Source organism: Vipera ursinii (assembly GCF_947247035.1).
Source record: "Vipera ursinii genome assembly, chromosome: 1".
Taxonomy (NCBI): domain Eukaryota; kingdom Metazoa; phylum Chordata; class Lepidosauria; order Squamata; family Viperidae; genus Vipera; species Vipera ursinii.
Window position 1 is genome coordinate 252,153,887 of NC_139512.1, and position 144,179 is coordinate 252,298,065.

At 40.1% G+C, this 144,179-nt stretch overlaps 2 protein-coding genes across 3 annotated transcripts in view; one reads left to right on the forward strand and one right to left on the reverse strand.

The window, feature by feature from the left end:
• Positions 1 to 1,332: 1,332 nt before the first annotated feature.
• Positions 1,333 to 109,038, reverse strand: PDSS2 (decaprenyl diphosphate synthase subunit 2). Of its 2 annotated transcripts, XR_014491688.1 has the most exons (9): positions 108,423 to 109,038; positions 92,888 to 93,022; positions 72,208 to 72,406; positions 39,300 to 39,374; positions 29,823 to 29,996; positions 26,524 to 26,655; positions 24,944 to 24,979; positions 2,834 to 3,051; positions 1,333 to 2,003 (listed from the first exon to the last, which is right to left on the reverse strand). XR_014491688.1 is itself a non-coding variant. In XM_083356082.1 (8 exons), the coding sequence occupies exons 1-8, from the start codon at positions 108,713 to 108,715 to the stop codon at positions 2,893 to 2,895; spliced, it is 1,203 nt and encodes a 400-aa protein (XP_083212208.1). In that variant the 5' UTR covers positions 108,716 to 109,038; the 3' UTR covers positions 1,333 to 2,892. The 2 variants fall into 2 exon arrangements, 1 of the variants encoding a protein (XP_083212208.1); XM_083356082.1 differs by having other exon boundaries at positions 1,333 to 3,051.
• A 23,541-nt stretch (positions 109,039 to 132,579) lies between these two features.
• The window catches only part of SOBP (sine oculis binding protein homolog), a gene marked incomplete at its 3' end in the record, with an annotated part of 160,460 nt that continues 148,860 nt past the window's right edge, over positions 132,580 to 144,179 (forward strand). Inside the window, exon 1 of the mRNA XM_083356034.1 lies at positions 132,580 to 132,712. Within this exon, the coding sequence (XP_083212160.1) occupies positions 132,617 to 132,712 (96 nt within the window). The 5' untranslated portion in view covers positions 132,580 to 132,616. The remainder of the gene's footprint in view (positions 132,713 to 144,179) is intronic.

Genomic DNA, 144,179 nt, shown 5'->3' on the forward strand with positions numbered 1-144,179 from the left:
TCTCCACACAGTGTTGTGTGTTTTTCCCAAACTCAATTTTGGTTTCATCTGTCCACAGTATATTTTGCCAATAGTGCTGTGGAACATCCAGGTGCTCTTTTGCAAACTTCAAACATGCTGCAATATTTTTTTTGGACAGCAATGGCTTCCTCCGTGGTGTCCTCCCATGTACTCCATTCTTGTTTAATGTTTTCCTTATTGTAGATGTGTCAACAAAAATGTTAGCATGTGCCAGAGATTTCTGTAGGTCTTTAGCTGACACTCTAGGATTCTTCTTTACCTCTTTAAGCATTATGCGGTGCTCTTGCAGTCATTTTTACAGGACGACCACGCCTAGGGAGAGTAGCAACAGTGCTAAACTTTCTCCATTTGTAGACAGTCTGTCTTACCGTGGACACATGAGCATCAAGGCTTTTGGAGATACTTTTGTAACCCTTTCCAGCTTCATGCAAGTCAACAATTCTTGATCGTAGGTCTTCTGAGAGCTCTTTTCTGCGAGGCATGGTTCACATCAGACAGTGCTTCTTGAGACCAGTAAACCCAAAACAGGTGTGTGTCTTTAAAGGGCAGGACAGCTGTCAGCAACACATCCAATATCATCACACTGATTGGAGTCAAGGTTGGCTCACTCCTGGCTCCAATTAGCTCTTGGAGAAGTCGTTAGGCTAGGGCAGGGGTCGGCAACCTCGGCTCTTTTATGACTCGTGGACTTCAACTCCCAGAATTCCTGAGCCAGCTATGCTGGCTCAGGAATTCTGGGAGTTGAAGTCCACGAGTCATAAAAGAGCCGAGGTTGCCGACCCCTGGGCTAGGGGTTCACATACTTTTTCCACCCTGCACTGTGAATGTTTCCATCTTATGTTCAATTAAAACATGACAACAGCTAATGTTTGTGTAGTATTATTTTAAGCAGACTGTGTTTTACTATTGTTGTGACTTACATGACGTTTAGAGCGCATTTTATGGCCAATTCATGCAAAACTCCACATAATCCCAAAGGGTTCACATACTTTTTCTTGCAACTGTATCTGTAGCCACAAAGTCCTCCATAGATCAAGCAATTGTTAGGCTAAGAAGATAATATTGTTAAATAAAAACTGGAGTACTTAAAAATTCAGACAATTTTGTGGCTATTGCAGTTTCCCATCTACTTTTATCAGAATCTGAATATCTTAATAATTTAGCTGTAATGTTTCTGTGTCCTTTTTGTGGGTACTATTTACATATTTATTACAAGGACTGCTGTAAGATTAGATTGGTGGCACATGTAGTCTAATGTTGATAATAATTAATTTCAAATTATTATGTTACATGTGCTAATTTTTTAAAAGTAACCCTTAATGATAAAATATATTGGAAACAAAAAAATTGCTATCCATCTGTCTATCCATCCATCCTTCAAAACTGAATGTTCCTTAGGACAGAAGTAGTTTGATTTATTCATGTAATTACTAAATACTAACAGTGTGATAATATTTTTGTAAACAAGAAAAGTACTAGAAGTCCAGTCTAGCTAGTCAAGGTTTGAAAATGCATTAATTCCTCACGTGCATCTCCTAAGTGAAACTAAATCTTCAACTTTAAAAAATAATGTTTCTGTTGGTGAAATATTTGCCATTATGCAGAAGGTGTATGACACATCACTAGAGAGACACAGAGAAAAAAAATTAACTAAAATAACTCCACTTAGTGTTTGAAAGAGCAATGTAACGAAATCTGTTTGCTGTGCTAGCTGTCTCCAGATTGGGCTGTAATTACACCACACAAGGAAGAAAGGTAGCTGAGTCTCAATCTGGATCATTTATGTAAACTCAGCCTTCTTGTCAACGATGTTCTCAGATTGCAAGCATGCAAACCACAAAATTCATCTCCTATGAACAAAATAGAGACAGTGTCTGATTGCAGGCTTCTGATATACCATGTATTCTCTCTGTAATTGGACTTTAACATTTGACACAGTAAGGTTAAAACACTTCTTATACATCCATTCAGGGAATGAAATCCTGTACAGAGGGAAGAGAGAAAGAACTATCACTTAATCCTTTATGATAGAGAACTGAAGCAAAAATTGATTTAACATTTGGCAAAAATGAAAACTCAGTAAATTTCTTGATAAGTGTAAGAAAATACAGTATTTGTTTTTGTACAATATAGAAAAAGCGATCACTGTTTAAAGCTCCATTTTTAATCAGAATTGCACAAACACAAAAAGAACAGAACAGAATTTCAAAAACAGTTCAACATCACAATAAGGGCGTTCCATACTTACAATGCTCTTTCAGCAACCTGTTTAAACATAATAGTTACAAGGTTATTTTATATTTCAGTGCACAGAGAAACCCCTACAGAAACCTTTCGTGTAGTCGGATAAAAATCCGCTCCTCTCTGCCAATTCAGCAAGCCCCTTTTTGTGTTGATAAATTGCTACATAAATTCTACTTTTAAGTACCCAGCTTTCTAATAAATGTGGAAACCACTGCTCCCAACACCTGCAGCTTCATGGCCCCCTCTGTCTTCTCTTCTGTAGGAAAACCACAGGCCACCATGCTGGCGCCATCCCTGACTATGTCCAATCAATAAGGACTTATTTCCTGTCCATTTGCTGAGGTCACAGAAGCTAGTGTCATTAATTATTTCTACCAGTGCAGCCTCAAGTGTGCTTCTGGCATGACAACTGAAAACTGTTTGACCTTTTTTCCCTAATTTTGTTTGTAGCAGTTCTGAAGGAGATGTGTTCATTTGGGAATGTAGTGAATGGAACAGAAACACTTTTTTTTAAAGCCACAAATGCATTTGGATCCCTAGCAATGGCAGATCTGACTTTTGCAATCACCTGTTCTGTTTGGCTCGTTTCCACAAATGAACAGCAGTCTTTTTTTTCCCAATTCTGCATTATGAAAATCTTGTCACAGCGTAAACAATGTTTTCTAAGGCAGATCTGGCCTCAGAGGGAGGGAAACATTCTAGAGCTTCCAGTGCGCTGTTTCCATGGCAACGACATAGGTCAATAGCTGAAGTCACACCTTTGCTAGCCTTGATTGCATCTTGCAACTGTGAGAAAACACATGCAGAGTATTATCAGCTTGGACAAAAATAACTCTATGCAGAATGTTTAAGAAAACATTGTGGATTCTGTAGTTTCATGAACTGGATTTCAAAGGCGTATTTAACTATGTTACTTAAATTATATTGGTATCCTCTAATCAATGAAACAGTTTAATTGATTTAAATCAGCCCATCATTTACAGAAAACCAAAGATATTAAGCCATTTTATTACAGTTACAACATAACTACCCTAAAAGGTTTCAAATATTCATCTGTGTGATGTGTAATTAACTAAAAAGGATAAAACAAAGTACTCTGTATTTAATGAATACATGAATATACATTTTGAATTAAATTTCACTACCAGCAAGTACATTACTATAGTATAATTTTTATGTTGCATGTTCCAAAACAATACGTATTGCACTATTTACATATTTTTTTTTAATTTAAAGTGGATACAGATTTCAGAATAAATTTTCGAAGATGGTAATAATATTCAAAGCTCTTTCCTCTGGAGTACGTTTTTTTTCTGAACCAAAAACTCAATAAGATTAAGCAAGAACCAAAAATAATGTACATACATTTCAGTTCTTGGGAATGTTCCACCAAATACAATTGTTTTATTTTAAGGGCAATCATTCAGGTCTTTAGGCTCATCTTGCACTGTACAGAATTTTTTGAAACTTTGATTGGTAAAAATATTTCATTATGAACAATTAAACAATCCTGCAGCATAGAACAACCTTGTGGCACCTTAGAGGTTAAATATACATAATGGCACAAGGTTTCTGAATCCTAAGTTGTACTCAGTGCAAACTTTTGCTATAAATAAGTAACTTAGTATTTACAATGCCGAAACACTGGTATTTTCACAGCAAAAGTTTAATACACCTATTTGTCTGGAAAAAAATCTAAAAATTAAAGAAATGATATTAAAAAGTTATAAGAATAAATGAGCAACAGTTTCTTCTTGGATTTAAGGATACGTCCAGATGTTTCAGACTATAACTGTCATTTTAGTCAAGACTCAAAATATTTGAGAGCTGTAGTTTGAAACATAAGATGGGTACCAGCTTGCCTACCTTAAGTTAATATTCTTGGATCATAAATTCAACTAGAAAATATGAAGCATATGTTTAATAATGTAGCTGGATTAAATAGTATTTGAAGTGTTGGAATTTGCAACACACTTATATGAGCTTCTGTTTCCGCAAAAGAGAAGAGGGAACCTTCATCTTGAATGGAAACAACATTGCTTTCCTGCTAACTTACATTTCAACATCAGGAGAAACACAGACAACAAGCCTTTTCTATCATGGTCATCTGATTATTATTTTTTTAAAAATATAATTTGATTAAAGAAATGTTAAAGAATAAAAATATGAATTTCAAAAGGGAAAAGGAAAGTTAAAGAAAAGTAATGAGTAAAAAAAGTGAAAAGAAATACAGCAGAGAAGAAAGGGAAGGGGAAATGGGAAAGGTTTCGGCCATCTTAGTAGCAATTGTAAGTACATTTATGTTTTACCCTGTCTCCATAAACTTACAAAATAGCCTCCTTCTTTCAGTGGTTTACCCTTTCTAATTATTAAACCCATAAATCAAAAGTTCATTTTTTCTTCCTTCAGCAAAATGTCCAATCACTAATAAATGTAATTACTGTTCTTCCTCTAGTCAAGTCAATTTTGCCATCTTGGCTAATTCTGTCATCTTTACCAGCCATTGTGGGTATTTCAGAGCATTTCCATTTTTATGCATATAATAATCTCACAGCAGTTATCATATACAAGAACCATCTACCACAACTCTTTTCTTATTGACTATCCATTAGAACAAATAAGAACAGTTCTGGTTTCAATTGAATATTAATCTTCAAAATTATTTATATCATTCTATGTATCTGAACCCCAAATTTTATGACTTTTTTGCAAATCCTCCAAGCACGATAAAATGACCCTTCACATTCTCTACATTTCCAACATAAATTTGAAGTACCTTTACACATTCTAGGTATTTGTTCAAATACAGAGGCCCCCAACATTTTAGGCACAGGGACCGGTTCTGTCTCTTTATCTCTTTCTCATTAGGAAACCACACATCTCCCTCACAAAGCAACTCTATTTTATATCCTCCCAACAATCCTGTGATGATGTTTACAGATGAGATGCTGTGACTTTCCAGTACCTCTGCTAACCAGTGACTTTGTTTCCTATTTGTTGAAGCTTTTGCATGGGTATTCCTTCTAAGTTTATTTATACATAGTTATCACGCAGGGACAATTGGTATATGCTACAAGGAAAAGATGACTTATACTAAATCATCTTCCTTTCCCTTTTTCTTAACTGTATCCAACTGACATCCATTTCAAAACTTAGAATACAAAAAAATGATTTATCATCCTGCCACATGGGCATTTAATTATTGGACATACATATAGCCTTATTTCTTCTAAAGTGAACAAAGCAAGTCATATTCTTATATAATAAACATATTCAAGTAAGAAATGGATAGTTAATACCACAAATGTGTTTTCTACTTTCAGCTATTAACAGGCACTTGTACTTTAAAAGAAGCAGCTGATCTTTTGTTGAAATAAGAGGGCATTTATCTCAAATGGAGTTAACAACAAGATTGAGATATCACTTTTAGGGAGGTAGTCATGTTCAGATAGAAAGGTTACGGCCAGCCACAGATCCTGTAATTTAATGTATCTTAGAAACCTGAGATGTTCCATAATTGCTTTCTCCAAGTGTCCTTGAACTGAGATACAATGTACTTTTATCTATTTATTTATATCATGTCTAATTTTTAAATAAACCAAAATTGCTGACCTAAGTCAATAGAGTACAATAAAAATTATCTCTACAATCAACTAAAAACAGCAGTACACATAAGTAAAACAATTACTCTATTGCTTTCTAACAGCAAATGTCTAAAGTCACATTCATCAGAATTTTTACTTACACAGGAATTACTTTCTAAGCCTTAGCAGAAGTAAAGTTTTTGCAAAAAATTGAATGGAATCTAGCACACACTGATTTGAACATGAGATTTGGCTACTTTACCATAACATAACTCTATTTTCTTTAAGGCAGGCATGTCAAACTCGCAATGTCCTGTGACGTCGCGCGACGTATCGGAACTTTTTCCCATTGCCGAAAATGGGATGGACGCGGTTTCTCCATGACGCTCCGGCCCACGGGCCGGCAGTTTGACACCCCTGCTTTAAGGCCTCGATTCTCCAGTTTAAGGAGCCTTTCTTCTAGACTGTATGGCCAAAAAGGATTAGGTTCTAACTTTTAAAAAAAGCAGTAGTGTTTCATATACTGCTTTTCATAATCAACAAAACTAATTATTGTTCTAAATTACCTAAAGCATAGCACATGCTTTAGGTAATTTAGAACAATAATTAGTTTTTCCCTAATACCATTTTTAGTGCTTGATATTTAGCCTATCCAAAAATGACATTTTTCACTCTTGCAATGTATATTTCTAGACGTAAATATATGCATTTAAGCTTCACTAGAAAGGATTGTCAGTGGCACTGACTGCCTTAAAATTGTGTGTTTTTTATTATTATTATTTAAGGTGAGAATATTGAAATGAAAATTCCACTTCCAGTTCCAGCTAGATTGAACAAAAATATTCAGAAAATTCACGCCCAATATTGAGAAAAATCTGTTGATTCTTATTAGTTTCCTATATAGAAGAGACATTGACAGGGCGCTACGAAAGTCTGTCCAAACTGAAAAAGTAGAAAAAGGAATAGTTCAAACCCAGCTACCCTTGTTTTTTTTTTTGCAAGCTCATACTGCAAAAGTGCATTCTTTATTTGGAACTCCAACCTTCTTGCTGCCCCCACATCTGAATAAACTCTGCATCTACCATATTCATGAAAGCAAATGTGTACAGCTACAAGAGTCTCTCAAATATAAATAGAATCCAAGCCTATCCATCTTTAGAACAGAACAAACTCACAAAATAGCTCTCCAGAAGTAAGGGTTTCCTGCTCTAATTGGTGATCTGACTTTCACTCAAACCAATCATTTTCCCTGCTGTCTCGCACTCTCATTTAAGCTCTCAACCTTCTTTATTGGGCACTTACATGGCACCCTATATCAAACCTCGTAACTTGCTAAAGAGAAGAGAGAAAGAGAGAGAGAGAGAAAAAAGCAAACCTAAAATTGATTTGTGGTCAAGCAACTAACTAATCTATTAAGAGTTTGCCATGCTTTTCTAATTTTGTTTTTCTCTTGTGGAGAACCTTCTGCCTCGCTAAGTGCTGATATTTCGTCTACCAAGCTGTTAGCCTGAAACAAGGCCAATACAATTTGTAGCTAATAGATTTACTTTTCCTTGTTACAGTTGGAAGGTTTCCGTATTTCTTACTACAGATCTGATTGGTGTTTGTGGCTTCTCTCCTTAACCTCTTCCTCCTTTTTTAAATGGCAGCTGGACAAACATTTATTTAAAGTGCTTCATTTTATACAACTTTTTGGCTCGGCTATAATACAGCTCTTCCTGTTAAAACACAAAATTGGAAAGATACTGCCAAATATTTAACAGTTTAGCTCTTTTATTATATACAGGGAGTATAACTTTACTACAAAACTATGCTTACTGGGCTGGATCCAGATTTTACCATTAAAAATAGACATTCTTCTTTGAGCTATAGAAAACTTTTGAGTCAATGAAGAGATTCTCTCACTAAGAATAGGATATGGGATTTTGCTAATTTCCTTTTTCTAGTGTGGTCTGCAGCAACACATCCTCAAGTTTCAAAGGAATTTCCGCTTCTAATGAGAATGTATCAAGGGCTCCAGGGAAATTAGGAAACAATCTACAGGTGATTTGTGCTGCCAAATCTGGATTCTTAATCTTTATTTGGATCACAAAGTGTGCATCTATGAAGTCTAAATGGCAAAGAAGGAAGGTTCAATAAGACTGATTTTTTAAAAACAAACTAGCCAACTGAAACAGTTGCATAAATTGCTTATGGATATACATTATCAAAGAAATGCATTAATATGGGAAAAGCACTGCTCCAAATCTGCTTATAGAATCATACTGCAAAGTTAAAAAATTATTCCCAAACTATTCAAATGTACTTATTTGTGAAACTGAGTACAGTCAAGTTCTTAACATTACTTTTAATTACGGCCTGACAGTGTAATTGTGTAAATGCAATAAAATAAAATAAAATACATGCCATTTTATCCAAGGGCCTTTCCAGTGGTGGGATTCAGCCAGTTTGCACCACTTTGGCAGAACCGGTAGCTAATTTTTTGTTGCCCAAGCCCAGAATGGACTTCCGGAAGCGGCATCTACACAGATAACCGGTTGAATCCCACCACTGGGCCTTTCCCCATGTGTACCCAGACATGGCACAAACAGTCCTCAACAACCTCTTTATTTCTTTTTTTTTAAAAAATAAACATTTACATTTCGTGTTAAAAACACACCATACACCAACAAAGACAAAAAAAAACATTTACAATATACAGAAAACGAAGAAATCACAAAATTGAAAACCATTTCAAAAATTTCAAATTATATCTACTTCTAAACTGACAATTATATTCCACTCATTAAGTCTCTTATAACTATGCAACTCCAAAGCTTATTCATTAACAGAAGCTATATCACTTCATTTCTGACCAACCTCCAAGCCACCCTCATTTCTTTAATCTTTTATCCATCCAAATATACCATTTATTCCATGATAGAAATGCTGGTGTCTCTTCTTTACCCTTCAACTTCTTGGTCAATGTATCTGCTTCTGCACAATCAAGTATTCTCCTAATTATAGCTTCATCCGGTGGGGTATGATTTGCCTTCCAAAATTGAGCATACCCAATCCTCGCCGCCATTAAGATATGTAAAACTAAATACCATATTCCCCTCTTAATATTTCCAGGTCTGAAGCCAAGCAGATATGTCTCTGGTTTAAGATCAACTAAACACCCTGTAATTTCCTCTATCCATTTTTGAATCCTCAAAAATAACGAAAAATCTTTCAAATAGAAGTAAACAGATGTTAGAGGACATTACAGGGTTTAAAATCGTGAAGAAGGTGAAATATTTAGGAATTTGGTTGACGGGAAGATATTCAAGTATTAGGGAGGATAATTATTCTAAATTACTGATACAAACAAAAATGGACTTGGGAAAATGGGGTAGGATACAGTTGTCATTATTAGGAAGGGTAGCCACGGTGAAATCTTATATTTTGCCGAAATGGATTTTTCTTTTCCAGACAGCACCGGTTAAACTTTCGATGAAATTTTTAAAAGAGTCAGAGGGGGTAGTTTCTAGATTCATATGGCAGGGGAAACGGCCCAGGATTGGGAAAAAAATGATGCAAGAAATTAAGGAAAGAGGGGGCCTTGGCCTGCCGAATTGGGAACTTTACTATCAGGCTGCCCTTTTAGTTTGGGGCAAGGAATGGATAAGTTTAAGGAATAATTTATTGTTGAGTTTGGAAGGATTCGATTTGTTGCAGGGATGGCATGCTGTTCTTTGGAGGGAAGGTACTCCTCCAAGCAAACAGTTTATTCGTCATTACATAAGGGATATACTGATTCGGAATTGGGATAAGGGCCAAGTACTATGTGCAAATTCCGTGTTGGTTATCGACCTTGGAAGCCTTGACCCATCCGACCCTACTCAAGAAGGGAAGAAGACCAACTTACAAAGAACTTTTAGATAGCGGGGGAGAACTCAAAACGCAACAAGATTTGGCTCAGCAAGGGTTTCAACTGGAGTGGTGGGCCTACCTGCAGATTCAGTCAAGGTATAAGAAGGATAAGGAAGGAAGGGGTATTTATCTGAATCTGCAGGAATTAGATAAGATTCTGCTGGGTCCGGAGAAAGAGATGATATCTAAGTGCTATAAATTATTGCTAACCAGGGTAGTAGGGGAGGAGGTGGTAAAAGACGCGATGATTGCCTGGGGGAAGAATTTTGGTTATGCACTTCCACTTGAGAAATGGGAAGAGATTTGGTGGATTAATATGAGGCTGGTGGTTTCCACGTCATATAAGGAGAACATACACAAAATGCTTTATAGATGGCATCTCCCTCTGGCTAGACTTTTCAAAATGTTCCCCGGATTGTCGGCCGATTGTTGGAAGTGTGGTAAAGGGATTGGCACGTATTATCACTTATGGTGGACATGTCCGGAAGTGGTTAGATATTGGACGAGGATTCAAAAATGGACCTTTTTATTTCTAAGTCCCCATGGTGCTGCCTTCAGTTCATCCCCAATCGTACCTAAGGCAGCCTTAGTGTACTTAAAGTAGTGCTTAAGCAGGCACGACGTTTTACATAGCCGTGGACACAATCTGATATGCTTTTTGTGTTTATCAGTGATGCTGTTAAGGTGACTGTAGGGCAATCAGATCAGCCTGGCATCAATTAGCCATTTTGGGCTGTTGCTGAGGAAACTAAACTCTCCCTCTTTATCTGTTTGGTTCTTAAGTCAATCTCAGCTCGAAGATTTGGACCCAAATAGTACTTATCTGGTAGCTGTGATGGTGGTGGCTGTGTCATGGAACAGGAAAGACTTGGCTTTCTCCCTAATGCTTCAAAACTGCGACCCAATTCCCTCCCCCCCCCCTTTTGTTCATTGTAGTTTAGGCTGCTTGGAAGGTGGGTTTAGTGCTTTTCTGGAAGAATACTAAACATGTATTTAAAAATTAATGCAAACAAAGCACCTTTTGAATCACTATATTTTTCAAAACAGAAGCCATAATTTTTGCATTGCCAACCTAGCTGCTTTGAAAAAAATGTCCCTGGTTAATCTCTCTGTGTGTATGAATTACACTTGCACTGGGCTTTCTAAAAAAAAAGTGACTGCTTTGCACACAGGAACTAACTAACGTGGAAATGGAGGTACTAACAGATCACTATTTTGAGCAATAATCCGTAATCTGATTATTGCTACAGATTAAGAGACTAGCAGTGCTGTAAATTTCTATTTAATCATGCAACTAAAATTTCTCCCATGAATTAAAATGCTTGCAATTCAAGATACCATGTACGTCCAACCAATACTTGTTATATTTATTTACATTTATTTATATCAGGTTATTTTCAGGAACACTTTGTCATTTCCTTATATATAGCTATTACCAGTATTGTTCTTTTTCTTAATTTCTGATCAAAAGAAGAGACTACATCTGCTAAGACTACATCTACACAGGTAGTATACAAGTTTTGAGGACCTACATTTCAGTAGAGCAATTTCAAACACTGCTTCTAATGTTTTTACATTTAACCTATATCTTTATTCCTTTTTGTTCATGGAAGTCCAAAGAATTCCCCACCCCACCCTGGAATAGAATATCAAACATGTCATCAAGGATAATTGATTTTCACAATTCTCTAGAATATTTGACTAGTTTTAACAGATTGATTAAGAATCAATAAATGGCTTTCCCATAGTAGTAACTCAAAGACGCCTAGAGAGCTGTTGGAGGTCCAGCGGATCCGAATCTGATCGAACACAGCTAAGAACTTATCTTAAGGTTTAGGTTTAGGTTTTATTTAATTTATATACCGCCCTTCTCCCTGGGGACTCAGGGCGGTTCACAGGGCATATATAATTACGATACAAAAGTTAAAATAAGATTAAACCAATGCCCAAATAAAAACGATAATACAATAATAAAAACAACTATTTTAAAAACCCAAATATTCCCCCATCAGGCCAGACCAGCTAATTCGAATAAATGGGTCTTCAGACCGCGACGGAAGGTTCGGAGGTCAGTTGTCATCCGGAGCTCCACCGGCAGTTGATTCCAAAGTGCCGGAGCGCCCACAGAGAAGGCCCTCCCCCTGGGGGCCACCAGTCGGCATTCTCTGACCGGAGGCACCCTGAGGAGGCCCTCTCTGTGGGAACGCACAGGGCGGAGGGGAGTTGACGCCGGCAGCAGGTGGTCCCTGAGGTAACCCGGACCCATGCCATGTAAGGACTTGAAGATCATAACCAAGACCTTGAACCTCACCCGGAAGACAACTGGTAGCCAATGCAGCTCGCGGAGCAAAGGTGTAACATGGGAGTACCGGGAAACTCCCAAGACAACTCTCGCGGCCGCATTCTGTACCAGCTGGAGCCTCCGAGTGGTCTTCAAGGGAAGCCCCATGTAGAGAGCATTACAGTAGTCAAGGCGAGAGGTCACGAGCGCATGAGTGACCGTGCACAGGGCATCCCGGTCCAGATAGGGCCGCAACTGGTGCACCAGGCGAACCTGGGCGAAAGCCCCCCTAGTCACGGCCACTATATGGTCTTCCAGGGTTAGCCGTGAATCTAGGAGGACTCCCAAGTTGCGAGCCCTATCCACGGGGGGTAAGAGCTCACCCCCCATAGAAAGAGATGAAACATTTTGAATGTCCCGGGATGCCGGAATGCACAGCCACTCAGTCTTGTCAGGGTTGAGTTGAAGTCTGTTCCTCCCCATCCAGACCCGAACCGCCTCCAGGCAACGGGACATCACAGCGAGGGCATCACTGGGGTGGTTTGGGGTCGAAAAGAAAAGTTGGGTATCATCGGCATATTGATGATACCCAACTCCAAAACCACAAATGATCTCACCCAGCGGTTTCATGTAGATGTTGAACAGGAGAGGTGAGAGAACCGACCCCTGAGGAACTCCACAAACGAGAGACCTAGGGGCCGATCTCTGCCCCCCTGCCAACACCGACTGCGAGCGTCCCAGGAGATAGGAGGAGAACCACTGAAGAACTGTGCCTCCCACTTAAGTCTTACCTAGTGGCGATGGAAGCGGCAAAGCGTGTCTACTTTTCCGCTCTCATTGCATCCACAGATAACCACCCAGCCACCCTGTTTAGAGTGACCTGCTCCCTGTTTAATCAGGGACCGAGGGATGACCCCTTGCAGGGTAGGGCTGAGGAATTTGTACAGTATCTGCAGGACAAAATCGCTCAGATCCGGACTGGCTTGGACTCCGAGTGGGCGGAATCCGGCGGAGTGGAGAGGGCAGGTCTTGATTATACCATTTGGGGTGAATTTGACCCTGTGACTCTGGATGATGTGGACAGGATCATGCGTAGACTGAGCACTACAACTTGTTTACTGGACCCAAGTCCCTCCTGGCTGGTTTCGGCCACCTGGGAGGTGACAGGGGGCTGGATCCAGGCAGTTGTCAATGCTTCTTTGATGGAGGGTGTCTTCCCTTGCCTTAAAAGAGGCGGTGGTGAGGCCCCTCCTCAAGAAGCCTACCCTGGACCTGGCCTCATTGAATAACTACCATCCTGTCTCCATCCTTCGCTTTGTAGCAAAGGTTGTTGAGAGTGTTGTGGTGCGTCAGCTCCTGCAATTCCTGGATGAAGCGGACTATCTGGACCCATACCAGTCCAGTCCAGCTACAGCACGGAAACAGCATTGGTCGCACTGGTGGATGATCTATGGCGGGCCCAGGACAGGGGCTGTTCCTCTGTCCTGGTCCTACTTGACCTCTCAGCAGCTTTTGATACCATCGACCATGGTATCCTGCTGCAACGGCTCGAGGGGTTGGGAGTGGGAGGCACTGTTTTACGGTGGTTCTCCTCCTACCTCTCGGGCCGCTTGCAGTTTGTATTGGCAGGGGGACAGAGATCTACCCCGAGGCCCCTCACTTGTGGGGTGCCTCAGGGGTCGGTTCTCTCCCCCCTCCTGTTTAACATCTCTATGAAGCCACTGGGTGAGATCATCCATGGTTTTGGGGTGAGGTATCACCAATATGCAGATGATACCCAGTTGTTCATCTCCACCCCGAGCCAACCCAGTGATGCCCTTGACGTGATGTCCCAGTGCCTGGAGGTGGTGCGGGCCTGGATGGGAAGGAACAGGCTCAGGCTTAACCCCTCCAAGACCGAGTGGCTGTGGATACCGGCATCTCGTATTGTCCAACAAGTTCCATCTCTTTTGATGAGGGGGAGGTATTGCCCCCCCTCAGAAAGGGCTCACAACTTGGGTGTCCTCCTGGATTCACGGCTTAATTTGGAAGATCATCTAACGGCCGTGACCAGGGGGGCCTTCGCACAGGTTCGCCTAGTGCGCCAGTTGCGCCCCTTTTTGGACCAAGATGCCCTATGCACGGTTACCCATGCCCTCGTCACTTCTCGCCTGGATTACTGCAATGCTCTTTACATGGGGCTGCCCTTGAAGAGCACCTGGAGGCTTCAACTAGTGCAAAATGCGGCCGTGCGGGTGCTTATGGGAGTATCTCGGTACTCCCATGATCCGCCCCGAGGCCTCTCATTTGTGGAGTTCCTCAGGGGTCGGTTCTCTCGCCCCTCCTGTTCAACATCTATATGAAGCCGCTGGGTGAGATCATTCGTGGTTTCGGGGTGGGGTATCATCAGTACGCTGATGATACCCAACTTTTTCTTTCCACCCTGAACCAACCCAGCGATGCCCTCGCCGTGATGTCCCGGTGCCTGGAGGCGGTCCAGGTCTGGATGGGGAGAAACAGGCTTCGTCTCAATCCCGCCAAGACTGAGTGGCTGTGCATCTTGGCATCTCGGGTTAACCAGACTATTCCATCTCTAACGATGGGGGGTGAGGTGTTACCTCCCGTTGATAGGGCTCGCAACTTGGGCGTCCTCCTGGATTCACGACTCAATTTTGAAGACCATATAGGAGCCGTGACCAGAGGGGCTTTTGCCCAGGTTCGCCTGGTGCGCCAGTTGCGGCCCTACCTGGACCAAGATGCCCTACGCACAGTCACTCATGCGCTCGTGACCTCCCGTTTAGACTACTGCAACGCTCTCTACATGGGGCTGCCCTTGAGGACCACTCGGAGGCTTCAGCTGGTGCAAAATGCGGCCGCGCGAGTTGTGATGGGGGTCTCCCGATACTCCCATGTAACACCTCTACTCCACGAGCTGCATTGGCTTCCGGTTGCCCTCCGGGTGAGATTCAAGGTGCTGGTGATGACCTATAAAGCCCTACATGGCTTGGGTCCGGGATATCTGAGGGAACACCTGCTGCCGGCATCAAGTTCCCTTCGTTCAGTGCGCTCCCACAGGGAGGGTCTTCTCAGGGTGCCACCGGTAAGAGATTGCCAGCGGACGACACCCAGGGATAGGGCCTTCTCAGTGGGGGCGCCTGCCCTTTGGAACCAGCTGCCAGTGGAGCTGAGGACTGCCCTTGACCTCCGTTCATTCCGCCGGGACCTGAAGACCTGGCTCTTCGAGCTCTCTGGCCCAGGCTGAGGATTAATCTTATTTTAACTGGGGTTTTATTTATACAGGGACAAATGTAATTTTTTTAAACTTGTTTTTAACTTTTGTATTTTGGTTTTTAATTACCCTGTAAACCGCCCTGAGTCCTTCGGGAAAGGGTGGTATATAAATGTAATAAAATAAATAAATAAATAAATAAATAAATAAATAAATAAATAAATAAATAAATAAATAAATACTCCACTCCTGTGCGAGCTGCATTCCGGAGGCTTCCGGTTACCCTCCGAGTGCGATTTAAGGTGCTGGTAATAACCTTTAAAGCCCTACATGGCTTAGGCCCAGGGTACTTGCGAGACCACCTGCTGCCATTGTCAACCTCCCATCGCCCGGTTCGCTCCCACAGTCAGCCTCCTCAGGGTGCCGTCGGCCAGGCAATGCTGGCTGGCGACCCCCAGGGGGAGAGCCTTCTCTGTGGGCGCACCGACCCTCTGGAATGAACTGCCCCTGGAGCTGCAGACGGCCCCTGACCTTCGGTCCTTCCGCCTTGACCTGAAGACCTGGTTGTTCCAACAAGCGGGCCTGGACTGACTACGTTTTTTAATTAGGCTTTTTAGTGGGTTAAATTGTCTCATAATTTTGCATTTATTGTTTAATTCTCTTTTAAATTTTTTACTCTATGTTTTTTAATTTTTATTGTTGTGAGCCGCCCTGAGTCCTCAGGGATAAGGGCGGCATATAAATTTAATCAAATCAAATCAAATCAAGTGGGCTTTTGAAATGAGCCAAAATCAACTACAGAAAAAGGATCCTGCAGAATACAAAGGACATGTTAACATGAAAGATCAATGGGACTTTGCATTTTTGGAGTGAGAAAACCAAGTTAAAACATGTTAATTTAAACAATTCTATATTATGGAATAGGAACTTCAGCATGGGGCAAACTAGCTGTTGGGTCCCTCCTTGAACTAGCTCTGATTCAGCAGAAACTACCTGGACATTTGATATGGCAGCGCTAATTAAGAATCTTTATTGCAGGCTTCCGGTGGCGTCGCGGCGCCGAAGACAGCCTTCCCGGGCTGCCCGCGGCTCAGCTGTTTGTTTTTTCGCCCGTAACAGCGCCGAACAGCTGTTCGGGCGAAATTGAAGCCCCCTCCTCGGGAGAAGAGGAGGGGGTGAGGCCCCAGGTAGGGGTTGAGTTCTCCGAGGCCGCCTGAGCTCGGAGCTTGGGCGGCTGAAGGATTGAACTCCCCCGAAGCCTGGGTTGCTCCCAGCTGGCCGGCGTGTCTGCTCTGAACTTCTTGGAGCAGAGCCAGGCGTCTGTGAACCATCCCTGCCTGAAGAAAGGACTATGATTTAAAGGAGCAGGCAGAGCGATACAAGAGATAAAGGTGAAGAGGCTTATTTTATTATACTCTCTAACTACTTGAACTTTTTAAACTCTAAGTGAAAGTGCGTCATATTTGAGGATTAAAAGATGGCGGCGAAACCTCCCCCTAAAACTCTTCGGAGTGGTGGATCCTCGCCAGTGCAACAATCATCTTTACAGGCGTTGCACCCTTCTGAAGCGCTGACAGCGAAGGAGTTTCGAGATGCTGTGGATAAACTTTTGGACTCAATTAATCAATCAATGGCTGACAAATTTGCGCAGATGGAGGAGAAATTGGAGAAACTGGAGGAGAGAATGGAAGAGAGGATGGAACAGAAGCTCAGCGTGATGAAGGTAGACATTTTGTCTTCAGTGCATAAAGTGGCGGAATGTGTGGAAGAATTAGATGAAAAGATGGATGATTTGGCTCAAAGGAATGCTATATTAGAAGTTAAAGTAAGAGAGAATGAAAATGTAAGAGACAAACTGGAGAAGGACTTAAGTTTAGCCCAATTTTACCAGATGCAGTTTGCTGTCAGAATCAGAGGCTTAAAAGAGGATACTAAAGAAGATTTGAAGCAGCTGATCTCTGAGGCTTTTGAAGAAGTATTAAACCTGCCAGCATCTGAAATAAGAGCAGCTATGGATAAAGTGTTTCGGGTGAATTCATGGATTGCCAGACAGAGGAAGTTGCCTAGAGATGTGGTGGTTTATTTTGCAAAAAGAGAGATCAGAGATCAAATTATACAAGCTGCCTATGATGTTAAAGTGGTGATTGCTGAACAAGAAGTTTTGGTTTTAAAAGAAATTCCTCCAAGGATTTTAAGGGGAAGGAAGGATTATACATTCCTCGTGCATGAGCTCAAGCAAAGAGATATAAGGTTCAGATGGGAGATTCCTCAGGGGCTGATGGTGATGCATGAAGGTAAAAGGTACCGGTTGATTACTGTGAAGCAAGCGCGTGATTTCTACAATAATGTCCTAAAAGCAACCCCATTAACGCTCCTGGAAGCTGGAAAAGGATCTGGAGAAGAAGAACAACAAGAGGAGGAAACAGAGGAAAGTGGCGTGGGAGGAGATCAAGTTACAACTTCTTTGGATGATCCTAGAGAGCAAAGAGTGACGCGTGCTGCTTTAAAACGAGCAAAGAAAATAATAGAACAAGATCAGCAAAAGACTTCAGTTTCTTCGCAACGTACATACAGTCAAGCTGTGGGAGGGGCACGGCCTAAAGAAGTTAGTCCTATCAAGGCTGTGGTCCAAGGGCTTCTGGATGATATGCATGGCAACTAAATTTTTAACTTGGAATGTTAATGGACTAAATTCACCGCAGAAGAGGAAGAAAGTTTTTCAATATTTAAAGCAATTTAAGATAGATGTTATATGCTTGCAAGAAACGCATATTAGAGTTTTGGATCAAAAGTATTTACTGAACTCGAGACTGGGTACGCATTTTGTTGCCTCTGCAGAGAATAAGAAAAATGGAGTAGTTGTTTATGTTAAAAGTGCCTTAACAGCAGACTTAATTGAAGCAGATAAGCATGGAAGATATGTTATGATTGAGCTGCTGTTAGAAGGTAAAAAGATGCTTCTAGTTGGACTATATGCACCTAACCAACAACAAGTTGATTTTTTTAGCTTACTTCATACAAAGCTTACCCAGTTGGATTATAAATCTTTTATTATTATGGGAGATTGGAATGGTGTTCTGGATGTACACTTGGATAAAGCTGGAGCTTTTAAGCGTATTCCAAGCCACGCCAGACTGCCTAAAACTTTTTTTGAATTGAAGGATGATCTCGAATTGCGAGATATATGGCGGGAGAGGCACCTGCAGGAGAAGGATTATACTTTTTACTCTGACAGACACCAATCTTTCTCAAGGATTGATTTTATTTTGTTGACTAATGATTTCTTTTTGAGAACTAAAAAAGTGAAGATATGTGCAAGAACTATTTCAGACCACAGTCCAGTTTGGTTGGAGATTGATAAGGAGAAAAGCGACAGGCGCTCGTGGCGCGTAAATGAGAACTTGTTTAGAGATCAGAGAAATGTGGAAGAATGTAAACAGCGGATGAAGGATTTTTTTGAGATTAATATGAATAAGGGTACCTCTATGGATATGGTTTGGGATGCTAGTAAGGCCTATATGAGAGGTGTGTTGATATATATGAATAATAGACGTAGACGTGTAGTGGAAACTAGAAGGAAAGAACTGGAGAATGAAATAAAGGAAAAAGAAAGGGCTTTGATTTTGAATCCAGGGGACGTGAAGATTAAAGAGGCTATTAGGTTGTTAAGAGGACAATTTGATAAATTAATGGCAGACCAAGTGGCAACCAATCTGCGGTTTGCTAGGCATAATACTTTTTGCAACGCTAATAAACCAGGCAGATGGTTAGCCTATAGACTGAGGAAGAAACAAAGGGCCTCTAATATAGACAAGATTGAATATAAAGGAAGGGTCGTGTTTCAACAGAATCTTATTAAGGATGCTTTTGTGGATTTTTACTCGAAATTATATACCAAAGAGGAAATTGAGGTAAAAGACATTGATAAATATTTGGAGAATGCTAATATTCCGGTCCTTACGCAAGCACAAAGAGAGGGGATTAATCAACTGATCACAGAAGAAGAAATCCTTACAGCAATTAAGGATTTGAAGGTTGATAAGGCGCCCGGTACAGATGGCTTGTCTGCGGCTTTTTATAAAAATTTACAATTTGAGATGATAAAACCGTTAAAGGAACTGTTCCAGACAATCCAGAGGGGGGGAAAGGTGCCACCGTCTTGGAGAACAGCTTTTATCTCATTGATTCCGAAGGAAGATCAGGATGCTACTCAAGTTAAAAATTATAGACCGATTTCGCTTTTAAATACAGATTATAAGATATTTGCTAAGGTTTTGGCTAATAGACTGATGAGGGTTCTGCAACAGGTGATTCATGGGGATCAAACGGGGTTTATTAGTGGTAGGCAAATGAAAAATAATGTTAGACATATAGTTGATGTGTTAGAGTATTTGGAAAGGCACAACCAGATCTCTGCAGCGCTAATCTTTTTAGATGCTGAAAAGGCTTTTGATCAATTGAATTGGCAATTTCTGTTGAGAATGTTAGATAAAATGGATTTTGGGGAAAATTTCTTACAGCCGATTAGGGCATTATATCAAAAGCAAACTGCCCGAATCATAGTTAACAATAGTCTGACGGCAGTATGTAATATTGAGAAGGGCACAAGGCAAGGATGTCCGTTATCGCCCTTGTTATTTGTATTAACTTTAGAGATATTATTGAACAAGATTCGGAATTCGGAAAAAATTAAGGGGATACAAGTTGGAGACCAGGACTATAGATTGAGAGCATTTGCAGATGATCTGGTTGTTACAGTGACCCAGCCAGAGAACTCTGTTGTGGACCTGATAGAGATAATAACACAATATGGGAAGGTTTCTGGATTTAAAGTAAACATACAGAAAACTAAAATTTTGGCTAGAAACATGACAGTTTCACAGAAGGCCTTCTTGGAAGGATTAACTGGATTTGAGATTGTTAAAAGGGTTAAATATTTGGGGGTAATTTTGTCGCCCTCGAATACAAAGCTATACAAAAATAATTATGAAAAATTGTGGGGGAAAATTCAAAAAGAATTGGAGAGTTGGCAAAAATTGCAATTGACTTTGTTGGGACGGATTGCAGCAGTGAAAATGAATGTCCTGCCCAAATTTTTATTTTTATTCCAAATGATACCGATTCTTAAGAAAGACTCTAATTTGGAGGAATGGCAGCGTGGTATCAATAAATTTGTGTGGGCAGGGAAAAAGCCACGAGTTAAATTTAAGATTATGCAGGATATTCGTGAGAGAGGTGGCCTTAAACTGCCTAATTTTAAATTATATTATGAAGCTGCTGCATTAGTAGGAATAAGTGATTGGATCAATTTGACGCAATCGAGGTTATTAAATCTTGAGGGCCATGATTTGTTGTTTGGCTGGCATGCATATTTGTTGTATGATAAGAAGGTAGGTACTGTGTTTAGGACGCATATTTTAAGACAGGCATTGCTGAGAGTTTGGAAGAAGTATAGACATAAGCTAAGTTGTAAGATACCATTGTGGGCAATTCCAAAACACGCAATAGAAAATATACATGCTGGTTTCAAACACGATGAGACTACCTATAAGGAAATTTTAAGTTTGGAAAGGAATGTTTGGTGCTTGAAATCATATAGCTTCTTGCGAGAAGAGAAGGTTGTTCAAACATGGTTTCAATATACTCAGTTACGGGCCAGGTGGAAAGAAGACCAGAAAATTGGATTTGCAACGATTGATGAAAATCTGATAAAGCAAATTAGAAATCAGGGACCTGCACACATTAAACGGATATATCTTGCATTGATAGAGATTGATTCAGAAACAGAGCTTGTTAAGGACTGTATGATAAAATGGGCCCAAAATATCCAGGAAGTTATTACAATGGACATGTGGGAGAAGATTTGGGTGAGGAATGTGAAATTTACTCAAGCTCAAAATTTAAGAGAGAATTTTTATAAGATGTTTTATAGATGGCATCTAGATCCTAAAAAGCTTGCAAGTATGTACCCGAATTATCAGCCTAAGTGTTGGAGGTGCGGGGCTGAAGATGCAACATATTTTCACATATGGTGGACATGTAAAAAGGTTAAGGCCTTTTGGATTAAAATTTGGTGGAATATACAGAAGATCTTTAAAAGGAGGATAAAGTTTTGTCCGCAATTTTTTTTGTTGGGAATAATTGTTGATGCTACAGTGGTGGACTCCAAGTTGATGCTGAATTTAGTCACGGCAGCAAGACTTTTGATAGGACAATATTGGAAGAAAGAGGAGCTGCCGACTATAGAAGAATGGACTTTAAAGGTTTCCGACCTGGCAGAGATGGCGAAGATATCGGCTTATTTGAAAGATTACTCGCAAGAACGTTATATTTTGGAATGGAGAAAGTGGATTGAGTTTATCCAGAATAAGTATAGGGTTAAGAAGTTTTATTTAGCATTCGAATAAGTCTTCTTTCGAGTTTTTTCTTTTCTTTTCCTATTTTTTTTTATATATATTTAATAATGTTAAGTTTTGTTTGTTCTTATATAAGTTAGAGAGTGATGGATTTTAGAATTTATGGTTGTTAGTATATGGTTGCTTATGATTGCTTTTATATATATATACCTTGTATTTAGCTCTGGGAAGTCCGGGGGGGGGGGGAGGGGGGTGGGGGGGAGGGAGGGGAGGGAAGAGGGAGGGGGGAAGGGGGGAGGGAAGGGGGGAGGGAAGAGGTAGGGGGGAGGTAGGGAGGGGAGGGTGGAGGGGGATGGGGGTTTTTAATGGAAAATTGTATTGTAAAACTTTTCAATAAAAAAAAAAAAAAAAAAAAAAAAAGAATCTTTATTGCACATTAGACTGAAGCCACTTAAATTAATTGACTGCCTTCTGTAAAATGTAGATGCAACACTTATTGCACCCTCCCAATTTAAGCCAGTACCTCTTTCTCCTGACTTTCCCACGGTTTAATGGACACCTTGCTCTGAGTTCCTCATGTTTATTGTGAGGTAGCAGTTGGTTATTGACATTTTTGGCATTCCTGCCAAAAGAAACTTTAGCTCCCAATGTATTTCCCACAATAGCATCATGTGTATCAAACTGAAAATAGACGGTAGGATTGATTACAGTCTCAGGTAATCTTTACTGTGATTAACTGTGCAGAGTTAACACTTTCCCTTTTCTTTGTCTTTGTTATGAGTAAAATAGCAGGGTATTTTATGGAACAATATAGCATTATAATTATTAACCATAACACAGAATTTCCATCACAGTTTCAACATGGTTTTTTATCCATATGGATTATGAATCTTATGGATTCCCTATGTGTATTAAATGGTAGGCATGCTTTCTTCCTGTCCCACAATAAGAATTGAAAAATTGCTTCAACTTCTATCAACAAGATTCAGACAATTAAACATTAGTAAGTTTGGTTCTTCAGTCAATCTCAGCTCGACTCAGTTCTTAAGACGAATCTACAGTATTAGACAGGGTTTGAAACTTAAGATACATAAAACTCAAGCAAAGTGATAAAGACAATAGTTTTAACTAAATGTCCTCGTTAAAGGTATTATATTTCATACATTCCTATAAATGTATGAAAAAGAGGCTTCACTTTCTTAGGGTCTTGCGGAAGAACAGGGTAGAACAGCAGCTAATGACCCTCTTTTACAGGTCTACTATAGAGAGCGTCCTCTCGTACGGTATTGTGGTTTGGTATGCTGGTCTGACAGCCGCGGACAGGAAAGTATTACAGAGGGTAGTGAGCACAGCACAAGACATTGTGGGCTGTTCCCTGACACCACTGGATGACATCGCCAGGGCTCGTTGCCTTGGAAGAGTGAGGAAGATTCTCAGGGATGACTCACACCCTGGACGGTATCTCTTTACTCTCCTACCATCCGGTAGGAGATATAGGAATGTAGCCAGCCATACCAACAGGCTGAAAAATAGCTTTTATCCGTGGGCTGTTAGGCTTTTAAATGGGACATAATCTTATGCAGAATTGACTTGGGAGGCCGGTGTGTGGTGTAGCTGGTTCACATGGTGTGGTGGGATGGAGGGTTTGTTGTCACTGTGTGTTGGGGGGAGAGAGCACGGGGGGGGAGGCTCAGCTAATCTCAATGTACACATGTTGTACTTTGACAATAAAGGTTTATTATTATTTATTATTAAATGCTATGCTTGGAATGGTATATCTAACTACTATATGAAGCATGTTTTGGATGTAGGTCAGAAAATATTCACTCTAGGCATTCTTATTACAGTTCACTACGGTGACCTTCTCAAAGAGTCATTTGTAGTTTTCACTGTGGAATTACAGGACGATATAGCTTGGATGCTGATAGGCACAGGATCAAAATGTACACAGGTAGTCTTCACTAATGACCACAACTGAGCCCAAATCTTCTGTCACTAAATGAGACCATTTTAAAGTGAGTTTTGCCCCATTTTATAACCATTCTTTTCAGTTGTTTAGTTAGTAACAAGGTTGTTAAATGAATCTGGCTTCCCCATTGACTTTGCTTGCCAGAAGATTGCAAAAAGTGATGACATGACTTAGGGACACTGCAACCATTATAATATGAGTTGCATAATATGAGCATCTGAATTTTGATTACCTGACCGTGGGGATGCTGCAATGGTGGTGAAGTGTGAGAAATGGTCATAAGTCACTTTTTTAAGTGCCATTGTAACCTTGAACAGTCACTAAACGAACTGTTGTAAGTCGAGGACTATCTTTGTATCACTTGGCTATACTAGCAAATTCACCATGCCTTAAGGCAGTTATGGAATCCACAGTTCTATTGATCTTTAAGCCTTGCTCATTACGGCTGAAACACTTGCCTCCTGTCTGTGCTCTTTAGCACTCAAAAGCAAAAGTAACAATGAGAAAGGGTAAAAAAAAAACAGCAGGAGGTTGAGCTATAACAGGGGTCTGCAACCTTGTCAACTATAAGACTTGTGGACTTCAGCTCCCAGAATTCCTCAGCCAAATGAGACTCAGCAAAATGGTTCCTTTACCAAATGTTGTGAAGCAGCAGTTATTTTAATGCATATGTCCATCCATGTAAGTCCAACCTAGTGGAAGCTCTTCCTATAACCCTAACTCTTTTGTTACGGTTAAATTCTGGGATAGGGGACTGGCAAATAAGATTGGAAGACGATGCATATGAGCTGAAGTTGCAAGAGATCCCCAAAAGTAAGATATATAATTGGCCTAAAGGCTCCCGAATCTGATCCTAATATGCCTTTTAAAAGCAGGAACAACAATAATTGCATCTCAGTAATACACAGGAGCAATTAAGAAACAAACTTGGATATAGGAATATTTGTTGGCTGTACACGGCGGTGGGATTCAAATATGTGAACAACCAGTTCTCTGTGTGGATGCCGCTTCCGAAAGTCCATTCTGGGCCTGGGCAACAAAAAATCAGCTACTGGTTCTGCCGAGCTGGTGTGAACTGGCTGAATCCCACCACTGGCTGTACACCTGATTGTTGTGCTACTTCGTAAGTGCATCCAGTTCTTGAGTCTATCATGCCTGAAATCAGACTCAGCTGAAAATCCGATCCTGTCCCATGATTGCATTTTATATACTTGTATCACACACATTGTACTGTAATTGTTATAAGCTGCTTTACGAGGAAATTTGTGATTGAAATCTGAGATGAAATAAAATACTATAATGGTTAATAGCAAGGCTCATTTCTATATTCCTTCAAACATAAAAGTTAACAAGTCTTTAGAACGAAGACATATTTTAGCTACTCACCTTGCTATAGTCTATTAAGTCTCCTTTGCCTTGAGTCTTAAACCATGTAAGAAAAACAAATAAAAATTACATTATTACAACCCTGTAAATTATAAGCTGCACAAAACTCTAAGAAAGATCTAACATGTTGTGCTAAATAGGTGAAGGTTTTCCTGTCAGTCATATCCAACTCTAGGGCATGGTACTCCTCTCTGTTTCTTGGCCGAGGGAGCAGCATTGTCTGAAGATAATTTCCATGGTCATGTGTCCAGCCCGGCTTTATGCCAAAGGCAGCACGGAATGCTGTTACCTTCCCACCAAAGTGGTACCTATTAATCTACTTGCATTTGCATGCTTCAGAACTGCTAGGTGGGCAGGACTAGGGGCAAGTAACAGGAGCTCACCCCGTCGCATGGAGCTCGGGTCTCGAACCCAGGCTATGAGTTCTCCAGCTGACAAGTTCAGCTTCTTTTTACTACTGAGCCATCGTGCTCCTGTGCTAAATAGAAAATATATATTTCATCAGGTTTAAGGACTCACATTTGGCTTGTCAGGTGTCTACTAATTCCTGTTCTACTGACATCTTTCAGAGAATGGACATGATACACGCTACAAAAGAAACTACCGTAGTTCGTTCAACCACTTCTCAAGTGGAACTCTTTCTTTCGTTTCCGAGAAAGACTGTGATGAGTTTATGGATCAATGAAGCATGGCCCTTAGCCATATTCCGCATTACTTTCCTCTATGCAATTACAGTCTCATGAGAAAGAATGGGAACAAGCAAATTACATCCACCTCTGCATGCAACCTATAGTAGCAAATGCAGCTCAGAAGGATCAACCTTCTATAAAGACAGGACTTGCAACATAGAAAATACACACTGTCAAACTTTTTGAAGGGTCCCCCAGAAAGAGAAGAAGGAAGGGAGCAAGGTGGGGAGTTTCACTCTATTTCTCATTTAAACTACCCATTGAAGAAAGAGTCATATATTAAAAGACTAATATCAAGGCTTACATTAAAATGCTCCTATTGAGATAGCTTTTGGGAAGGAAGCACAATCATAAGCAAGCAATAATATCAAAGCTAGTAGGCTAACACGTGCCCAACCAGCTGTGTTTTGAATTATAATCATATATGCATGAGCAGCTCATTCCCTCTGCTTTATGCTAGAAATATTCAATTATTGTAAAACTAAAACTGTAGGGAAGGCAAGCATATTTTAAATTACATTTATTTTTGTATTTTAATAAAATTGAGTGTAACCGGATGAATTTTAAAAAGAAATTACCATAAGAATCATAGACTTTATGCACATAAACACACTCAACAGTAGCACATTTAATTTCTAGGTCTACTAAATAATAAACATGCAGAAATAAGAAAACTGTTTCTTTTTATAAATGCTTAATGTTCTTCAAATGGAAGAAAAAAAGAGAATTATAACAATAATACCTTTTGTGGAACTGTATAGTTGGATTCAGACTCTATAGCTGTGATTAATGTTAACTATGATTTTTTTAAAAACAAATTAATAGGAGGGGATGATTATGATATTGCAAGATGTACAAACATAGCCACTATAGACATAACTACTTATTTACCTCTTTAATTTGCTTAATCCAGACTTCTCTTCCAACAAACTCTTGATGGAATATTGCAGGAGCAGAATTTAAGTTAAATGGCACGGAACCATTTGAATTTCCATCAATAAATGGCTGAATATCAGCATTTAGCTGAAAGAAGGGGATTAAAGTTAAGAGTAACTATCCACAGGAAATGCATTTAACAACAACTAATATTATGTGAAGTTTTAAATGTGCAAATTGCAAAAGACAAGAAAAAATGCCTTGCACCAATGCACACTATTTAGGGGTTTTCAAGTTGTTCCAATGTCTATTTGACTAAAATATAACAAGATGCAAATTTTGAAGAAGTCTGTGAGAACCTGAGCATGCACAATACTAGATAAATAGAATAGGATCTCTGTAAATATCCGGAATGGAAGTCAGATTCTGTTCTTGCCAGGACACTGCCTCCATATACATAATTTTACTTCAAATCTTGGTGGTTTGGACTTGTAGGCCACAAAGTGAACTTTAAAAAGTAAACCAAATCTGGTGACATTTGAAATGACTTTTTTTTATGTGGATACCCTGAGCTGAAAAGAGGGTTAACTCCTATTTTATCCTTCAATAGGAGTGAATGATGGACATTAATCATTGACATTAATGATTGACTCCTTAATCAGAGAGAACGTAATATAGACTACTGGCAATATTAATCATATGAGATTTGAATCAGCTCTCAGATGTTGTTATCTATATATTTGTGGGCTATTCTCTTCAGGTTAAGCAATATAATACAAAGTGCAAAAAAACAACAACCCAAAAACAAAGGCAGAAGAGCAAAGAAGTGGAAATTTAACTGAACCAATCTTACCCCAACACCATTCCCTATAACAGGGGTCTTCAAACTTGACCCTTTTATGACTTGTGGACTTCAACTCCCAGAATTCCTCAGCTAGTCATAAAGGGCCAAGTCATAAAAAGGGCCAAGTTTGAAGACCCCTGCCCTATAACTTCCAACCTTGTTTCTGTTGTGTCTACAGTACACACTAATCTACAAACTCCTTTTTCTTCTTTAAACAATTTGTCTCTCATTTTGAAAGTCCCATTAATCCCATCCAAACATGATTGTGTCACTCTCCCACTTCCTCTCAACTTATTCACTTTGTACATTTGTTTGACCCTCATTCATTCTCCTTATGTGGCAAAGCTCAACATATTTCTCTTCTACTGGTTGCACAATTTTGTGTTCAATCAATAATAATAATAATAATAATAATAATAATAATAATGATGATGATGATGATGATGATGATGATGATGATGATGATGATGGAGGAGGAGGAGGAAGAGGAGGAAGAGGAGGAGGAAGAGAAGACGAAGAAGAAGAAGAAGAAGAAGAAGGAGAAGAAGGAGAAGAAGAAGAAGAAGAAGAAGAAGAAGAAGAAGAAGAAGAAGAAGAAGAAGAAGAAGAAGAAGAAGAAGAAGTAGCAGTAGCAGTAGTTGTTGGAAGGTACCTTGGAGGTCATCTAGTCCAACCCCCTACTCAGGCAGGTAACCCTATATACCATTTCAGACAAATGATTCTCCAGTCTCTTCTTAAAAACTTCCAGTGTTGGAGCATTCACAGCTTTTGGAGGTAAGTTGTTCCACTGATTAATTGTTCTAACTGTCAGGAAATTTCTCCTTAGTTCTAGGTTGCTTCTCTCTTTGGTTAGTTTCCATCCGTTGCTTTTTGTCCTGCCTTCAGGTGTATCATCCATTCATTCTTATTTGACCCTATCTTTACTTGTTTCACCATACATACTGTAGTTACTTCTAACCGTTCAGTCTTGTGCCGACTCTTGGCAACTTTATAGGCAAATGCTCTCCACACTACCCTGTCAAGCTCATTGCTGCCATCTAATGGGCATCCAGAATACAGCCCAGATACGGTAGCTCTAAACTCCAAGTTATGTCCTATATAAGATATCTGAAGAGGAGACTGTCTATGCCTTAAATGGGTAGTTCAACAAGGATACACAATCTCTCTTCTGTCAACCTCTGCAGCAATCAGTGTTGTCCCTCATCTGCCCTATCCGGCTTCTCTTCTCTTGTCTTCTCAGCCTTGAGCATTCAAAGGTGAAGGCAAGATCGCATACAGCTCCAAATTCAACAAGATTTAGCATAGAAGATTGGCAAGGGGATGGTAGCCAGGGGACTGTTGCGTGACAGCAGAAACCAACGCAGCTGCAAATGCTGCAACCCTGTTACGCTGGCTCCCAAGACTAAATTAAAATGTGATAATAGCCATCTTTCCCTTCTCAGTGTCTGCTTGGGAAAGGAAGAGAAAGGCCTCCGCCGCCAGAGCAACAGGAGGGCCAAACAGCAAGTGTGGAAGGAGAGAAATGGTTCCATTTACCCAGAATAGTCAGTCATTCCTTTCTCTCTCTCCCTGTTTTATAATTAAACCTTTCAACCTCAGGTTGCCTTGGCCTCTTACGGATCAAATTGGGAGGGGGTGGGTGAGTGTGTACTATATTGAAACAAGTGTCTGTTAAGAATCACCAAATAAGGGCAGAAATTATTTCATGAAGAACATCTTCAACACTCATTCAAATGTCAGTTAAAAAGTTTCTCGTTTCAGATGATCTTTACATAGCTATTGACAGGGCTTTTTTTCTCATAGAAAGCTCAGAACGGAGTTCCAGCACCTTTTTTGGATGGAACCTTGTAGGGTAGGCAAGGCGGGTTGTATGACATGTGTGAGTTCCGGCACCTTTTTCTTTTACAAAAAAAGCACTGGCTATTGAACTATGGTTATTCTAATATTTTAACTGAGTCTTTATGCTGGTGGTTTTAATTTGTTTGTGGTAATACATTACAGTTACTACCTGCCACACATACTATGAATAAAATGGGATGCAATTTTCTAGATAAATACATTTCCAGGGCGGCCAAGCACCCTCTTTCGTCCCCTTCCACAGATGCTCAGGCAGCTATCATAACTCCCCAATTCTCTTTAATTCCACACTGAGCTCCCTGTAAACCTTCTGCTCTCTCTTCCTATTCACTCACATTAGCTTCCTGGGATTAGTTGGCTACTTTGACAGCTGTCTCAGTTTTAAAGGCTGTAAGTATATTGACATAGTACAGTGAAATGAATGCTGTGATATGCTAAATACGTCATATAAGTATCTTTCCATGCAGTTTAGCCACAAATGAACTAAACGTGTAAGGGTTTTATTTTTATTTTTTTAAGAAACATATATTATCTACAGAAAGACATGCTTCTTGAAAAAGAATGCTGGCTGCTTGGCCATTTGGGAAGCTTTTAAAGAAGAGGGAAGTGATACCTTATGACACATAGACATGTGCTTGCCATAATTAAACGCCATCTTCTGAATTCCTGCAGCATGCTTTGCCAATTCCATTGCAGCCTTGCAGCTTTTTGCCAGCAAAACACAATGAGATTGGAAAATCTGCTCTTTCCAATCTGATATTCTGATGTCATCTGTAAGAATGTTTTCCTAGAAACACAAAGAAAGATGTTACACATTCTAAAAATAATCAACAATGGTAGAACAATGTACTTATTTAATACATGCCACTTGAAGCAATTCATTTGGCTGGCTTAAGGAACAGAAATTATAGAAACAAATGGTTTTCAAAAACGTTAGGCTTCTGAGGAATATTCTCAATATCTTTCTCCCTCTAGCATATGTCTCCCTTAACTTATAAACCAAGCTATAAATTCCTGTGATCTCTATACCAATCTCTATGCTGGGATTGTAAAGTGACTGAATTATAACTAACTACTAATTATCATACTACTAATGTAAGTATGATTACAAAGCAAAACAAAACAAAAATTTAAATATTAGCCTGGAAGAAAATATGAGTCTATAAAAAGTAGTGATTACATGAAAAGCTTTGTGATGGACAGAGGAAACTGAATACTTTCTTGCTTTCTTTCTAGAATCGTCCCCTTCTGCTGCTTCAAAGGAATAGTAACAAAAGGAGTTTCAGGACATAAGACATAAATATACAAATAAAGGCCAGTTTCGTTTAGTGGTTAAGGCACCAGGCTAGAAAGCAAGAAACCATAAATTGAAGTCCTGCCTTAGCTATGAATCTTGGCCCTGAGTTATTTGTGCAATTATAAAGGCATGATATGAACAAACAAACAAACATCAAGCTGCCTTCATACTAAGTCCTTTATAAACACATTTAAATTTGCCTGGATAGTCCAACAACTACTGCTACTCAAGATCTTAGGAAGAAGCTTTCAGAACCCTAGATGCTACTGATTTAACCTGAGATCCCCTGATAAAGAAAAATCCCATAAAGAACCTGCGCTCATGCCCATTTTTATAGGAAATGTAATATCCATACACTGTAGGTTGATATGATATACATTATTCAAAATGGTTCACTAATATTTTGATTATATCTAGAACTTTTTATTACTGCCATGACCTCTTTCTTGTCTATTATCCACCATGAAGAGATTTAATGGTCTCTATCAAGAGTAAATAACTGCAAAAAAGCACAGAATCTATGTGGTCACTGCCTTCAGGATGGACTGGAAGACAGCTAAAAATCCAGGCAAAAAGTGATTATGCCATCTACACAATTCTGGCTCTATGAGGTACTTCAATTAAGTTGCTCAAAAGAGAGAACTAAATTTGCATGACACTGTAATTTCTAGCAAGGTATTATCTGACATGAAATTGGTAAGAAATGATATAAAATCCCTGCATTCAGTTGTAATCCTCCTTTGTGGCCACTGCCAAAGAGTGCCGTGTTGCAAGGAGATAATATGAGACTGATGGGAAAAGTAGTACAATTCCTCAAAGCCAGCTTGCTGAACGTTATCATTTCATTTCATTGTTTTCAACTTCCATGAAGGAGGTGATAATGGAAAAAGAGAAGGCAATAAGGGAAACCATACATTTAGTCTTCTATGTGTGGTAGTTCAGTAAATGGCAATCACGTTTAAGTTTAGAACATTTCCTGGATTTCAAGCATAGATAAGAATGGACACCCAAATAAAATGTTAATTATCTGCTATTTTATGCAATGTTACAATGAGCCTTGAAGATGAAAAGTTTTGGAATTGGTGAATGAGGACAACACAGCAATAGGTATCAAGACACGTGCTTTAAAAACCCATTAGTCAACTGCATGTTCACCTGAAATCTGAATTACTATTTGCTTATTAATTTATATGCTGACCATCTCATTCTGAAAAGTGATTTTATTCATTTTTATTTAAATGACTATGATTTCATTTAAACACTGTTAAACCTTGATCTTTAGTTATGCAGAAGAATCATAGGACTGACAAAAGTAACAGATTTTGAAAGGAGTCGAGTTTGTTGTCAAGTAAGGCACATGTTCATTTTTCATTTTTTACATTTTACCTAAAATGAATAATCTCACTAGGCTCAGTATAAATGTCTTGCTGTTATGATTTGCAGAAATATAGCAACTGCATCAGGCAACTTCCTCCAGAACTGGAAAGTTTATGTGAATGGTAAGAAGAGAAGTGGAAGATGCAGAAGAACAGGCAGCCACAAGGAAATGTATTGTTTCCGACATTGTATAACATATATACGAATGATTAACCAGTCTGCAACAACACACATCTATTCATCTATGCCAGTGATGGCGAACCTTTTAGAGACCGAGTGCTCAAACTACAACCCAAAACCCACTTATGTATCGTCGGGTGCTGGGTGGGCGTGGCTGTGGTGGTAACTGCAGACTTGGTGGGACTAAAAAGTTCAATCAATCAATTCCAATTTTGCGAGATCTTTTTTTTCCCGTGAGAAGTTGAAATTGATTGATTGATTGATTGAACCTTTTTTTTGCATACAGCACTGGAATCCTAAAGAGGAAAGATTTTATAAAACCCAGCTGAAGGGCTAGGAATGGGGCGACGGAGCATGTGCCCACAGAGAGGGCTCCGCATGCCACCTGTGGCACGCGTGCCATAGGTTTGCCACTACAGATCTATGCAGACGATACAGCAGTGGCCACATAAGGATCAATTTTTGATGAGATAGCTGGGAAGTCTAGGCTATGGTAGCCCTTGTAGAATTAAGAATGTATTACCCCATGAAGGGAATTCAACCATCTATGTTGCGCACATCAGCTTTGGCCTTGAGTGTCTCTGCAGCAGAATATGCTGCTCCAGAGTGGTGCACATCTGCACATGTGAAACAAGTTGATATCACCATTAATGATGCAGTGACAGGATGTCTCAAACCTACAGCAATTGAGAAGATATATCCTCTGGCTGGCACTGCTCACGATCAAGAAAAAGGTAGCAGCAGATGCCGAGAAAACTAAGCAAGAGAATGATCCTTGACATCCTCTGAATGGCCCCAAGCCCGCCGACTCACATCTAGGAACAGCTTTATGGCACGAACAAACATTCTTGAGGGTACACAAAAACAAAATCAAGTTAAAAAGATGGAGGAAGAAGACCATCAAGTAATAACATTAAAGGAGGATCTGGCTGAAGAATCCAATCTCCCTTATAGTACTTGGAGGACCCTGAATAGGTTGAGATTTGGAGTGCCTAAGTGTCAATCAATATGCCAAGTGAAGGCTCTTAGCAGATAATAACACGCTGTGTGAATCTAGAGAGAAACATGGTAGCTGCTATGTTGGCTACTACCAGAAACATGTACCAAGAGTGGCTTATTTCTGGCTAATGACAAAGCCAAGAAGGTGGCTTCATTTTGGCAGTTTAAAGTTTGATCTAAACATGGGAAAAAAAGGAATTGCATCCAAAGAAGGCATTCAGTTTGAGTACCTATTAATAAAGAATGCAAATCAACTGCTTCATTTATTTTAGTTAACATTCTGCAAGGATTGTCTGCCCACATGTGAAATAAGTAGTTTCCCATAATGTCAAATTTATTTAAAAGTAACTAGTATAAATGCATAGCAATGGGTGGTCCCCATCCTGAAAATAATTGGCAGACCCAAACATTTCTCTAACAGTCCATACTAATTGCTGTTTTAAAAATATCTTTGTCTTGAGCCTTAAAGAATAATTACTGAATAAAATGCTATGAAAATGATCACTACGTACACTCCAATGTAGGAGGTCCTGAGAAGATTTTTTCATAAGGCTTATCTATCAATAAAGATGTGTGCATATATACACAAAACAGGGAAGCTGCTTTTTCTTAGGATATTTCTAAGGAATAGCAAGATGGCATCAGCATACACAATAATGCCTCTGACATTACAATGTTGGGGAAAAAATACGATGGGTGAAATTTCCTGAAGATAGCCAAATATTATGAGATTTCTATATTTTCATATACCCCATGAGATTTTAGCCATTTATATTTTAAACTTCACACTTTATAAGAACTAATTTTCTCTTGTAAGAATTGTTGTTAGCTGCAAAGTCGTGTCTGACCCATCGCGACCCCATGTACAACGTTCCTCCAGGCCTTCCTGTCCTCTACCATCTTCTGGAGTCCATTTAGGCTCACGCCTACTGCTTCAGTGACTCCATCCAGCCACCTCATTCTCTGTCGTCCCCTTCTTCTCTTGCCCTCAACCTTTCCCAGCATTAGGCTCTTCTCCAGTGAGTCCTTCCTTCTCATTAGGTGTAAGAATTACAGCAATGCAATCCCTCACTTTTGAATTCAAAAAGATATTTTGGAATGCCAGAAGCACGAACATAGAACTTGCCTTCATTCAATATTCTAACTGGAGAAGTCTGGGAGTTGAAATCCACACATATTAAATTTGCCAAGTTGGAAAAACACTTGACCTAAACCATGGAGGACAACCTTCTTCCAAGAATATCTGCCCAGTCAACCAGCTCCAATAGGGAGGATTTGCCCCATGTTCCTCTTTTAAACTTTGCCATCCCATGGGACCTGGGAAGTGTGCTTTGTTTCAGTAACTGTCCCTATGCTCTCAATACTCTCCCATCCAATACAGCAGGGGTCTCCAACCTTTTTGTTTTGGTGGCCCAGTGAGAGACGAAGGGGCAGGCACCTTATGCACGCATGTGCAAACGTGAATGTGGCCACACATGCACAGGCAGGTAAAAACAGGCTGCAAGCATGTGCACCACACAAATGGGGCTGCAAGCATGCGCATGAGACTCTCAGCGATGGCGGCGCCTGTATGAGGCTTATGGCGCTACCGCTCCCGGCTCCCGGCGATGCTACTACCAGTGCGAGGATCGTGCCGCGGTCTGCAACAATGGCGCCCCCATATGAGGCTCGTGCTGTGGCCCGCAGTGATGCCCTGGCACGAGGATCGCGCCATCACTGCGCAAGGATCACACTGTGGGCCACCTGCCACTTGAGGCGCTGCCACCATCTGTGCAATACTAGTGATGCTGCCACTGCCTGCACAACACTTACGGCAACGGTGGCACGAGGGGGGGTGAGCATGCACACACGGGTGTGCACTGCCCAGCTACTCATGCAGCTTGGTAGCCAAGAAGCTGTGGGCCGGTAGTGGGCCGCAGCCCATAGGTTGAGGACCTCTGCAATACAGGACAGGCCCCCCAACTCTGCTTTCCTTTGTACCTTCATATACGCCAAAGGATCTTTTATAAATGAAGCTGAAACTTTCACAGTACTAATAGAAACACCGTATAGTATGATAAGTTATGACACATACATAATTCAGGAGTAGTCTGTAAAGTCTCAGTATAATTTACAGTTCCAAAAATATATTTAGGATGCAAATAAAAAGATAACATTTCTGCCGACGTTTATATAAATGCGACCACATTTTAAAATTAAAGCAAAAATATGACAGTTCATGTAATGGGGGTGAAACTGTTTTGTTTGATATTATTAAATACAGAAAACATACAGGCTAAACTGGACTAAGTATTAGGAGAAAGATTTAGAATTTGGAAATAGGCTATTCTGATTCCATCTTTCATTTTTCTTGTAAATTCTATCTAGTCCTTTCTATGGCTAAGCATTGCCCCCATTCTCATCCAGATAGGTCTCACATATGCAGGCCAAGCAGGTCCACTTGTTCCTCAATTAGTAAGTTGTGGAGAATTACGGTTTTATTACAAACAAACTTGGTATTAGCTAACAGAAGCCTGAAGCAAAGATACCCAGCAGCACCACAGAGAATGTAGGAAGAAGCAATTAATTCTGAAGAGGACGGCATCTCCTTCTCCTAGAACTCCATCCAGGGTTTCCCATCTTATCTCCCTCTGCCGGTCACTGTGGTAATTTGTCTCCTGTCCCTGTAACTCATGCAAAATATTCTCAATCTAAGCTATATCCTCAAGCCCTGAAACATCCTTCCAATCCAACTTTCTCTTGACTATCAAACGCCACTCAAGTCTGACTATCAAATGGGCTTTTCTGCCAGCACTACTACAGTATAATGTAATAGATCCCAATTACTTCATATCACTTGCAAAAAAATATTTTTGGGCTGTGTGCCAAGAATATGCAATACGCGTGCCCTCTCCCCAGATATCTTTCCAGAAGTCAGTGGGATTTTCCAGGCAGACTCGGGACACTAGGAGGTAGAGGGGGGGGGAAGCACAAAGAGACCGTGGGTGAACTCCAGAGTACAGGTGGTCCTCCACTTATGACCCCAATTGAGCCCAACATTTATGTTGCGAAGTGGTACGGTAGTTGTGAGTTTTGCCCCATTTTACGACCTTTCTTGCCACAGCGGCTAAGTGAATCTCTGCAGTTGTTAAGCTAGTCATACATTTATCAAATGAATCTGGCTTCCCCACTGATTCTGCTTGTTAGAAGGTCACAAACAGGTGATTGCATGACTGCGGGACACTGCAGCTGTCATAAATATGAGTCGGTTGCCAAGTGTTTGAATTTTGATCACATGTCCATGGGGATGCTGCAATAATTGCAAGTAGGAAAAACAGTCGTAAGTCACTTTTTTTCAGTGCTGTTCTAACTCTGAATGGTCACTAAATGAACTGCTGTAAATTGAGGACTACCCATACTTAAATCAAGTTGAGCTTGAAATAATTTCAAATATAGAGGTACAGGTCATCCTCACTTACTAACAATAGGGACCAGCAATTCCCATTGCTAAGGGATACAGTCATTAAATGAAATGTCTTGTGACCAATGCTGACTTACAACATCAGTTCCAGTTGCAGCTGTTCAGCAAATTACTGTGGATCACTAAGTATGATGTCATGTGAACACAACAGGTAACTCTTACTGGGGTTCCACATGTACTTTGCTTGTTAAAAGCCATCTATGAGGGTCACAAATAGTGATCACATGACTATGGGATGCTGCAACCATCATAAATGTGCAGATTGCCAAGGGCCTGAATTGCAATCACATAACTTTAGATTTAGATTTAGATTTTATTAGATTTATATACCGCCCTTTCCTGAAGGACTCAGGGCGGTTTACAGGGCATTTTAAAATCATATCAATATAAAATACAAAGTTAAAAGAGAATTAAAAGATTAAATTATCCCTGAAAATAAAACCCCAGTTAAAATTCTCAGCCTGGGTCAGAGAGCTCAAAGAGCCAAGTCTTCAGGTCCCGGCGGAATGAGCGTAGGTCAGGGGCAGTCCTGAGCTCCACGAGCAGCTGGTTCCAGATGGTAGGCGCACCCACAGAAAAGGCCCTCTCCCTGGGTGTTATCCGCCGGCAATCTTTTACCGGCGGCACCCTGAGAAGACCCTCCCTCTGCGAGCGCACTGGACAAAGAGAACTTGATGCTGGCAGCAGGTGTTCCCTCAAATATCCCAACTTTGTGGCTGCAACTGCAAGAACCACTTGCAAATCTCCTTTTCAATACTGTCGTAACTTTGAACGGTTGCTAAACAAGTGGTCAGTAAGCAAGGACTACCCGTATCACAACATGTGCCTTCTTTACCCTATCTTAGTTCACTTCTTTTGTCCCAATGAAATGCAGCCAATGGAACTTGAGTGACTTCTCCAAGCCATCAGGCTATGGAGAAAAGAATAGAAAATAATTATAAAAATGTTTCAAAATGAAATGCACGAACTGCAATAAACTAAAGTTTCTAAAAAAACCCGATTCTACATGATTTGAAGTACATCCTAATTTGTGACACTGCTGTTCGTCACACTCTGTCACACAGACAATATGGCATTACAAACTTCAGTTAAATCTAAGTCAGAACAATGCACAGGCTGGGAAAAAAACACTGCAATTTGGATCATTCAGTGCTTCAGCTATAAGTGAGATGATTCAACAATCTTTATTTTCCCATCTGTGTAGGAAAAAAGCCAATAAAATTGTGAGTCTTCAGCAGCAACACAGTAACCCTGCAAACATCTTGCATGTGATTGATGTCTCACTTAGCAGATGTCTTACTGCTTGTTGGACATGACAGGACATATTTTATTGGTCTATTAATATATGCCTTTGATGTTTGTGATAAAAAGGGTTAGAATAAATGGACCCATAAAATGTATTGTATTTTATTCAAATTCCACAGAAAACCATATTTAAATGAGAAAAAGAGAGGGCTCCATCCTTATATCACGAAATATGCCTTAAAAGAGAAAATTAAATGTGAAAAGAGAAAGAAAAATGAAATGAAGATAGATAATAAGAGAGCACAACTTTCTTTGATTACTACTATTTAGAGGTAAACTTGAGCTTCAAGCTGACCTTCGTTCTATTCTGCCTTTTGCCATGCAATCTTTTCTCCATTTTTTTTAGACAATTACTATAACACATCAAGAAATCTAGCTTTGTCTGAAAGGGCTTTGGCAGGTACTACAAAGATAAAAGTATACTACTATACAGAACTTCCAAAGAGATGTACATAGGCAATCCTCCACCTACAGTTACAGTGAAGGCTGGAATTTTGGTTGTTAAGTTGTTGTGACTGTTAAGCAAGTCACTACACGATAGACTTGATGTCATGCTGACTTTTGTGATAGTTAACGAGATACCACAGTCCTTGAGCTAATCCAGCATTTTCAATGGATGGGGTTTTTTGCCATTTTCTGTGGGAAAATGTGAAAAAATATTGCAAATCCTAGTCACACAATCGCAAGATGCTGCAGTCTTTAAGGTGAGCCAAGCTGCCTGAAATGGCAATCACACGAGTGTGCCCAGATATGTGTCTGGAAGTTGTAACCTTGAAGATGGGTCGTAAGTAGCTTTTTTAAACTCCAACTCAACTTGAATGGTCATTGAGTAACATGAATGCCATTTGCAACCTTCTCAAGGGCCTTCTAACAAGACAGCCTTATGCAGGTAGTCCTCAACTTACAACCCATTTGTTTAGTGACCCTTCAAAGTTACAACAGCACTGAAAAAAGTGACTTATGACTAGTTTTCACACTGATGACCATTGCAGCATCCTCATGGCCATGTAATCAAATTCAGATGCTTGGCAACTGGCATGTACTTATGACAGTTGCACTCTCCCGGAGTGATTATGTGGTTACCATTTGTGAACATCTGACAAGCAAAGTTATTGGGGGAAGCCAGATTCACTTAAGAACTGTAGTGATTTGCTTAACAACCATGTCAAAAAGGTCGTAAAATGGGGTATGACTCATTTAACAGCTTCCTTAGTAACGGAAACATTGGGCTAAATTGTGGTCACAAGTGGAGGACTGCCTCTATTTAGAAACACAAAACATTTCAAGAAAAAGAAGAGATATTTTATACATTCAAGCATCTGATTGATGGAGCTATGCTCTGAAAAGTTGTGCACCCATAACAATAACAACGTGAAGGGAAGTCTTTACTCAGATTAACCCAAGCTTTATTTTTTAAAGTAAGAGGGAGAAAGTGATTTAAACTCAAGTACAGTTCTGAACTATCGATTTACCTTTCCTGAGCTTGAATTTTCATAATATATTCCTTGTATTAATTCGCCAATGGCACTTGACATAATCTCTACCACCTGAAAGAAAAAGAACAAGTTTCAAGCAAGATAATTACACAGTTACTAAAGGATGCTAAACTAAGAACACAGAGAGGCTTAAATAAAAAAGCATCTGTATCCTGAAGGCACCTTATTTTTTTAAACTACATTTCAAGTTAATTTTAAAAAAAGCAAAGTTATTAAAGTGAGGAGTTCTCAAATTATAGGTTGAGACTTCCCCCAGGGGATTATGAGCAATTAAAGATTAAAAAAACCTAAATCAGGCTTTGTGCAGGGAAATGGGAATACTGTCAAAATTCACCCTATGGTAGGTCCTTATTTTGCTTGAAAAAGCCCATGTGGGCAGCTGCTATATTACAAGGCTGTGTGATATATAGATTAAAATGTAATTATTAAAAACAGTATACTTATTTCTTGCCCAAACCTAACACCAATAAAGTATTAGTTTTATTCATGGGGGAGTTTTGCATAAATACATCTTTCACATTAGAAGGTTATGGTACTACAAAGTTGGAAAACCACTATATTAAAATATAAATTAAATAAGTTACCAGGCATACAGAGATCATAACAACCTTCTGGGAACTATTAAAAATTCAGCCTGTTATACCTAATGCATTTGTTTTTAAACCCCAAACAGTTAATCTTTATAACTCATTTCATATACTGGACACACTATACTTGCATTTAGCAGCCTATCCCAGAAAGAACAGTGACTTGTGCATAAAAAACTTTTGCCTATGTGTTATTTAGCAAACTATTATCTTTAAGGTTCTCAGATGTTCCCATTAAAAACTGAATAGAATCCAAAATAAAAAAACTAAACATAGTTTCAGCTAGATTATGGTCTCACTGGAATTAGTATAAGAAATCAGAGCTCTGATTTTGAACCCCCTTAGCTAGAACAGTATTGGAGGATTTAGAGCAATATATATAATATATATCTACCTTACGGCTATCCTGCCTGCTATAGGTTTATTCTTCCATGATTAATTTCCTAGGTATATGGGTCTGTATCAAGTTCTCCCTCCCTCTTCCCTAAAATGGTGTCCATTTATTATTGAATTAAGAGTATACAGTTTCAGGTTTTTATCATTCTTGTAATAGAAGCCAGTATGGAAAATAAAGGGCCAAAAGTAACTTCTGTAAACCTCTTAACATTCTTGATGACCATTATAGCTTGATATATAAGTCTGCCCCTCATTCTATTATGTTTAGATTAAAATCCTATATACTTTAGATATGAAAGAAAGCCACACTTAGTCTTATATGGTTTGCTTCTGAGTAAACATGCACAGCAGTATGCTTTTGATCTCTTAAACAAACATGCTTAGCAAGACACCTTTGCAAATGGAACCAATTAATCTTTTTTTTTTAAAAAATGATGCATGGGAATTAATTTCTAAGTCTATTTAAGAACAGCCTCCTTTTCAGAGAGAAATTTTGCCTTGCCCTTTCAGTAATCAGATACTTAAGGAAATATTGTAGCAATCTGAGCTGCAGGAGAACTGAAAGGACAATGATCCTACAGTGTTAACCCAGATGTGTTGAGTTATTTAAGTGGGGAACAGAGAAAATGAGGGACTTTTTGGGAAGGTATCAGATAAGCCTTAGGCCCAAATCCAGGAGGATTGTGTATCGCCAATGGGTCTATGAAAGCATGTAACCAAACACTCAGTGTCAGATTGTATTACATTTTATACAAGCAACATCTCAAGATTCCTCTGATGGCCGAGACACATAATACAGATCAATCACTCACTAGAAAATATTATGGTTTGTGAAACGGTTGGAGCCCAGAGACATGGCAGTAATATGAAGAAGAAGAATTTACAAAGACACTGAGTCCTACCTCTAAATGTCAAAGTGATAGTATGAGCTTTAACAATGCACCTAGCTGTGAATAGCCGGAGCCCCCCCTTCTCTGAAACTCTAGACAGAACTTGACCCAGAGAAGAATCCTTTACTTTAATCAACACACATGGAAGCAAATTCCATGCTATGGTGATTTGGAGAGAATAAATTTGTAGAAGAACCTAAGTAAATCTTTTTTTTTGGGGGGTACGATTTTAGTATGCCTTTCCTGCGAATGAGTAATAGAGGTCCTACAAATTGCCTACCGCTGTATTAACTTACTGGCAAGCTAAATTCTAAATAATACAACTATGTCTTCACCCCTAAGAGCCCTTATTCTGATTGGCAAGTGCTTTCAGCTTCACACATGTTATCTCTGTCCTCCCCAAATTCAACTCCCGACAAAGCCCCCTCTAAAGTAAAGTGTGTGTTGGAACAAGAAATTATATATTATTTAAAGGCCTGGTGTTTAAGATGTAACACAAGAGCCACCCAGACTTTGGTCCAATTTCTAGACCAGGGGTAGGCAACCTCGGCTCTTTTATGACTCATGGACTTCAACTCCCAGGAATTCTGGGAGTTGAGGTCCATGAGTCATAAAAGAGCCGAGGTTGCCTACCCCTGTTCTAGACAAATGATCTTTCAAAATGGATGATAACTCAGTGGTAGAACGTATCATTCACATGCAGAAGAGTACAAATTCAATCCCAGGCTTGTCCAATGCCTAACTAGACCTCCTCTGTGAAATATTACAGAGTTGCTGCTGGTCAACATGGAGAATGTTAAATTTTCATTGGTTTCTAGTTGGTTTTAGTATACAGTTGGTTTCCGTACACAGGATTATTTGAGGTGGTTTTTAGTTGGTTTCAGTATACAGGATTATCTGAGACTGCAACAACAATTTTCAAGTTTTTACTTTCAGGGGAAAAAATGCTGAAGATATGCACATCAGAAAAAAATCTTAGAAGCATTTTAGGGTTATATAAATTTGTCCTTGGCTCAAACTAAGTTAACCTACCTTAAGTTGAATCTCACTGTTGGATGATTCCATAATACCACTATTATGTGTGTAGGGGGGAAAGATAAATCTGCTTTTGAAGCTGCACATTTAGATGGTGATAGATAATTCTGAATAATCTGCTTTTACGGAATCATTACTTATCTTTTTACAGAGAAATCCTCAGTGAGTTTTTCAAATTCTTCTTCCTTGGTAACTTCCATTTGGACTTTAAACTGTGTCAGTGGATATGCTAATCCCTTTATCTGCCATGAATGGAGGAGGAGCATCTGCAATAAAGAGCCTCTATGGACTTCAGACTCTCCACAGATTGAGAACCTCAATATTTCTGCATCTCTATTCATGTGAAGAGCCTTCATGGATATGGAGAGTTCTCTATTGCAAATTCCCCCACTCTACATGCAGAAGTCAGGGCCTAGCATAATATCTCTCTCATTCCTTGAAGTGATACTGTGTTTCCCCCAAAATAGGACCGGGTCTTATTTATTTTTGGGGTTTTTTTGGACCAAAAGACCCATTAGGACTCCCACTGTCTGCTTGCCCGCAAGGGCTTATAGGGCTTCCCAGAGCAGATGCTCTGGAGGTGAGGGCAGTGCTGGCAGAATGCGCCTTCAGGCGAGGAGAGCGGTGCGGGCAGGCAGGAGAAACCAAAGGACGGGACGGTGCAAGCCTCCTCTGCCACCTCCCTCCGCCTGCCACATTCTTTCCTTTTGCAAGCAGATGAAGCTTCCAGTCTCCATCTGTTCTCCATCTGGGCAAAAAGTGTTTGGGTGCCTATGGGGCGCTTGGAAATGGAACAAATCGCTGTTTCCAAGATCCTCATAGGCGCCCATACATTTTCCGCCCTGATGGAGAAATGATGGACACTGGAAGCTTCATGTGCTTACAAATGGGGCACTTGGCAACGGAGAGAACACTCTGTTTCCAAGCACCCTATAGGCACCCAAATACGTTTTGCTCAGATGGAGAAGTGACGGAGACTGGAAGCTTTATTTGCTTGCAAATGGGTGCTTGGAAACGGAGCAAATTGCTCCGTTTACAAGCACCCCATTTGCAAGTAGACAAAGCTTCCACTCTCCCTCTGGGCAGAAAGTGTGCGGTGGAGCCAGGTAGAGGGAGAGGCATGGGGGGGAGGCAGGTGATCCCGATGCGCTGCCCACTCCGTCCCACCGTCTCTTAGCTTGCCTGGGACAGGCAGCCGCATGGCGCAATCGTCTGCCCCCCCTGTGCCTCTGCCTCCACATGCTGCCGGTGCTGCCCCACGAGCTTCCTGTGAGTCAGGCAGCCATGCAGCACATCTGAATTGCCTGCCTCCCTCCCATGACTCTGCCTTTGCCTGCTGCCGGAGCTGCCACGTGAGCCTCCCATGAGCCAGGTGTCCGCGTAGCATGTCCAGATTGCCTGCCTCCCCCCGCCTCTGCCTTTGCCCTTGGGCTTACTTGCGCTGCTCCAAGGAGCTGACAGGCTGCAGCTGCTGCCAGACATGGTCAACCTAATGCGCTTGCCGCCTTGTGTGCTGGCCATGCCCACCCCCTCCGGGCTTATTTTTGGGTAGGGCTTATATTAGGCCCACCCCAAAAAATCAGGCTAGGGCTTATTTTCTGGATGAGTCTTATTTTCAGGGAAACACAGTAGTAGCAGCTTCTACTCTGAACTTCCTCTGTTTCAGCCACTTGCTTTCATTATTTGTACCTCTTTATATATATAAACCTCAGAAAACAAATATATATCTATATCTATATCTATATCTATATCTATATCTATATCTATATCTATCTATCTATCTATCTATCTATCTATCTATCTATCTATCTATCTATCTATCTATCTATCTAGACACACACACACACATATACATATATATATAGTTGAACATGGACAATTATTTTACCAACTTTAGCAAAAGGCAAAAACTTTACCTTTTGTGTTACTCGTTGTGCTTGGAAAAACCAAACATCTGCTAAGGAAGTTTACAATTGTAAACTGGCCAGAGTCACTATGACAATCACTTAAATAGAAGAACCTAATGCTGGGAAAGAGAAGAAGGGGACGACAGAGAATGAGGTGGCTGGATGGAGTCACTGAAGCAGTAGGTGTGAGCTTAAATGGACTCCAGAAGATGGTAGAGGACAGGAAGGCCTGGAGGAACATTGTCCATGGGGTCATGATGTGTTGGATACGACTTCGCAGCTAACAACAAAAAGCAATGTGCTGTAGCCGCCAAAAAAGCTAACTCAGTCTTAGGCTACATTAACGGAAGAATAGAATCAAGATCACATGAAGTGTTAGTACCACTTTATAATGCCTTGGTAAGATCACACTTGGAATACTGCATCCTGTTTTGGCCACCACAATATTAAAAAGATATTGAGAGCCTAAAAATAGAGAGCAAAGAACAGCAACAAAGATGATTACGGGACTAGAGGCTAAAACACAGGAAGAATTGTCACAGGAATTGGGTATGTGTAGTTTAATGAAAAGGACTACAAGTGATGTTTCAATATCTAAGGGGCTGTCACAAAGAAGAGGGGGGTCAACTTATTCTCCAAAGTACATGAAGGAAGAACAAGAATCAATGGATGGAAACTAATCCAGGAGAACCAACCTATATAAGATATAAGAAGAAATCTCCTCACAATTAGAATAATTAAACTTTCAAATGGCTTACCTTCAGAAGTGTGGGGTACTTCATCACTGGAGGTTTTTAAGAAGAGATTGGACAATCATTGTCAGGATCTCCTGCTTGAGCAAGGAGTTATACTAGAAGGCCTCCAAGGTCCCTTCAAACCCTGTTACTCTGAGTCAGGTTGCTTATTTATTTAGTACCTTGGAGTCAGTGTTGACTCTTGGTAATTGTCTGAAAGAGGGGGACTGGGCCAACCAAGGTCACCCAGTTGTCTTTGTGCCTAAGGTGGGACTAGGACTCACAGTCTCCCAGTTTCAAGCCTGATTCTACCACACCAAACTGGCTGTATTATGATTATGGTTGGTTGCACAATTAGATGTTTAGACTGGATTTGGCATTTTATCCACCTATCAAGGACCTGGAATAGGCAGATGTTGTTTGATGGTATTAAAGGTATTGTCGCAAGATGTAAACTGCCTTTTGCAACTGATTTTGTCAATGCTGATAGTGTTCAAATGGTGCTCCACATGTTGTTGGGATTGCACCCAAGGCACCTATTACTATTCCTACTGTCTTTGTTTTATTTTGCCACAGTCGTTCTATTTGCAGGTGTTTACATTTTGTGATTTTCTCCAGTTCATTCTCTTTTGTTCTATTTTCTCCAGGTAGTACAACTTCCACTATTTTGCCTATTAATTATTTTAATACCCTATTATATTTTTAAAAAACTTTGACATACATTTCTATCATTCTAAAAGGGAATGATCTCTTTAAGTTTAGTTTACTAAAGCTCTTTCACAAAAGGTAAACATAAATCAGCTGGTGGATATTCAAAGCTGCAAACTGTTCCCTAATTCAGAGAGGGTTAATTTATGGATTGTGTACAAAATGACTTAAAGCCAGTAATCTATGGCTTAAAATTTCTGAAAATATTCCTAGAAAACAAAACTCTTCCTCATTTACTATTTGTTTTGCTACATATCCAAGTTCTCTGGTCATAAGTAAATGGAAGAAAAAGACCTTCACAATGACATCTATCTGGGACAATACTTTTCAGCCTTCTTGGAAATAGAGAATTTGATATGTGCCCATATCCATATTGGTAATGCAGCTCAAGGCAGTAACGTATCAGATATTCAGTAAGCATGTGAATTATAATATTAGTATTAAGCTGCTGAAATAAATACTGCCTCATGTCTAACGATTTTACAGGAAGTTTCATCCACCTAAAGATGTTTTTCCCCCTACCATTACTTCCTATCATGGCAATATAAGTTCTACTCTAGGGGCCAATGAAGTAAATCAAGACTAATGTTTTCCATTAGCAGGTAAAAAGTATGTTAAGTAAATAAACTCACTTGGTAAAACCAAAGCTGGTTTAATTCAGATCAGTTTCATGAAAACACACTTTTCTGTATTGAAGCAGCATTTAAGGAATCACAACAAGGAAATATCTCCCCATCAAATGCATGTTTTGCTTCATTAAAATCTGCATGGGATGTTGATCATGGCACAGAATTCAGCAGTTGTTGTTACTCAACACCTATTGTACAAAGCTCACTATAGTTATGGTTCTGATCTGCAAGACATACTAAACCTCGGTTTCATTTCTTTCTCTCCCATTTCTATTCACTGAAAATAGAAACAAGTAGACTCAAATTCTTGCCAGCACGACATAGAAAAAGAACTACGGTAGTTCTTTTCCTGTATGTAATTGCAGTTTTCCAAGTGTCATTTATAAACGTATACACTTAGATTATTTTTCTGCAGAAGACTTCTTTTTGAAATTTATTAGAGGTTGCAGAATATTTAACTGGAGCACCTTTCCTATGTGAACTGCATGAATTAGCATAGGTTCTGACCTCTTCAGTACTTAAGACACCACAATGGATTCAGAGGCAAGGTCAACTGAGACCAAGCAGAATAGGAAGATGGCTGTGTGGATTCACAGATGATCACTTAAAAGTGCTTCAGTATGGGTAAGTATCCAGTTTTTTCCTAAATGTGCTCTCTGGGATTCAGATACATGGGTACATAGAAATTTTCTGGCCTGGAATAGATCTGCTTCTCATAAGGTAATGAAAGAGAGCATAGTTCTTCAAAAGCAGGGGTGTCAAACTGCTGGCCCAAGGGCCGGATGCGTCATGCCGAAACTGCGCCCACCCCATTGCTGGCAATGGAGAAAAAGTCGTGATATGTCGTGACACGTCACGTGACGTTGTGAGTTTGACACCCCTGTTCTAAAGGCTGTATCAAATTGGGAGCAATTATACAAGCTACAGGATGCAGATTTACAGCCCCTGGAATTACCCAGCAGAACTCTATCAGACTATCAGCAGAGATAGGCTGCTGATGCTACTCTTGTTCATGTGCAGCCTGGTTATTTGGACCAGCTCATGAGATTGGGAATGGGGGGGGGAGAGAGAGAGAGAGAAAGAGACAGAGAAAGACCATAAATTTCAAATAGACTTTGGAAGGGCAGTAATAAATAAATAACAGTCCTAAGAAAAGAATGCTGTATGTCCTGATTAAAAAACAACAACACCTGAATGTAATAAGACATCTAAAGAATGGAGTAAGGCTTCTAATGATTGGAAAAAATAAATATAATGTCTTCATCTAAGAATTAGGCAGTGCATGAACAGCCAATAATGGCAACATTAAAGTCAAAGATGCCACCTGGAACCTGGCAACGATGGCTCTGGTATGCAGGATGTATTCATGGTGCCAGCAAGCAGCGAAAGGCCCTGGGTGTGGTATACTCTTTCTATATGAAAGACTGGTGATCCTCAGTCATGGTGTGAGAGTGTCATAACGACCAACAGCAGGAGAGGGAGAAGCAAAATTTCTGCAACTTCAAATTTGTATGTTGCTGTTCAAGGTTTTATACCCTGTGCAGTATATCCTCAGTCATATTGTTTAGTAATCTGTTCTCATCAAAGAGAAGGTACCTAATTCCAGCCCTGGCTTACAGTATCATTCCACGGAAACAGAGCCAGACATGGCTATGTAGAATACTGAAAGTTTCCATAATTTTGGCTACTGACTCAGTTGCATGATGAGCCACATCTGATTCCTACTTAGCAAAACATACTGGTTTTATTTGAAAAATAACATCTCATCCTACATGGTATAGCACTAAAAATGCTGAACGAGGACAGGTGTCACAGTTCCAGTAGATGGAACCAAATAAACCAGAAATCCAAGGCTAGAAGATGCCTCAAAGAAGATGTTTATTGGATACAAAATATTGGCATGTTCAAAAGTGAAACCAAGTCTGAAATTCCCTCCAAAGAGTTACAAAGTCTATTACAAACTCAAACTTCTCACCCCAGTGCTATGCAATCATCCACGTTCCCCAACAGAAAAGTTTGGCAGGCTTTCTAACATAACGCTCAATCCTCTAACATAACCAATAGAATGACCTTGGTTCCCATGGGACACAGAATTATTTAGACTAGCAAAGATACTCTGCACCCATTCATGTGGCAACCTAGAACAAGCAAGATGGATGCAGCCAGGTTCGTTGTAAAGTTGACAACAGGGAGATGCAGATACAAGACCACCACTAGCCACTGGTTGACCATGGGCCTGTTGCTGCTCTCTCTCAGCCAAATTTACCTCACAAGATTATTATAATGAAAACATTGAAAAACAGTATGTTAGCTCCAGGAAGAAAGGTGGGATATACTTCTATTAAAGAAAAACAAACAAAATAAATAATTTACCAAACATCATTTATCATTTAATTCAAATGAAACCCAATCTGACTGATTTGACTTTGAATTTGTTAAGAGTTATAATCCACTTGTCTTGCAGATCAGGTGGGCTATAGATATTTGCCCATCATTTAGATCTCTAATTGCAGTTTCCCCACCATTCTTGGGCATCTATCTAGAAATATTAGTATTCAATTAGCTGTGGCTGTTCACAGAATACGTATTAGTTAGGGATGCCCATTCCTTTGACTTTTTGTTTGTGTGATAGCTATTTTTGCTCTTCTGGAATATAAAATTAATTGTACTTCGTTTAGTGCAGGGGTCCCCAACCCCCGGTCTGTGGACTGGCACCGGTCCATGGCATGCCAGAAACCGGTCCACACAAACAAGCAAAGCCCCATCCGCAGGATGCAGGCAGTACATGAAACCACGCTCCCTCTGGTCTGCAGAAAAACCTCTCTCCACGAAACCAGTCCCTAGTACCCAAAAGGTTGGGGACCTCTGGTTTAATAGATGAGTTCAATTACTATTTCTTCATTATAGCTATGAAAAGAAAATAAGAGAATCATCAGCAAGATGCACAAGAACAGAATTCTTCAGTGGCATTTATTTGGAACAGAACAAACAAGTAGACACACTAGCTTAAAATCAAAGCCTGTCAGCACCGGATTGTCAGAAGTAATAACTTGAGGTAATTCTAATTATTTTGGATTCAAATCTGCAATGGATCAGCTGTTGTTATCTTAAAAGCAAAACATAGGATGCAAACCATATGGAAGTTACTGGAGATGAGCACCCATTAGGTTTTATGAACAGGCATTCATACAGAATGCTGTTTTTATCATAAAATATAAATATATAACCCATATCACTCATAGTGTCCAGATACACATATATATTAGTTATCATTGAACATATAGCAATCATGAACAATTAATTAAGGAAGTACCATTCATCAGTGATGGAACACAAGTTTTGCATTCAGATGATTCTAGAATAACTTCCTGATATCTCAAAGTACAGCTTACAAAGATCACTGACTGAAGTCTTAGAATTTCAATATATAGGTACTAAGAGAAGGCAGTCATCAGTTAATTTAAAAGAAGATATATTTAGTCGGCAACCTAACACTCTGAAGGTATGCTAATTTTCAGCTTGTTTGTATCCCCAAGTTTGCATAATACTGGTTGAAGATAAGAGTTTTGAGTTTTGTTTTCAACAGATTGGAGAAAGGTACCTTAAGTAATCATTAGTTAACACTGGCTGGATCTTGCCCGAAAAGGATCATAATATCTAGCATTCAATGATTAGAAGACTGGATTATTTTATTTTATGGAGTCCTTGGTTTATTATATTATTTAAATTTATATATAAGCCGAGTTTATTTAGTCAGATTTGGTTCACACTGAACAGTTACAGTCAAGGAGTCTGTTATATTTCTCTTTTCTCTTTTCTTAAAAGTTGACTACAAAAAGAAATGAAGACAAGTTATATCACAGAGCATGAACTATATTACTGATTTCTGTTATTTCAAATGGTGAGTGATCAAAGACATTTCAATCCTTTCTATTAGCTGCTTCTGAGAGAGACTGCTGACTGGCACTTAAGCATTTACTGCAGAAGTAGAAGCAATCAAGTTCAAATTTATTACTTTTCTCTTAATAAAAACAGCATTAAAAACCATCATGTAGAAAGTTGAATGCTCTCAAGGGGAGATTTAGCTTCTGTTTATAGGCTGAATGGGTGGGAAATATATTCAAGTAAGGAGTTTAGTATTCAGAGTGAGATCGGTTGAAGGAATACACATGCGTGCACACACACGCTTGTAATGACAATGCTAACCCAAGTCAACTCTTGTAGCTCTTTAGAAAAAGTTATGTGAATTATTGACAGATACATGTTAACTTTCCCTTGTAGCAGAAATGTATATACCGTATTTTCCGGCGTATAAGACGACTGGGCGTATAAGACGACCCCCCAACTTTTGAGATGATTTTCAAGATTTTTCATCTTATATGCCGGAAAACCAGTGAGCCCGGGAAGGCACACCCTCCCCTCTCACTGTGGAGGAAGCAGGGCAGGCTGGCGTCTGGCGGGAGCCGGCAGGGCAGTCCTGCGCACGCACGCGCTCCCCAGCTGTTAAGGAGCACTCCTTAGCAGCTGGGGAGTGCGCGCGTGTGCAGGACTGTCCTGCCGGCTCCCGCCCGACGCTCTTCCCTCTTGAGGCAGCATCCCCGAGGACTCCTTAGGAGCCGGGGAGCGATGCTGCCTCAAGAGGGAAGAGCGTCTGGCGGGAGCCAGCAGGGCAGTCCTGCGCACGCGCGCGCTCCCCAGCTGTTAACGAGCACTCCTTAGGACTAATTTATAATCTCTCATGTAAGAAAATGCTGGGGGGGGGGAGAAAGAGAATTCATAATATGGTTTGCCCTGAAAAGGGATTTTGATGGTTATCATGTGTGTTTGCAAAGGATTCACGGGTCGGGGAAAGGGAGGCATGTGGAGGAATGCTAATGACCAAACCCTCATATCAATGGTACAATGATTTTGCCGTATCAGTGGTAAAATCATTTTGACGTCATCTTGGCTTGTTAAAGTTACTGGTGCGTGCAGCATGTAGGTGTATTCAAACACAGCGCCAGAGAGGTAACAGCGTAGAAAGGCGAGGTGCCAATACATGGAGAAAAGAAAGGATGCGAACTATTAAAAATGCCTAGCACTTACTTAAGTAACAACAAAGATTCAGCAAATGGAGTAAGCCTGGTGGAAGAAGAACTGCCGGGGCTGCCTCTTCAGAGGGAAGGAAGAACGCGCGCCTCGCCTCCCCTATCCCAACGCCGTCTGCTGCCACGGTCTAGGGTTGGGTTACCTATAGCTCACACGTACGTCGGGCGCTTTCTCCCCTTCCAATTTTTTTTTCCACGACAAATGACACCCTCTTGCGGAGGGGGGGGGACGCACGTTGAGGGGCGGCGGCGGCGGCACCCGCAAGACAGCGCGAAAGAGATGAAGCCGTGCTATTTCCCTTTCGGTGGGCGGCAGCATCCAGAGCTTGCGCGAGGGGCATCTGGGAGGCCGGCGCGCGAGCACGGGAGAAATTCCGGCGCGGCGCGAAAGCAGGTGCTGCTCGCCCACCTGCCTGCCCGCTCGCTCGCTGGCTCTCCCGCTCGCAAGACAGCGCGAAAGAGACGAAGCCGCGCTATTTTGCGCTATTTCGCTTTCGGCGGGCGGCGCGCGACAGCATCCAGAGCTTGCGCGAGGGGCATCTGGGAGGCCGGCGCGCAAGCGCGGGAGAAATTCCGGCGCGGCGCGAAAGCAGGTGCTGCTCGCCTGCCTGCCTGCGCGCTCGCTGGCTGGCTCTCCCGCTCGCTCGCTCCCCGGCTCCTAAGGAGTCCTCGGGGATGCTGCCTGAAGAGGGAAGAGCGTCGAGCGGGAGCCGGCAGGACAGTCCTGCACACGCGCGCACTCCCCGGCTGCTAAGGAGTGCTCCTTAACAGCTGGGGAGTGCGCACGTGCGCAGGGCAGTCCTGCCGGCTCCCGCCCGATTTTTTTCCGGCGTATAAGACGACTGGGCGTATAAGACGACCCCCCCAACATTTGAGGTGATTTTCATGGGTTAAAAAGTCGTCTTATACGCCGGAAAATACGGTATTCATTTCTAATAATGCTTATATTATCATTTTATTTGAGCCTGAAATACAGGCTTTAAAATAATATATCAAAGGGTACCTTCTAGCTTACCTGAAGCAGTTCCTTTTAGCTCAGGTTCACCAGATGCAGCTATTTTCATTGTTGTGGTTTAGTTTGAATGAACATTGCAAACAACAGATCCAGGACCCTCTCTCCATTAAAAATACCCTTGCTGCTGGCAGGACAAGACCAGAGATTCATTTCCTTCTCTCTACTCTCCCACTTATGTTTCTTATTCATTATGAAGAAAATGTTCCCCCCCTCCCCCAAAAAACTTTACAATTCAATTTTACACGTTGAACCCATGAGTCAGAAATAGGTACTTCCCAAATTCAATCCAAAGGTTCATATTAGCTAAAAAGCAGTGAACAAGCAATTTCTGAAAGTGATTACAGAAGGAAGGATGCAAACCCTTTGTTCTTAAAGGCACTTTGTCTCCAAGTTTTCAACAGCAGCCTCTTTGTGAGGAGCAACTGTATGGAGCACTTGTGGATGATCTCAAGTCATCTCTTTGTCCAGAGAGAAATTATGAAACCAATTTACTCACTGGCTCTTCATTCTGCTATGATCGTTGGCTACACTTTTAATGCAGTTTAATTTAGTTTAGTTTCAGTTTTAGCTTTCAGTTCACCATTATTTCCCAGAAGTCCTTTTGTGTGTGTGTTCTCTGTGGATTAGTATATTACAGAAACAGAAGTAGGGTTGTTGTTGTTTTTTGCAATGCTGATAGCTTCCCAGGAGTTGTCACAAAATGGATCAAATGTTTTAGAACAGGAACCTATATCAAGTTAGCATACCTAATACTGAACCAGACTCTTGGGCCATTTAGCTCAATACTGTCTACATCTGTTGCCAGCAGCTATATAGATTTCAGACCTGAGTTTTTTTCTAGTCATCCCTAGAATGATCAGTGTGGAGGATAATATTGCTGAGTCTTGCCTTTCTCTTCATCGTGAAAATTTTGATCTGTATTTTGTGGAGTGTAGCAGCAGATCCAGTGTAGAATATTTTCCGCAATGAAGAGAAATGGCTAGACATATCTGCATTTTGGAACTTGCTGGACATTCATAATGCTCAACAGTGAGCTTTCCCTTCATACAGCATAATATATGTTTGCATTATTTACACATGTAACTGTATGTTTGCTTTAAGGGTGTAAGGCAGACATGTCAACCTCGCGACATCACGTGACGTCGCGCAACGTATCGGGACGGTTTTGCCATTGCCGGCAATGGTGTGGGTGTGGCTTCTGGATGATGCATCCGGCCCGTGGCCCGGCAGTTTTGTTTTTTTTTATTCCATTTATATCCCGCCCTTCTCCAAAGACTCAGGGCGGCTTACAAGCTTAGCAGTAGCCTTCATTCTATGTATATGCCTGCTTATTAGGGCTTTCACACACAACCCAGCGGCATTATTACAAAGTCAGCTTAATTGCCCCCAACAATCTGGGTCCTCATTTTACCTACCTTGGAAGGATGGAAGGCTGAGTCAACCTTGAGCCTGGTGGGATGCGAACCTGCACTAATTGCAGGCAGCTGGTGTTACTTAGGGAGGCATTAGCCCACTGCTCCACCAAGGCTCTTTTATCCATAATCATAATACATTTTTTTTCTTTTGTTAAAGCCAGGACTACCAGATCTGAGCTGCAAAATCTTGATAACAGCAAAAGGTTTCCTGTATCTCTTTGCTGACAGCTCATGGTAATCCAGATTTGTATAGTCTGGATCTCTAAAATAATCTCATATTCATATTGGCCAGGATTCTCATCACAAAGCAATCTGGGCCCTAGGACTGCCAAAATTAGTAATTTAGTATACCAGGTTTCTCCCTCCTTTTGTCGCCTCTTCTCTTCCAGCTGGCACTCTAGAGTAACCTAGGTTTAATAATACTGTATGTGAATGTACTCATTTACAAATTAGGGTGTCATTTTGTTATTGCACTACAAATGTACAGAAACCAATACTACAACTTTAAGCAGGTTTTGGTCTTTATGAGTTTAATGAGGAGAGGGGAAAAAAGAAAATGCATTAGAAATCCCTCTGAGCAATCAGAGATGTTGAAAAATACTAGTTTGGGTCCAACAAGGTCCCAGCAGTAGCAGAAGTCATCTGCTGATATAGCGGTAGTTCAATTCTCCCCCACTGATGATACATCTGTAGCTGATTCACACGGAATCTAACACTATTCCATATGGTACCAAGGTCTATCAGGAACATTTTTTCAAAGGATGCAGAGACAGTAACAAGAAGGTGTTGAAAAAGCTTTTTTTTTCCCCCCTTCAAACAAAATACCATTAAACTGGCAAATGAGTCTCGCTCTTATGATTTGAAGCTCAACGATACTACTTACTAATGAAAAAAAAAATACTTCTGGCATAAGCTTCAATTGCATCAACATACTTTTTTTTCAAGTGTTAATTCTATTTTCGGTGTACTTTCCCAGGTAGTTGCATTTGGCTTGTTGTTCACCTTAGTACAGGGGTGTCAAACTCAATTTCACTGAGGGCCGCATCGGCATTGCGGTTGCCCTCAAGGGGCCAGGTGGGTAATGGCCAGGGTGGGCGTGGCCTACTGGGTGGGCGTGGCCTACTGGGTGGGCGTGGCCAGCTCTACATCGTTCGCATCAAGGGTGCCTGTGGGGGCCTGGGCAGGAGTGGGAGAGATCTGAGGGTCTCTGGCAGAAGGAGGGTCTCTGGGCCAGGGCCAAGGCAGTGGGGGCCGTTCCCTCACTGTTTCCAGGATGGCTTCGCGAGCTGCATGAAACCACTTCGCGGGCCAGATCTGGCCCCCGGGCCTTGTGTTTGACATGTCTGCCTTAGTATCTTATAGGTGATTTTAGATCATGATTTCATTCTTCACAGTACGCCCCAAATACTTTTTTTCTGGGAGCAAGGGTTTGGGTTGTTGTTGTTAGCTGCGAAGTCGTGTCCGACCCATCGCGACCCTATGGACAACATTCCTCCAGGCCTTCCTGTCCTCTACCATCTTCTGGAGTCCATTTAAGCTCACGCCTACTGCTTCAGTGACTCCATCCAGCCACCTCATTCTCTGTCGTCCCCTTCTTCTATTGCCCTCGATCTTTCCCAGCATTAGGCTCTTCTCCAGTGAGTCCTTCCTTCTTGTTTGGGTACACTAACAATTAAAAATAGTAATGATTTACATTTCTAAATAATGGAATTTCAGGTAAAATTTATTATTGACCTGAGATGTGCCAGTATGCTATGGCAATTTTATATCTCTATATTGATTGTATTAAGTCTTCCGCATACTTTCATACCTAAGACATGTAACATGTAAGTCATCAGTGAATTTGTGAAACATAAGATTATTCATTTCAAAATAGAAGTAAACATCAAGTAAAATTTGGCCTGAATTTATTATGAAGTTTATAATATTGCAGTAGAAATTAAAATGTGTTTTCAACAAGATATACAACAAACAGAAATACATTGCTAACACTATGGTGAAAACTGCAATGCAATTTAGCTAAATGGAGTGCTTAAAATCTAATGCTTATTTGATGGGATTAATTTTGGAAGAAAGCACAATTCAATCTTAGAGATAATTATTAATCAAAATCAGACGCTTGAATTAAACTATAATAAACTGCTAATGTAGATGTAGTCATTCACTCAGTAAATCTAAGATCAGTATAGTTGCAAATATAAATTCTCCAGAAGTTGAGATCTATTCTTCTTTCCTGAGATCTTCAATAAAGCAAGAAACTTTTATTAAAAAAATATGACACAAGATGTTCTACTGAGCCTCCAGAGCTCACAGAATATTGTTTATCTCCATGCAGGCAGAAGAATATGAGAAGCAGTCAATATTGACGGGCTTCCTGAAATTTTACCCCAAATGTCCTGCAATAGCTATGCATATGCTTTGTCCATGGAAGAGGGTACTGAAATTCTGGTTTTTATTTGAAAAATCTATTTGCCTCTGCAAATTCAGCCTCTGTTTTAATTTTAAATCACAAATCTTATTTCTCTGTTGAGTCTATGCAGTAGTCCTGTTGCTTGCATCAGGAAACAGTGGTGCAGCAGCAGTTAAGGCAGCAGACTAGACTGGAAAGCTGTGAGTTCATATCCCACCCTTGGCACAAAGCCGGCTGGGTGAATCTTGGCCAGTCTTTCTCTCTCTCTCCACTCTAGAAAGAAGGCAAAAGCAAACTTCTCCTGAAAATCTTGCCAAGAAACTTGTATAAACCTCTCCAAGCAGGAGTCAAGACTAATTCAAAAGTGTCCCTCTCCAGATCATATGAAATTCCTAACAAAAATATAATTTTCACTTATGGTTTTGTTCCTTTTCTACAATAAGTGATAAAAAGAGACCCTACAGATTTAAATATCCCTCATCAAAAATATGCCCAACTAATTGGATTACATTATACATTTGTATATGAATGAGAATAATTGGTTTAATTAAAGCTAATATTCGTTTCTTTTCTTTTGCTTCCACTCACTGATACCATATTTAGTTTTAAAATTAATGGCAAGTTACGATAATATGTTAAAGATGCAATTATTGCTTTTTTAAATATCCTGAACAGTTAACTTCACAATCAAATTTATTTATTATTAAGCAAGGTTGGGCATATATTACAGATTCTTAAATTGACATGGCCATTTATGATACATCAGTATTTTCTACCAGCTTCATTCATAATAGAATTTTTGGCTAGACCTGCCACACGAACATTCAAGCATCATGGCCAGCCAAAATTCCCCTCTTACCAATCAGCATTGCCAGAAAACCACAGATGGCCGTATGGACAATTTGCTAGCTTATCATACAAACCAGAGTGCTCCATTTGGAAGAAAGCTATGCAAAAAAGCAGAACAATGTCTTTCAAACACAACCATGTCTATATCCAAAGTATCTTCACAAACAGAATACCCCTTCTGTGGATACAGCTGATATTGTTGTCTTTAAAATCAGAAACTCCCCAACACTGCCAGTTTGCTTTACAAATGAAATTGTTTATTGGATTCTGTGCGGAAGGAAGCACTGTTTGCATAAATCAATGCTATTTATGTAAACAAACAGTTTATTTGGTAAGCAACATATTTTTGCCTTTAGAAATATGTAAAGTTAGCATATGGAAATTCATCCACTCTATAAGTAGTACATCTGTGTAATTGGTTATTTTTAAACAACTAATGCTTAACAAAACAATACTGCCACTTATTAATCAATTGAAGCTATTCCATATATATGAAATGCTATGTTCCATACAACATTTTTACTTTATTAGGCAATTGTAGAGATTCTGATGTATACCATTCAGGAGGATTAATCCAAGAAGCACCTTTTTTATAGCCATGGGATGCAGGCCACTAGTAGTGTTCAACTCACTCTGAACTCAAGCCGACTGAATGGAAAGCACCCATTTGAGTTTGAAAGAGTTCAGTCAAGTTTATAACAACTATTCCAATCACTTTGCAAATGATTTACACTTTGAATGCAATGTGATTTCAAAACTTACACAACAAACCACCATGTCGGTAAATAGTTATATTTGTTATATATTGTTCTTTCGACTCAGAATTCATATCTAATCTACACCCATTTAAGAATGAACAAGTTTAACTGATAAATAGAAATGCTAAGATAGTGAAATAAATATGCAATAAAGACCAAAATCCATTAGTATAGGGTTTTCTTCACTTTCCATCCTGTAACATCCCACTGTTCTGTTTCAGAGTACTCCCAACTATCAGATACTTTATCACTGTTAACTATATATTTTTTCAAGAGATAATGAATTTGACAGCCCTGTTTACACTCTGAAATTACACATTAATTTAGCTGTTACACAGTGCACAATGAAAAGACAAGAAAATAGGATTCCAGAACTGAAAATAGTAATTTTAGTTAGACCAAAAAAGTTTGAAAATTGTCACTTTCTAAACATGATCTTCATATGCTACTATGAAAAGGATATGTGCAGGGTAAGAATTGAGAAAAGTCATAACATGATTTAAAATTGTAGATACAATCTGTTTTTGCTTGCAACAACTGCATGCAATTTATAACTGACATTTCAATAGATTCACTCAACAGTGACATATTTATATAGTATTTTGCAAAAAGATACATTGTGACAAGATTAGCAACATTTTTAAAGTAATGATTATTTAAGAATCATAGTGCTACCTAAGGCAATTACCATGCACTCTTTTAACATCTACTGGGAAAGATCTGAAGGGAAAATAATTGACTTTGCTAATTTTACCCTTGATAATTATAAAATAGCTCTGCATTTCATTATAAGCCAAAATTTTCACATGTAATTGTCAACCTTGATAGAAACAAGATAAATGTTTTGTAGAAAAGCTCTGACAATTTGGTATAAGATCATGATACAATTAATTTTGGACTTGTACTGCAAAATAACATTAGAAATCTTAGATACATATATTATACTATTTGCAACAATAATCAATAAACAAACCTGTACTTATTCGCTCACTGTATATTCCCATGGCTAGCATTGTTACTACTGTAATGAATTCACAAATCATTTAAATTTCTAAGTTATCCTTGTTCACAGACTGCAAAATATAGAGATCACAAGTGGTATAGTAAGATTTAAAAGTTCAAAAACTGCATGAAGCAGAACTTTCATGAATTTATCCTGCAAGTTTTTGCCAAGTAAAGAAAGCAGCCTAGTCTTTAAGATACAAATATTTCATTAAAATGACAGCAGTCAGATGCTGATTAACAGCCATTTTAAAGGAAAATTCCAATGTGAGCAATTCATAATAATGAACAAAAAATGATAAGATGTATTCTTTGCCCCTATATGCAAAAACTAATGCTGATTCTGTTTTTCTATATCTGTCTGTAATATGTCTATAGAATTTTCTTAACTGGGGACAGCATGGAATCAGTTTTTATCTCTAACAGCTCCCCAAGTTAAGACTGAAGTTCTGCAGGGATTATAAATAACAAATGGAAAGGCAAGCATAATGCAGAGAAGATGTTAGAGGAGCATTAAAAAGACAAGTGTAATTTGAATATTCATGATATCTGACACGTATATAGCTAAACACTTAAAACATTTGTGACTATTTTCACAATTTTTTATTCCTTGAGATAATATAATTTGAATTGTGTCACTTTATTATTACTTTATACTACACATATACATATAAATACACACACATACATACACACTAAAATACGAATCCCAGGCATATTTAAATCAGAACAAGAAATCTGAACACTGGGATAAGGTAGAAAACTAAAACAGTTTTATTAAAAAAAATCAAGCTTTCGTTGGCTATCAACGTCATCAGGATGAAATCATCGGAGTGGGGAGACTGCATTTATATTATCAGCGTTTCTGCGCTCCACTCATAGAGCGTGTCACCGCTCTGTTTGTTTCAACCAGCCGTATTCTTTCGAGTCACCTCGCATTCGTTCCTATGGAGTGTAATTTTCTCTGAGTGTCTGCTGTCGGAAGAAGATTACTGTCAGTCCTGTTAGCTATAGTCATTGCTCTTGTCATTGCCTGTGTTTTCATGCCAGAGGCTCTAAATAGTTGTTCTTCCTCTTTTTTACATTCCGCGGTGGGGGGTGATTGTGTAATTATGCAGTTCTAGTAATTATGCACACACACATACATATACATACATACATACATACATGCATATCCTTAATTGTTCTAAAAACTTGAGCCTCAGGTATACTCATTTAAAACTGCCAAAGTCACTGATCTCCAGGACAATAAAGGTAAAGGTAAAGGTTCCCCCGCACATGCGTGCTAGTCAGGGGCCGGTGCTCATCTCCGTTTCAAAGCCGAAGAGCCAGCGCTTGTCCGGGGACGTCTCCGTGGTCATGTGGCCGGCATGACTAGATGCCAAAGGCGCACAGAACGCTGTTACCTTCCCACCATAGTAGTCCCTATTTTTCTACTTGCATTTTTACGTGCTTTCGAACTGCTAGGTTGGCAGAAGCTGGGACGAGTAACAGGCGCTCACTCTGTTACGAACTGAGCTTTCATCAAACCACTGTCGATGTTGTCAAAGTGTGAGCTGGTATCTGGAGAAACTCATTCTTATAGTTATTTGGATGTTAATGATCTAGTCATTGAGCGGGTCACAGGTCTACCCGCCCCTCGCTCTCCCAGTTAACTGCATCAATCCCGGTTCCGCCGTGCTAGCCAGCATCTGCTTCAGTCTTGTCACTTTCCTTCCTCCCGCCCGCCCCGTCTGCCGGTCGTGTTCATCCTGAGGCACGCGGTCGTCCAGCGTCATTGCTGGATCAGTCCTCTTATTGTTTTGCCTGGTTGTGCCGGCAGCTGCGCCAGTTGGTGGCTCTCCCGCTGTGTGCATCGTCCCAATCAAGTTGGCCTGCTGTCCTCCCCTGGATCTTGTGATAGGTCCTATTCGTACCTCCGCCCCTCCATTCATTGTGACATTTTGCAGTTCTACCAGCATTCCAAATGCTAAAACAACATGAACAGTTGCGCAGGGAATCAGAGCAAACAAATCGCCGACCACCTCACCTCCGGGTAAACAGGAGGATGAAAGAGCTGGATCCCTTACCATAGAATGGCAGTAACGAGTATTCAGACACGAACGAGGCAGGCAGGGAGTGTAACTGTAATATATATGTAAACAGTTAAGTTAGATGTGATTAAACCGTATACGTGAGGAAAAGCAAATCTGACAGGAGAACACGCGGGAACTTTGACAGCTGTCAAAGTTCCCCGCACAGCGCAGGCGCAACCGCTGACAGCTCGCGGCTGTCAAAACACCGAGCCATGCGGAAGCCTGAACTGTCAAGAACAGACGACGCGGATTGGTCCAGATAGACGCGGCGCCAAAATGGACGTTCCTGATTGGCCCTCACTGACAGCTGCCGGCTATAAAAGCCGGGCGAGTTATTCTGTTTTGTCTTGCTCTAAATAAACCTTTTAGTTAACTAGCCTGTCGTCCCGAGTGGTCCTTCGGCTACTTCACTGGCGACGAGGATGGGATCGCTCCAGAGCTGAAGTCACGGCCGCGGAAGAGAGTTTCCGGCCAGAGCTGTCACGGAAGTTTTAACTTCCAACGGAGCGAGACCCAGGACCGGACGACATGGCAAACTTCGGTCGCGTGAGGGAATTCGACACCCGACATCCCAAAAGGTGGCAATCACACCTGGGCCAGGTCGAGGGATTCCTCCTTGTCAGCAAAATCACCGATGACTGAGCAAAGGCCGCGGCGCTGCTATACATCAGCGGACCCCCCGTCTACGACGCTGCCGTGGGGCTGTTCAGCCCGGTGCCCATCACCGAAGTATCCTACGCGGACCTGGTAGACCAGCTGACGAAGCATTACATGCCAGCCCGATCCGAACTGTACTGGCGGGTTCAATTCGCCCAGAAGAAACAACGCCCAGATGAACCCGCAAACGAGTTCATCGCTGGGGTCCGACACGCCGCGCGGAACTGCCGTTTCCCCGACCTAGAAGACCGCATCAGAGACCAGGTGGTGATTGGCCTGAGGGACGAACGCCTACAGAAGAAGCTGACATCCAAGACCGACATGAGCCTGGCAGAGCTGACCAGAGAAATCATGGCCTACGAGTACAACCACAAGAAGAAGCCGACTACCACGACCCCAGAGAGCCCAGCGACCGTCTTCCAAGAAAGCGCCACCCTCAGCGACAGCGAAGAGTCGGTGGATTTCACCGACGGAGAAGCCCTGCAGCGCAGAATGGGACGCAGGCAACCAAGGAGAAGCGACACTTCGGACCGCCGAAGGTCCAGGAACCCCCCTCCGCCACCGCCGCGTTACGAGCAACGGGCCGCCTGCGCCAGCTGCGGGGGCAACCATGCCCGTGGAAGCTGCCGGTTTAGAAACGCTAAGTGCCACAATTGCGGGAAGACCGGCCACATCAAACCGGTGTGCCGCAGCAAGGGCCGTGACAACATCAATGATTTGGAGGCAAACTCCCCAGGTAGGCCAGCTACCCAGGCCAGCAGAGAAAAACCGCCAGGGGCCCTGGTAGAAACAATTGACAGGGTAAACAGCCTAAGCTCAAAGGTTAAGATCAGGGTAAGAATTCAGGGGGTGCCCTGCCTCATGGAAGTGGATTCAGGGTCAGCAGTCTCCCTAATTTCATTTAAAACTTATCAGGAGATCTGTCAACAAGGCAAGGGAAAAATTCCCCTGAGGCAAACCCAGGTCCACCTAGCAGACTTCCAGAAAACCCCTATTCCTCTGGACGGGAGGGCTAAGGTGGAAGTAGAGTACAGATCTTTCAAGGGTCCCCTAGAAGTACTGGTAACGCCGGGAAATCGCACCAACCTGATAGGGCTGAACTGGTTCGGACCGTTAGGGATCGCCATAACGGGGGTAAATACTGTACAATCACCCAGTCTCGAAGCCATTTGCAATAAGTATGCAGACGTCTTCGATGGCACTTTAGGGAAATACACGGGTCCCCCCATCTCTTTACAATTAAACCCAGCCATCCAACCCATTAAGATAAGAGCTAGGAGAGTGCCCTTTGCCCTTAAAGAAAAAATTGAAAGGGAACTAGAGCGCCTCGTTGGGCTCGGGGTGCTTGAACCGACAGAGGGGGGAAGCTGGGAGACCCCAATAGTCACCCCGGTTAAGCCTAATGGGGAAATAAGATTATGCGCGGACTATAAGGCGACCCTCAACGTAGCTCTTAGCCCCCATGCTTACCCGGTGCCAGCGGTAAGGGACGTTTTTGCTTCCATCCGCTCCAGCGCCATTTCCGCCAAACTTGATCTCACGCAGGCGTATTTGCAACTGCCTGTCACTAATGACACCGCGGAAGCCCAGACAATTGTCACCCACCGCGGTGCCTTTAAAGTAAAAAGGCTACAATTCAGCATATCAGCAGCCCCGGGTATCTTCCAGGGTATCATGGAGAAAACCCTGAAGGGAATACCCGGGGTCTGCCCCTACTTCGACGATGTTCTCATCGCCGGAGAAAATGAAGAAAATTTAGCTGACAGACTGTCAGCTGTGCTGAGCCGGCTCAGAGAAGCCGGCCTCAAACTTAAGCGGGAAAAGTGCTCCATTGGAGTCACCTCCACAGAGTTCCTAGGGTACAAAATAGACGGACAGGGCATCCACCCCACCACAGACAAACTAAGGGCTATTCAAACAGCACCTAGCCCAAGGAATAAACAAGAACTCCAAGCCTTTTTAGGATTATTAAATTTTTATCATGCTTTCATCCCCCACAAAGCCACTATCGCAGAGCCTCTGCATAGACTCCTGGATAAAGGAACTGCCTGGTCCTGGACCAAAATTCATGAAAATAGCTTCCAATCACTAAAAAAGATTATTTGCAATAGTTCAACGATCACCCTTTTCAGAGAAGATACACCAATATGCATCGCTTGCGACGCATCTCCCTATGGAATTGGGGCAGTATTAAGTCATTTATACAAGGATGGCACCCAAAGACCCATAGCCTTTTATTCACGCACTCTGTCAAAAGCAGAAAGGAAAGCACAAATAGACAGAGAAGCCCTAGCAATAGTTGCAGGGGTCAAAAAATTTCACGACTATCTTTATGGGAGACCCTTCACTATATACACAGATCACAAACCCCTATTAGGGATATTCACTTGGAATAAATTAACACCTCAGATTCTCTCACCGAGAATACTACGGTGGTCCACATTCTTATCTGCCTATTCTTATCAGTTAATCCATAAACCAGGGAAGGAATTAGGACACGCAGACTGCCTCAGCAGACTGCCAATCCCTAGCAATGACCCAGACCCAGCCCCAGCTGGGATGATCTTAGCAATTTCGCAACTTCCAGACTGTCCCCTCTCTGCTAAGATTATAGCGAACAACTCAGCTAGGGACAAAATACTCAGCAGAATTCTCAGGTGGGCCACAACAGGGTGGCCAGCAAAAAACCCACACCCCCAATTCCAACCATACTTCAACAGGAAAAATGAAATATCTTCACATAGGGGATGCCTGCTATGGGGAAATCGTGTCATAATACCAAATAAGAACACAAATCAAACGTTAGACATCTTACACGAGGGACACCCTGGCATTGTCAAAATGAAAGCTATGGCCAGAAGTTATGTTTGGTGGCCGGGCATAGATAAGGAAATAGAAAAATATGTAGGAGGGTGCTATACCTGTCAAGCAACCCGGAACGAACCACCCCAGGCACCAATCCACAAATGGGAAACAACAAAAAACCCATGGTCACGCATACATTTAGACTTTGCAGGACCTATCCAGGGACAGAGTTTCCTAATTGTAGTGGACAGTTATTCTAAATGGTTAGAAGTCACTCCCCTTAAGAAAACAACGTCAGGAGCCACTATACAAGCCCTAAGAAAAATATTCGCCACACACGGCCTCCCAGACACCATAGTTTCAGACAATGGCCCTCAATTCACCTCTCGTGAATTTCAGATCTTCGCTATGAAGAATTGTATTAGGCTGGTCACGTCTGCGCCCTTCCACCCATCGACTAACGGGATGGCTGAAATTATGGTACGCTCCACAAAAGAAGCTTTAAAAAAATTCGTCAAGGGGAACTGGCAAAGGCGACTCAGCCAATTCCTAATGTCACAACACGCAACTCCATGCACAACAACGGGCAAATCACCAGCGGAACTAAGATGGGGGAGGAGGCTGATAACGCGGCTTGACAGACTGCATCCTGACACATACCCGGAAGACAACGAACAAACCCCCCCCCATCCGCACATTCAAACCAGGGCAAATGATATGGGCACGATCTTACTCAGATAAAAACAAATGGGTCCAAGGGACAGTGCTACAACAAACAGGACCCATTTCTTACCTAATATCCACACAAACTCACGGCAACCTACGCCGCCATATCGACCAACTCAGACCCAGACAACCGCCATACACCCCAGAACCCCAAACGTCGGAACTCAACCTGCAACCCCCTCCAGAAATACTACCGATACCAAACCAAGAGGAAGAGGAGCAAAGAGACGCACCACCGGCAGACCCAGACATCGCCCCACTTCCACGTCGTTCCACCAGGAACCGAAGGGCCCCCACCTACCTAAAGGACTACCAGTGGGCAGGTTCCAACGACAGAGAGGGAGGAAACGCTCCAGGGGAGGGGTAAGGGGTGTAATATATATGTAAACAGTTAAGTTAGATGTGATTAAACCGTATACGTGAGGAAAAGCAAATCTGACAGGAGAACACGCGGGAACTTTGACAGCTGTCAAAGTTCCCCGCACAGCGCAGGCGCAACCGCTGACAGCTCGCGGCTGTCAAAACACCGAGCCATGCGGAAGCCTGAACTGTCAAGAACAGACGACGCGGATTGGTCCAGATAGACGCGGCGCCAAAATGGACGTTCCTGATTGGCCCTCACTGACAGCTGCCGGCTATAAAAGCCGGACGAGTTCTTCTGTTTTGTCTTGCTCTAAATAAACCTTTTAGTTAACTAGCCTGTCGTCCCGAGTGGTCCTTCGGCTACTTCAGTAACAACGAGAGGGGCGATGATTCCTGAATCCAGAAGCACACGGACGGATGTGAGACAACTAGAAGTAATACGGCCAAGCGGGGTGGGTAGACCCATAACTCGCTCTATGAGCAGAGCGCAAAAACAGCCCGTTTCATAAGCGAGCTCCCAAACCTCCGGCATTTTACTCTGACGACATCAGCAGTTAGCCAACCAAAGCTAAGTTTATTAAACAGTTTGTTTATATTTATCCTGACGCTCGATTATTTTTCTCAACCTGAATGTACCCAGATTCATATTTTTACGGTAATTATTATTTATTATTCTATTAATCTATTTTCTGAACTAGAATGTAGTTTAGAATAGCTAGAGAACTGGTAACAACCAAGGTATAATAAACCCAAGTAATTAAGAAAGTAAATAAATAAAATTAAGTTAATATACTAGCTGCATGTACCGTATATACTTGAGTATAAGCCGACTCGAGTATAAGCCGAGACCCCCAAATTCACCCCCAAAAACTGGAAAAAGTTATTGACTCGAATATAAGCCGAGGCTGGGAAATGCAGCAGCTGGAGGCTGGATCCCCCGAAAGACGTCTCTGCTGAGATGAGAGAACGGGGTGGCAAGCCGCCGAGAGAATGGGGCGGTGGAGTGCTCCGCCGAGAGAATGGGGCGGCTTGCTGTTCTCTCGGTGCAGCACGGCAGAGGCTGGATCTCGCGAAAGAAGTCTCTGCTGAGCGAGAGAATGAGGCGTCTCAGCGCCCATTTTCTCGGCGAAGACTTCTTTCGGGGGATGCAGCTTCTGCCGCCCCTTTCTCTCAGCTGCCCAGTGGAACAGCTTGCCACCAGAAATCAAGAGTGCTCCATCACTGGAGGTTTTTAAGAAGAGACTGGACATTCACTTGTCTGAGATGGTATCGGTCAGTGGTGGCGAAACTTTTAGAGACCGAGTGCCCAAACCGCAAGCCAAAACCCACTTGTTTATCACAAAGTGCCAAGGCAGCATCGGCATTCTGGTGCCCTCGGGGGAGGGGACAGGGAGGTGCCTCTGAGTGCTGCCTCTGGCACGAAAAAAAAGGGGGAGCAAAAAATGGGCCACCGTACCGCAAGGCACAAAAACGCCAACCGCCGCGCCGCAGGGGGCAGATACAAGGCACCGCACCATGTGAGAACGGGGCTGGGCTAGTGAGTATCAGGCAGGCACTAGCCCTGCCCCCTTTGCAGCATGTGCCTGCTCGTGGCCCCGTGCACGCATGCACGCATGTAAAATGCTTCCCCCTCCCTTTTCTTCCAGTCCACCAACCGACAAGGACCTGCTGCTGGCAGCAGTGGTGGCGCACGTGCCAACAGAGAGGGCTCTGAGTGCCACCTATGGCAGGCGTGCCATAGGTTCACCACCACTGGTATAGGTCCTCCTGCTTGAGCAAGGGGCTGGACTAGAAGACCTCCAAGGTCCCTTCCAGCTCTATTCTATTCTATTCTATTCTATTCTATTCTATTCTATTCTATTCACTTTCTATATTTCTATTCTATTCTATTCTATTCCATTCACTTTCTATATTTCTATTCTATTCTATTCTATTCTATTCTATTCTATTCTATTCTATTCTATTCTTATTACCATTCTCTATTCTATTCTATTCTATTCACTTTCTATATTTCTATTCTATTCTATTCCATTCACTTTCTATATTTCTATTCTATTCTATTCTATTCTATTCTATTCTATTCTATTCTATTCTATTCTATTCTATTCTTATTACCATTCTCTATTCTATTCTATTCTATTCACTTTCTATATTTCTATTCTATTCTATTCTATTCTATTCTATTCTATTCTATTCTATTCTATTCTATTCACTTTCTATATTTCTATTCTATTCTATTCTATTCTATTCTATTCTATTCTATTCTATTCTATTCACTTTCTATATTTCTATTCTATTCTATTCACTTTCTATATTTCTATTCTATTCTATTCACTTTCTATTCTATTCTATTCTATTCTATTCTATTCTATTCTATTCTATTCTATTCTATTCTGTTCTGTTCTGTTCTGTTCTACGTTCTGTTCCAATCCATTCCATATTTTCTATTCCATTCTGTTCCACTGTCAGAGCCCATCGGAGGCAACCCAGTCAGCCCACACAGGAGTTACACTAAGGCTACGCAGCCTCTCCTCTCAACCTGAACCCCTCCTTACCTTTCCTTTTATCTGCATCCTATTTTTAACTGCCGGCTCTGCCCAGCCCTATTTTGTCCTTGAGCACTCGTGAGCTCATCAAGAACAGAGAGAGAGAGAGAGAGAGAGAGAGAATTTTGCAGCGCGTTTGCTTTCAGCTTCGTGGGAACCGAGGAAGCAAAACAAGATGCAAAGTCTAAAATCTATAGGCTCATAAACCACCCCGGTTTCTTGAAACAAACCGGGATTTCTCTACCCCAACCTTGAAACCATGGATCGAGTGAATCTCTTTACCGAAGAATGTGTGTGTGTGGAGGAAGGGAGGGAGGGAGGGAGGGAGAGAGAGAGAGAGAGAGAGAATTTTGCAGCGCGTTTGCTTTCAGCTTTCAACGAAGAAGGGAATGTTCTCCACTTCTCCCTCAACTTTTTCTTTCCTCAGGAACCAGAGGCAAGGGCTTTCTGTTTGTTTGTTTGTTTTACCACGAGTTGACTGTTGGGCAGAAACCAGAGGGGGGAAAAAAAGAGTTTCGGGCTTCGTGGGAACCGAGGAAGCAAAACAAGATGCAAAGTCTAAAATCTATAGGCTCATAAACCACCCCGGTTTCTTGAAACAAACCGGGATTTCTCTACCCCAACCTTGAAACCATGGATCGAGTGAATCTCTTTACCGAAGAATGTGTGTGTGTGGAGGAAGGGAGGGAGGGAGGGAGGGAGAGAGAGAGAGAGAATTTTGCAGCGCGTTTGCTTTCAGCTTTCAATGAAGAAGGGAATGTTCTCCACTTCTCCCTCAACTTTTTCTTTCCTCAGGAACCAGAGGCAAGGGCTTTCTGTTTGTTTGTTTGTTTTACCACGAGTTGACAGTTGGGCAGAAACCAGAGGGGGAAAAAAAGAGTTTCGGGCTTCGTGGGAACCGAGGAAGCAAAACAAGATGCAAAGTCTAAAATCTATAGGCTCATAAACCACCCCGGTTTCTTGAAACAAACCGGGATTTCTCTACCCCAACCTTGAAACCATGGATCGAGTGAATCTCTTTACCGAAGAATGTGTGTGTGTGGAGGAAGGGAGGGAGGGAGGGAGGGAGAGAGAGAGAGAGAATTTTGCAGCGCGTTTGCTTTCAGCTTTCAACGAAGAAGGGAATGTTCTCCACTTCTCCCTCAACTTTTTCTTTCCTCAGGAACCAGAGGCAAGGGCTTTCTGTTTGTTTCTTTGTTTTACCACGAGTTGACAGTTGGGCAGAAACCAGAGGGGGAAAAAAAGAGTTTCGGGCTTCGTGGGAACCGAGGAAGCAAAACAAGATGCAAAGTCTAAAATCTATAGGCTCATAAACCACCCCGGTTTCTTGAAACAAACCGGGATTTCTCTACCCCAACCTTGAAACCATGGATCGAGTGAATCTCTTTACCGAAGAATGTGTGTGTGTGGAGGAAGGGAGGGAGGGAGGGAGGGAGAGAGAGAGAGAGAGAGAGAGAGAGAGAGACGCACACCTCAGCGGGCGAGCGAGCGGGCGAGGTAGCGGGCGGGCGAGGCAGCGAGCGAGCGGGCGAGGCGGCGGGCGAGCGAGCGGGCGGGCGAGGCGGCGGGCGAGCGAGCGGGGCGGGCGAGGCGGCGGGCGAGCGAGCGGGCGGGCGAGGCGGCGGGCGAGCGGGCGAGCGAGCGGGCGAGGCAGCGGGCGGGCGAGCGAGCGGGTGAGGCAGCGGGCGGCGAGCGAGCGAGCGAGCGAGCGGGCGAGGCAGCGGGCGAGCGAGCGGGCGAGCGAGCGGGGCAGCGGGCGAGGCGGCGAGCGAACGAGCGAGCGGGCGAGGCAGCGGGCGGGCGAGCGAGCGGGCGAGGCGGCGGGCGGGCGAGCGAGCGAGGCGGCGGGCGAGCGAGCGGGCGAGGCAGCGGGCGAGGCGGCGAGCGAGCGGGCGAGGCAGCGGGCGGGCGAGCGAGCGGGCGAGGCAGCGGGCGGGCGAGCGAGCGGGCGAGGCAGCGGGCGGGCGAGCGAGCGGGCGAGGCAGCGGGCAGGCGAGCGAGCGGGCGAGGCAACGGGCGAGCGAGCGGGCGAGGCAACGGGCGAGCGAGCGGGCGAGGCAGCGGGCGAGGCGGCGAGCGAACGAGCAGGCGAGGCAGCGGGCGGGCGAGCGAGCGGGCGAGGCAGCGGGCGGGCGAGCGAGCGGGCGAGGCGGCGGGCGAGGCGGCGGGCGAGCGAGCGGGCGAGGCGGCGAGCGAACGAGCGGGCGAGGCAGCGGGCGAGCGAGCGGGCGAGGCAGCGGGCGAGCGAGCGGGCGAGGCAGCGGGCGGGCGGGCGAGCGAGCGGGCGAGGCAGCGGGCGAGCGGGCGAGGCAGCGGGCGAGCGGGCGAGGCAGCGGGCGAGCGGGCGAGGCAGCGGGCGAGCAAGCGAGCGCGCTCCGCAGGGCAGGCTCTCTCCGCCGGGACGTGGGCGGTGGCGGCTGGCTGTGGCTTCGGGGCGGCGCTGAGCTGCGCGGACGCCCTCCCGCCCTGCCTGCCCCCCGGACGGTGCCTTCGCCCCGCAAGCCCCCCCCCGACTTGCCCGGAGGAAGCGGCGGCGGCGCTGCGGGCCGGGAGGGGAGGGGGGCGTGGCAGGGGCTGCCCCTCCTGCCAAGGAGCCGAGCCCGGCGTCGTGTGTGTGTGTGTGTGTGTGTGTGTTTGTGTGTGTGTGTGTCAGACCCGCAGGAATGGCTAGTAAAGGTGGCGGCAGTCCGGCATTTGCGTTTCTCTGTGTGCCAAGCCCCGTAGGCTCGACACACAGGAAGGGGGGGAATGCCGGAATGCCGCTTCCCTACCAGCCATTCCCGTGGGTCTGACACACACACGCACGCACGAGGGGGAGAAACAACGCTGGACTGCCGCCAGCTCTGCAAGGCTCTGCCGCTCCCTTCTCTCAGCAGCCTGTTCCGAACTAAGGGACAGTTCTTTTTTTTTGTTGACTGGAGTATAAGCCGAAGTGGAGTTTTTCAGCCCGAAAAGTGGGCTGAAAAATTCGGCTTATACTCAAGTATATACGGTATATCTTATATGGCAGAAAAACAACAGAGGAAGAACTTTTGGCTTTTAAGAACATAACTGTATAATAAATAAAAAGGTATCTTTTATAATAGCAAACCAATCTATCAAGGTTTTCATAGTTTATATTTTATCACATTTTTAAGACATGAGACAATGAGCTGATAAATACTGAGTGGATTCCACTTAGGTTATGTATAAGTTTCTTAAGTTTTCATTTGTCTAAAGTAGGAACAAAATGATAATATGTTTTGGCATAACTTTCAGAACAAGCAGCTTAATTAGTTGAGAAGTCACATAATTCTGTAGGTCACTGTGTTTAAAATCTGAACTGTGGCAAGCTAAAAATAATTACATCTCTTTGCCTAGAAATAGTATTTGATACAGAATAACATAAAGCATTTCTACTTTATTAAAATCCTTCTATTCTTCTAATTTCCAAAACGGATTTGGTAAAGTAGCCAATTCACAAAATACATGTTTGACAGACATGCAAAGAATATGTTTATACTGTAGACCAGGGTTGTCAAATTACCGTGTCAGGTGACACGTTGTGACATATCATGACTATTTTCCCTTTGCCGGAGCTGGGGTGGGCACGGCTTCCGCGTGACACATCAGACCCGCAGGCCGACAGTTTGACACCTCTGCTGTAGACTGTAACTTGGTTATATTGAATGAAACAGGTAGCATGGCCTGTGATTCTTGTGATCATTCTTCTCATAAAAATCCTATTCTACTAATGAACATCTGCTGCCAGCCCATCAGTGTTCACTTGTTCCACATGTTTACACTTTTTCATGTCTTGAAAAGATGCTCAAGAATGAATCAAAACTGCTATAATACATTTACTTTAATTCACTCTTTCTGCAAAGACAGATCTTCCTACTAATCTCACTAGTGCAGGGGTAGGCAAACTTGGCTCTTTTATGACTCATGAACTTCAACTCCCAGAATTCCTGAACCAGCTATTCTGGCTCAGGAAATCTGGGAGTTGAAATCCATGAGTCATAAAAGAGCCAAGGTTGCCTACCCCTGCACTAGTGATTCTTTGAGAATCAATACGAGACAGAATGTCATAGTATACATTGTACATATTCAGTTCATCTGACATAGCTGACACTTCATATCTAGTAAAATTTCAGATGGGGGATGTATGTACAATGTAAAGTGACACTGAATGCTTCAAAGCACTAAGGTTTCTAAAAAAACAAGCTCACAAAAAGCAGCAATTGAGCAGTTTTTGAAATAAAACACACACTAAAATGCTTTCATTTAAAACCACAGGAATCACATTACCTTAGTATTTTGCAGCTGAGCAAGACTTGTACAGGCATTTGCTAGAAGAAAATCACCACTCAGGACAGCCATTTTATTTCCAAATTGCATATCTTTCAATGCTCCATCTGAGGATGTCAGTTCAGCAATGTTTACTATTCCACGATGCACAAGGAAAGCTGTGTGGATCAACTCTGTGATCTCTGCAAGAGCTCGTTGACTTTAAAGTAAAGATCAGATGTAATACAATTAGTTGCACAACCAGTGCATGATTCACAGATATTATAAAAAAAAAACTTTGAGCAGAACTGGGTATTTATTAGTGCAAATGTAACATTCACTCTGTTTGGGCCTATTTGGCCCGTGATCACTTTTGATTACAATTTCTGTCGGAAGCAGAATCTTTATTTCTTGGAAAACCTGAAATAATTTAAAATGTAAATCCTTCCTCCATTTTTCAAATGTGGATTAACAACTTTAATGCGTCAACAACTATTAAGAAGAAAAAAAAGTTAAGGATGTAAAAATACTGTAGTCTTATGGGCATACCATCATTTTGTATCCTATTTCAGCGGTTAGTAGTATTGATTCAATAGCTAGGCTGGTATTGCTATATATCAAATTATGGAGGCACACAGGGCGGCATGGGACAGAAACATTCTAATCATGGTTAATCTTTGCTGTATTCCAGGATGAAATAGAAATACAAACCATTTATATTCTAGAACAGAAAACTGCATTCTGCTATAATCCAAGGTCTAAGGAAGGGTTAATATATTCTACTGTTGATGTGAGTGAGAGGGAGAAGACAGACTAATAAGGCATCCTGATGCTCCTGCTGTCATTGTCAGGGCAGTCCTCCCAGGAAAATGTCCATATCAATTCAACTTATCAGATGGACAGCTGATCAACATTAAACAGATTTGCTCTGGGCAGATTGAGCTGAATACCTGCCATGAATCACAATGAGGGCCCTCTGGTCTCAGCAAGTGAGATCTGCCATTTCTGACTTCGGAAGATCCAAGGGCATATGGAGTTCTCTAGTGATGAGGACATAAAGCTGCAGCTTCCTCAACAGATAGCTTGTTTTTCCCAAAGGTACATATTAATATCCTGAGGAGAACAGGCTCTTTTTTTTAACCTGAAAAACCACCCTTAGCTATTGAACCCAAATTACTACTGTTCTTTTTCTTCCCCTATTAAGCTTTTAATGAAGAAAATAAAATTCTCATTGTTCAGCTGATCACAAAAAGCTTCAACAATGTATAAGGGTGAGAGACAGGTATCTTGGTCTATATACCAAACGAATGACCCATTGGGATCCCCATATCAAAATAACTTACCTTATGTCCGGTCAGAACTTGAAAATAACATTTAACGTAGCACAGTATTTAAACAAAATGATCCGGTTAAGATCTGCATATGTGGGACTGATTGGGGTAGATTGCAAGGGCGACTCCGAAATATAATATCATATTTTATCTATATCTTAAATTATTGTACATTATTACAATTTCATTTTAGATTGTATTTTATTACTATTTCATCTTAAATTGTATTTCATTTTAATTCCATTTTAAATTGTATTTTATCAAATTCCATTTTGGATTGCTTTTATCAAGTTTTGGTGACGGTTTGTTGCTAGAACTTTGCACTTTGATTTGGCCCAAGGGCTAATCAATAAAGTTGTTGTGTTGTATAAGGTAAAGGTAAAGGTTCCCCCGCACATGCATGCTAGTCGTTTCCAACTCTAGGGGCCGGTGCTCACCTCTGTTTCAAAGCTAAAGAGCCAGCGCTTGTCCAAGGATGTCTCTGTGGTCATGTGGCCGGCATGACTAGACGCCAAAGGCGCACAGAACACTGTTACCTTCCCACCGTAGTGGTCCCTATTTTTCTACTTGCATTTTTACGTGCTTTCGAACTGCTAGGTTGGCAGAAGCTGGGACGAGTAACAGGCGCTCACTCTGTTACCTGGCACTCAGGATTTGACCCTCCAAACTGCCGACCTTCTGATCGACAAGCTCAGCGTCCTAACCCACTGAGCCACCGCATCCCTCAACAATGTATAAATGTAAAAAATTTCCAACGTTCCCTTTCCATTTTACCCTTCCTTTCTGTTTACTCTCCAAATAGCATCTATAACATTTAGCTAACTACATTAGAATTCCTCTTCAGGTTCCTTTATTTTTAATTGAAACAGCATAGAATTCTGGTAGAGTCAGAAATTATTAAATAGCTGTAGGCAATTTCCAAGATCTGGAGATCTAGAGAACATCAGATTTTTTTTTCAGCAATTCAATTCAGATTAATCTTTAAAGGAAAACATTTCCATATAAATCCTGGAGCATTCAAGGAATTAATAATTACTGCATCCACCTCCACATTAATTATAAAACAATTACTTTTAAAATCACAAGTTTTAAGTATGGTACAAATAATAATAATAATAATAATAATAATAATAATAATAATAATAATAATAATAATAATAATAATAATAATAATAATAATAATAATTTTATTTGTATACCGCCCTTCTCCCGAAGGACTCAGGGCGGTGAACAGGGCAATAAATACTAAAATACAAAGATACAAAAATTAAGAAAAGATTAAACATAATGCCCAATGCCATACAACAATAAGCTACAAAATACGTAGACTGAGAGGGAATTTTATTTATTTGATCAATGAAGGCTAAGTGTATGGTATTTATAGAGCTTTTAAATGCATAATTTACAAGCCAATTCTATGGAATATGTATAGAAAAATAATTGTAAGCAACTCCTCTTTCTCAATCACATTGCCCAGTAATTGGACAACTGAAAGCAAATACAAGACACAATTATTTCGCTAGTGTCATGACATCATTGTGCAAAGCTCATCCACGAGATGCAAGCAGCACACAAAACCACGCACCCTCCAGGCTGCGGAAAAACCTTTCTCCACAGAACTGGTCCCTGGTGTCCAAAAGGTTGGGGACCTCTGCTATATGGAGTTGACTCTTTTCTTCTCCCTTCTATATCTCTGTTCTCTTTATTTATTATTTGTTTAAAAAATTATATAGCTGCCCAACTCATACATAGGTAACTTTGGGCAGCTTACAAAATTCTACAATGCCTTCAGGTTTACAACTCTGGACATTGGTTGTAAAAGAGAAGAAAAAAATAATCCCTACTATGTATGTTTAATCCAAGACAAGCTTTGCTGAGTTCATTAAGGCATTCATAATTAATACACAAACATAACTTTGCAATCTTATCAAATGATCTCTCCACAAATAAATCAATGAAGATAATCATAGAGAAAATATTGTACGTAGATGGAAGTTAATGCATGGCACGAAGAAGTAACATTAAGAAAAACAATATTGCCTAAACCAAGAGTCTTACATAGTGGCCATTTGACTAAGTGGGGACTATCACCCTATCTTTCTGTATCAGTATTCAATCCTGGGACATATTTAAAAGAAGAAAAGAGAGAGAGAGCAGAGGTTCCTTTCTTTGCCACGAAATAGTCATGCTACTCTTCATACATTTTTAGAACAAAACTACTAATTCAATCTAGACAGCACACTAAAAAGCAGAGACATCACCCTGTCAACAAAATTGCATATAGTTAAGGCTATGGTCTTCCCAGTTACAATGTATGGCCATGAAAGTTGGACCATAAGAAAGGCTGAGTGCCAAAGAATTGAAGCCTTTGAACTATGGTGCTGGAGAAGACTCCTGCGAGTCCCTTGGACTGCAAGTCCTAGAGGAGATCAACCCTGACTGCTCTTTAGAAGGCTAAATCCTGAAGTTGAAACTCAAATACTTTGGCCACCTAATGAGAAGGAAGGACTCACTGGAGAAGAGCCTAATGCTGGGAAAGGTTGAGGGCAAGAGAAGGAGGGGACGACAGAGAATGAGGTGGATGGAGTCACTGAAGCAGTAAGCGTGAGCTTAAATGGACTCCAGAAGATGGTACAGGACAGGAAGGCCTGGAGGACCATTGTCCATGGGGTCACGATGGGTCGGACACGACTTCGCAGCTAACAACAACAGCAACAACTAATTCAATGATATGCAGCCCTTTGCCTTTTGCACTTATTTCACTTCAAAATTAATAACTGTGCCAAATATTTTCAGTCTACTCCAATGTAGAATAAACAGTTCCATACTGAACTCCATCTAATTATTCCTAAACATTAATTCCACAGGCAAACAACTTTTGCCTCGTATCCTGCTATACAATAGGTTTGATTTAATACTTGTATATATATATATATATGTGCCAAAAATTGTATGTTGAAGAAACATGGCGAGAAAATTTAAACACAAACAAAACCATAGCTAACTCTCAAGTTGACCTTATACTTCTACCATTAATTAAGGAAACATAAACTTATGCATGAAAACTACTATTACAGATACATATTTGAGACACAAAAAGAAAGGAACAACCTTGAAAATTCAGACTGTAATAATCTGTCACTGATCAATATTTGAATTCTCTCAATATTTATTCTTCTCTTCCATTTGAAAAGCCCTGTCTTATGTCAGTACCAGGTTATGTAGTAATCAATGGCATTGATTAACAACAATGATCAAACATTATGTATACATCAGCATGCATTCTAGAAACCTCACTACAGTATAACAAAATGCATAACCACCGTAATGCAGCAATATGAATAAAACAAATTAAAAGTTGAATCAATTTATATCCAGAATAAATATGGGACTAAAAAGTTTCACTTAGCATTTGAATAAGTAGTGGATTTATATGATGTATAACTAGCTTGTAGTTATTTTATTAAGAGTTAAAGTGCGATAGAATTTAATATTTTATTGTTGTTTGCATATTTTAGATTATGTTTGTTTGTATTTTTATACCCTGTATTTAGCTCTGGGAAGTTGGGGGAGGGGGGGAGGGGAGGGGAGAGTTGGGGAGGTTTGGGGAGAGGGGAGGGGTTTTGTATTTAAAAATGTACTGTAAAACTTTTCAATAAAAAAAAAGTTGAATCAATTTTACACTTTTATATATGCCTGTTTTTAGAAAGTAATCCTATTCATAAAACTAAACTTTTATTTTACACACAGAGACACACATATTTGCCAACTCTTCACACATACAAGCAGAATTATTCATGCAACCACAGCATGTTGTGCATTCTATATATATTCAAAGTACAGTATTTAAAACCAGTGTAAACACTACAGAAAGTGTAAAAGCCACAATGTTTGTTATATGTATTCATTATTAAAATAAGTATGTCCTGGATTTTATGTATATGAAAAAGATAACTTGCTTTCTGAAGCATGTCTTCTTTTCCCAGAACGTTTCATTTCCCCCTCCAGTCGACCTATTTGGGGGCCATCTGAGATATCAAAAACTATTTGATGGATGATAGCCTTCCAGTAATGAACAAGCAACTCCTGGAACATTGAGCTCCGATTATTCCACGTGAGAAGACGGGAAACAAAACATTTCACACATGTACTAATTCATTCTGGATATTTTTGTTAGTTACATTTTCAAGTGGGTTTTCTTTAAAAAGAAGAACTACTTAGTATTTCCATAAACTGTATCAGGCTTGGACCAAGTATCATTTTGTTCCTTTCCCCAGAAATATACTATTTCAGACAAATGGTTGTCCAATCTCTTCTTAAAAACCTCCAGGGTCTGAGCATCCACAACTCCGGAAGCACTCGTTTCACTGATTAATTGTTCTAACTGTCAGAAAATTTCTTAGTTTCCATCCATTGCTTCTTATCCTGCCTTCAGTTGCTTCGGAGAATAGGTTGACCCCCCTCTTTCTTGTGGCAGCCCCTCAAATATTGGAACGCTGCTATCGTGTCACCCCTAGTCCTTCTTTTCACTAGACTAGACATACTTGATTCCTGCAACCGTTCTTTATATGTTTTAGCCTCCAGTCCTCTAATCATCTTTGTTGCTCTTCTCTGCACTCTAAAGTCTCAACATCTTTTTTTATATCACAGCAACCAAAAGTGGAGCCTTGGTGGAGCAGTGGGCTAATGCCTGCTTAAGTAACACCAACTGCCTGCAATTAGTGCAGGTTCGCGTCCCACCAGGCTCAAGGTTGACTCAGCCTTCCATCCTTCCGAGGTAGGTAAAATGAGGACCCAGATTGTTGGGGGCAATAAGCTGACTTTGTAAAATGCCGCTTATGGGGGGCAAAAGCCCTAATAAGCAGGCATATACATAGAATGAAGGCTATTGCTAAGCACATTGATTTGTGCTTCTTAGATTGTAAGCCGCCCTGAGTCTTCGGAGAAGGGCGGGATATAAATGGGATTAAAAAAAAAAGTGGATGCAATATTCCAAGTGTGGCACAGACATTGTAAAGTGGTACTACTATGAATAGGCAAGGATTTTTCAGCTCATTTGATAGATGGTTACTGTGAATCTAAATACTAGATACTGGTAGAAAGAAAATATTTAGGATTTGTTATTTAAAAGGTTAAAGCAGGCCTGTCAAACTGCCAGCCCACGGGCCGGATGCGTCACTCCGAAACCACACCCACCCCATTGCCGGCAATGGTGAAAAACTTACGATACGTCACGCGACATCATGTGATGTCGTGAGTTTGACATGCCTGGGTTAAAGTATTCCTTGAGTTACACTCTTAAGCTCATCCCAGTATACCCAGGGTCACATGGTCAAAATTTGGGAGCTTTGCAACCAGCATATATTTATGACAGTTGCAGCATCCTGGGGTCATATGATTGCCATTTGCGACTGTTCCATGTGATTTCACTTAAATAATGCAGTGATTTCTTTAATAACCCTGGCAAAGAAGTTGTAAAGTCAAGTATCAATGAAGGAGAATATTTGTAGCTCAGGTTTGAAATGAGAGCACTAAGGACCTCTCAAAGTCAAGCGTAACTCACTTAACAACCACTTTGCTTGTATTCTGCTTTGGGAAGTCCGGGGGGGGGGGAGGGAAGGGGAGAGGGTTGATGGGGAGGGGGGGTCTATTATTAAAATTTTGTAAAACTTTTCAATAAAAAAAGGATAAGCACGCTAGCCATCGACTAGCAATCTAGGCTGTCAGGACTGCATTGTGTCTGGCATGTCTAGATTTCCTTGGCATTGTATGTCATGCGCTACATAAATAAAAAATTATAATGACCAGAAGTATACATAGTAATCCAAGCGCAGTCTCACTACTGATTACATGGAAGATTTCTGTCTTCGCTTTCTATGACATGCTTATTGAAGACTCCTTGCCATCCATATTCAGGTGCAATTAGTTACTTAATAAACTTTTCAGAGTGCAAACAGCTGACCTTGGGCATTTGCATCAAGATCAGGGGCTTTTATAATTAATACCGTAAAGGAAACTGCTAGATATTTTTTTTACTATATTTAATGTCCACCTGCTATGAGATAATGTAACTCAGGGGTGTCAAACTCAATTTCATTGAGGGCCACATCAGCATTGCGGTTGCCCTCAGGGGGCCAGGTGGGTGTGGCCTGGGTGGGTGTGGCCTACTGTGTGGGCGTGGCTAGAGTGCGTGTGGCCTACTGGGTGGGTGTGGCCAGCTCTACATCGTTGGCATCAAGGGTGCCTATGGGGGCCTGGGCAGGAGTGGGACAGATCTGAGGGTCTCTGGCAGAAGGAGGGTCTCTGGGCCAGGGCCAAGGCAGTGGGGGCCGTTCCCTCACTGTTTCCAGGATGGCTTCGCGGGCCGCATGAAACCACTTTGCGGGCCAGATCTGGCCCCCGGGCCTTGTGTTTGACATGTCTGATGTAACTTAACAAATAAAGTTAGTAATAGAAACGCTGGACTAGTTAACCAGAAACTCTTCAACCCTTTTGCAAACAAAATTCTACTGCGGGGATTTCCTCAAAAGATTATTGATTCCTTCTGTCTGCTTGCAAACTTCCACATCTGGTTCAGAAAATACTACAAAGGATGGGCAGACTTGCTGTCTTAATGATGTCTGCTGCGCTGACAGATAGCCTCACTTATACACCCTTCTGGAAAATAACATATGAAAATGAAATAAATGTAAATTTGTGGGCATGGAATAATGATAGACATGAGAATATGCACGTCTGATGTAGAAAACATGATTCTAGCATCAAGTCAGCCACTTGCAAACAGATGGCTACAAGAGGGGAAAGCCCTAATCCAGCATGGCCAAGGTAATGCAGCACAGATGGTTGGCAAAGATGCCTCTAAATACTATCAGTATCACCTGTTCAGGCTAGATTTATTCCCAAAATACAATCCTCACTTTCAGAACTGACAGAGCAGACCATCTGTTCTAGGAGAAAGAGGGTAAGGATCTGTGCAGGTGGATCCCTATATGGTTCTTAGTTGTATAAAGGTAAAGGTTCCCCCTCACATGCGTGCTAGTCGTTTCCGACTCTAGGGGCCGGTGCTCATCTCCGTTTCAAAGCCGAAGAGCCAGCGCTTGTCCGAGGACGTCTCCGTGGTCATGTGGCCGGCATGACTGGACGCCAAAGGCGCATGGAACACTGTTACTTTCCCACCGTAGTGGTCCCTATTTTTCTACTTGCATTTTTATGTGCTTTCGAACTGCTAGGTTGGCAGTTGTTAGTTGTATAGATGGCCTTTATCTGGATACATGGATATTGGACTGGAACCTTATGTAGACCTTCATTCTACTTCTTATGATGTGTGGCAAGCCTGATCGTCTGTAATTCTCTTGTTACATTTCCCTATATACAAGTCCTAACCAGGCAAGTCACATTTGTTAAAAATAGCATGTCAAATAGTTCACAATTACAGACTATATCAATACATATTATGCCAGATGGTAATGAGCCGTATACAAGGACTATCCATCCAAAATAATCATACAGATTTCTACAGCATTGTTCAAGAGGTTATGGTTTATTACACAGTACTCATTAGACATAAGACTGCCACCATTAGCAATTTTTTCTTCATTTGTATCTCATTTAAGATTCTACTTTCACAAGCAAATTCAAATTAGTACACAAGGTTAAAACCATTACGGTCAGGAACAAAATTATCCTGTCTTTTTATGATATAGCAATAGTGGATTAAAGCGCTCTAGCACATTTTAAGGAATTAGTGAACTGAGTTTTAAGTACAACAACAGGAATATACTGACCACGTATTGTTTCTTTTACTTTAAAAATGAGTTAGTAGTCAGATTGTTCTAAATAAATGTATTTTAAACTAGCAAAACCTCAAAAAAGTCATGTTTTTTTCTTGCTAAGTATTATTGTTTGAATACATTCACAGAAAACTAAACACGAGAAATTTATCACAGATAAGACAGTATCCTATCTTATCTACTCTTTGGGTGTGGAAGGAGATGATTGTATACTGTACACCTGTTCTGGATGGGAGCATATTTTTCTATGAAAGAATTTACTTCAAGAATTACTGAATTTGGCACTCCTGCTTTTTATGTGGTATTTCACTATTATAGGTAGCAAAAGTGATATGATTATCTTTCACTACTAAACAAAGAATCAAGACACAGTAAGGAAATATCAGACCCAATAAGGAAACCTCTGGCATCATAAAGATGAATTAATGTTTATGGCACATTCTTTCAGAGACCGTCAATCTTTCAAATAATATAATACTTAATTTTGCTGAAATTGTCCACTACTCTGAGGGTAGGCAATTTCAGTTGAATGAAATTGCAACTTTCATTCAAGCCACCATACATATAGACATTATGTATAGTATGGTTATTAATATTTCCTTTTTTATCTGTCTTGAAATTTCTTTCATCCATAATGCGTAATTCATGAAAATTGTTAACTACCAAAAAAGTCAGTGTGACATATGTGTTGCAGTGTGATACTGTATTTCTTGGATCAGCTTTGACAATGAAATACTTGAAAGGAAAGAAAATGCTCGTATTTAAAGAATCAAGAGCTTCCTTTGTATCCAAAAAAGCTTTCAGTAGAATATTGTCTTTAAAGGACAACTTATTATATCAGTCTCATGTATTTCCACAGCTGGAGTCTTAAAAGGCTCTTGGTTTTTATTTATTTTATTATGAATGCTTTTCTGCTGCTTCAATCTAATTATAAATGGCATATAGCACAACATACCATAGGTAAAGTAAAGGTAAAGGTTCCCCCGCACATGCGTGCTAGTTGTTTCCGACTCTAGGGGCCGGTGCTCATCTCCGTTTCAAAGCCGAAGAGCCAGCGCTTGTCCGAGGACGTCTCCGTGGTCATGTGGCCGGCATGACTAGACGCCAAAGGCACACAGAACGCTGTTACCTTCCCACTGTAGTGGTCCCTATTTTTCTACTTGCATTTTTACATGCTTTCGAACTGCTAGGTTGGCAGAAGCTGGGACAAGTAACAGGCGCTCACTCTGTTACGCGGCACTCGGGATTCGACCCGCCAAACTGCCGACCATCTGGTCGACAAGCTCAGTGTCCTAACCCACTGAGCCACCGCGTCCCTTACAACAAACTATAAAATATGATAAAATAATTCAAAAATATCAACATTATCAAATAACAATACCAATAATTTTGAGAGCTACAATATCTAAACTGCAATATCCACTATGATTGCCTAAATAGCAGAAAAAGAATAACAGGAAAATCAACTCTTTGCTTCCATCTAGTGATTGTTTACATTTTTGCAGTCCAGACATGGTAGCCCTAATGTTGAAAATAGTAGTAAAACATCACCGGAAAATAGTCCCTGGGGACCATTCAACCAGAAATATGAACAGCTTCTGCAACAGTTTGCAAACTGCAAAAGGTCAATCTGGGAATCCGTAACTTAGTGCCAGAAGACACCTAACTTTTATTTTTTATTTTAAGCAAAAGTCAGAAAGTATGCTAGCATGCCCCAAGCAAAGAATGTTCGTCATCTTTATTTTCAAAACTATTCTTGGATTATAAAGGTAAAGGTAAAGGTTCCCCCGCACATGCGTGCTAGTCGTTTCCGACTCTAGGGGCCGGTGCTCATCTCCGTTTCAAAGCCGAAGAGCCAGCGCTTGTCCGAGGACGTCTTCCGTGGTCATGTGGCCGGCATGACTAGACGCCAAAGGCACACGGAATGCTGTTACCTTCCCACCGGAGTGGTCCCTATTTTTCTACTTGCATTTTTACGTGCTTTCAAACTGCTAGGTTGGCAGAAGCTGGGACGAGTAACAGGCGCTCACTCTGTTACGCGGCACTCGGGATTCGACCCGCCAAACTGCCGACCTTCTGATCGACAGGCTCAGCGTCCTAACCCACTGAGCCACCGCGTCCCTTTCTTGGATTATACTGAGGCCAATAGGCATAGTTAGAAAGTAAAACGTGTGAGTGGCTGAAGTCTAACACTTTGTTGCAGATGGGGCAACCTGCACAGAAAAAAAAGGAGTTGATAGTGAGTCCCAGGCAAGGCCTTTTTAGAAGATGGTATCAAGAAATTGTGCAGGTCTGCATTCTGATAAATGAGAGTTCTGCAATGGACACTCACTGTGGCAACCATTTTTTGAATGGACCACCCCCACCCCCACCCCCCACCCAGCCCTTTCCATGGCAGCTATTTTCTTTGACTACCTGGGATAAGCTACCAGCATGTCAAATGTGCCCACTGACCGCAAAAGTCAGGGACTCCTTTGATAATCAGGGACCAACATTTCCAAAGAGCAAGTTCAACAAATTTAACAAAGCTGACACAAACAAAAGTGAATGCCTTCATCACATGAGCAGCCATCAGAGCTTGTGTATGGTGAACTCCTCACCATAATGAAAAAAAAAAGAATTAGACAACTAGCAACTACATTTGCTAGTATTTGGAAATCAGGTCGTTTATTATTTTTGTGTGTGATACTTGTTTATATCTTTTCTTTGGAGGGAGGGCATTCTGCTTTAGGCTCAATTTTAAGCAACTCAGTTAAGTTTATATGCAATGACTGCCTTAGACAAACTGAATGAAAGTAAACAGATTCCCATTAATATGCATTGCCAATTATGTAGAGACACTACCAAGCCTGTGAACAGATGCTCATCTGTCCAAGTGTTTCCCCGAAATATTTCCACACAGCTTTTTAAAATACATAACTACATCAATGTAACTGAAAAGGGATAATACCAATGGATTTAGTTCTAACAATGCATGAGCAGAAATACATTTCTGGATTTAAGTGGCAGTTGTTTCAAAATATTTGTTTCGTTCCTCAAATCAAGCAAACTGAAACAGCTAAGCATCCCAGGAGTCAAACACATAATAAAAACAGTGTAATAAAAATGTCTCTTATTCACATGAGGGAAAAATGTATTACTGGAACATGCTAGCACAAGTTTGGCCAAACTTACTGCTTGATTTCCAAACTATGAAACAATTGGTCAGAGGGAGAAAATAAAGGTAAAGGTAAAGGTTCCCCCGCACATGCATGCTAGTCGTTTCCGACTCTAGGGGCCGGTGCTCATCTCCGTTTCAAAGCCAAAGAGCCAGCACTTGTCCGAGGACGTCTCCGTGGTCATGTGGCCGGCATGACTAGACGCCAAAGGCGCACGGAACGCTGTTACCTTCCCACCGTAGTGGTCCCTATTTTTCTACTTGCATTTTTACGTGCTCTCGAACTGCTAGGTTGGCAGAAGCTGGGACGAGTAACAGGCGCTCACTCTGCTACGCGGCACTCGGGATTCGACCCGCCAAACTGCTGACCTTCTGATCGACGAGCTCAGCGTCCTAACCCACTGAGCCACTGCTATGAAACTATGAAACAATTGGTCAGAGGGAGAAAATACTGAATCACAAATGATAATGGTCTAGTTATCAACACATTTCTTTCTTAAATGTGTGTGTACGTGTAAATTCCATGCTGCAGGGTAAACTTTAAAAAAAAAACATGTTTCCTGAGTGAATTGCCCAATTATACTGGTCACTTTCTAACAAGTGTCAAACAACTTCTTTTATTTCAATTGTTTATAGAGACCTTTCACTCCATTACTAAGAGATAAATGTAGCAGTACAAATGTTTAAAATGTTAATTGACCATTGTTCAAACCACAAAAATAAAAATAAAAATCCACTTAGCTCAGATGATTATTTTTCAAGAGTTTAAGCCTATCCGCAATGTTAATTTTCTTTTAAACCTGTAAATTTTAATATCTCAGACAGACATGATGGATCCTCGCCAGTTCTGAGCACCAAGAAGAGTGTTTTATTGGTAAAAAAAACCAAACAAACCACTTTGGTGGTTATAGCTTTGAGAACAAGCATTCATTAAAGGGCAAATCCTGAAAGCACACCATAAATTATGAACTACAAAAATATCAAGATTACCCCACATTTTCTTCACAACATTTAAGCGTTTGTTGTCTTCTAGGCCCTTAGGTATGGGGTTTTACCCTACCAAAAGATAGGTTTTCTGTGCTCGATGGACAATGTCATCCTGAAGCAGACGGATCTTATAAAATAAATGCTTTGATAGTAAATAGTTAAGGGAGCCAGTAAATAGCCTTTGAGCTCCTTCCCCCATCAACAGGGCACCATTCTAATCAGCAGCAGGGAAGGATAACAACCCTTTGTGAGCCAGGAAACTGCTGCTGCCTTCAGGACAAGGTCATATTAATCAGATGCATCTTGGAATATTCAAGCAACTATCTTCTATCAAGAGCCCTTAAGGATGAGGTTATAAACTATCTGACTATGAATTCTAGTCCTATCTTGGACACAAAGCCAGAAAGGTTAACTCGGGTGAGTCATATTCTGTCTGTCCTAGGAAGGGAAAACCTCCTTTGGAAAAACCTGGTCAAGAAAACAGCCGGGGGCTCATCCAGGCATTCGCATCAGAGAGTGTAGCACTTCCCCATTCATGACTGTTATACAATGTGAGGGTTTTCTTGAACCTCCAATTCAAAGAGCAGGTGACAGGTGTACCCAGGAGGACCTTTGCCACGATCCATTTCGTGGGCCCTCCCAACAGTCAGTCATGCCCTAGTCACCCCATTAGTGGACCAGTGCAGTGCACTCTACAGAAACTGCAGCTAATCCAGAACGTGGTGGCGCAGTCTAATGCTGCTGAACTGTAAGTGGCACCGCTTGCCAGTTAGTTTTCAAGTGCAATTCAAGGGGATGGTTCTCAGCTATAAAGCTTTCATGGCATAGGGCCTGGTTATCTGAGGGGCTGCTTCTCTCTGATAATTTCTGTCCACCATGAACAATCAGACAGTGTGCATGATGTGGCTTCCTACAATGACAGAACATAGGAAGTAGACCTTTTCTATCATGGTATCTGCCATTTGGAACAGCGTACCCTGGAGACACCAGCAGGTAGTTCTCAGTTAAACATGGAAAATGGAAAAATCCCCATTGCCACTGTTAAGCGAGGATTGTGGGTCACTAAGCGAGTCCCAGATGGTGTTCTGTACCAGCCTACTACCGGCCCTGTAGAAAAGGCAGGGACAACCCCTTTACAAAAAGGCAAGAGGCTGGAACTAAGCCTGCCAAATTTATTGACACAAAACAAAGCAAGCACAGCAAAACCAAAACACGAACCATGAAACAGGAGCTATTCAAACGGTTGCCTTCAGCAAACCAGCCCTCCCACACATTCCCCTTTTAAACAGTTCAAGGCGTGGCTTCTCTCTGCCTCCTTCCGAGGTGCCCCATTGCCTTCCTCTGTTTACTCCTGATTGACTGCCTCCTGCGTTGGGCGTCCTTGAACAGGGCCAGCTGTGGGTCATCTTCATCCACACTGTCAGGGTCACACAGCTTGGTCTGCGTGGTGACCAGATGAAAGGGGCCTGGCTGAGGGCTCTGCGAAGCCTCAGGGCTGTCCTCTGCAGGCTCTCCAACACCCCCCTCCTCCTCCTCTGAATCGTCCGACCCAACTGCCGAACCCACAGGCTGACCCTGAATCACAACAGATGGGTTGCAATCAAGCCAGAACGTAAAGCGCAGTGCGAGTGCAGTAGGGGCAAAGGTGGCAGCTGCCAGGTGTGGGAGGGTGTGAGTGACTTACCAAAATGGCTTGCAACCTTCCCTATCAGCTTCCCCATTGACTTTGCTTGTGGGAAGCTGGCAGGGAAGCTGGCTAATGGAAATACATGACTGCAGTAGGCTGCAAGTATTGTTAAGTGCAAGGCAGTTGCCAAACATCCAAATCATGATCACATGATCATGGGGGTGCTGTGAAGACCACAACTTTGCAAGTCTCCTTTTTTCAGCATCATTGTAACTTCAAACGGTCACTGAACGAGTGGTCAAGAAGCAAGGACTACCTGTATGCTCCCCACCTTTAAAATCTTTTAAAAAATCTGGCTTTATCCACAGACCTTTGCAATTTTAGAATGTTATATGTTAGTTGATGGGTTTTCTTCCAAAAGGTGCACTGCTCTTTGTTTGTTTTCCTTTTGATTCATTTCTTTTGTTGTATTGGTTTTTATTGCTTTTGATGTAGTATTTGATCCAGAATCTTCTGGAATTGGGCAACTTTCATAAATAAAATAAACACATACTTACCTAATTGATTTCAGTACAGTATTTTTGTGGCAGTGTCCATATGAGCCCACACTTACATGCGGAGTATATACTTATCATGGGGAGCAACAGTTTGAGCATTTTTTAAATCTCTGTGTAATTCTGCAATACTGTTATCTGCAGTGTAACCTGATCTTTATCTAAAAAAATAACATTTCCATGAGTCCCTGATCAAGATCACAATAACTGTTCTTGCCAAAGGGAGTCAATCCTTATCAGTTTTGCAATTCTGGAAAGAATTGACCCTAGACCTACTGCAGCAAGAAAAAATTGTTCTAAAATTGTTCCAATCTTCCCTCAATAATTTTCTAGAAGGTATGCACTGTACAAATAACATTTTCACTTAGGTCTTTCAATTAATCTATTTTGTGAGGAATGGTTAGTGCTAAAAACTGCTCAAGAGTTTAAACATTTCTGCGCTTAGTAATTGTGTCTCAAGATACTTGTCACTGACAAGATATATGTTAATTAAAAGGCAACATTGCTGAGGAGATAGATTAGGGCCAAAACCTGCACAAAACAGTGTGTGTGAACGAGTCCTAATATACAGCAGCAGAGGTTGGAATCTACTGTTATAGCCTTTCATTAAGAAATCTAGAGGTCAAAGAACAATTAACAACCCTATAAATATGACATATTACTCTAATATATGCAGCTGAGCCTTACAATTCAACTTTCTCTAACATCTTGTTCTTCAGAACTGCAGCAGTATCTTCATAATTACTTCAGTTCTAGTGAAAATCATGCATACTTTTACAAACTGCATAGACCCTTCATTTTCCAAAACCCAGAACTATTAAACGAGCCAAAAATAGGAATTCCTAACATACAAAATGAATGAATGTCAACTAGCAGCTATTATGGCACTACACTCAGGCTTGAAATACATAACCAAAAATTATATGAAATTCTATTAAAAGCTGGTGATAGAAATACCGTTCTTCATCCAAGTTGAATCCTAGCTACAGAGCATTTCTGGGGAGTCTCCAGTTTAATTTCTGAGGAAAATGAGTAAGAATAGCTCATGACATTTCAGAAAATAAAATAAAAATAATATATGCAGCAGGATATTTAAGTTTTTAAAAATTATCTCTACATTTTTCAAGTTTTGTATGTACAGCTGAAAGTTACATCTCTTTCACACAACCCTGGTTCTCAGTTAAGTCTTTTAAATTATAAAGAAAAAAGTCTACAAATTTACCAAACCCTGCACCAAATCAAGTACGTTTTTGTAAATTTGCCACACAGTGCATACAGGTATTTCTTGACTTACAACCATAGTTTAGGGACCATTTGAAGTTACAACAGCACTGAAAAAAGTGACTTATGACTCTTTTTCATACTGACAAGCACTGCAGCATCCCTTTGGGCACAAGATCAAAATTAAGATGCTTGGCAACTGTCTTGTATCTATGACAGTTGCAGTGTCCCGGGGTCATGTGATCACCTTTTGCAACCTTCTGACAAGCAACGTCATTGGGGAAGCCAGATTCATTTAACAACCGTGTTACTAATTTAAAAACTGCAGTGATTCAAAACTGCAGTGGCCAAAATTGTGGAAACCTTTTGGGAAAAGTGTACAGTAGAAATGCCACCTTTGGTTAGGTTTCCACCAATTTTTCTTCTAATTTCTTTATAACTGTAGCCTTGCTCACTTAATATTACTATTTTTCATTGTTTTCTGGGCAACCAGTCAACTCTTTGCACCATTACGTTAACTTTTGTTACATTTTACAAGCTCACTACATGAAAGAACACAAAAAACCCAACCAACTTGATAGCGATCACATAACACACTGAAAAATGTCCTCCTCTCAGCTTTAATGCATGACATCCATAACTGAATCCTACTGTGATCTGATTGACTCATTGCCAAAACAAGATGACACAGGATTGGCTCTCTAAACACTCATGCTCATTGGCTACAATCAGATGAAGGAAAGCTACCTGGTATCAACCTAAGAAGGTTGTGCTTCCTTTTTCTGGTTATTTGGCTATAACTTTTCATAGAATACAGTACAGATAATTGAACAAACTATGTTGCATTACATTCTTGATTACATTATCTTTCCATTGATATATAATTTTATGGTACTACTCCAAAAAAAGGAGTGTTATTATCCATCAAACCTCAAAAATACATTTTTCCCAAACGTTTCCACACTTTTGGCCACTACTGTCGCAAGAAAGGTTGTAAATGGAACAAAATTCAATTAAGTGTCTTGCTTAGCAACAGAAATGTTGAGCTCAGTTGTGGTCATAAATCGAGGACTACCTGTATAAACTCAGAATAGAAATTTCTTTGGCTTTAATTTTAAAGTTAGCTAACCATGGAATTTTAACCACTTATTCCTACCCCTCTACCAAACCACTGAATCTCAGTCGACTACTTTAGTGTTCCTAAAATTGTAGCATCTAATAATGAGAAGAAAGACAGTTTTGTAATATCAACTGATAAAAATACAGAAATTACTCTTCAGCGTTAGAACTATGATATGAACGAGGACGGAAGAATTAGAATTTTACTAGAAGAGATACTATTAATTCAGAAGTTCGTAGTTAAATATTAATTTACTACTTTGGCCCAGTTTCATAAAATTATTAAATTGAGCCACGTAAAATGTTATTTGGCTGTTGCAGAATTTTGTATGTATTAAAATTAATAAGGTGCATATATTATTTATACATTAAATGCTCCATAAGAAATATGCATGGATAAGGCCAGTGGTTAAGAAGACTTCATGAAGCCATTATAGATACTTATTTCTGAAATTAATTTCAGACTGAAAGAGCCTTTACTAGATAAGAGTTAGAAATGGGGTACAGGTAATCCTTGACTTACAACCCAATTAAGCCCAAAATTTATGTTGTTAAGTGAGAATTCGTCAAATGAGTTTTGTCCCATTTTACCACATATCTGGCCACAGTTGTTAAGTGAATCACTTCAGTTGATAAGTTAATAACCTGGTTGTTAAGTGAATCTGGCTTCCCCATTGTCTTTGCTTGTCAGAAGGTTGCAAAAAGTGATCACATGACCCTGAGACGCTGCAATGGTCATAAGTATGAAACAGTTGCCACGTGTCTGAATTTTGATCATATGACTACATGGGGATGCTGCAAAGGCTGTAACTGTGAAAAATGGTCATAAGTCACTTTTTTCAGTGCCATTGTAACTTTGAACAGTCACTAAATGAACTATTATAAGTCGAGGACTACCTGCACTCACAATAAGGAACACTGCTCACTTTTCCTTCCATACTGAGGTATACGAGACTCAAGCATGCAATATCAAGTCAGATCATTCTAGGACAGAAGCCCCCAACCTTTTGGGCACCAGGGACCAGTTCCATGGAGAGAGATTTTTGCATGGACCAGAGGGGGCATGGTTTCATTCATTCATTCATTCATTCATTCATTCATTCGGTTTATATACCGCCCTATTCCCAAAGGACTCAGGGCGGTTTACAAGGCAAAATTTAAAAACAATCCAATATAAAATTAAAATAAAATTAAATTAAGTCTAGCCGCAAAAATTAAATCACAATTTAAAAACATTAAACCCCTCAGTCCAGACCAGATAGCTCAAAGAGCCAGGTTTTTAGGTCCCGGTTTTGTGTGCTGCTTGCATCCTACGGATGGGGTTTTGCTTGTTTGTGCAGACCGGTTGCTGGCATGTGGCGGCCCGGTACCGGTCCACGGACCGGGGGTTGGGGACCCTTGATCTAGGCTAATGAAGATCTTTTGGATAGCAATAGCCTAAGATTTCAGTTTACTTTTAAACTGAAAATATCATGAACATTTAAGTAAAGCAAAAAAAAAATAAAGTTAATACCTTTCTACAGCTTTATTTTTGTTCTAAAAGAAAGGCAATGGGCAATACATTTCGAATAGAAAAATTAGTCAAGTGAGTCTCTGATCATTCCCCATGCTCTTTTTTATTTAGACAGCATCATTCTGTTGCTGCTTTCATTAACGAAAATCAGAGAAAGTAATGTGTGATTGCCCTGAATGATGACCCCTAGCTTACTAATCACTGAAACAACCACATGAGATTTCACACTCATTACTTTGGTAAATAGCAATAAAGGCTATTAGAGACAGTTCATGGATTTTGAAAAGTTGGTCAGTTTCAAACATCCGACAACTGGCCAATAATCCACCCAACATTTCTCCTGGAATGTTCATGAATTAAGTGTTTAGAACAAAAGTAATGTGATAAAACTGTAGCAATTTTTAGACAAGCAAACATTTACACGATTTTCTTCAAATTATAGGGAAGTTCAGATCTTTTCCTGACATACTTCTCCCCTCTTTTATGAGAGAAATAATAAAAATGAAAAGCAAAATCTATTGTTGCTTGAATTTAATTTCCATTTCAAAAGAATGATGGGAATTTTTAACAGCTAAGCTTTTTCTTGCTTTCCAGCATTTACAATAAAACAATTTTCAGGCTACTCAGAATGTTAAAAAATAGCTTCATGCTAAACATGAAATATAACAGGCTTGCCTGGTTTCAGGGTATGTAAGGAAGGCATTAGTTTCCATGTATCATCACTGACGTTTAAAGAAAGTTTTCATAGCTAGCCACATATAGTCAAATAGACACATAAAGTAATTGCCTAGTTGCATAGCTAATTAAGATATGGCATGGGTACCACAATGGTTAGTCGAGGAACTTATTAGTCCAATCTATTTCACAAGGTTGTTGGGATGAAACAAGATAAGGTTAATGACACATTTTAAAAAATATTTCCTGCAACTTCAGGAACAGTTCTGTGAAGATATTTCTCATTGCAACTAAATATGCTTTTTAAGAGTGCAATATAAAGCACAAACAATATATAATTTAGATAAACACTGAAAATATTTTTTCCATACTATAGAAATGTATAAAATAGAACACTGCTGATTCTTATTTACCACTCTTATCAATTTATCGATCAATCCATCATCCATCCATCCACCCATCCATCCTTCCATCTAAAGTACCGGTAAATATATATTGACAGAAAGATTTATTTATTTATTTATTTTAATTCCATTTATATCCCACCCTTCTCCGAAGACTCAGGGCGGCTTACAAGCTTAGCAGTAGCCTTCTTAGCAGTATATGCCTGCTTATTAGGGCTTTCACACCCCCCCAAGCGGCATTATTACAAAGTCAGCTTATTGCCCCCAACAATCTGGGTCCTCATGACAATTTATATGATCCTTTGGATTATCCAAATACTTGCCTGGAATATATCCCACTGACAATGTCATTCTGAATGGAGTCTTCTGTTGACAAGTTGGGGCCAGCAGCCTTAGACACAAGTAAAACCACTAGGCCTCTCATCTGCATATTGTTCCTGGTGTCAGACACAAAGCCTCTAGAAAAGAAAAGAAAAGAAAAATAAGTCTAAATAGTCTATAGAATTCTCCTAAATTTACTTTCTGTCAAATGTGTTAGCTTCATAGAATATCAGGCATTACATTGTTCATATAATATTCCCAAATGGAGGCTTCAGTGAATTACACAGGTAGTCCTCAACTTACATCCATTCATTTAGTGCCCATTCAAAGTTACAACAGCACAGTTATTTTCAGCCCTACCAATTCCAGGGAGTTCTGGGGGTTGCAAGGCTCTGGGGCCAGTAAGCTGCAAACTGCTTACTTTTGCAGTAAATGATATTGGGGGAAAAGATGGCAAGGCACTTAAAGGTAGTCCCAGATTTACAACCACAATTCCATTAGTGACTGTTCAACAGCACTGAAAAAAGTGACTTATGACCATTTTTCACACTTGCAACTGTTGCAAAATCCCCTTGGTCACATGATCAAAATCCGGGCGCTTGATAACTGGCATGTATTTATGACAGCTGCACCATCCTGGGGTCATGTGATCATCATTTGAAAACTTCTCAGCTGGCTCACAACAAGCAAAGGTAATGGAGGAAGGTAAATTCACTTAACAGTCATAATATTGACTTAACAACTGTGGCAAAAATGTTGTAAAGTGGCATAAATCACTTAACAACTGTCTTGCTTAGCAATAGAAATGTTGGGCTCCGTTGTCACTGTAAGTTGAGGACTACCTGAATTTGAATAACCATTTGAATACTGAGCAGGTTATTTTGAACATGCTGAATGATGGTCATTTTTCGATCATGTAAAGATACTTTAAACGATGATTCAGGCCACTTTCTCAATGTTTCCCATTCAAAAAGCAGTGACAAATTATTTTATTTATTTTATTTATTTATTAATGGGATTTATATCCCGCCCTATCTCCCGAAGGACTCAGGGCGGCTAACAACAATAATTTTAATTATTAGTTGCCAAGAACACTATATAAACTTTGGAAATCTTTTTATTTTTTGAAATAACAATGTTAAACTAGCCAAATGCAGCAGACTTTGTTGTCTTTAAACAGAAAAAAAGAAAAGTGAATAAAATGTGGTTCTGGGAAAATCATTATGTATTTCCCCCATTTGATTCTGCTTATTAGAACTTCTTTTTTTATTTAAGAGTTTTACAAAAACAAAATTTTACAATATATCCCCAAATCCCTCCCACCCCAAACCCGCCCACTTCCCCCCCACACTTCCCAGAGCTAAATACAAGATTGTAGTTACAATAATCATATTCTAAATAAAAATTATGCATAATATACAATTAACCAAATTCATAATGTGCTTTAACTCCCCTTTAACATAACTACAAACAAAGTACCAATAACAATATCCCACTACAATCTACTCATAAGCTAAATGGAACTTTTTAGTCCCATATTTGTTCTGAATATAATTTATCCATCTCCTCCAAACTTCTTGATATATATTTAATCTTTGACTCATTGTATCTGTATTTAGTATTTCTCATTGTTACGAAACTCCTAAAGCAACAGTTTGTGTATTAGAGGCATTATATTCAAGAGGAAGTTTTGTTTTATATAGCATATACAGAAGGGTGTAAAAATGCAAATAAAATTAATATACTATGCCATTAGAGACAGGACAGTTAAGCAGTTAACCCTGAAGGTATTTTTCAAGTTGTATAACTGATTTAAATGAAATCAGTATTCAAACTAGGTGCTCAAAATTCTAAACTTAGAAGCAAAGTTCGGTCTACATATCCATCTTCACTGAGATTGAATGAAAATGTAAATGAAGTCAATTACCATATGACAGAAAATACATAAAAATAGAATATAGAGACAGTGAAGCACCAATCTCTGAAATATTTCATTTTTGTGAGAAAATAGCTAATTCATAGCAACTCCGTGCAGAGAAATAGTGGACACTATTAAGCAAGAACAAAGGCACAAATTCATATAATATCCATGCATGTGACCTAAACCATCTAGTGTTCCGTGTGGTTATTTATGCTTCCTTTCCAAATCCGAGCTAAGAATTAAAACTTCTTTTCTAGCCCTCCAAAGTTATAAACAGACTTATATTAAAGACACGGACTCAGTCTTCGCTCAAGTTAACTGCAAGAGATTCGAAGCAAATAAGCCCTACGGTAATCCTCCTTTAGTAATCAGAAGCTACGGCAATCACTTGAAATGGCTTCAGGGGTCATATTCACATTCTACCTGAATCCATGTCCCTAGAGATATTCAACCCATGTCACAGGTACATAAAAGTCTTCCAGATGGTGCAATTATTCTTGATGGGTACGTAGCAGAAGACAGGTTCCTCTAGGGCAAAAAAGCAGCTGGAAGTAGCACAAATGGAACTGGGCACAGACACGCACAACTTAACATCAGAATCAGATTCCTTCCTAAAACCTTGGGCAAAATATTACCACAAGTGTAAATATAAACTCACAAGATATAATGTAGCTGGCTTAATTCTAGTTTATCCCTCTTGTTATTATTAAACGCTATGCCTTCAGGCTAAATTGAATTAGACCTGTACAACGATCCACTGAAAATCCAGGTTTACAGAGCAACTAAACAACTGGAGGAAAACCACAGTTATTCTCAGTGCTATTCTTCTGACAAAAATAAGTTTTAAAATTAACAAATTGCTATGTAAATGGAGAACTCTTTTGTGCTCTTGACTTGAAATGAAGAGGGAAAGCCTTGCTTAGAAACAAGCACACTACAGAAGTGTGCCGATACAAAGACTCGCACCACCCACACATGCAGTAACACGGGATAATATTTTTTATGCTAAAAGAATTACACCTCCTACTACTGTCCATCTGTTTAAGAGAATAAATCAACCAAGCATAAGCATTCTTATGGAAGCTCTGCATACAGTAAGTACTTCAACTTCCAATGTTCAGAGCTATTTCTCTTCTCAGCAGAGATAAGAGATAAGCTTATAATTCCAGTGGTTTCCACTCATTGAAACATTTTTGGCAAAAGGAGGGGCAAACATTTAGAATTTGGAGGATATTTTTTATAAAGGCCATTCAACAATTACATTTTAGCAATCATATCTACAGATTATCAGACAAATCAGTGTACAGTGTAAAGACTAAAGACATACTTTTTAAATTTTTTAGAAGAATTCAAGGAAGAAATTGAAACACGATTAACAATTCACATCCACATTTAAAAAATACAGCGTAACTTTAATGGCAGCATTTACAGAATACATTAAATTTGTGTTGCATGTGACAAGGAAAATAAAGTGAATTGCAAATTACGTACAACATATGTCTAAAAATATAGAGGGTATAAATGAATTTCTATGCCTTAGTGGAATGTTCATTAAATATTAAGAAATTTTAAGACATACAAATGCTAGTAGAATAATACTCAGTAAGTACATAGTCTCTTATAAAGAATAAAATATTGAAAAATGCGAAAATAGCTCTGTATAGATTGTCTCATATCTAACAAAGAGGGTAGTACAGAGTCAAGAGTCAGTAGAAACATAAAAATAAATTTAACATGGGAACAAAGTACTTAAGTGTATTGAAAAAACATGAGAAGAAAGGATCACGAATTAATGGATGCTGAATGACTGTGGACTGAAAACAACAGGGAGTGAACAGTATGAAAGAAATACACGGATATAAATTGGTTATTTAGAAAGAATAAACTAGAAGTTGCAAGTGCGTATAGTCAAGGCGATGGTCTTCCCAGTTGCAATGTATGGCAGTGAAAGTTGGACCATAAGAAAGGCTGAGCGCCAAAGAATTGAGGCCTTTGAACTGTGGTGCTGGAGAAGACTCCTGCGAGTCCCCTGGACTGCAAGGCGATCAAACCGGTCAGTCCTAGAGATCAACCCTGACTGCTCTTTAGAAGGCCAGATCCTGAAGCTAAAACTCAAATACTTTGGCCACCTAATGAGAAGGAAGGACTCACTGGAGAAGAGCCTAATGCTGGGAAAGATTGAGGGCAATAGAAGAAGGGGACGACAGAAAATGAGGTGGCTGGATGGAGTCACTGAAGCAGTAGGCGTGAGCTTAAAGGGACTCCAGAAGATGGTAGAGGACAGGAAGGCCTGGAGGAACGTTGTCCAGAGGGTCGCGATGGGTCGGAAACGACTTCGCAGCTAACAACAACAAGAAGAAGTTGCAAAACAAATATATGATGGAAAAGCAAATGAATTAAAGGGAAAGGAAAGACTGAGAAACCATGGCTGGGTTGAGATTATTTGTACCAGTTATAAATACACACACAGGAACTATCAGGAACCTCTTATTCAAAACATTATTTTCACAATGATTGTACATTAACTGTGGAGGGAAGCTGCATAAGCCTAGTAAACGATGCAGCTTACTTGAACATGTTTCCTACAGTTACCTTCTGAACTTGGATTTCTGGACAGCTCTCTAGTAGGTATCAGAGCTGTGGAAGGCATTTGAAAGAGTGCTCTACAATTTCTATTAGCACATATAAAAAGCATTTCTTTTTGCCCTGTTAAAGCATTTGTGTCTTTCAGAAATTTTAAGTGATGGCTTAGAAACTACTCAGTTAATATATCTGTCACTCAAGATATCTCACTAAGAAATACTGAGCTGTGAGACTCTACTATAGCTGAGTTACATCTGGTAGTTTCCAAAATTTAAAACATTTTCAACCATTTTCACCTCTTATTTGAGTCAGATTATAATATGAAGCAATCAGGAGCACAAGCATACATGATGCTTACTGAAGAAGCTCAAAGACAAAAAAAAGTAAACATGTACAAAAAAAGCACCTATGCAAAAATTCCAGGTTGTAAAACCTACATTATACTTTTAGTCTGTTGCATAATCCCATCATCCACATATTATTGTGTACAAAAGCTGATGACAGTTTCAGTAACTAAAGTATTGTTTCCACAATATCAAGCGATTTATTAACTGTGAAGAAAGATTACATTTTTCACACAGTGTAGATATTGAACCCTTTACAGTTAATAATTTGTGGAAAAGTAACTTGAAAATTCTGATACATTTCCCATAGATGTGTTCATCCCTGAGAGAGCTCAAGATTTCAAAAGGTGAGACATTTAAGCAACTTGTGGTTTTGGAAATGTTGGTTTCCACAGCAACCAGCATCATTTTCTTTATATAGCATTATAAACAGATGGCAAAAAAAGAATGCCTGTGTTTCTTTGCCAGCATGTCAATAAAAACTTTAGTACTATAGTACTGTATATTTGAATTATTTAACAATCCAGGTAAACTACCCACAGAACTTACTGTTAGTCAAATGTTGGTAAATTTTTATTCTCTCAATGTTTTCTTTCTTAGGTATCTTTTGTTAATTAGCTATCTTTTCTTAAATTTCTTCTAACACCCACATTTTCACAATAAAGTGTTTAACACAAAAGAATGAATCTATGTCAGGAGAGCTATAAAAACCTGAATGGAACACTTAATGAAATGGGAGCTGATAAATTGGTCCCTTTCAGACTTAATACCAAATCAGGATTACAGTTACATGAACAATGCAAGGGCCCTCAAAATTGCAGTACCACTTCTTTTCCTCTTCTCTTCCCTTGCAGGCTTCATTCTCTTAAAGAAAATCATAAAAGAAATATGTTCATGTGAACACGAAACTAAACTGTTCACAATCACACTCTGCTCATCTACCATCTACAAACTCAAACCATTTGATGTTCTAGCTAGATATGACGTGAAGCTACAAGTAGTGGATTTACAATCACAATTGGGACTGGGAAGGCTGTCATAACTCAGTGAGGTGAGATGTCATGTGACTGCAGTGACTTAACAGTGGCAATCCTGGCACACACACAGACACACACACACCACCCCAGCTGCAGTCAAGAACCAGGAATCACAAGTTGTTAAGCAATTTTCAGCCCCATCCAAGCCATTCTGGGCTTGATCCCTTCCAGATAGGAGCTTCAATGAGATAAGGAGTGCCTCCAATTCTGCTCTTTGACTGCTCTGCACTCTGCCTTCTGGGGCGGCAAACAGTCCCAAAATCATGCAGTTTGGGGGCTGTTTGCAATCCCCCAGAAAATCTCAGTCAATCCAGTCTATCCCGACAAGCATTCATTTGGCCAGCTACCTTCTCTCCCAGTTCCCGCCAATGATCTTTTGTACCCCGCCATAACTGAAGCAGAAATGGCTCACTGCTGTCTCCTTTTGGGACCTGCAACCACCATGCTACCCTTGACACTCCAACTTCTTTGTCACATGACTCCCCACCCCACCCCAGCAGTGCGGCGCCAAGCTACAGCCCCACGAAATGCCAGCAATTATTTGTTCGTCCCAATTCCCCACACCAATCTCTCACCTTTTGTGCCTAGTCACCGCAGCCAAAGCAGAAGCACTCACTGCCTTTGTTTTCTCCTTCAGCTTCCGTAGTGGAGATTTTCTACATGTGACTCCCTGAGCTTTTAAAATGCTATGCAGTCCTCATAAAGCTGGGCTGTCACACAGGCTTCCATGTTCGGCTTACAGTCACACTTTCAGCCTATTGAAGCAAGCCGATCTTGTGAGCCCCCCACTTACTTTCTACCTGGATTTCCCAGATAGGTGCAGTTAGAGCATATTAGGCACACAGCTTTGATCAACAGCCAGGGAAGTAATTAAGGACACATTCAAATCACTTTCAACCAAACAGTGAGGCACAACGGATTCTTTATGGAGCACCACCCTTGAAAGGGCTGTTCGAGCTCAGATTCTTCTATCCCCTTTCTACAGCTACCCAGGCTCTTCCCTGCTACCCAGTCACTCACCGGGTCCATCATTCTGGATGTCACTCCACTATGGTTTCTCCCCCAGGCACCTCCACTCACCCAGCTCCACTCTCCACTTGGGTGTTTGGCACCTCTCTGTCACTGGCTTCCCCACTCATCTGGTCAGCTCGCCTCTGCCATCTGCTGGTACATCTGGTGCCACCCTTTGGTCACTGGCTTGCCCACTCGCCTCAGTCAGTTTGCCTCTGTTATGCTTGGCGCCTCCTCTGGTCACTTGGTTAGCTACTCATCTGGGTCACCTTGCCTCCCCCATCTCCTTTCCCCTTTCATGATTCCAGCCAACTCTCCCCTCAAAAGTCTTCCTGCCCCAAACCTGACAGAATCCCCCTTCTTTCCTTTCTCCGCCTCTTCCTCAAAGCTCCAGGGTTCCGGGCCTCTCCCCACTACATTTGGAATACACGGAGACTCAGTGAACTTAAAATAACAACAAAACTTTACTGGTTATAATGTACATTTCTTCTTTCTTACATGCACACATTCATCCACACTTACCCATGTCCTGTTCAACGGCCTAGCTAGAGCAGAGGTGGACCCCCGCTTTACAATCTGTGAAGTACAACTCCCAGAATTCCTGAGCCACCATAGCTGACTCAGGAATTCTGGGAGTTGAAATCCACAGGTCATAAAAGGGCCATAGTTGCCCACCTCTGAGCTAGAGGGATGGAAGCCACCAAGTCTGGGTTCAAAAATGACTCAAAGAATGAGCAGGCTTCAGGAGCCCATTTACCTCAAAGGTCCTTGCTTTTTAATTCACAGGATTTGCTTTATTAACTTACAAGCTTCATAGCTGACGATGGGGCTTGGGGGGGCAGGATTTTCCATGTACTCAAACCCACCTTTTTTGGCCTGGTTCAGGTGATATTTTTCCTTTGTTTCCTTAACAACTTGATTCCTTCTTAACTACCTTCCCAAAGGGATCTTTTAGACAAGATTCCTGGCTTTTGTCCACCCTGCTTACATTTTGGCTTCATCTTTCAGTATGGCTGCTTCAGCCTACTCTCCCACTGCTATCTTTCCTAAGGCTTTCTGAAGGCAATGCAGCTTTATAAAGACATTGCAATTCAATTGTTTATTTTAGTTCTGGAAATATTGAAAAGGGAAAAGACAATATGAGAGGATCGTGGGAGTAAAGATTAAAAAAGAAAGTTATGAATTAAGGGTTTTTACAGATGATTCGGTGCTGGTTCTGGAAGATCCTTTAGAGGATTGAAATATTAATGGGAAATTTTAAAAATGGTACATTAGCAGGTTTTAAAATTAATAAACAGAAGATGAAGATGTTAACAAAAATATGAAAACAGAAAATCAAACAGAACTGACAAACAAAAAAGGATTAAGATTGAAAAGATAAAGTATTTGGGTATCATTATGACAAATATGAACTATATACTATTTCAAAATAATTGAGTTAAGATATGGAATGAAGATATGTTAAGATGGGTGTAATTACAATTGTCATTGTTTGGGAGAATTCCTGTGATAAAAATGTCTTCTTGAATGATGTTATCATTTCAAACAATAACTGTTTTGACAATTGATGCACCATTTAAACAGTAGCAGAAGAATATCTTTAAATGTATGTGGTATAGGAAAAAAAACTATGAGTTAAATATAAGTTGCTACAAGATACAAAGGAAAGAAGAGAACTGGTTTTACTCTGAAAAAACAAGGCTTTGAACGTAAAAGGACATGACCTGAGATTTGGCTAGCGTGGATATCTGTGATTAAGGTTAATTCAGATTTTAAAAACCATTATGTTAGATGTGCCCTGTTGAGAATATAAAATAGATACAAACCCAGGTTGTTCCCCCAAATACCCTCATGCTTCTCAGCACAAAAAGCAAATAATAAGAAAACACAAATATCATATCAGAATTTGGTCAAGAAGTATGTAAAATAAAATCATGAGAACTGGTGGTAGAGGGATATACAATAATTATCAATGGTTCTCTTATATACAATTATTAGAAAGATGTAAAATAGACAAAAGAATTTATGATTTTAAACATTCTAAGCATAAAACAGAATTGTACACAAATGGTGAACATGTAATTGCTAAGCTGTAGGATAAAATGGGCTAAAATGTTTGGTTATAATACACATATGGAGAAATGGGCAAATATGTGGTTGAAAGGACTGAAATGTACATTATAATCTTAAAAAGAATTTTTATAAGATAATGTACGTTGGTATTTGTCATCAAAGAAATTGTCTAGAATGTATAAAGGCACTTTAAAATTTATGCTGGAAATGTGAAAAAGGGTCTTGTTAATCATCTTTGGTGCATGTCTAAAAAAAGCTAGAAAAAAAAGCTGCAATCAAGTACATACACGGATTCAGAGGATCCTAAAAGATTAATATACAATTGAAACCAGAAGTTTTCCTTTTCGGACTGGTAGACAAACAGCTGGAAAAAGTCATAGAACTTTGTGTACATACCTGCAGGGAGATTATTGTATGCAAAAAATGGGGAAAATTTGGTATTATTTGCAATGGACAAATGGTTGATGAAAATGATGCATCTTGCTGGGATCAGCCGTATTGACTCCTCTGATCTGAGGAAATACAGTATCTACATGTATTGCTGACTGGAAATCCCTTATAGATTTCTTTTCATGAAACAGAAAAAAAGGAACGTATGGTTTATGGTTTGATTAAACCAAATAGATTTTAGAAAGAAAAGAGGTAAATTGTAACCTTGGAGTAAGAGGTAAACTTACACTTGTACTCATAACTGCTGTACAGAAAACCAGAAACTTTAGTTTATATAATTATTAGTTTTTAGATTTTTAAAAAATCTTTAATAAAAGTATGAATCTACAATAGTACTGCAGCATATAGAAGAAAGCAGCAGTTCACTTGAATAGAGAAGGATACTCAGTCAAGATTTATACTTGGCTTCAAAGAAAGGCATATGACTATAAGGACTCAAGAAAAGGTAGCAGCAGCATGAGATTTCTCCATTCATTTGTAACATTTTGTCTAAGTATGGAGGTATTTTTTTTATTTTTATGACTCTTTAATCCCTTTATCTGAGGTGGAGTTGGGCCAACTGAATGAAGTTGAGCGATTACTAGCCAAATGCCCTTCCTGATGCCTACTTGGAGTTCGCAGCAAATATTGTCTCTTGGCATCCTGATAGAGAAACATCTGCTGCTGCCTAGGATTGAACTCCAACATCTGTGCCATTCTACGCATGGATATATATTATCTAATAATTTGGAAATATTACTGGTTCAAATACCTTGCATATATCCTTAGGTTGGTTGCATGTATGTACCTGTGTTAATCTGATTCCAGTACAAGATGTAGTGTTCATTCTATACCAGAATAAAAAGAGGCAAGAAGCAAGGACATGAGCATTTACTGCTACTGTAGAAGGAATGCATGGTTTCTCTACCTACAGCAGAATTGATAAGGAATATTCCTGACTTCAGTAGGATTTCAATAGGCTCCAAGTGGTAAACAGAAAGTCTTGACACCTATTGCCTTAAAGAAAATGGTATCTTAAGCAAAAATAACATTAACAGTTTTTAAATCCTATAGTTTTCCTTCAATACACTGAGACTAAACATTCATTTTGAGTTAAAATCTTCTAGAATTTTGGTTCTGGCTATTCTGATTTGCCCTTTATTTCCCACCATCACATTACAGATTTTTCTTTTTTTTCATAATTGTTTTATCTAATTTTTCAGGAATCCTCAGAAAAAGTGTTTGGTATATATCCTCTTCTTATTTGGCAACTGCAATCTGTTCCTTAAAACAGAAGTAAAATGGTCACCAAGTGAAATATTCATTAAGCAAACCACATAACTGAAGACAGAGAGAGATACAGAAAAGATTGCTGGTTCCTGATGTCACTTTCAGATAAAGTTCTCTTATATAGTTATGTCAGCATTACTTTCACTCCAAGAGAAATTTAGTTGTAAGAGCACACATTAGCTGGAAACGTTACTATTACCATATTTGTAAAAAAAATTGCTACTTGAGGAATGGCTATATTCTTTGCAAATATTTTGCTGACTTTGTTCAGTTCAACATTCCCATTCTTCCTCTTCTATTCTTCACTTGGCATTGCATCTTGGTCATCTTACTTTGACAAAAGCAATTTTAATAGATTTTCTCAAGGGTACCAGTATATTATTGCTGTATAAATCCCACGTGAGTCACTGAATTGACCAAATCTCTGTGTAAATATAAGATCTTTGAAAACAGACTGAACTAGCCAAGGGTATCAGTTTGAGGAGGCACCACAAAGAAAAGCAAAATTTAAGTTTATTATAAATGTTAAGGAAAAGTTGAAAATATAAAAACCACTTTATTACAAAAATCTAGTATCTGCCAGCAGTCTTGAGCTATTTGCCTGAAAAACCATACTCAGCTATCAGAAGAAAAGAACTGCAAAACCTCAAGCAACTTTGTTAAATCTGAAGAATCTCTAGGATAAGAATGGAATGCAAGGCAAAATTAGATGACATACGTTATTCAAATAAACTTCAAATTCTAGAATTCTCTAAGTTTAACTATTCATATATCTAAATGCCAAGTTCAATCTAAGGTGGTGCAGGTAATGGCTGAATCAGTATGGTTACCCAATGAAATGTTGTGACTTTAGAAAACCATGTTCTGAAATAAAGTGTTGCAAGACTCAGAAAATTAGGATAATTGAATGTTAATAAAGTGTCAATATATAAATTCACAATTGCCACATGAACCAAAATATACTTGTGAATTAAAATGAAATCCAACAAAATCATGCTCATAATGTAGACAAATTTTCAGGGCAAATGAGTTATGGCATCTGAGCATCTTCCTGACATGGATTTGAGACAAATACTGTATTACAATCAGGGCTTTTTTTCTCATAGAACGCTCAGAACGGAGTTCCGGCACCTTTTTTGGATGGAACCTTGTAGGATAGGCAAGGCGGGTTGTATGACATATGTGAGTTCCGGCACCTTTTTCTTTTACAAAAAAAGCACTGATTACAATGTATTCAAATATTCTCTCTGGTGGCTATGTAATCCTATATATAAATTGGGATGGTAAAGAATTATGTTGTTATATATTGATATAGTAGCTGCCAAATTCTTTGGTGAATAACACAGTCCTATAAAGAAACCCAGTACAATCCATTCCAAGTGTCTTGGTAGGCTGAGTTACAAATCTTCTGCTACCCATATTTGCTGTTTTAGAATACACATAGAAAAAGAATGAAAGAGGACCAACACTGTACAGCACCTATATAGAACTCTGCTGAAATCCCACGCAGAAATCTGAAACAAGTGTATAAGAGCCACCCACAGTGAGACATACTTTTGCTAAGCAACAAAAAGATCAGAAGAAGCTACCTGGAAAGATACAAACATACAGTAACAGCCCTATATTCAGAAAGCATCTCCCAGGCTTCCTGTGTGTGTGTGTGTGTGTGTGTGTGTGTGTGTGTGTGTGTGTGTGTGTAAATTACTAACAAAGAGTCAGAAATGCATCTCAGTCTCCCTTAATTCTTTGTTAGTAATTTACACAAATATATGAACTGTCCGTTGTGACTACAGCCTGTTCGATGGCCTTCAAGATAGGCTGAAAACAGGAAATAAAGATTTGCCCCATGTTTGGGGCCTAGCAAGGTAATCTAAATAGTTAACATTTGACATATATATATATATATATATATATATATATATATATATATATATATATATATATATATATATATATATATATATATATATATAAAATAACTACAGGTTTATTTTTTTATATTCTAAACCAAAAATTGTATGTCCATGCATACCTACCCAATTTTAGTTGGCCAAGCTACATTTGAGTTCCAGAAGTGTTCCTATACATTTTTATATCTTCCAATAAGTAGTTCATCAAAATTGGCAAGTCCAATATTGGCATTTTTGTCACACCTCCTGCTAATTGACAGTATTTACACCTGCCACAATCACCAGATTCTTGGCCATTTACAATAATGATAGCAAACAAAAACAAGGTAAAAGGGTTAAAATTCCACAGTAACATTAAATATATGTATCAAAATACATTACAAATAATTTAGCATAGCCACCCTTCATCATAGAAAAATTGGAGTTAACCTTTAAAGATAGAAAATTAATAACAGTTCTGCTCTTGATCTGATCATAATAGTACGCAGATATTTAGGGGAAACATTTAAAGAACTGAAGGCGATTCTTACTAATTACCTTATACAACTTAACATTCTAAATTTTAAAGAAAGTGTAAGGCCTCAATAACTGTCTTTATAAAATGAAAGCTAGTTATTTTAGTAAGAATTTTAAGATTTCTAATCTATTAATGATTGAATTGTAATATTCCACAGTTAAGAGGTAGAGATATGTACTAGCACATTCAACATCTCCTGCTAAAGAACATGGGAAAACTGCAAACCAATGAAGTAAATACAATGAGTCAGAATATAAAACAATACTAATATATTCATTAATATCCATTGGGGGAGGAGCTATCACTTTACAATTAGTGCTCTCCAATAACTGCTTACATTCTTTTAATTTTATCAACTATTTTGCTTTACTTTATTCGATTCTGAAAATATCTCTATGGCTAACCTTTGATCAATACTTGCCTGAGAACTCTATACTTCTCCACATAAGATATTACAATGGAAAAAAGAAACGACCAAGAGTGAATTCTGTGGTGCTTACATACCTACCCATTTTAAATGACAAAAGGAAATATATGCTAAGGAATAGAAAAATTCATTGGGTCATCAGCTATCTTTTAATCAGTGGTGGGATTCAGCCAGTTCGCACCACTTCAGCAGAACCGGTAGCTAATTTTTTGTTGCCCAGGCCCAGAATGGACTTACGGAAGCAGCATCCACCCAGAGAACCGGTTGTTCACATATTTGAATCCCACTACTGCTTTTAATCAATTATACTGAATCAAATAAAACATTTTTCCCCCAAAATGGTTGTATTAACAAATTACTGAGCATCACCAAATAGTTTAATTTTCAGTGATATATCCTTAAATCAAGTTCCTTAGAACAGGGGTCCCCAACCCCCAATCCATGGACCAGCACCGGTCTTGGCATGTCAAAAACCAGTCCGTGCAAACAAGCGAAAGCCCATCCACAGGATGCAGGCAGCACATGAAACGCCTCCTCCAGGCCACGGAACTGGTCCCTGGTGCCCAAAAGACTGGGGGCCACTGCCTTAGAATGTACTAGGACATAATATCCAAACTTAATACCAAGACATTCAATTCACTGAGGCAAAGTAGTCTCAATATTATGTTTCATGGTTCTTCCTGAGAAATTAATCCAAGTGTGTAGAAGTGCCACTGAAGCCTACAAAAAGTGAAAATATATTTGGTACACTAATAATTTCAAAAAAGCCTTATAAAATGATTTTACCTATGTAAGCTAGAGAATGAAATAGTATTTTTCTCCATTTTTTTAAATCACTGTACTTAGTTCCTATATTTTTTTCTGATTCTTTATATTATATATTAAAGGTACTTTTGATAAATTTCTTTATGATGCAATAACACTATTATCATACCTATCTTTGGAAAATACAGGTAGTCTTTGACTTACAACCATTCATTTAGTGACCATTCAAATTACAGAAGCACTGAAAAAAGTGGCTTATGACCATTTATCACACAATACTTGCAGCATCCCTATGGCCATGTGATCAAAATTTGAACACTTGACAACTGGCTCATATTTAAGATGAGTGCAGTGTCCCAAAGTCATGTGATCTTTTTTTGTGACCTTCTAACAAGTCAATGGGGAAGCCAGTTTCACTTAATCATTATGTGACTAACTTAACAACTCTGGCAAGAAAGGTCATAAAATAGGGCAATTTAACAGCTGTCTCACTTAGCAACATAAATTTTTGGCTCAATAGTGGTCGTAAATTGAGGACTACCTGAAGTTGTCCCAAACTACTTTTGTCAGCATTTTAGAAATCAATTGTAAATAATGAAAGCATGATCCCATCTATTTCATAAAAGAATAAACACAAAGATAGAAATGATGAGTCAGTGTATATAATATAATGCATGCAAATTATAATGCAGTCTTATCATAATGCAGTTCCAATGGTCAAAAAAATCACACGGTGCCAACTCCCCACGTCACATGAACATTTTTTTTAATTTTTTTCAAAGAGAGAGGGAACAAAATTATAAATCTCCAGCAGAAAAGTCTTGATAAAATTAATTTCCTATGAACCTCTGCACCAGACTGTAATCTTATCAGGAAGTTAGCATATCTTAATGCTCTTTGCTCTAAACCATGCATGACATTCAGAAGCAACATAACATCTGTTCTAGAGTTAATTCCATGCAACTCTAATTTAAAACGATTTCAGACAGCCAGTCAGTCAACACAGGTAGACCAATAATCAGACTCTAAATAAGGAAGTATTATATATTCAGTGTAAGAGATACAAGGAGTTTGGGACAGCATAAGAGTTCTAATTATGGCAGGCAGTGTTAATAGTTAAAATGTTATCAGAAATCGAAGGAGGGGAATATGAGCATTTGGATGCAATAAGCACTCCTTCAAAAGCTTACTAGAAATATATTGGCCAACAAAGACCAGTTGAACGCTTACCTGGCCGTGTTAAGCAAGGGGTGGTTGGTTCCCACCAATTTGCGCATCTGCATGGCGATGTTGCTCAGCTCGTCGCTCAAGAGGCACCGAAGGCTCATGAAAGAGGTCGGGTAGCCCACAATTTTCTCGGCCTCCGAAACCACTTTGCTCCAATAGGAAGCCGAAGAAAGCGACGGAGAAGTGGAGAAGAGGCATCGCCGCTGCCTGGGCTTTCCACCTCCTTCAGCCCAGAACTGGGCAAGTATCCGGGAGCAAGTTTTAACACAAGGTGACAGCAACACGGGGCGCATCATTACTTCCCAGAAAGCCAAAGTCACCCAGGCGGCTCTTGCTGCTACTTGTCTGTCCCCAAATTGTATCTGTACAACAAACAAGCAGGACCCGCTACAGGTCTGATCATCGGTATCAAGTCTTACTTACTCCGGTCCTCCAACCTCTTAATAGTTTTACTTCTCTCCGCTCGTATTTATGCGCGCTTTACGCTTCTGCCCCGCTCCTTCTTGGGAATCTTCTTCGTCCTACCAGAGAGGAGAATTAGCACTACTACGGCTTTATAAACTCCTTAAAGTCGGTGGGCGGGGTGCAAACGCTGCTCTAAGTAGCCTTCCCGGTACCGAAGCGGCACACACTAATCTCCTGGAGGCAGCCATCTTAAGTGTCGCAAAATGACAGACAGGAAAATCAGGGAAGTTACATTTTTTGCACCGTTTCTGTACCTTACGGTATTGCCTGGGAGCACAGTAATCTCTGGAGGAAGGCGAGTAGTTACTACAGTTCCTGAGTGTCGAGCTCTGAGTTCCAAATTGTCGTAGGTGTGGTCCTCCAGGCTCACCGTAAAGCGGAGCGCAAAGTTCGTGATTCCTGAAATACAATCTGCATTCCGGCTACATAGTAAATATTCTGAAATTGTTCCTTGAGTTCTACTAAGAATCACCGCCTCTTCTGTAGGATCTTCGTAGAAGAAGGATGCCATGAGAAATCATCGTTAGATCGCTGGTATTTTTGAACTCATCCAAGTTCGCGGGTTTTTTAGTTTCATTGACTCGCTGAATAATTTGTTCAATAACAGTCCCAGCTCGAGGAATCTGAATTGAGTATAGTGCAGTTACGCGCGCGTTTAGATTAAAGTAAATCTCTTCAGTGAAACGTCTCCATACTTAAAATTATTCTCTTGAAGCACGTTATTATTAAATTTTATGACATCTGACTTCCAATGACAGGAGTCGGTCACTCTTGGATTAATTACATTTCAGCAAATACTAGTGAAATCAATTGCACTTACTCAGAGTAAAGTTAAAGTTACAAATTTCCTCATGAAGAACACTTTTTCCAGCTCAAAATTATGAGCTATTGTTTTAACTATAGGAACTTTTTGTAAAAAAAAGTTATAGCATATATATCTATGGTGTATTACATGAATAAGCTGTCTACCTATGCATAAGATACTATCAGTTCAAATATCCTTAGTTCTTTATAAGAGAACATAGATTGCACTTGTGTTCATATTTCTACAAATAAATGGTAAAAGGTTTTCCCAGCTGCTACGCTGTATTTGCATGAACCCTCACCCATAAACTAGTCATCCTTATTTTACATAGCATGTTATGTAAATCCATTCTGCATACTTAATTTATGGTTACGTGTATCACATAACCCTCAACATTTGTTAATTCTGTCCATCATAAATAAATGTATTATGCAAACAGTTGTATATGTTTGTTCAGGAAGTGACAGTGGCACACTATTATGCCACTAGTTTGCTAATAAAATGGAGAATGCTGCCTTTTAAGAAGTGTTGTTTAGTGAAAGTATATAACAATCCCAGGAATACAACTGTACAAAGAAAAATATGTGACTCATTTATAGCATATATACTGTATCTGTAGAGGAGATTCTACTAGTCCAGACATGTCAAACACAAGGCCTGGGGGCCGGATCCGGCCCGCGAAGCCATCCTGGAAACAGTGAGGGAACGGCCCCCACTGCCTTGGCCCTGGCCCAGAGACCCTCCTCCTGCCAGAGACCCTCAGATCTGTCCCACTCCTGCCCAGGCCCCCATAGGCACCCTTGATGCGAACGATGTAGAGCTGGCCACGCCCACCCAGCAGACCATATGCACTTTAGCCATGCCCACCCAGTAGGCCATGCCCACCCAGGCCACACCCACCCAGCCCCTTGAGGGCAACCGCAATGCTGATGCAGCCCTCAATGAAATTGAGTTTGACACCCCTGTACTAGTCATTCCAATTCTTTTTATATAACTTCAAACAATTTCTGATGTGCTCAAATTTTAAGGCTGTTTATATATATACATAGGGACGCGGTGGCTCAGTGGGTTAGGACGCTGAGCTTGTCGATCAGAAGGTCGGCAGTTTGGCGGGTCGAATCCCGAGTGCCGCGTAACAGAGTGAGCGCCTGTTACTCGTCCCAGCTTCTGCCCACCTAGCAGTTCGAAAGCACGTAAAAATGCAAGTAGAAAAATAGGGACCACTACGGTGGGAAGGTAACAGCGTTCCGTGCGCCTTTGGCGTCTAGTCATGCCGGCCACATGACCACGGAGACGTCCTCGGACAAGCGCTGGCTCTTCGGCTTTGAAACGGAGATGAGCACCGGCCCCTAGAGTCGGAAACGACTAGCACGCATGTGCGGGGGAACCTTTACCTTTACCTTTATATATATACATATACATACACACACATTTTATGGAGTAGTACCATAAAATTATATATCAATGAAAAGATAATTTAATCAAGAATGTAATGCAACAAAGTTTGTTCAATTATCTGTACTATACTCTATGAAAAATTATAGCCAAATAACCAGAAAAAAAGGAAGCACAACCTGCTTAGGTTGATATCAGGTAGCTTTCCTTCATCTGATTGTAGCCAGTGAGCATGAGTGTTTAGAGAGCCAATCAGGTGTCATCTTGTTTTGGCTATGAGCCAATCAGATCACAGTAGGATTTAGTTACTGATGTCATGTATTCATTTGTCAGTGTGTTATGTGATCGCTATCAAGTTGGGGTTTTTTTTTTCTTTCATTTAGTGAGCTTGTAAAACATAATAAAATTAAAGTAATGGTGCAAAGAGTTGACTGCCCAGAAAGCGATGAAAAATAGTATTATTAAGTGAACAAGGCTACAGTTATAAAGAAATTAGAAGAAAAATTGGTGGAAACTTAACCAAAAGTGGCATTTCTACTGTGCACTTTTCCCAAAAGGTTTCCACAATTTTGGCCCTACTGTATATCGCCATATTGCTAAACCATACAGCAGTGCTATGCAGAAGCACACACCCCAATAAAATTTTGAACTGATGTTCATGACAAATGGTGAACACTTTTTTTTTTTAAAGCACAGACACTTTTCAAGTGTGGATTGAAAATAAGTAAGCTGTATTATTTATTTAATGCACTTTTATGCTGCTCAATAAGTGTCACCCGCATCAGGTGCTCCGGTATGTTTATTTACCTTACCTTGATTTTGTTTCCTTTAAGCAAACTGAAATACTACAAAGTTTAATGAAGCATATAGTACACATCTGAACAGTACAATTATATAGAGAACATATACTCAACACAATTCATGCTTAAAGGATGCATTAATATCTTACAGTAATATTTTCTAGTTAGTCCACTGATTGACATAGTCTTTCAAAGTGTAACATCATAGTGGGGAAAATCAGCCCTCAAGAGTAATGCAACTACTTTTAAGAGCAAGACAATTGCCAGGTTTCATTCATTTTCTGAAACAATTTAGAGTTTAATATCTCCTGTGGGGTTTTTTATGAATCTTAAATAATTATACTAGGAATTTGCACCGGATACTTCCTACACATCCCTATCAGCCTCATGCTGACTGAGAATTATGGGAACAGATTGAACCCATTGAAGGAGTTCTTGGAAAGAGAAACCTAGATTAAAGACTATGATGGCCAAAGTAATACATCATATCCCAATCTGAGCATCTAAACACCCTCCAAACTACTAGAATTCCCAAAGAACAAATTGTAAAACCAACTAACATGTAAATCATACCTGTTAAACAAAAGATAATTAGTTATTTTATAGGATACGATTTGTAAATGCGTATTATAGATTGCAGTGAGGTATGTAGTCATACTTCTGCTAAAGAATGGTTTAATTATTTTAGTTCTTACTTCATGACATCTTTTCTAAAAGGATTTATATATTCAGTAATGTTAAGTTTTTTCTCCTATTCCTAAAAAGTCCCACACCATAATGATACTATACATGATCTCCAGATATATGCTGAAGCCACCACAAATTGTAAATTGATATGTTTAATGAAAACCTTATAGCCTAGGTTAATTAACCAGATTATTAACTCACAAGAGTCTCAATGGAAAATAGAATTAGTTCACTGGGTATACCTACATTCCTATATGTAGGAAAAACTAAGTATTGACATTCACACAGATTAATGTGTTTATTTTACATATACCTAAGAAAGCATGTAGTTTACACAACATGCTTATATAACATTTAATTTATAAAATAGAAGTAAGTTGGTTAGCTGGCCCATTTTTGGCACGTGGAACACAATATTAATTCTAAATATCTTAAGAAAGCAAAAGAGTACGAGAAGGAAAAGAGTTTGTGAAATTACCCCAAAATGAAATATTGAGGAAACAGTTTTATATTTTATTTTAGACATTATAAAGTACAGGCAGTCCTCGACTTGTGACCACAATTCAGCCCAAAATTTATGTTGCTAGCTGAGTTTTGCCCTATTTTATTAATTACTTTTCTTGCCACAGTTGTCAAGTGAATCACAGCAGTTGTTAAGTTAGTAACCCTGTTAAGTGAATGTGGCTTCTCCATTGACTTTGCTTGTCAGAAGGCCGCAAAAGGGGATCACATGTGCTCAGGAGACTGCAAAATAAATGTGAGTCACTTGCCAAGCATCTAAATTTTGGTCATGTGACCATGGGGAGGCTGCAACGGTCGTAAGTGAAAAGTCCCTTTTTTCAGTGCCATTGTAACTGAATGGTCACTAAATGAACTGTTGTATATCGAAGGCTACCCGTACAATAAATAAAACACCCTTTACACCAGACATGTCAAACACAAGGCCCGGGGGCCAGATCCGGCCCGCAAAGTGGTTTCATGTGGCCCGCGAAGCCATCCTGGAAACAGGGAACGGCCCCCACTGCCTTGGCCCTGGCCAAGAGACCCTCCTTCTGCCAGAGACCCTCAGATCTGTCCCACTCCTGCCCAGGCCCCCATAGGCACCCTTGATGCGAACGATGTAGAGCTGGCCACGCCCACCCAGTAGGCCATACGCACTCTAGCCACGCCCACCCAGTAGGCCACGCCCACCCTGGCCATACCCACCCGGCCCCCTGAGGGCAACTGCCATGCTGATGCAGCCCTCAATGAAATTGAGTTTGACACCCCTGCTTTACACAGACACAGGGAAGCTTGATTGAGAAAAGAAAATATACTGGTGAAATGTAGATAGATGGATGAATGGATAGAGATAGATAGATAGATAGATAGATAGATAGATAGATAGATAGATAGATAGATAGATAGATAGATAGATAGATAACCTTTATTGTCATTTTTTACCATCGGCACAATGGCACACATTAAAAATGAAATTTCGTTGTTTGCTCTCAAAGTGTGCACATATAACACACATTTAAACATACTATGTACAACATATGTATAGACCTACACCCTTACATATACCGTAAGTAAATTTATACAATTTACCTTATAAGAGATTTCTAATCAAATGAGGTAACTTTATACTTGCAATTCATTTCAAACTTAAAATCCGCCAACTGTAGCAAGACACAAATATGTTTACATAATAACAGTAAAAAGAAAATCTTACACTGCATTTGCTTCCCAACACATGTACTATGCACAGAACAATTAGACTGGTATTTAACCTGTGTCTGTTCCTTATTTTCTATTATAATTACCTGTGCAAGAAAATACAGAACACAGAAATAATTTGTTTCTTGATTGCTGACAGGGTGAAAAGGGTTATTGCATTAAAACTACTCTGAAAACCTACGCTTATAATTAAATCTTTTACAAACTAGAATGTTTTGGCTAAATAGATATGCAAGTGACCAACAATCATCACAGTTAGCTGTAGAACTTAGGTAGTAGTGTTGAAGTGAACCTTATTTAATCATTAAAACTATTATCTCAAAGTTAATTACAGTACTTATGCATTGAACAGTCTGTATTACATACTTTTCATTGTGTAAGTTAAGAAGCTTGTGAATTCATCTGTATCAAGAATGGAATTGGGTCAGAACCAATGAATAGTTTTTCAAAGGAATAAACAAGTCTTAGAAGTCTCCATGCATTTCAATAAAATACAGGGCTTTGGCTGCAGGAATAGAGTTGGCATGGGGATCAAAATGAACAGTTTATTAAGTCACATTTTTATCAGATACGATTTAGAGATCAGACTTTTTAAAAAAGTGCTAATGCCCAGAGGATTACAGAGAGTGGGCTCGTCCTCACATTCCCTAATTGTGGAACAACTTGTCCCAATGCTTCCATGTTCTCATAACGCTGGCTTTGTTTTAACCCAGCCACAGTTAAAGTCATATTTCCAATTTTAAAGTACTGCATTTCCTCTTCTGACCCAAGTGCTTTATTGGTTGTAATCAATCACTTTTAAAAATGTAGCTGTTTTAAAGGGGCTGCAGGTGCTCATCTCTCTACTCATAGGGAACTGCCCTTTTGTAATTATTTTGGTATGGGTTATAGCAGAGACTGGATGCCTAGTTTAAACAGAGCTCTTTGCTCATGGAGTGTCTGGTCAGTGCTTTCCAGAGCACTTAGGACAGGGGTGTCAAAGTTGCCATGTCAGGTGACGTGTCATGACGTATCGCAACTTTTTTTCCATTGCCGGTAATGGGGTGGGCGCGGTTTCGGCATGACGCATCCGGCCTGCGGGCTGGCAGTTTGACATCCCTGACTTAGCAGATCTTATGCCACTGCTTATAAAAAAGAATTAGGCATTCTTTTGAAAGAGCACAATATTTGTTTTTTTTTAAATAGGAGTTAAAAAGAGTTAAACTTGGGCTTAAAATTCAGGACTAGCATTCAGCTGAGTGCTCTGTAGACTGCTCATACTGTATTGCACAGAAGGTAACTTTAAACCAGGAAAGAGAACCAGGTTTAACCAGCTCTTTATTGCTGGTTTTGTCCCCATTGATTGCAGTACAGATTTTATGCTGCTTCTGTCAACAGGAAGTTTTTATTTTTTTAATGTACAAGTAGTCCTTGTTTAGCGACTGCCTTCTACAGCAACTATTCACAGTTATGGTGGCGTTGAAAAAGTAACTTTGCAACCAATCCTCACATTTACAATTTTCACAGGTCTGTAAAGTAGAGGAAGCTGAAAGGAATAAAAGTATTATTCAGAAATTTCTAATGAGTCTAAAGGTTGAAGCAAAAGCCAACTGAAGATCAGAAATAATATTTTATCTAACTATTGACAAGTACAAATGTGAAAAGCAGAAGTTACAAATTGTAAGAGGAAATATCGAAACAACTATAGGAGACGGACTGTGGTAACAGAAAATTAGATGGTGAAAGATAGGATATGGACAAAGGGGCTTCCTGGAACATGGGAAGGACAGTGGTTTTAGGCGGTTGGGAAAGTTTATTGGATGATTAGGGAAGGGGCGTTGAGTGCGATAGGGGAGTGGGAATCTGCGTCGGGGATAGGATATAAAAATGTGTCTAACAGCTCTGTAAGGTGTGGCTGAACTCCTGTGTGTGTTTCAGTCCACCAAGCCTTTGCAAACGCTTCTTTTGAAATAAAAACTTTGTTGCTGGAATTCCAAGTGAGTTTATTTGTTTTGGATCTTGAGCCACGTTCCAAACAAAACTGAAATAAGATCATAAGCACAGTCACAGTTTTGCTTAAGCTTTGCTTAATGACTGGGTTGCCAGTTCCAATTGTGGTTGTTAAATGAGGATTACTTGTATGGGGAGGAAGGGAAGTCATTCTCCCTTCTTCATTTCGGTTCTTTGGCTATCCACAGATTAATTCTGGGTATTGCCGGTCACAGGGACAGTGGACTCACTGCTGGCCTCAGCACTTCCTTGAGGCACTAATCATTCCCTATCCATTGCTTTTTCATGCTGTTATACCCTCCATGCCTTTACTCGGTCTGACTATTTCAGATAGGGGTTTAACTCTCTGTCAAAAGAGCACTAGACCCATGTTTAGAAATCGTTCAACTGATAGATCACATACATGGAATACTTCTGCATCTGTTATAAGTTAAAGACAATTTGACAGGTAACATCCATTCCAAGTGTACTGCTACACACTGTATTAAAGAGAATAGAGGTGGTGATGTTTCTTCCACTGATCGGCCATGCTTGGTAAGAGGGGAAACAAAACTGGAGGGATCCAGTAATCAGTTTCCCTAACTTGTTCCAGGTCAAGGAAGTAAGAACAGCACCAGTCTCCAGCCTAATTACTGTGGTAAAATAAGGGCTAGGAATTGGGGTAGCACATTTTATGCTGGCCTACTTTTCTTGTTTAAGGACTAATGCCTAGTGCCTAGCTCTAAAGCAACTATCTAATTCAGAGGTGTTCTGGATATGTCAAAACAAAGGGAAGTATAGATACTTCAACTTTTACATAACTACTCTGGACAGAATGTTTACGAATCTTTTTAATAAGGACAAAAGGCTAAGTAAAAGAGGGTTATTGAGAAGGTTTTTGTGATTCTAAAATGGCCTCTGGTATTTATGTTGCCTTGAATGTTGACCTAAGCTAATACTTCATCATTAGACTGCTTACCCTTCAGGTTCTGGATTCCGCCATTAATAGGTCTGCTCTTGTGCACTTAGGTTAATGTTTCTTAATTAAATGTGCAGTGTATGACTCTACTATCTCTAATTAGGTGGAGGAAGAAAGCTCCAATCCTTTATTTGGTCACTCAGTGGAAGCTCATGGACAATGAGATCAATTCTGCTGTTTTTAAACGGACCAAGCTAGACTGCCTTTTCATTTAAGGGGGAAAAAAGGGAGTGGATTTACAAAATTCTGAGCCAGCCCATGTGAATGACCACAACCTAATGCTTATGAGAAAACCACCAAAATCTGTGACTGAATCTATAACCATTACCCAGCAAGTCAGCACAATTTTTTTGTTCAGTAATTATATTTTATCAGTTTTTAACATTAAAAAGTAGGGAGTGCTATGTGAAATTCTGGCAAGAACACTTTGTATGCCAGCATAGTCTCTGGTTATAAAGTATCCTTGTGTACTAATGTAAGAAAATTTAAATAAGATACCTATAAATTATTGGTCTACTTGCTGGAAATGTACATATCCTGTAGGATAGACTGTTTTATAATAAAATAAATTAAAAGAAGGAATCTGTAGTTTAATTTAAAGATACAGGAGATTCCAGTTGATCCAAGTTTTTTATTCATTATGAGGGCTAGTGATAAAATCATTGGAGGCATAAAGAATTAGTACCTTATATGGTTATTGTTGCATGAATTCTTGAAGATTAAAAAATTTACAAACAAGTGGCCTTTATTTAAATATGTGAATTGTAAATTAGAGCTAGAAAAATAAATATATGATTGTTTCCCTTTTGCCACTTACAGTGCAGTATAAAGGTCTGTGGAAATACTTAAAAAGTATAGGGGAGAGTGGGTACAAAACATAATCCCTTTAAAAACTAAGCTGCTACTTACTTTGCTAGACTCACACCGCTTCTTCAGAAGCTAGTAGCTACAAGAGGTTGAAGCTATTATTTTCAGAAACTAATACATGCGTGTGAAGACAGTGGGGAACCAGAAGCCCCCATAGAAGCCTGGAATAAGGAGCAACTTCTTAAGATTCAAAAATGGATCCACCACACATAGCTTCCACACATTCTGAAATATGGCCTAAAATCTAATCCCTGTGTACTTCAAAATAACTCCCACTGAACTCAGGGGGATTTGGTCTCAATAGTTTCTTTCAGGCAGAGCAATCCTGTTGGACTGTTTAAAAAAACTCCAATGCTGGACGGTATGGCAGTCAAAATCTTATCCAGCAGTGCAGAACTATGGAAAAAAGCATCATTCATTCTTATTCCGCCTTTTTTCTTTCTTTAGTTCTGCACTGCTGAGTACATTATTCAATACACTAGATAATTTCCTGTACACTGCTCACAATAAGAGTGAATAAATGAAGATGAATTCCAGAACTGTTCTACATATGGGACCAGTTGGCGGTTTTCAGGGGGGATGATTCCCTGACCTCAGAAAAGTCTGTTTTTGCAGTAATGGGCCCAAGATATATAAGTTCTCATTCCGCTTTTGATCAGGGCTGCTCAGTTTTGCTGGAAACTCAGGTACAACATTTATTGATTGTATGCCAATAAAATAATGTTTTATCTACAAAGTGATTTTGATGCTTCAGGTGAGCCAGGTTTTGGCCACAACACCTCCAATTAGATACTCTAAATATTGTATTTGGTCCTTTCCCATATAGCATTTAGGTGGGTTGAGAGTTAGCTTTGTTGTTTGAATGGTTGTAAAGACTATATACACAAAACATCCAAATGGGCTTCCTTAATATTGTTGTATATTATCGTACATCATCACAAATAGTGACAATGTACTGAAAGGGAATGAAGTGCAGGAACCTGGCAGCCATTTCATTGAGCATTGTTCTGAACCACTCCTAAGAGATGGTAAAGGTTATTTCCTTGAAGGTAATCTTCGACTTGTAACTATAATGGAACCTGTCTATTAGGGTTATAAGCCATGATGATCGTAAAGTGGGTCATCTCACATGACCAATGAGATTCTATTACCTTTGTTTGCAGTGGTATTTAAATGAATGCATGCCTGTTAAGTGGCATTTTTGCCACTTAACTATGGGGCGCTTTTGCCAAAAACCAAAAAAACAAATGCAGATTTTTCAGCAAAAATGCTGTGAATTGCACACGCGACCATGGAATGTTACAGATAGCTATAAATGGTTGCTGAGTGCCCAAAATGCTGTCACGTGACCATAAGGAGTGGGGGTGGCCATCAAACTTCAGAAGTGGGTCGTAAATAACTTTTAAGGAGGACCATCATAACTTTGAACAGTCACTAAGTGACCAGTCATAAATTGAAGACTACCTGTACTATTTGTTTTCTTGATGAAATCTGATTTCACTTACAATCTTTCAATTAAGAAAAATCACCAGCTCTCATATATTATATGAGGTTTTATCTTATGTCAGCAATTCTGATAAAGACTGAAATTTAAGTTCAGTCTTTCATCATAGCACTGACTCTTGATTAGACCTTTCCTAACATGGGGATTTTATCTACTCAACTTGGGGGGAAAATGCCCTTTTCTTCCTAGTGTTTATCCAACAACAAATACCTACCTGCCCCCCCAACCCCCCCCCCCACTCTTACTATATACTACATGTCTATTTTCTGTGGCTGTTAGTTTAACTACTTCATTTCTGGAGGGCTTCTTTTCCATTCTTAATTTTAATTTTTATTTAATGTTCTTTTTTATAGGTTGAAACTAAACATTTACTAGAAGTGACATGAGTCAAGAGATTTAACTCTTTCTATTCATTATTGAGGTCAGTAGAGTGTCATGGAGCTGCAGCTTGCCCACTGTGACCATCATTTTTCCTTTGGTGTATAGCACCTTGCTTCTTCCTCAAAACTGCAGTGACAGTACAGGTGCTATGACACTCCAAGCAAAACACCCATTAATTCTTTTTCCACAGTGTACCTAACATGATTTGATAAAACATATTGTACTCCTTATTAGAAGCAACCTTTCCCAAATGAGGAATTTCTGCATGTTTTTGTCAAAAACGTTTTGTCAATCTGGAGGGGAGAAGTGAGGTGCTGCCTATTTTGGCAAAAATGCTACTCACGCTCAAGGCTGGCAGAGTGGGGAGCGCAGAATGGGGGGAGCTTTCCTGGAAGCAGATGCTCCATACCATTCACAGCCTTTCCAATTAACCTGGAGATGGAATAAGAAAACAAAAGCTTGAATAGGTCCAACTTTTACATGGGGGATTTTTTTCCCCTAAAAGAGCCAATAATTTATGCCTCTTCTTTTCATTTAAAAACAAAAGAGGAGACTTCTCAACTTGCTCCAGGTTTCCACACCAATGTTTGGAAAGAGTGACTTATCCCAGAAAGGGAGATATCAAGTCACTAAAACAGTAAAAATATACCTACTGTACCTCTATTAGTCTTAAGGCAGTCATGATTATTGGGAGCCTTATCCAGGTTCTCTAGGGTCAGATTTCTTGTCCTATTTTCCTGTAATGCTCCAATAAGCAACTATTGCAGAGTGTGGGCAAAATCCTTGCCAAGGCTGCCTATCCACGTGCTGAAGGAGGTTCAGCACACAGCAGCCTCCTGCTTTCAGAGCAGAGAAACTGTCCAGTGAAAAGAATGTTTGTTTACTGAATCTACAGCTGGCTAAATTTATAATAATAGCCAAGAAATGCAGAGATTAGGGCAGAAGAAGAAAGAGGAGAATCTGTGAGAAACATGAGAGGTCCCTGGAACTTTAACATAAAGATAATGAAGCCTGAGTCTGTACAATATCAACTAATGAAAAGCGCACAGAGATCGCAGAATATTTTTAAGGTGTTCCAAGTGTTAAGATACCAACTCTGCAGTTGTGTAGAGAGTCTGAATTAAAAGATGGGAAAGGGAATCTGGCATGCAAAGCAGCAGTAGGAAAGAAAGCTTAATAAGCAGAAACAAATATCAGTTCCTAGAAATCTAGAACACATTAAAATACTAAGACTGCCTTCAGTTCTCCTTGCCTGCAGTATGGTCTATTCCAGGATCACATGCTCACTCTCTGACATGGTTCCTATAGCCTCCACTACCTCCACTATTTCTTTCCTATTAGTATTAAGTTCAGCGTAGCTCAGGGGTGGAGGGACGCGGTGGCTCAGTGGGTTAGGACACTGAGCTTGTCGATCAGAAGGTCGGCAGTTTGGCGGGTTGAATCCCAAGTGCCGCGTAACAGAGTGAGCACCTGTTACTCGTCCCAGCTTCTGCCAACCTAGCAGTTCGAAAGCACGTAAAAATGCAAGTAGAAAAATAGGGACCACTACGGTGGGAAGGTAACAGCGTTCTGTGCGCCTTCGTCGTCTAGTCATGCCGGCCACATGACCACGGAGACGTCCTCGGACAAGCGCTGGCTCTTCGGCTTTGAAACGGAGATGAGCACCGGCCCCTAGAGTTGGAAACGACTAGCATGCATGTGTGGGGGAACCTTTACCTTTACCTTTAGCTCAGGGGTGTCAAACTGCCGGCCCATTGGCTGAATGCATCATAGCAAAACCGCGCCCACCCCATTGCCGGCAATGGCAAAAAAGTCACGATATGTCGCAACACATCACATGATGTAGCTGATCCCCCTAGTACCCCTGATGTAGCTGATCCTCCTAGTTCCTTCCTCCATCAGAAGTTGTTGGAAAGGCCTGTCGAGAATCTCTCACTTGCCACAGATTTTGATTCCCAAGGTCAAGGGAACCTTCTGTTAGCCCAAATGAAAGAGGTAAAAGAGAATACTATTTGGAAAAAGAATGAGTAAAGAGCCAAATTTTCAATGAAGCTCACTTCTCTTGAAACTCTGGAAGATAATAGATCATTCTTAGCAGCCAGCAAGCCAAAGTGCTTGAATCATGAAAGAAGTAAAACCAGGTTAATTAAGTTCAATTCCTGCATTCAGAAAATATGCTGTACTTCCATAAGCAACACAAAATAGCTTGTCATGATGGCATGGTTCACACAAGACATTGAGACATGACTGGGTCTTCACAAAGCGCTCAACCACAAACTATCCAACTGAATTTGGATTTTTGACCTTGTCTAGCATTATGCAAACACCTAGGATACCTAGGAGTATCAAAGGCTACATTTAGAAAGTTGCATGTTGCTATATTAGATTTTAAGAAAAATAAGAATTTCTATTAATTCTACTCTATATTAAATAATTGTGAAACTGCTTCTCTTCAACAGGAGGCAATTATTTTTCTAAATAATTCTTGAAGAAGCTTTTCCCATAGCCTAAGTTGTAAGCTAACAACCTTTCCCAGTTTGGGACCATGTGCCTGAGTGTATCAATGTTTGTGCAGCTGCAAACATTCTTGAAAGACAATACCAGCTATTTTGACCCTTTCCAGCTTGGGTTTAGGCCAGCAAACATATTCTCCCTTTGTCATCTTGTCAAATAAATTCATTTCAAGAGACAGAGCAAATGTATCATTGACACTGCTTGACTTGTTAGCAGCTTTTAATACCATTGACCACAATATACTCCTGGTTTGACTGTGGTGGTTGGGGCACTATGTTACAGGGGTTCTACCATTCCATGCAGGGATGATTTAATAGAATTATGTTAATCAAATGTATCTTTGCAATGTGATATTATTCTGAGGGATGTCATGGCACTCTTGACGTCAATGCCTTTTAACATCTAAGAGCACTCATTCAACTTGTATGCTGAGGAATCATCAATATGCAGATAAGAGTCAAGTTTATTTTTCCCCAACACCTAAATCAAGTGAACACGTCCCTAATGTCAATGGGGATACTAGAGACCCAAGTGACCTCTTTGTAGGGACATATATAATAAACTACTATGGGTATCCACAGGGAGAAGGAAAACGATAACACATTCTTGTGGCACTTGTATGATTATGACATTATATAAGCATCATTTTAGCTTCAGTACTATTTGCTGTTGACCTCTTTATCAACAATACCCTTTTTGAGACAGAGAGACATTAGCCACAGTAGTCCATGGTACCCCCCTTACCAAAGAATCAAACTTCCAAATTTTCATTTTAAGAAAGGGAGATAGGCTCTAGCATAGAACAATTTTTGCCCATTCTGTAATGCGTTTTGATGGTTTTAAGCCAATTAATAACATGTTTCCAGCCAAGCATTAAAAAACCCTAATAATAAATAAATAAATATTAAACATCTAATTAAATATTTTCTGAAGAAGAAATATCCTAGTTTTTTTTTTTTCCTTTTTCTGAAAACTCCCTGATGGTAAGTTAGAAATCCAGACTTTTGATGTGGCTTTGAGTTTCTAATATTTTAACAGTATTTTATATGGCCAATTTTTCTATTTCTTAATGTTTTAGAATTTTACCTGGCCAATGTCTGTAAATAAAATCCATTGCATAAAAGAAGACTGGGGCTAGGAATCTTTATATACATGAATTATGTGACCTTAGCTGATAAATTATGAAAATTTGTCAAATATATGAAAAAATGTGCTGTACCAAACAATACCAAATAGCATATATAAAAAAATTGCAAATGTGTTGTTGCACACAGTGTGGCTTTATTTTAGATTTCTGTATTCACTGGTTTCTATTTTGGCCACATTTGTCAGCTCTGCAAAGAGCAGATTCATAGCTCAGTCTTCTATTGCTGCCTTGAAAGTCTGCTACATTTTAGAAATTAGCTTCTTCATAGAAACTTTAAACAGAATATTCAAATTCATGTTTCAGGTGGACAAGCAACATTATCGCTGTATCATTTCCTATATTGTGATATACCAGGAGCAGAACATTTCATTAACTAATTGATTGATTAAAAATTAAACTGAGAAAATCAGTTAAAATTGATTCGCCCAGTGAATCAACCATCTCTGATTGGTCATGAGATTTAATGATCAGCAAAATAGAAATACTAACAGAAATGAACATGGGAAGGACCTCTTTAAATCTAAAGGAGGATTTTTTTCTTTTGTCTCCCCCAAGAGGAATGCATTTCTTCCATCAAAATTTGCCTAATATGACATAGGAGTCCATAATCTGAAACATTCTTCGTGAAACTGATTACACTCCAGGTGTATAGACTTAAAATTTCAGAATTCCCATTGCTGAGAATACATCAATAAATTTGCAAATTGATTGTGAAATTTATATGAAATGTCAGCTACAATTTCTAGATATATCAACCATATCCTTTCACTGAAGAAAATATTTTAACTAGTGAAAAATTATGTAATTACTTATATTTCAAATATTATTTCACTAATTGCCCAAATATTATTTAGGCTTAGAGATGTTAAAGTGAGTAAGTCCAAACCACAATAAGAGGTCCAAATAACATAGCCCAATAGTATTATATTAAACTATTTTTTGAAGTGATAGTCTGTTCGAATGTAGGAAACAAAATGATTACCTGTGGCTCCACATCACAAGCTGTGTCCATCATCTTATACTGTGGACCAGTTGCCTTCCTGGGATTCCTGCAAAAATGTCCTGCTGATTTCTATTTGTATAAAAAAATTAAACCATAGGATGCTGCATTCCCAGTCATAGACCATTAACCTCTAACTGCTCAACATGTCTAGCAGATGCCAAGGAAAGCCATTTGAAGAAGTCTTGAATGGTTTCTTCAAGAGATAGATTTCATTGAACTAGAGATTCCAGTGACAATTCCTGCAGATTCTGCAAGACCACTTAAGAAAAGCAAGAACAAATAGAAGAGGTGAGACAGATGAAATGTCTGCAAGCAAATAATCAAGCCCAGAGAGCACCAACTACTTTACAATTCAATTTATTATTATTATTATTTAAGAGTTTACCCCATCCACGGTTGTATTTGTGTATGCACAGCTACGGTTAAAGGATGAAGCTTTTATAGATTAGAATGTATTGCTTTTTGATGAAGCAAATCTTTTTCTAAAACAAAAAAGTTAATGTTTAACATTCAGTTCACACCCCATTAAACCCAACTGCAAAATATCCATTGATTTTAATCCATTGAGTACAACTATAAGTTCAAAACAAACAAATGCAGATGACGCTAAACTGGCAGGAATAACCAACACCCCAGAAGACAAGCTCAGTCTCCAAAAAGATCTTGACAAACTTGAACAACGGCCCCTATCCAGAAAAATGAACTTTAATGTGCAGAAAAGCAGCAGAAATCAGAGATATAAATACAGATTAGGCGAGACCTGGCTCAAAAACAGTAACTGTGAGAGGGACCTTGTAGTTCTAGTGGAGGATCACTTGAATATGAGCCAGCAATGTGCAGCAGCCACCAAAAAAGCTAATACAATCCTGGGTTGTAAAAACAGAGGCATAGAATCAATATCATGCGAAGTATTAGTACCATTTTATAAAACCCTAGTAAGACCATACCTGGAATACTGCAACCAACAAAAAAGATGATGAGACTTTGGAAAAAATTCAGAGAAGAGCAACTAAGATGATCAAAGGCCTGGAGACTAAAACATGAAGAACAGCTGAAGGAATTGGGTTTGGCTAGTCTAAAGAAAAGAAGAAATAGGGGTAACATGATAGCAATATTCCAGTATTTGAGGGGCTGCTACAAAGAAGACAGGGTCAAATTATTTCCCAAAGCACCAAAAGTAGGACAAGAAACATTGGTTGGAAACTGATCAAAGAGAGAAGCAACCTGGAATTAAGAAGAAACTTCCTAACACTGAGGACAATTAACCAGTGGAACAGCTTACCTTCAGAAATCGTGGGAGCTCCATCACTGGAGATTTTTAAGAAAAGACTAGGCAGGCATGTGTCTGAAGTGATATAGGTCCTCCTGCTTGAGCAAGGGGCTGGACTAGAAGACTTCCAAAGTCCCTTCCAGATTCTGTTCTGTTCTGTTCTGTTCTGTTCTACTTAAAAATGGTCACCACAATGTAAAAAGATGCTGAGACTCTAGAAAGAGTACAGAGAAGAGCAACAAAGATGATCAGGGGACTGGAGGGTAAAACATATAAGGAACGGTTGCTGGAATTGGGTATGTCTCTCTAGTCTAATAAAGAGAAGGACTAGGGGTGACATGATAGCAGTGTTCCAATATCTCAGGGGCTGCCACAAAGAAGAGGGAGTCAAGCTATACTCCAAAGCACCTGAAGGCAGGACAAGAAGCAACGGTTGGAAGCTAACCAAAGAGAGAAGCAGCCTAGAACTAAGGAAAAATTTTCTGACAGAACAATTAAACAGTGGAACAACCTACCTCCAGAAGCTGTGAGTGCTCCAACACTGGAAGTTTTTAAGAAGAGACTGGACAGACATTTGTCTGAAATGGTATAGGGTTTCCTGCCTGAGCAGGGGGTTGGACTAGATGACCTCCAAGGTCTCTTCATCATCATCATCATTATCATCATCATTAGGGTCTTCTCAGGGTACCGCCGGTAAAAGATTGCCGGCGGACAATACCCACGGGGAGGGCCTTTTCTGTGGGTGCGCCAGCCCTTTGGAACCAGCTGCCTGTAGAGCTTAGGACTTCCCCTGACCTTCGCTCATTCCGCCGGGACCTGAATAATAAACCTTTATTGTCAAAGTACAACATGTGTACATTGAGATTAGCTGAGCCTCCCCCTGTGCTCTCTCCCCCCAACACACAGTGACAACAAACCCTCCATCCCACCACACTATGTGAACCACCTGGCTCTTTGAGCTTTCTGGCCTGGACTAAGAGTATTAACTGGGGTTTCAATTGTATTCTAATTGGGGTTTTTATTTCAAGGTTAATGTAATCATTTTAATTGTTTTTAATTTTTGTAATTTGCTGTATTGTTTTTAAAAAACCTTGTGAACCGCCCTGAGTCCTACGGGAGAAGGGCGGTATATAAGTCTAATAAAATAAATAAATAAATAAATAAAATTATACTTTTATTCATTAAACATGAACCTCAGTCAACTAAACATTCAAATTGACTGGCACTAATGGTTGACACGTGTTGCTGCCAGCATCCTATTATTATTATTGTTATTGTTATTATTATTATATATAAAGCTGCAAGTTTGCTTGGCAATAGTTAAATCCTACCACCTCAAATCTCAACACTGTGTGAAAGAAATAATTGATACAATTTCATATTTATATCACTGTTTTTATTCATCCATTCCTTGTAGACCTCTTTGTTGGACAATTTACAACAACTAACTTTGCAAATATTGCCAACTTCCACTGGTGGCTTAGTAACAGTTTACACACTGACCTGCTCTTGGCAAGGAGCGCTTTCTTCTTGATGTAGCTTACATGATTAGGAGTCCTTCATGGATGAAGCTGTAGTCTAGATTACCAGATTGATGAGACAAATGTAATAGTTAATTTCACAATCTTTACTGGATGCTGGCAACAATTACAATGGTGACTTAAGGACAAGTAAAATGCTTTGCACAATAGGAATTTTCTAGCTTTCTATTAAATAAAGAAAACAGATACTGTACATTGTAGAGACATGCCTTTTTTACTATTATTTATGCTTTTCCATAATAAATATGCTGCCATCAGTTCATAAAGACAATGATGAGGAAACATAAATACTAGAGAGCAGTATTAACCAAATCTGGGACTTAATAACCAGAAGGTAAATGGGTCAATGACTATATTGACTAGTGAAGGGATCAGGTATGATTATGCACCATGCATAAATGCTATTTCTGATGTACATTTATTGCGTTTACATTTTAAAAAGATACTGTTGTCTAGTCTCAGTTTTCCAGCCATATAATGGGAAAATAACCATGGGTTTCATACAACGAGTAAGAGATTTGAGTCAGAATTTCTTTTATCCACATTCCTGCTCTGCCTCTATTTGATTAGGTGGCAGTAGCCATGATTTGGGTCCTTTCATCACTTGTAGTTTACACAGACATTGAAATATCCTTACAAACCCTTTGCTCAAACTGTTTTGCATGGTGTCATTTCAAGTGTTCTAACCTTCAGCATTTTGATTTGTATTGTGATGTGATTTCATTTTTTCCCAAATATCTGTGGAGATTCTCAGTCATCCAGATCATAGTTGTCTGAAAGGAGCTTCTCCAAAAGGCATCTAGTCTGTTTTTTCCCGGAGGAGGAGGAGGAGGAGGAGGAGGAAGACATTTCACTTCTCATCCAAGAAACTTCATCAGTTCTGGCAGGATGATGGAGGCGATTTGTTCTGACAGAATTGGGGCAGAGGTTTAAGGTTGAAAGGATCATATTTCTTTGCAGTCATCTGGTCATTAACACTCTCCCTGAGAGCTCTTGAGGCCACTTGGGGGTTTATCTGTGCCCTCGGGGTCACCTGTATCAAAGTGCAAATGGGGGAGGAATCTTCTTGGAACTTGTGAAAGGACTGCTGAAAGGAGATAGTGGGGTTCTTCTCCCTCTCTCGCCGTTGAGAGAGAACTGTTCAATGTTAACATAAATGGTCTCTTTTACCCCTCGTTCAAACCAATGATCAATTTGGGCCCTGTCTACAACTCAGTCCTTTCAGCAGTTCCAAGAAGATTCCATCCCCATTTGCACTCTGGTAACAGCGTTCCGTGTGCCTTTGGCGTCTAGTCATGCCGGCCACATGACCACGGAGACGTCCTCGGACAAGCGCTGGCTCTTCGGCTTTGAAACGGAGATGAGCACCGGCCCCTAGAGTCGGAAACGACTAGCACGCATGTGCGGGGGAACCTTTACCTTACAGGTGACCCTGAGGGCACAGATAAACCCCCAAGTGGCCTCAAAAGCTCTCAGGGAAAGTGCTAACGACCAGATGACTACAAAGAAATATGATCCTTCCAACCTACCCCCCTCCCCCCCATCCTGCCAGAACCAATGAAACAATGAGAAACAAAACATCTTGTTCTTCTTCTTCAGGGAAAAAGTCCTCTTACCTTTTGAAAAAGCACCTTTGAGACACTTTTTTCCAAACTTGTTCCAGTCTAGCTAATACAGTAGCATGGCCCAAACATATAGCCGTCTTTGACATACAGGTGAAAGCTTGAACAGTGCACCAATATTTTGTATAATACGTGTGTGTGTGTGTGTGTGTGTGTGTGTGTGTGTATTTCCTGCTTAAGCTACTGCAGTATATAATTTGTTGCACTTTTCACCCTTCTTTCTAGAAAGATATGTTTACAAAGACAAACCAACATTCATCAGTCATTGGGAGAGATTGGGAGAGATGCCTGAATTTTAAGTAAGGAAATACATGCTAATAGCTATTTATCAATCAGTGCCCTTAGAATATACGTCCCTTAGGAAGAATGGCAATACAACACATTTTGTTAGCCAATCAGGAACACAATGGTAGAACAGCATATCTTAGCAAGATGTGGTACTGCTACATCATGAGCATATGCTAAGGAAGTATTAGATAGGAAATGATTGGTATTCTCTAATTTTAATTCCAACTCATACCTCTATAGCAAGGTTTCCCAAATTGTGATGTATACCTTCCTTGGAAAGAGCAAACAGACTCCATGGGGTGGGGGGTGTAAATAACCCTTTGTTGAATTGTACATTGTTACAACAAATCCTTCTTCCCCAAAGTTTCACTGTATTGTTTTCATTGTTCATTTATGTTCATTTTGGTGTTTGGAGTTTTAGGGGAAGTATGTACATTAAGATTATACTAAAGGGAGGTGTGATGGCAAAAAATTTAGGAACCTCTGTTCTTCAGTATATGTACAATAATAATGATAAAATGTTTTTAAAATGAATATTGCAGAAATATTGCAGAATAGATGAATGCATTACAATTTTGTATTCCTGTAATTATTGAAAGACTGTAAAGTTCTACTGTATCATTATATATATGTTACACTATATATCCCAAGCAATAATATCCTTCAATTCTGGAAGTAAATTGCATTGAAGATTGTCTGGGAATTTTTTTCTAAAAGAGCTACAGACTGCAAATCTGTTCTTAACTAAATCAATTGCAGAATAAATGGAGCAGAATTGGATGTGAATCTGGATTAAAAGATTTTTAAAATTCTGCCTTAGCATGATGCTCTTTTTCCTATAATCAGGGCCCCATTAGTGTCAATGAGCCAACTGTAATAAATAAAATGCAGATCAGGAATTGGAACCAAATTTAATTTTGACAGATTGTACTTTTTTTTTTAAAGGAGATCAAGTCTTTTTGCACATTTTGGGTAATTTTCTATTTGGGTATTGTGCATGTGTGTGTGTACTATATAATTTTAAGATCAACTTCAGACATAATGACAAATTACTTCGTAATTATGATTTTCACTAATGGAAAGGACACCTCCATATTGTATAGTATCAGATAATTATGAGCTACTAAAGAGTAGGTGTGTACGACCGAATATAATCAGTGCATTCTCCTTCCGTGTGTACCGTTAATCCAGCACTTAATTCCAAGTATCGTCTATCATACTATTCATTTTCCATTTTCTTTCAACAGAGATGAAGTAGTAAGTCTCTCCGAAACAAAACTCGGAGGCAGAGAGGACTTAGTTCGAGTCATTTCTCGAACAGAACAAACAGAATGAAAGGATGGGTGCTAATACGACTCTGGGGCGATGGCGTTTCGGACTCCCCGATCTATAAAGGCAGTCAGCCTTGAAGAACTGAATGAAAGGTTTGAGAAAGATAGATCATGTTTAATTTCCAGACTTTAATGTTTAAAAATAACACTCGGTTATGGGATACGATGCGTTAAAGAGTCCTTCCATTAATTCAGAATATGTTCGTAGAGACGAACTTTACCCGCTCCCCCCCCCTCCGCCACACACAATCATTTAGCTGGTTATTGGCACATACACAGAGAGACAATCATTTAGCTGATTATTGGCATAGATGGAACCTAATACGCTGGGACAAAAGCCCGATGCCACACATTAAGCGAAGCTTTCCTTGAGGACTAGTTGCGCGGGGCTGGAGAAGATCGTCCCGCCAAAATCAAAACAAAGCAAACCCCCCCCCCGGTTGGTGTAACGTCTTTGCTTGTCGAATACTACCGCCGTTTCAGCGGCCCAGCACCCTCCAAACTGCCGCCCACCCACGAAAACGTCAAGCTCCGCCTCAGCTGGAGAGGTTTCAACGCGGCTGTAGAAACGTTCCCTTCCCAGCGCCGTGGGCAGACAGGCGTGGAGAGCAGCCTCCATTTGCGCCTTTTTCCTCCCTCTTTCTCCTAAAGGTGGAATTGCAGAGCGGGGCGGGCTAGCGGGCCTCCAGCCAGCCAGTCCTGAGCACTCAGCATCCTCCATCCTCAGGCTGCGGGTTCCAGGGTGCGCGCTCTCTTACACACACACACACACACACACACAACTGCCACTGGCTGCCACCACCGTGGGCCGCTTCGGCAACCTAAGGCGACCTTCCTTTCAATTCCCTCTCTTCCAAACCCCCACGCGAGCACGTTTGGAGGCCAGCCGTGCATGCTACTTAAGCGCGCCTTTGTAACTACAGGGCGTTTTTTTTAATAAAGGATCCCTGCCGTTTCGTCCCGTCACCGGGTTTCGAAGGGGGTTAGGTGGGTGAGCAAGAGCGTGTAACCGAGGACCGTTGCCCTGTACACCGCCCTGAGTCCTTCGGGAGAAGGGCGGTATAAAAATTAAATTAAATTATTATTATTATTATTATTATTATTATTATTATTATTATTATTATTATTATTATTATTATTATTATTATTATTATATGTGGTGACCACCAAAAACACCACCATAAAAAAAGGATGGGGGAGAAAGCAAGGAGCCGAGGAGTTCCTTGTTGTATTTTCCACAAGGCACGACAGTCCCTGCGGGGGCGTGGGAGGGGGGGGAAAGAAAGCGGTGGCGACAATTAAGTATAAAAAGCCCCCTCGCCGCTTCTTTGAATCTGTGCCTAACCAGCAGCAGCAGGAGAAGGAGAAAGCGGAGAGGGTTTGGCGATATTGGAAGCCCCGCCCAATGCCTGGCCAGGGGGACGTCCTGCTTCTCTCCCCCCCCCCGCGCCCACCCCCCCGCGCACGCCCGCCCGCTCTTTGGAAGGAACTGGACTGGCTTCTTTCTTTCTCTCCCTGCCGACTCTCCTCCTTCTTCCTCGCCGCCCCCTCCCCACGCACGCACAGAGCCCGTCTCTCGCGCTCGGTCCTGCAGACAGACAGGGAGACAGAAGATGGCTGACTCGCCAGGGCAACCCGCGCTCCGGCCCGCCCGCATCCCCAACCCTCCCAGAGCCGCTCTCTCCTTTTGACACCCGTTGACGCTTTCGCCCAAGCGCTAAAAGCCGCCCCCGGCCTCCCTCCCTCCCTTCCTCTCCCACAACCTTCCCCCCCCAAAAAAAAAGCTTTTCCCAAATAATACCAGCAGCCATTTCATCTCCACCGAAGTAGATACACGCGCGCGCGCGCGCACACACACACACACAAACAACACACGCACGCACGCACAAAACAAAACACACACACAAAAAAATGGCAGAAATGGAGAAAGAAGGGAGACCTCCGGAAAATAAAAGAAGCAGGAAGCCGGCTCACCCCGTGAAAAGGGAAATCAATGAAGAGATGAAGGTACGTCTCTGCGCTCCTCTTGATCACTATTCAGATGCGAGAAGGGAAGAAAAAGGGAGAGGGGTGGAGAGGAGGGAAGCTTGTTGCAGACCCCCCCCGGTACTCCGGTCTCCCCTCCCCCACCTCATGGAAGAATATATTATAAATAAAAGACCTCTTGTTTTGTTGTTAGGAGGCTTGACGAAAGGTGCCTGAACTCCCTCCTAATTGCAGAGTTCACAGGCGAGAAAGCCAGATCCCTAAGCGGATCTGATACGTTGATGGTTAGAACTACTATTATTTGTAATGTTTTCTCCAAAGGGGTTCAATTCCCCTTCTGTGTGCCCATCCTAGCCAGATAATCTAGAAGCGGTTAAAAGTTAGAAAAGAAGGGAAGTCATTTAAGCACCCTCTCCCTCTGGCCCCCTTTCCAGTAGCCAGCTGCAACTGTGTAATTAAATTGTCAAAGTGAAATGTTATGGTCTGAACTGCACATCCTTCTTGAGCTTAGACACAGGATCGCTTGTCTTTCTCTTCTCCCTTTTACTTCTGCGTCTGTTTCCTGTGCTCCACTTCACAGTTAATCAAGGAAGCAGAGTGTTGAATTGAAAGCTGTCCTAGAAGGGTGCATGAATATGTGTGTCTGTGTGTGTACGTTCTGTATATCATCTATACCTGTTTGGAGTGATTGTGTATGGAGGAGGTGAAACCAGCATCCTCACAGGAAATAGTGCCAATCCAGCTGTGTTCTAGAGATAATTTTGTGGGCTGGCACTCCAGAGGCTAATATCTAAGAAGTTGCCCAATAAATATATAAACAATATTCACCTGGGTGAACATGAAATCACTGTCTGATAGCACTGTTATTGTTGTTAGCATTAATTTTTACGTTTCTCATCTTTCCTTTCCCTAAACCTCCCCTACGGGTCTGAAGTGAAGTTGCTTTGCTTCAAATAATAAAACAATATAGTTTTGAGGTAGGATACAATTCGTTCACCGAAGTTGCATTTAGTGAAATGGAGCATTCATAATCATTCCGTTAACAGGTTATATTCAAATATCTAATATACATTGTTGGTGTGTAATAATTTAAAAAGCTGTGTGTGAAATTGAATATGCATCATCATGGAATCTTTGCCTATGTGGTCCAAGGCTAGCAACCTAAAGGGATCAACAAGACCATTTTACTTATTATGCTTAGCAAATCAATTTGGAAGAAGATGCTTGCTTTAATGTTTAATTTTTAAACTCAATCAAAAATGTTCTGTTATTTGTCTGTATTGTTTCTTTCTGTATTGAAGGTTTGTCCAACAGCAGATGGACATTTGAACAAAGGTGGTGGTGATACATGTAAGAACAAAGTGCCCTCCAATCTCTAGGCATATATACATATGCCTCTTTGTAGGTAGACTTTCTATCTTAGGGGAGGCTTTGTGCACACTTGAATTTAACAGTAATTGCTTAGTCAGACCTTGTTTGGATTTTTATTTTGGTAAGGGTAGAGAGGAAGGGGGACAGTGGGCATGGAACTCTGTCCCATTATGCACTGTCCGTTTAAGACAGTGCTTCATTCGATCTGCAGTTTTTCAGTTTCTTAGGTTCTAGCATTACAAATTAGCTAATTTTAATCAAAACATATGAAATGCTATCCTGGCTGGATATAAAGGCTGACTATGCTGGATCCTTTGGGTTTGTTTTGTTTACTTTGGCTGCAGGCACACTTGGTGGTTTGGGAGATAGTTGTTCTTCTGCAGTAGAACAGATGTTTGTCTGAAATGGTGAGGAAGAAACAAAAACAACACTGTATGTGAAAGGAGGAAAATTACACATTTTTTCCCCTTTTTATGAAAGTCTATTAAGCATTAGTGTTAAGGCAGGTAAACCTCTCTTTCCCCTAATCTTCTGATAATGGAAGAAAAGCAATAAGAGAAATAGATATATCAGAGTTTCATTTCTATGAGTAATTTAATCCAAGGCTGTGGATCTGATATAGTTTTGGGAACAGCTTTTATAGATTGCGTGGTTGAAATGTGAATAACAGCAGAAGCTTTCAGGCAGCCTTGGCTACATCGTAGAGTTAGTTATCTTATTAAGCTTGGAGAGCACATTCTGTGTTTTTATAACTAAAGTTCCCAGCAGGTTTTCATCTTATTTCCTTCCAATTGCATTGGATATTTGCTTGTCTTTGTTTCAAAAACTCTTCACTTACTGAAAGAAAGGTATACCAAAAAGATTTCCTCCTCTTCACTAAGTTAAAGAGTACAGTAACTTAACAAATTAGTCGTATTGTATGAAATGTATACGACAACATTTTCTGGTGAACACAGTGTGCCCTTGTGTAGGTGCACATCTGAACTGTTCAAGCAGCTTGACTGCTTCCCTTCATCTGAACTGCTTTCATGTGGACTTGTGTAAAATAAGCTCTGCTAAGTAATCACGACAGAGCAGAAAGAAAGGAATGTATATAGCAATAGACAGCCTAAGCTGTAAAAACTGAAATCTGAATCCTAGCAGCAGATCGGATATCAAGGCTGTAAGGTAGAGGGAGATGAAGAGATGAAGTGGGGGGGGAGGAGAGGAGAGGGCTGAAGGAATGGAAAAGTCAGCTTGGAAAGTGCAGGACTAGTAGGAGGGCCCCCTCGGGAAATTTGGCTCAGGGATTAGGGAATTCTATCACGGTATACAGTAACCTACTCAAGTTTCAAGCCATGTTGGATTGAATTGCTTCCATTTGCCAAGGGAAAGAAAAAAAGACCAGCGTCTATGTGATTCCCTCTCTCCACCCTCCTTCCAGTAATAAAAAGCCACTGGGTACAAGTGTCTATTTTAAGTACAGCAAATACAAGGCTCTATGAATGAGTAATAAAATTACCTCATCACACAGATTTTCTTGAAGATTTGCTCTTTGACAGAGCCACATATTTGCTTAATAATGATGGAAAGAAACTCAACCACTCTCTGTCACATCAGTAATACCAGTTGCTCAGTTTTAATAAGGTTGAAAACTGATGTTGTTTGCTGTGGTAGATATTAGGTTACATTTTTGTTATCTCTGGCCTGATGTACATGACAGTTGTGAGAAACTTCAGCTTGATACAACATTGCATCCAAAAACTACATGATTGCTTTGGTTTGCCTTAAAATTCACTAAAATTCAGTGTAAAATTTACTAAAGAATTCTGACTGAATGTTTTATTTTACTGTGACCATCAGTATAATTCTAATTCTTTCCTTTTATCTGCCCTCAATATTCTTAGAATTTATTAATATTATTGTGCTGTATGATAAATTGCAAATGGGGGAAATTATAAATCAGCTGTGTACTAATTTTACATCCTCCAAAATTTCATTTAGCAACTCGGAAATTTCAGCCAAGGACTGGATGTTTTAGAAATAGTGATTGCAATACACCAGGTTATAGGATTGCTAAGAATGTAACAAACTAAATATCAAGTAAAACAATTCACTTATCAGTGTGAATATGTAGTTTTAAAAACCATAGAGAACTACAGTATGTTCCTTTCATAAATCCTCATCTATTTCCGAGAAGTACTATAAACATTTAAAATGGTTATTTTATACTAAATGGATTATGGTTGCATGGGAACTTAATATTATATAATGTTATAAATGACAAGAATATAAGAATCATGATTTGAACACCTTACGATTTAAAGTTCATTTGAATTGAATGATCTGATTACATGTAGAAGCTAGTACTGAAAATTTTGAATTCACCTACCATTTTGGGTATTTTTAAACAATTGTGAGATGAAATCGGACCTGTTGTATAATATTCAGAGCTGATTTTATGTTCCTAAATTGATTACTTTTCAGATTCTAAGTAAGTAATTTAACTAAAATAGATGCCATTCTAGATTATTTCATCTCTTGTCGTTAATTGGCAAATCTATTGAAATATTCTAACTGAAAAGCTTAAAACTGACTGCTCACTGAAAAAGACAAAAGAAATAGGTGGCATCCAAATTTAATTATGCTTCAAGTACATTCTGTTAACTGATGGATTGCTTAGTCATACCTTTCACTCTACATTTGAAGATTTAAAAGTTACTTTGGAAAATAATTACATAGGAAAGAAACACGTGTAAGTATTTTCAAGTCCCCTGATAAACTACTATCAGATATCATATAAGAAACTATAAATCTTGACAAGGAATATTCACAATAGTTTGGGAATCCTTATCTAGAGTATATAAGAGTCTACAAGAAAATTAAAATAATGTTGGAAATTCATCTATACAGGCTAGTGTACATTTATTTGCCATACTGACATCTATTCATAATATCAAAAAGATTTGATAGAAATATAATATCACATGACAGGCATACATTTTTCATTTATTACATGGCTTGAAATTCATCTTCCATGTTTCAATCAATATAGCAAGGAAGGAAACAGAAAAAAAAGTTCCCGCTTCTACTTAAAATTTTAAAAATAATTAGTAGCATCCTGTTTTAAGAAAATAAGAGACTGAATTTCCCTTGCATTTCCATCTGCATTTGTCTGGTATCATTCCCCATTTTCTGACCGAAAAAACTGAAGGTAAAAATGTGGTGAAAACTTACATGAATCAGAAATAGAACCAATTGTCTTTGATGCAGCATAAGGAGTTATGTTATCTATATGATGATGCTACAATAAAATGTATTTTAAATAGAGCGTGTATGAAATAATTTTCGTTGCTTTTTAAAGACTTCTGTCCCATCAGACTTCTTTCCACTATCCTGTATGAGGAAAATGTATGTGAATAGTCTTTTACTTCCCAAAATTGTATTTTTATGTACTAAAATTCAATAAAATATACAATTAAATCATGCAAATTAAAATTATTGTAAAATGTGGTTTGGGCTGTATACATGAAAATGAGCAACCACACAGAGAAGCATTTTAGCACTATACTTTTACTTATTTGCTGATAGAAAGTGAATAAAAGGTATTTTCATGTCAGTTCCTTTGGTAAAAAAAATAATTAATTGTGCAGCACTAGATAGCATCCAAGCAATCATCTGCTTTGTCAGTCCAGGTGTTCCAGAGAACCTGGCTTTTAATTATTTTTTGTCTTTGACTATTTGATTATATATGAATCTTGGCACCAGAGTTTTGAAAGCAGACATGTGGTGTCATAGCATCAACAAATATAACGTATCTTTTTTTTTTTTTGCATTTTTGTTTTTATTTGAAGTCAGTCCTAACCATCACTTGAGCTCCCTTCCTCTGCAGTCTGGGCACAGTAACTCTTGACTATTAACTCTTGATTACATACTGTTCTGAAATGAAATGTTGACCTTCATCTTTTTTCTCATTCCTTGGTCTTCTTTCTATGCTTCCCACTGTTTTCTTTCCCCTGCTTCTCCCAGTTTCCTTTGGGTCAATTAAATGTATTTTCCAATTGTTCTGTTCCATTGGAACGGTGTCCAAGAGGTGACTTTTTGTGTTTGTTCTCATTGTTCATCTGAAACCAACCCTGTTATTCAGAAATCAGCTTCATTTGTATTTACGTTACTTATGTGTTTCATAAAAAAATGTTGTTTATATTTACTCTCTTCACATGTTAGAGGAAAAACCTGTCCCTGTTGTTCTGTCTACCTGCTTCTTTTTTATCTTTATCCATTTTCTCTTAATCTTCCTTATTTTGGTAGGACTTTTCTACCATTAGAGATGTTGTTATTGGGCTGCAACACGGCAGCTCTGCTTCCTCTCAGCACCTCTCTTTCCAGAAATTGGAACACAAATAGCAGAAGAAATATAGCAAGGACCACTTCGCTGTATTTGAATTGCTGGGTTTGTGTCTGATACTATTGCAAAAAAAAGAAAAAGAAAAAAAGGAAGTTCAGTACAGTGGTTCCCATGCACTCATAATAATTGCAGAATGGGAAGAGCCCTTTCTTCTTCTTTCATTTCATTTTACTCTTGCATGTATTTATAAGATCACCTATAGCCAGTTCCTTTGTTTTTTTCCCATATCTCCCTTCTCCCAAACTACTTTCCAAGAGTCTAAGAGTTTTCTCTTCACTAGGATTGACTTTAGCATTAATCAGGAGACATTTCCAAACTAGTCGTTTATAGCATCGTACAGATTCATCCTGTCATTACTGCAATACTGCAAAACCAGACTTTATTGTTCATATAATATCATAGCAACTGTTGAATGGTGCAATAGGATGCCATAAAATCACTAGTGTGGATATGGCAAATGAGGCATCTCCTTTCATCAGGATTCTGTTAGCTGTATCCTGTTAGGTCTCTAGACATTCTCCAGTGTTGTAGGACAGAATTTCCTGCCATGATTGCTAATTATGCTATCTCTAGGCTATCTAGGCCCTATCGTAATGGTGAAGAATTTTAGCACTTTATTGAGATGAAAAAAATTGTCATTATCTTTCCTTAATTTTAGGCATAAAAGTGTTTTGGCCTGACTAAACAACTCTGTTTGTCAAGTTCGTCTCTCCTTTAATTCAGAGTTAGTTATTCCATGAAAGTTACTTGTCTTATTATCCTATATTACCTCATAATTATGAAGTAAATGGGAGCTTTATATGTTCTGCACAATATTGGTACAAAAATAAATACTGAATGCTAGTTGTAGCTGCAACAGTAAATAACATTTCCTTCAAATTGAGCTCAGCTCCTGGTGACTTCAAAGGCAGATCCATGTAGTTTCTTTGGCAGGAATACAGAAATAGTTTCTCTGGCTTTTCCTGATGATTTCTCATCCAAGAAATACTACAGTAATTAGGTCCAATTCTCCTTAATTTTTTTTGGAGCAGCCAAAGTTAGGTGGTTAGATGCTACCATATAACTTGGTGATCAGTAACAATGGTTAATATTAATATTAGCTTGCCTTGATCCCATGAGAGCTACATTAAAGATTCACAAGAATTTAGAAATCTAGGCAATGTTAAAAAATAATAGTGTTTGTATAACACATTAACTTAATTATATTTACAAGACACACACATGCTGAACACATAGGATAGGTTCACACGACACGTTGGAGGAAGGTTGATTAGTTCGTAGTTCAGTGTTTTATTCACAGGTATCCAGTAGATGCCATAGTGATATCTCATATGTCGTGATGTTATTGCATGAGCATCACAAATTATGTAGCTTTTGAAAAGTTAAAGACATGTGATCAAGGGTAGTATATACAGACATAGGTTTTTGGAAAGACATTTAATATATTATAGTACTTGACACTTGTCAACCTTAATTGGTTATAAAGTGAAATGTCCTGCTGGCTTCCCCATTGACTTTGCATGTTGGAAACTGGCCGTGAAGGTCGCAAACTGTGATCATGTGACTATCATAAATGGGGAAAATAGGAGGAGGAGAAGGGGTGTGTTCCTCACATTGAATTATTTATAAAAATAATAAATGTGGGATATAAATGAATGTGCACAAGTCATCAATTACCTGAATTGCAAGCGTGTGGCTCCAGGGACACTGACAGCTGCTACTGGGGAGCGGTTGTAAAGTTCCTTTTTCAGCACCAGTACCATATTTTCTTTTTAAAAAAAATTTGAATGTTGCTGAAGTTAGCATATTGGAACTTTGTTCAACTAAATGATAAATTATGAAAGTAGTCCATCTTTTTCAAACCTCTGAGAGATTCTGAAAAAATAGATGACATTGCTTTAAGAGTTGCGTTAATATTAATGAGTTTCTTAAAGTATTGGCATCTTTTTTAGCCTCCTGCAGAAGCTGAAAAAGAGGGGTTTTTTTTATGACAAGTGGAGGTCCCACATGTGTGTTGACCATGAGGTCCAAATTATTTTTAAAAATGGCAGGGCTTTAATAAAAAAGTAGAAAAAGAACATACCGCAAAGGGCATTTAATGAATGGTAACAGGTTTGTAATAGGGAACCTGTCTTAAAGGAAAATGGAATGTGAATACAGACATTCCACTGAGTGGTAAGAAACATTTTTAGCCATAAAGTTAAATTAGGATGATGTTGCAGATGCTGTCCATGGTGGCTGAGAAATGAGAGTGAAAATATTTAGATTAGTATATCAAACATTACTTCTCATAAGAATACTTCTGATACAGATCACAATATTTAGAACCAAGTACTAATTCTTCATGTCCAGTGTGAATTTAAGTTTACGCACTCTTTCCAAATTCTCTTGGCTGGCTCTGAGAAGACCATCAAAAGAAATTGCTTCTCTTTTATTTTAAGCATAGTTAAAATATAATTTATCCTATGATAGTTTCAAAAACAATGGAGTCAAGAGGAGTTCATAAAGGATAACCATTTGCTGGTCACTGGCACAGAATGTCTCATTAGTCTAGTTTCTTGTTCAGCTAGCCATAATTGTGATTAAAAACATTAGGTCTACTTATTTCTATAAGCATTGCAATATTTATCCTGGCAAATAGTTCTGTAGGGAAATTAATGGCAAATTTGTTCTAATTTCTAATACTTAAATCCTCTTTTGATTACAAAGTACATAGCTATTTTTTTTAACCCATAGACTCATGATTAAGGAATGAATGAGTTGGGGGGGGGACTTTATAGATAACCTACTACAATTTCATGATTAGTGTGGGAATCTGTTAAGACCATTTCTGACAAATAGTCACCATAATCAATTGGAACACTATTCATTTCATCAATTTTTGTGGCTGCTCAACCCACAATTGCAGCTCTGAGTATCTAAGACCTGATTAAAATAGTACAGAATTAAACAAAATCAAATAATAAATTAAAAAAAACATTTGAGACCACCCACCCTTAAAGACAGAATCATTCATCATTCATCATCCATCTCCCTGGTCCAATCCTGCAGAAAAGCCAGGTTTTCAAGGCTTTACATAGGGCCAAAGGTATTTCAATCCCATGCTCTTTATACATGATACTCAGAACTTTGAATTGCAGCCAGAAGATAGTTTCATCTCAGAAAGTAATATGTTACATATATGTATTGTGGCAAAACTATACATGCCACCACATTCTGGTTCAGTTACAGCTCCTAGTGGTTTTCAAGGGTGACTTCAGGAGGAATGTGTTGTTCGTATTCAACTCGGAGATGATCAAGGCATGAGTGACAGTGAGAAAGATTTCTTGATCCCGAACAGGTACAAATGGTATACAAGATGGATTTGTATGAAAGTCCTCCTGGCCATGTTTGCTATCTGTTTTTTAAACAAGAACCTGAAATTGCACACCTGTCTACCTAGGGAAATGGAGCTGTATCTAGAACAAAACATTCATGGATCTAAGTGATGCAACATTCCCAACAATTCAGTCTTGTTACAATTGAGTTGAAACTTGTTCTTCCTTGTGTTGTTGTTGTTGTTAGCTGCGAAGTCGTGTCCGACCCATCGCGACCCTATGGACAACATTCCTCCAGGCCTTCCTGTCCTCTACCATCTTCTGGAGTCCATTTAAGCTCACGCCTACTGCTTCAGTGACTCCATCCAGCCACCTCATTCTCTGTCGTCCCCTTCTTCTATTGCCCTCGATCTTCCCCAGCATTAGGCTCTTCTCCAGGGAGTCCTTCCTTCTCATTAGGTGGCCAAAGTACTTGAGTTTTAGCTTCAGGATCTGGCCTTCTAAAGAGCAGTCAGGATTGATCTCCTCTAGGACTGACCGGTTTGATCGCCTTGCAGTCCAAGGGACTCGCAGGAGTCTTCTCCAGCACCACAGTTCAAAGGCCTCAATTCTTTGGCGCTCAGCCTTTCTTATGGTCCAACTTTCACTACCATACATTGCAACTGGAAAGACCATAGCCTTGACTATACGCACTTTTGTTGACAGGGTGATGTCTCTGCTTTTTAGTGTGCTGTCTAGATTTGCCATGGCTTTCCTCCCCAGGAGCAAGCGTCTTTTAATTTCTTGGCTACAGTCCCCATCTGCAGTGATCTTGGAGCCCAGGAAAATAAAATCTGTCACTACCTCCATTTCTTCCCCATCTATTTGCCAGGAATTGAGAGGGCCAGATGCCATGATCTTGGTTTTCTTAATGTTAAGTTTCAACCCAAGTTTTGCACTCTCCTTCTTCACCTGCAACAAGAGGCTCTTTAGTTCTTCTTCACTTTCTGCCATTAGAGTGGTATCATCTGCGTATCTTAGGTTGTTGATATTTCTTCCGGCAATCTTAATTCCAACTTTTGATTCATCTAGCCCTGCCTTTCTCATGATGTGCTCTGCATATAAGTTAAATAGGCAGGGCGACAGTATACAGCCTTGCCGGACTCCTTTCCCAATTTTGAACCAATCAGTGGTTCCGTGTCCAGTTCTCACTGTTGCTTCTTGACCCGCATATAGGTTTCTCAAGAGCCCAATAAGATGGTCTGGTACTCCCATCTCTTTAAGAACTTGCCACAGTTTGTTATGATCCACACAATCAAAGGCTTTAGCATAGTCAATGAAGCAGAAGTAGATGTTTTTCTGGAACTCCCTAGCTTTCTCCATGATCCAGCGTATGTTGGCAATTTGATCTCTAGTTCCTCTGCCTCTTCGAAATCCTGCCTGCACTTCTGGTAGTTCTCGATCCACATACTGCTGAAGTCTAGCTTGTAGGATTTTAAGCATGACTTTACTAGCATGAGAAATGAGTGCAATGGTGCGATAGTTTGAACATTCTTTGGCACTGCCTTTCTTAGGAATTGGAATGTAAACTGATCTTTTCCAATCCTGTGGCCACTGTTGAGTTTTCCAAATTTGCTGGCAAATTGAGTGTAGCACTTTTACTGCATTGTCTTTTAAGATTTTGAATAGCTCAGCTGGAATACTGTCACCTCCACTAGCTTTGTTGTTGCTCAGCTTTTCTAAGGCCCACTTCACTTCACATTCTAGGATGTCTGGCTCGAGGTCAGTGACCACCTCATTGTGATTATCAGGGACGTTAAGCTCATTCTTGTATAGTTCTTCTGTGTAATTTTGCCACCTCTTCTTAATCTCTTCTGCCTCTGTTAGGTCCCTGCCATTTTGGTCCTTTATCATGCCCATTTTTGCATTAAACGTTCCCTTCATTTCTCCAATTTTCTTGAAAAGATCTCTGGTCCTCCCTATTCTATTGTTTTCTTCTATTTCTTTGCACTGTTCATTTAAGAAGGCATTCTTATCTCTTCTAGCTATTCTCTGGAATTCTGCATTCAATTGGGTGTATCTTTCTTTTTCTCCCTTGCCTTTCGCTTCCCTCCTTTCCTCAGCTATTTGCAAAGCTTCCTCAGACAGCCATTTTGCTTTCTTGCATTTCTTTTTCTTTGGGATGGTTTTGGTTGCTACCTGTTGTACAATGTCACGAACCTCTGTCCATAGTTCTTCAGGCACTCTGTCTATCAGATCTAATTCCTTAAATCTATTTGTCACCTCTACTGTATATTCAACAGGGATATGATTTAATTCATACCTGACTGGCCTAGTGCTTTTCCCTACTTTCTTCAGTTTAAGCCTAAACTTTGCAAGGAGAAGCTCATGGTCTGAGCCACAGTCAGCTCCTGGTCTTGTTTTTACTGACTGT

What these genes read in the sequence shown, in the direction of transcription:
- PDSS2 (XM_083356082.1), bottom strand. Translation starts at nt 108,715, where the DNA reads ATGATGCGCCCCGTGTTGCTGTCACCTTGTGTTAAAACTTGCTCCCGG. An exon ending in AAAATTCAAGCTCAGGAAAG is followed by an intron (nt 29,997 to 39,299) that starts GTAAATCGATAG and finishes TTGTGTTTCTAG; the next exon opens with GAAAACATTCTTACAGATGA. An exon ending in GGATTAAGCAAATTAAAGAG is followed by an intron (nt 24,980 to 26,523) that starts GTAAATAAGTAG and finishes ACATGGTTTAAG; the next exon opens with ACTCAAGGCAAAGGAGACTT.